This window comes from Stigmatopora argus, unplaced genomic scaffold (genome assembly GCF_051989625.1).
Source record: "Stigmatopora argus isolate UIUO_Sarg unplaced genomic scaffold, RoL_Sarg_1.0 HiC_scaffold_27, whole genome shotgun sequence".
Lineage (NCBI taxonomy): Eukaryota > Metazoa > Chordata > Actinopteri > Syngnathiformes > Syngnathidae > Stigmatopora > Stigmatopora argus.
The window spans coordinates 391,703-535,881 of NW_027520041.1; positions in this window are offsets into that span (position 1 = coordinate 391,703).

Here is a 144,179-nt window from a genome sequence, read left to right on the forward strand (position 1 = left end):
AATCTACAATGGACATAGTGTAAAATGATCCAATTCAAGTAAGTTATTCATTTGGCATCATTCGAATTGATAGAAATCAAGTTTTAATGAAAATTATCATACTCGGCCAAAACATGCTTTTCAGCCCCTGAAAAGCACATTTTGGCCATAAAAACTGAAAATGTCCCCTGCAACCAAACGAACTGTCGGAGAAACAAATCTACAATGGACATAGTGTAAAATGGTCCAATTCAAGTAAGTTATTCATTTGGCATCAATCGAAGTGATAGAAATCAAGTTTTAATGAAAATTATCAAACGCGGCCAAAACATGCTTTTCAGCCCCTGAAAAGCACATTTTGGCCATAAAAACTGAATATGTCCCCTGCAACCAAACGAACTGTCAGAGACACAAATCTACAATGGACATAGTGTAAAATGGTCCAATTCAAGTAAGTTATTCATTTGGCATCATTCGAATGGATAGAAATCAAGTTTTAAGGAAAATTATCATACTCGGCCAAAACATGCTTTTCAGCCCCTGAAAAGCACATTTTGGCCATAAAAACTGAAAATGTCCCCTGCAACCAAACGAACTGTTGGAGACACAAATCTACAATGGACATAGTGTAAAATGGTCCAATTCAAGTAAGTTATTCATTTGGCATCAATCGAAGTGATAGAAATCAAGTTTTAATGAAAATTATCAAACTCGGCCAAAACATGCTTTTCAGCCCCTGAAAAGCACATTTTGGCCACAAAAACTGAATATGTCCCCTGCAACCAAACGAACTGTCAGAGACACAAATCTACAATGGACATAGTGTAAAATGGTCCATTTCAAGTAAGTTATTCATTTGGCATCATTCGAATGGATAGAAATCAAGTTTTAATGAAAATTATCATACTCGGCCAAAACATGCTTTTCAGCCCCTGAAAAGCACATTTTGGCCATAAAAACTGAAAATGTCCCCTGCAACCAAACGAACTGTCGGAGAAACAAATCTACAATGGACATAGTGTAAAATGGTCCAATTCAAGTAAGTTATTCATTTGGCATCAATCGAAGTGATAGAAATCAAGTTTTAATGAAAATTATCAAACGCGGCCAAAACATGCTTTTCAGCCCCTGAAAAGCACATTTTGGCCATAAAAACTGAATATGTCCCCTGCAACCAAACGAACTGTCAGAGACACAAATCTACAATGGACATAGTGTAAAATGGTCCAATTCAAGTAAGTTATTCATTTGGCATCATTCGAAGTGATAGAAATCAAGTTTTAATGAAAATTATCATACTCGGCCAAAACATGCTTTTCAGCCCCTGAAAAGCACATTTTGGCCTTAAAAACTGAATATGTCCCCTGCAACCAAACGAACAGTCAGAGACACAAATCTACAATGGACATAGTGTAAAATGGTCCAATTCAAGTAAGTTATTCATTTGGCATCAATCGAAGTGATAGAAATCAAGTTTTAATGAAAATTATCAAACTCGGCCAAAACATGCTTTTCAGCCCCTGAAAAGCACATTTTGGCCACAAAAACTGAATATGTCCCCTGCAACCAAACGAACTGTCAGAGACACAAATCTACAATGGACATAGTGTAAAATGGTCCATTTCAAGTAAGTTATTCATTTGGCATCATTCGAATGGATAGAAATCAAGTTTTAATGAAAATTATCATACTCTGCCAAAACGTGCTTTTCAGCCCCTGAAAAGCACATTTTGGCCATAAAAACTGAATATGTCCCCTGCAATCAAAGGAGCTGTCAGAGACACAAATCTACAATGGACATAGTGTAAAATGGTCCAATTCAAGTAAGTTATTCATTTGGCATCAATCGAAGTGATAGAAATCAAGTTTTAATGAAAATTATCATACTCGGCCAAAACATGCTTTTCAGCCCCTGAAAAGCACATTTTGGCCATAAAAACTGAAAATGTCCCCTGCAACCAAACGAACTGTCGGAGAAACAAATCTACAATGGACATAGTGTAAAATGGTCCAATTCAAGTAAGTTATTCATTTGGCATCAATCGAAGTGATAGAAATCAAGTTTTAATGAAAATTATCAAACGCGGCCAAAACATGCTTTTCAGCCCCTGAAAAGCACATTTTGGCCATAAAAACTGAATATGTCCCCTGCAACCAAACGAACTGTCAGAGACACAAATCTACAATGGACATAGTGTAAAATGGTCCAATTCAAGTAAGTTATTCATTTGGCATCATTCGAAGTGATAGAAATCAAGTTTTAATGAAAATTATCATACTCGGCCAAAACATGCTTTTCAGCCCCTGAAAAGCACATTTTGGCCTTAAAAACTGAATATGTCCCCTGCAACCAAACGAACAGTCAGAGACACAAATCTACAATGGACATAGTGTAAAATGGTCCAATTCAAGTAAGTTATTCATTTGGCATCATTCGAATTGATAGAAATCAAGTTTTAATGAAAATTATCAAACTCGGCCAAAACATGCTTTTCAGCCCCTGAAAAGCACATTTTGGCCACAAAAACTGAATATGTCCCCTGCAACCAAACGAACTGTCAGAGACACAAATCTACAATGGACATAGTGTAAAATGGTCCATTTCAAGTAAGTTATTCATTTGGCATCATTCGAATGGATAGAAATCAAGTTTTAATGAAAATTATCATACTCTGCCAAAACGTGCTTTTCAGCCCCTGAAAAGCACATTTTGGCCATAAAAACTGAATATATCCCCTGCACCCAAACGAACTGTCAGAGACACAAATCTACAATGGACATAGTGTAAAATGGTCCAATTCAAGTAAGTTATTCATTTGGCATCATTTGAATGGATAGAAATCAAGTTTTAATGAAAATTATCATACTCTGCCAAAACGTGCTTTTCAGCCCCTGAAAAGCACATTTTGGCCATAAAAACTGAATATGTCCCCTGCAATCAAAGGAGCTGTCAGAGACACAAATCTACAATGGACATAGTGTAAAATGGTCCAATTCAAGTAAGTTATTCATTTGGCATCATTCGAAGTGATAGAAATCAAGTTTAAATGAAAATTATCATACTCGGCCAAAACATGCTTTTCAGCCCCTGAAAAGCACATTTTGACCATAAAAACTGAATATGTCCCCTGCTACCAAACGAACTGTCAGAGACACAAATCTACAATGGACATATTGTAAAATGGTCCAATTCAAGTAAGTTATTCATTTGGCATCATTCGAATGGATAGAAATCAAGTTTTAATGAAAATTATCATATTCTGCCAAAACGTGCTTTTCAGCCCCTGAAAAGCACATTTTGGCCATAAAAACTGAATATGTCCCCTGCTACCAAACGAACTGTCGGAGACACAAATTTACAATGGACATCGTGTAAAATGGTCCAATTCAAGTAAGTTATTCATTTGGCATCAATCGAAGTGATAGAAATCAAGTTTTAATGAAAATTATCATACTCGGCCAAAACATGCTTTTCAGCCACTGAAAAGCACATTTTGGCCATAATAACTGAATGTGTCCCCTGCAACCAAACGAACTGTCAGAGACACAAATCTACAATGGACATAGTGTAAAATGGTCCAATTCAAGTAAATTATTCATTTGGCATTATATCGAAGTGATAGAAATCAAGTTTTAATGAAAATTATCAAACGCGGCCAAAACATGCTTTTCAGCCCCTGAAAAGCACATTTTGGCCATAAAAACTGAATATGTCCCCTGCAACCAAACGAACAGTCAGAGACACAAATCTACAATGGACATAGTGTAAAATGATCCAATTCAAGTAAGTTATTCATTTGGCATCATTCGAATTGATAGAAATCAAGTTTCAATGAAAATTATCATACTCGGCCAAAACATGCTTTTCAGCCCCTGAAAAGCACATTTTGGCCATAAAAACTGAAAATGTCCCCTGCAACCAAACGAACTGTCGGAGAAACAAATCTACAATGGACATAGTGTAAAATGGTCCAATTCAAGTAAGTTATTCATTTGGCATCAATCGAAGTGATAGAAATCAAGTTTTAATGAAAATTATCAAACGCGGCCAAAACATGCTTTTCAGCCCCTGAAAAGCACATTTTGGCCATAAAAACTGAATATGTCCCCTGCAACCAAACGAACTGTCAGAGACACAAATCTACAATGGACATAGTGTAAAATGGTCCAATTCAAGTAAGTTATTCATTTGGCATCATTCGAATGGATAGAAATCAAGTTTTAAGGAAAATTATCATACTCGGCCAAAACATGCTTTTCAGCCCCTGAAAAGCACATTTTGGCCATAAAAACTGAAAATGTCCCCTGCAACCAAACGAACTGTTGGAGACACAAATCTACAATGGACATAGTGTAAAATGGTCCAATTCAAGTAAGTTATTCATTTGGCATCAATCGAAGTGATAGAAATCAAGTTTTAATGAAAATTATCAAACTCGGCCAAAACATGCTTTTCAGCCCCTGAAAAGCACATTTTGGCCACAAAAACTGAATATGTCCCCTGCAACCAAACGAACTGTCAGAGACACAAATCTACAATGGACATAGTGTAAAATGGTCCATTTCAAGTAAGTTATTCATTTGGCATCATTCGAATGGATAGAAATCAAGTTTTAATGAAAATTATCATACTCGGCCAAAACATGCTTTTCAGCCCCTGAAAAGCACATTTTGGCCATAAAAACTGAAAATGTCCCCTGCAACCAAACGAACTGTCGGAGAAACAAATCTACAATGGACATAGTGTAAAATGGTCCAATTCAAGTAAGTTATTCATTTGGCATCAATCGAAGTGATAGAAATCAAGTTTTAATGAAAATTATCAAACGCGGCCAAAACATGCTTTTCAGCCCCTGAAAAGCACATTTTGGCCATAAAAACTGAATATGTCCCCTGCAACCAAACGAACTGTCAGAGACACAAATCTACAATGGACATAGTGTAAAATGGTCCAATTCAAGTAAGTTATTCATTTGGCATCATTCGAAGTGATAGAAATCAAGTTTTAATGAAAATTATCATACTCGGCCAAAACATGCTTTTCAGCCCCTGAAAAGCACATTTTGGCCTTAAAAACTGAATATTTCCCCTGCAACCAAACGAACAGTCAGAGACACAAATCTACAATGGACATAGTGTAAAATGGTCCAATTCAAGTAAGTTATTCATTTGGCATCATTCGAATTGATAGAAATCAAGTTTTAATGAAAATCATCATACTCGGCCAAAACATGCTTTTCAGCCCCTGAAAAGCACATTTTGGCCATAAAAACTGAAAATGTCCCCTGCAACCAAACGAACTGTCAGAGACACAAATCTACAATGGACATAGTGTAAAATGGTCCATTTCAAGTAAGTTATTCATTTGGCATCATTCGAATGGATATAAATCAAGTTTTAATGAAAATTATCATACTCGGCCAAAACATGCTTTTCAGCCCCTGAAAAGCACATTTTGGCCTTAAAAACTGAATATGTCCCCTGCAACCAAACGAACAGTCAGAGACACAAATCTACAATGGACACAGTGTAAAATGGTCCAATTCAAGTAAGTTATTCATTTGGCATCAATCGAAGTGATAGAAATCAAGTTTTAATGAAAATTATCAAACTCGGCCAAAACATGCTTTTCAGCCCCTGAAAAGCACATTTTGGCCATAAAAACTGAATATGTCCCCTGCAACCAAACGAACTGTCAGAGACACAAATCTACAATGGACATAGTGTAAAATGGTCCAATTCAAGTAAGTTATTCATTTGGCATCATTCGATTGGATAGAAATCAAGTTTTAATGAAAATTATCATACTCTGCCAAAACGTGCTTTTCAGCCCCTGAAAAGCACATTTTGGCCATAAAAACTGAATATGTCCCCTGCAACCAAACGAACTGTCAGAGACACAAATCTACAATGGACATAGTGTAAAATGGTCCAATTCAAGTAAGTTATTCATTTGGCATCATTCGATTGGATAGAAATCAAGTTTTAAGGAAAATTATCATACTCGGCCAAAACATGCTTTTCAGCCCCTGAAAAGCACATTTTGGCCATAAAAACTGAAAATGTCCCCTGCAACCAAACGAACTGTTGGAGACACAAATCTACAATGGACATAGTGTAAAATGGTCCAATTCAAGTAAGTTAATCATTTGGCATCAATCGAAGTGATAGAAATCAAGTTTTAATGAAAATTATCAAACTCGGCCAAAACATGCTTTTCAGCCCCTGAAAAGCACATTTTGGCCACAAAAACTGAATATGTCCCCTGCAACCAAACGAACTGTCAGAGACACAAATCTACAATGGACATAGTGTAAAATGGTCCATTTCAAGTAAGTTATTCATTTGGCATCATTCGAATGGATAGAAATCAAGTTTTAATGAAAATTATCATACTCTGCCAAAACGTGCTTTTCAGCCCCTGAAAAGCACATTTTGGCCATAAAAACTGAATATGTCCCCTGCAATCAAAGGAGCTGTCAGAGACACAAATCTACAATGGACATAGTGTAAAATGGTCCAATTCAAGTAAGTTATTCATTTGGCATCAATCGAAGTGATAGAAATCAAGTTTTAATGAAAATTATCAAACGCGGCCAAAACATGCTTTTCAGCCCCTGAAAAGCACATTTTGGCCATAAAAACTGAATATGTCCCCTGCAACCAAACGAACTGTCAGAGACACAAATCTACAATGGACATGGTGTAAAATGGTCCAATTCAAGTAAGTTATTCATTTGGCATCATTCGAATGGATAGAAATCAAGTTTTAAGGAAAATTATCATACTCGGCCAAAACATGCTTTTCAGCCCCTGAAAAGCACATTTTGGCCATAAAAACTGAAAATGTCCCCTGCAACCAAACGAACTGTTGGAGACACAAATCTACAATGGACATAGTGTAAAATGGTCCAATTCAAGTAAGTTAATCATTTGGCATCAATCGAAGTGATAGAAATCAAGTTTTAATGAAAATTATCAAACTCGGCCAAAACATGCTTTTCAGCCCCTGAAAAGCACATTTTGGCCACAAAAACTGAATATGTCCCCTGCAACCAAACGAACTGTCAGAGACACAAATCTACAATGGACATAGTGTAAAATGGTCCATTTCAAGTAAGTTATTCATTTGGCATCATTCGAATGGATAGAAATCAAGTTTTAATGAAAATTATCATACTCTGCCAAAACGTGCTTTTCAGCCCCTGAAAAGCACATTTTGGCCATAAAAACTGAATATATCCCCTGCACCCAAACGAACTGTCAGAGACACAAATCTACAATGGACATAGTGTAAAATGGTCCAATTCAAGTAAGTTATTCATTTGGCATCATTCGAATGGATAGAAATCAAGTTTTAATGAAAATTATAATACTCTGCCAAAACGTGCTTTTCAGCCCCTGAAAAGCACATTTTGGCCATAAAAACTGAATATGTCCCCTGCAATCAAAGGAGCTGTCAGAGACACAAATCTACAATGGACATAGTGTAAAATGGTCCAATTCAAGTAAGTTATTCATTTGGCATCATTCGAAGTGATAGAAATCAAGTTTAAATGAAAATTATCATACTCGGCCAAAACATGCTTTTCAGCCCCTGAAAAGCACATTTTGGCCATAAAAACTGAATATGTCCCCTGCTACCAAACGAACTGTCAGAGACACAAATCTACAATGGACATATTGTAAAATGGTCCAATTCAAGTAAGTTATTCATTTGGCATCATTCGAATGGATAGAAATCAAGTTTTAATGAAAATTATCATATTCTGCCAAAACGTGCTTTTCAGCCCCTGAAAAGCACATTTTGGCCATAAAAACTGAATATGTCCCCTGCTACCAAACGAACTGTCGGAGACACAAATTTACAATGGACATCGTGTAAAATGGTCCAATTCAAGTAAGTTATTCATTTGGCATCAATCGAAGTGATAGAAATCAAGTTTTAATGAAAATTATCATACTCGGCCAAAACATGCTTTTCAGCCACTGAAAAGCACATTTTGGCCATAATAACTGAATGTGTCCCCTGCAACCAAACGAACTGTCAGAGACACAAATCTACAATGGACATAGTGTAAAATGATCCAATTCAAGTAAGTTATTCATTTGGCATCATTCGAATTGATAGAAATCAAGTTTCAATGAAAATTATCATACTCGGCCAAAACATGCTTTTCAGCCCCTGAAAAGCACATTTTGGCCATAAAAACTGAAAATGTCCCCTGCAACCAAACGAACTGTCGGAGAAACAAATCTACAATGGACATAGTGTAAAATGGTCCAATTCAAGTAAGTTATTCATTTGGCATCAATCGAAGTGATAGAAATCAAGTTTTAATGAAAATTATCATACTCGGCCAAAACATGCTTTTCAGCCACTGAAAAGCACATTTTGGCCATAATAACTGAATGTGTCCCCTGCAACCAAACGAACTGTCAGAGACACAAATCTACAATGGACATAGTGTAAAATGATCCAATTCAAGTAAGTTATTCATTTGGCATCATTCGAATTGATAGAAATCAAGTTTCAATGAAAATTATCATACTCGGCCAAAACATGCTTTTCAGCCCCTGAAAAGCACATTTTGGCCTTAAAAACTGAATATGTCCCCTGCAACCAAACGAACAGTCAGAGACACAAATCTACAATGGACATAGTGTAAAATGGTCCAATTCAAGTAAGTTATTCATTTGGCATCAATCGAAGTGATAGAAATCAAGTTTTAATGAAAATCATCATACTCGGCCAAAACATGCTTTTCAGCCCCTGAAAAGCACATTTTGGCCACAAAAACTGAATATGTCCCCTGCAACCAAACGAACTGTCAGAGACACAAATCTACAATGGACATAGTGTAAAATGGTCCATTTCAAGTAAGTTATTCATTTGGCATCATTCGAATGGATAGAAATCAAGTTTTAATGAAAATTATCATACTCGGCCAAAACATGCTTTTCAGCCCCTGAAAAGCACATTTTGGCCATAAAAACTGAAAATGTCCCCTGCAACCAAACGAACTGTCGGAGAAACAAATCTACAATGGACATAGTGTAAAATGGTCCAATTCAAGTAAGTTATTCATTTGGCATCAATCGAAGTGATAGAAATCAAGTTTTAATGAAAATTATCAAACTCGGCCAAAACATGCTTTTCAGCCCCTGAAAAGCACATTTTGGCCATAAAAACTGAATATGTCCCCTGCAACCAAACGAACTGTCAGAGACACAAATCTACAATGGACATAGTGTAAAATGGTCCAATTCAAGTAAGTTATTCATTTGGCATCATTCGATTGGATAGAAATCAAGTTTTAATGAAAATTATCATACTCTGCCAAAACGTGCTTTTCAGCCCCTGAAAAGCACATTTTGGCCATAAAAACTGAATATGTCCCCTGCAACCAAACGAACTGTCAGAGACACAAATCTACAATGGACATAGTGTAAAATGGTCCAATTCAAGTAAGTTATTCATTTGGCATCATTCGAATGGATAGAAATTAAGTTTTAATGAAAATTATCATACTCTGCCAAAACGTGCTTTTCAGCCCCTGAAAAGCACATTTTGGCCATAAAAACTGAATATGTCCCCTGCAATCAAACGAACTGTCAGAGACACAAATCTACAATGGACATAGTGTAAAATGGTCCAATTCAAGTAAGTTATTCATTTGGCATCATTCGAAGTGATAGAAATCAAGTTTCAATGAAAAATATCATACTCGGCCAAAACATGCTTTTCAGCCCCTGAAAAGCACATTTTGGCCATAAAAACTGAAAATGTCCCCTGCAACCAAACGAACTGTCGGAGAAACAAATCTACAATGGACATAGTGTAAAATGGTCCAATTCAAGTAAGTTATTCATTTGGCATCAATCGAAGTGATAGAAATCAAGTTTTAATGAAAATTATCAAACGCGGCCAAAACATGCTTTTCAGCCCCTGAAAAGCACATTTTGGCCATAAAAACTGAATATGTCCCCTGCAACCAAACGAACTGTCAGAGACACAAATCTACAATGGACATAGTGTAAAATGGTCCAATTCAAGTAAGTTATTCATTTGGCATCATTCGAATGGATAGAAATCAAGTTTTAAGGAAAATTATCATACTCGGCCAAAACATGCTTTTCAGCCCCTGAAAAGCACATTTTGGCCATAAAAACTGAAAATGTCCCCTGCAACCAAACGAACAGTTGGAGACACAAATCTACAATGGACATAGTGTAAAATGGTCCAATTCAAGTAAGTTATTCATTTGGCATCAATCGAAGTGATAGAAATCAAGTTTTAATGAAAATTATCAAACTCGGCCAAAACATGCTTTTCAGCCCCTGAAAAGCACATTTTGGCCACAAAAACTGAATATGTCCCCTGCAACCAAACGAACTGTCAGAGACACAAATCTACAATGGACATAGTGTAAAATGGTCCATTTCAAGTAAGTTATTCATTTGGCATCATTCGAATGGATAGAAATCAAGTTTTAATGAAAATTATCATATTCTGCCAAAACGTGCTTGTCAGCCCCTGAAAAGCACATTTTGGCCATAAAAACTGAATATGTCCCCTGCAACCAAACGAACTGTCAGAGACACAAATCTACAATGGACATAGTGTAAAATGGTCCAATTCAAGTAAGTTATTCATTTGGCATCATTCGAATGGATAGAAATCAAGTTTTAATGAAAATTATCATACTCTGCCAAAACGTGCTTTTCAGCCCCTGAAAAGCACATTTTGGCCATAAAAACTGAATAAGTCCCCTGCAACCAAACGAACTGTCAGAGACACAAATCTACAATGGACATAGTGTAAAATGGTCCAATTCAAGTAAGTTATTCATTTGGCATCATTCGAATGGATAGAAATCAAGTTTTAATGAAAATTATCTTACTCTGCCAAAACGTGCTTTTCAGCCCCTGAAAAGCACATTTTGGCCATAAAAACTGAATATGTCCCCTGCAATCAAACGAACTGTCAGAGACACAAATCTACAATGGACATAGTGTAAAATGGTCCAATTCAAGTAAGTTATTCATTTGGCATCATTCGAAGTTATAGAAATCAAGTTTCAATGAAAAATATAATATTCGGCCAAAACATGCTTTTCAGCCCCTGAAAAGCACATTTTGGCCATAAAAACTGAAAATGTCCCCTGCAACCAAACGAACTGTCGGAGAAACAAATCTACAATGGACATAGTGTAAAATGGTCCAATTCAAGTAAGTTATTCATTTGGCATCATTCGAAGTGATAGAAATCAAGTTTTAATGAAAATTATCATATTCGGCCAAAACATGCTTTTCAGCCCCTGAAAAGCACATTTTGGCCATAAAAACTGAAAATGTCCCCTGCAACCAAACGAACTGTCGGAGAAACAAATCTACAATGGACATAGTGTAAAATGGTCCAATTCAAGTAAGTTATTCATTTGGCATCAATCGAAGTGATAGAAATCAAGTTTTAATGAAAATTATCATACTCGGCCAAAACATGCTTTTCAGCCACTGAAAAGCACATTTTGGCCATAATAACTGAATGTGTCCCCTGCAACCAAACGAACTGTCAGAGACACAAATCTACAATGGACATAGTGTAAAATGATCCAATTCAAGTAAGTTATTCATTTGGCATCATTCGAATTGATAGAAATCAAGTTTCAATGAAAATTATCATACTCGGCCAAAACATGCTTTTCAGCCCCTGAAAAGCACATTTTGGCCTTAAAAACTGAATATGTCCCCTGCAACCAAACGAACAGTCAGAGACACAAATCTACAATGGACATAGTGTAAAATGGTCCAATTCAAGTAAGTTATTCATTTGGCATCAATCGAAGTGATAGAAATCAAGTTTTAATGAAAATCATCATACTCGGCCAAAACATGCTTTTCAGCCCCTGAAAAGCACATTTTGGCCACAAAAACTGAATATGTCCCCTGCAACCAAACGAACTGTCAGAGACACAAATCTACAATGGACATAGTGTAAAATGGTCCATTTCAAGTAAGTTATTCATTTGGCATCATTCGAATGGATAGAAATCAAGTTTTAATGAAAATTATCATACTCGGCCAAAACATGCTTTTCAGCCCCTGAAAAGCACATTTTGGCCATAAAAACTGAAAATGTCCCCTGCAACCAAACGAACTGTCGGAGAAACAAATCTACAATGGACATAGTGTAAAATGGTCCAATTCAAGTAAGTTATTCATTTGGCATCAATCGAAGTGATAGAAATCAAGTTTTAATGAAAATTATCAAACTCGGCCAAAACATGCTTTTCAGCCCCTGAAAAGCACATTTTGGCCATAAAAACTGAATATGTCCCCTGCAACCAAACGAACTGTCAGAGACACAAATCTACAATGGACATAGTGTAAAATGGTCCAATTCAAGTAAGTTATTCATTTGGCATCATTCGATTGGATAGAAATCAAGTTTTAATGAAAATTATCATACTCTGCCAAAACGTGCTTTTCAGCCCCTGAAAAGCACATTTTGGCCATAAAAACTGAATATGTCCCCTGCAACCAAACGAACTGTCAGAGACACAAATCTACAATGGACATAGTGTAAAATGGTCCAATTCAAGTAAGTTATTCATTTGGCATCATTCGAATGGATAGAAATTAAGTTTTAATGAAAATTATCATACTCTGCCAAAACGTGCTTTTCAGCCCCTGAAAAGCACATTTTGGCCATAAAAACTGAATATGTCCCCTGCAATCAAACGAACTGTCAGAGACACAAATCTACAATGGACATAGTGTAAAATGGTCCAATTCAAGTAAGTTATTCATTTGGCATCATTCGAAGTGATAGAAATCAAGTTTCAATGAAAAATATCATACTCGGCCAAAACATGCTTTTCAGCCCCTGAAAAGCACATTTTGGCCATAAAAACTGAAAATGTCCCCTGCAACCAAACGAACTGTCGGAGAAACAAATCTACAATGGACATAGTGTAAAATGGTCCAATTCAAGTAAGTTATTCATTTGGCATCAATCGAAGTGATAGAAATCAAGTTTTAATGAAAATTATCAAACGCGGCCAAAACATGCTTTTCAGCCCCTGAAAAGCACATTTTGGCCATAAAAACTGAATATGTCCCCTGCAACCAAACGAACTGTCAGAGACACAAATCTACAATGGACATAGTGTAAAATGGTCCAATTCAAGTAAGTTATTCATTTGGCATCATTCGAATGGATAGAAATCAAGTTTTAAGGAAAATTATCATACTCGGCCAAAACATGCTTTTCAGCCCCTGAAAAGCACATTTTGGCCATAAAAACTGAAAATGTCCCCTGCAACCAAACGAACAGTTGGAGACACAAATCTACAATGGACATAGTGTAAAATGGTCCAATTCAAGTAAGTTATTCATTTGGCATCAATCGAAGTGATAGAAATCAAGTTTTAATGAAAATTATCAAACTCGGCCAAAACATGCTTTTCAGCCCCTGAAAAGCACATTTTGGCCACAAAAACTGAATATGTCCCCTGCAACCAAACGAACTGTCAGAGACACAAATCTACAATGGACATAGTGTAAAATGGTCCATTTCAAGTAAGTTATTCATTTGGCATCATTCGAATGGATAGAAATCAAGTTTTAATGAAAATTATCATATTCTGCCAAAACGTGCTTGTCAACCCCTGAAAAGCACATTTTGGCCATAAAAACTGAATATGTCCCCTGCAACCAAACGAACTGTCAGAGACACAAATCTACAATGGACATAGTGTAAAATGGTCCAATTCAAGTAAGTTATTCATTTGGCATCATTCGAATGGATAGAAATCAAGTTTTAATGAAAATTATCATACTCTGCCAAAACGTGCTTTTCAGCCCCTGAAAAGCACATTTTGGCCATAAAAACTGAATATGTCCCCTGCAACCAAACGAACTGTCAGAGACACAAATCTACAATGGACATAGTGTAAAATGGTCCAATTCAAGTAAGTTATTCATTTGGCATCATTCGAATGGATAGAAATCAAGTTTTAATGAAAATTATCTTACTCTGCCAAAACGTGCTTTTCAGCCCCTGAAAAGCACATTTTGGCCATAAAAACTGAATATGTCCCCTGCAATCAAACGAACTGTCAGAGACACAAATCTACAATGGACATAGTGTAAAATGGTCCAATTCAAGTAAGTTATTCATTTGGCATCATTCGAAGTTATAGAAATCAAGTTTCAATGAAAAATATCATATTCGGCCAAAACATGCTTTTCAGCCCCTGAAAAGCACATTTTGGCCATAAAAACTGAAAATGTCCCCTGCAACCAAACGAACTGTCGGAGAAACAAATCTACAATGGACATAGTGTAAAATGGTCCAATTCAAGTAAGTTATTCATTTGGCATCAATCGAAGTGATAGAAATCAAGTTTTAATGAAAATTATCAAACGCGGCCAAAACATGCTTTTCAGACCCTGAAAAGCACATTTTGGCCATAAAAACTGAATATGTCCCCTGCAACCAAACGAACAGTCAGAGACACAAATCTACAATGGACATAGTGTAAAATGGTCCAATTCAAGTAAGTTATTCATTTGGCATCAATCGAAGTGATAGAAATCAAGTTTTAATGAAAATCATCATACTCGGCCAAAACATGCTTTTCAGCCCCTGAAAAGCACATTTTGGCCACAAAAACTGAATATGTCCCCTGCAACCAAACGAACTGTCAGAGACACAAATCTACAATGGACATAGTGTAAAATGGTCCATTTCAAGTAAGTTATTCATTTGGCATCATTCGAATGGATAGAAATCAAGTTTTAATGAAAATTATCATACTCGGCCAAAACATGCTTTTCAGCCCCTGAAAAGCACATTTTGGCCATAAAAACTGAAAATGTCCCCTGCAACCAAACGAACTGTCGGAGAAACAAATCTACAATGGACATAGTGTAAAATGGTCCAATTCAAGTAAGTTATTCATTTGGCATCAATCGAAGTGATAGAAATCAAGTTTTAATGAAAATTATCAAACTCGGCCAAAACATGCTTTTCAGCCCCTGAAAAGCACATTTTGGCCATAAAAACTGAATATGTCCCCTGCAACCAAACGAACTGTCAGAGACACAAATCTACAATGGACATAGTGTAAAATGGTCCAATTCAAGTAAGTTATTCATTTGGCATCATTCGATTGGATAGAAATCAAGTTTTAATGAAAATTATCATACTCTGCCAAAACGTGCTTTTCAGCCCCTGAAAAGCACATTTTGGCCATAAAAACTGAATATGTCCCCTGCAACCAAACGAACTGTCAGAGACACAAATCTACAATGGACATAGTGTAAAATGGTCCAATTCAAGTAAGTTATTCATTTGGCATCATTCGAATGGATAGAAATTAAGTTTTAATGAAAATTATCATACTCTGCCAAAACGTGCTTTTCAGCCCCTGAAAAGCACATTTTGGCCATAAAAACTGAATATGTCCCCTGCAATCAAACGAACTGTCAGAGACACAAATCTACAATGGACATAGTGTAAAATGGTCCAATTCAAGTAAGTTATTCATTTGGCATCATTCGAAGTGATAGAAATCAAGTTTCAATGAAAAATATCATACTCGGCCAAAACATGCTTTTCAGCCCCTGAAAAGCACATTTTGGCCATAAAAACTGAAAATGTCCCCTGCAACCAAACGAACTGTCGGAGAAACAAATCTACAATGGACATAGTGTAAAATGGTCCAATTCAAGTAAGTTATTCATTTGGCATCAATCGAAGTGATAGAAATCAAGTTTTAATGAAAATTATCAAACGCGGCCAAAACATGCTTTTCAGCCCCTGAAAAGCACATTTTGGCCATAAAAACTGAATATGTCCCCTGCAACCAAACGAACTGTCAGAGACACAAATCTACAATGGACATAGTGTAAAATGGTCCAATTCAAGTAAGTTATTCATTTGGCATCATTCGAATGGATAGAAATCAAGTTTTAAGGAAAATTATCATACTCGGCCAAAACATGCTTTTCAGCCCCTGAAAAGCACATTTTGGCCATAAAAACTGAAAATGTCCCCTGCAACCAAACGAACAGTTGGAGACACAAATCTACAATGGACATAGTGTAAAATGGTCCAATTCAAGTAAGTTATTCATTTGGCATCAATCGAAGTGATAGAAATCAAGTTTTAATGAAAATTATCAAACTCGGCCAAAACATGCTTTTCAGCCCCTGAAAAGCACATTTTGGCCACAAAAACTGAATATGTCCCCTGCAACCAAACGAACTGTCAGAGACACAAATCTACAATGGACATAGTGTAAAATGGTCCATTTCAAGTAAGTTATTCATTTGGCATCATTCGAATGGATAGAAATCAAGTTTTAATGAAAATTATCATATTCTGCCAAAACGTGCTTGTCAACCCCTGAAAAGCACATTTTGGCCATAAAAACTGAATATGTCCCCTGCAACCAAACGAACTGTCAGAGACACAAATCTACAATGGACATAGTGTAAAATGGTCCAATTCAAGTAAGTTATTCATTTGGCATCATTCGAATGGATAGAAATCAAGTTTTAATGAAAATTATCATACTCTGCCAAAACGTGCTTTTCAGCCCCTGAAAAGCACATTTTGGCCATAAAAACTGAATAAGTCCCCTGCAACCAAACGAACTGTCAGAGACACAAATCTACAATGGACATAGTGTAAAATGGTCCAATTCAAGTAAGTTATTCATTTGGCATCATTCGAATGGATAGAAATCAAGTTTTAATGAAAATTATCTTACTCTGCCAAAACGTGCTTTTCAGCCCCTGAAAAGCACATTTTGGCCATAAAAACTGAATATGTCCCCTGCAATCAAACGAACTGTCAGAGACACAAATCTACAATGGACATAGTGTAAAATGGTCCAATTCAAGTAAGTTATTCATTTGGCATCATTCGAAGTTATAGAAATCAAGTTTCAATGAAAAATATCATATTCGGCCAAAACATGCTTTTCAGCCCCTGAAAAGCACATTTTGGCCATAAAAACTGAAAATGTCCCCTGCAACCAAACGAACTGTCGGAGAAACAAATCTACAATGGACATAGTGTAAAATGGTCCAATTCAAGTAAGTTATTCATTTGGCATCAATCGAAGTGATAGAAATCAAGTTTTAATGAAAATTATCAAACGCGGCCAAAACATGCTTTTCAGACCCTGAAAAGCACATTTTGGCCATAAAAACTGAATATGTCCCCTGCAACCAAACGAACTGTCAGAGACACAAATCTACAATGGACATAGTGTAAAATGGTCCAATTCAAGTAAGTTATTCATTTGGCATCATTCGAATGGATAGAAATCAAGTTTTAATGAAAATTATCATACTCTGCCAAAACGTGCTTTTCAGCCCCTGAAAAGCACATTTTGGCCATAAAAACTGAATATGTCCCCTGCAATCAAACGAACTGTCAGAGACACAAATCTACAATGGACATAGTGTAAAATGGTCCAATTCAAGTAAGTTATTCATTTGGCATCATTCGAAGTGATAGAAATCAAGTTTCAATGAAAAATATCATACTCGGCCAAAACATGCTTTTCAGCCCCTGAAAAGCACATTTTGGCCATAAAAACTGAAAATGTCCCCTGCAACCAAACGAACTGTCGGAGAAACAAATCTACAATGGACATAGTGTAAAATGGTCCAATTCAAGTAAGTTATTCATTTGGCATCAATCGAAGTGAAGGAAATCAAGTTTTAATGAAAATTATCAAACGCGGCCAAAACATGCTTTTCAGCCCCTGAAAAGCACATTTTGGCCATAAAAACTGAATATGTCCCCTGCAACCAAACGAACTGTCAGAGACACAAATCTACAATGGACATAGTGTAAAATGGTCCAATTCAAGTAAGTTATTCATTTGGCATCATTCGAATGGATAGAAATCAAGTTTTAAGGAAAATTATCATACTCGGCCAAAACATGCTTTTCAGCCCCTGAAAAGCACATTTTGGCCATAAAAACTGAAAATGTCCCCTGCAACCAAACGAACTGTTGGAGACACAAATCTACAATGGACATAGTGTAAAATGGTCCAATTCAAGTAAGTTATTCATTTGGCATCAATCGAAGTGATAGAAATCAAGTTTTAATGAAAATTATCAAACTCGGCCAAAACATGCTTTTCAGCCCCTGAAAAGCACATTTTGGCCACAAAAACTGAATATGTCCCCTGCAACCAAAGGAACTGTCAGAGACACAAATCTACAATGGACATAGTGTAAAATGGTCCATTTCAAGTAAGTTATTCATTTGGCATCATTCGAATGGATAGAAATCAAGTTTTAATGAAAATTATCATATTCTGCCAAAACGTGCTTTTCAGCCCCTGAAAAGCACATTTTGGCCATAAAAACTGAATATGTCCCCTGCAACCAAACGAACTGTCAGAGACACAAATCTACAATGGACATAGTGTAAAATGGTCCAATTCAAGTAAGTTATTCATTTGGCATCATTCGAAGTGATAGAAATCAAGTTTCAATGAAAAATATCATACTCGGCCAAAACATGCTTTTCAGCCCCTGAAAAGCACATTTTGGCCATAAAAACTGAAAATGTCCCCTGCAACCAAACGAACTGTCGGAGAAACAAATCTACAATGGACATAGTGTAAAATGGTCCAATTCAAGTAAGTTATTCATTTGGCATCAATCGAAGTGATAGAAATCAAGTTTTAATGAAAATTATCAAACGCGGCCAAAACATGCTTTTCAGCCCCTGAAAAGCACATTTTGGCCATAAAAACTGAATATGTCCCCTGCAACCAAACGAACTGTCAGAGACACAAATCTACAATGGACATAGTGTAAAATGGTCCAATTCAAGTAAGTTATTCATTTGGCATCATTCGAATGGATAGAAATCAAGTTTTAAGGAAAATTATCATACTCGGCCAAAACATGCTTTTCAGCCCCTGAAAAGCACATTTTGGCCATAAAAACTGAAAATGTCCCCTGCAACCAAACGAACTGTTGGAGACACAAATCTACAATGGACATAGTGTAAAATGGTCCAATTCAAGTAAGTTATTCATTTGGCATCAATCGAAGTGATAGAAATCAAGTTTTAATGAAAATTATCAAACTCGGCCAAAACATGCTTTTCAGCCCCTGAAAAGCACATTTTGGCCACAAAAACTGAATATGTCCCCTGCAACCAAACGAACTGTCAGAGACACAAATCTACAATGGACATAGTGTAAAATGGTCCATTTCAAGTAAGTTATTCATTTGGCATCATTCGAATGGATAGAAATCAAGTTTTAATGAAAATTATCATATTCTGCCAAAACGTGCTTTTCAGCCCCTGAAAAGCACATTTTGGCCATAAAAACTGAATATGTCCCCTGCAACCAAACGAACTGTCAGAGACACAAATCTACAATGGACATAGTGTAAAATGGTCCAATTCAAGTAAGTTATTCATTTGGCATCATTCGAAGTGATAGAAATCAAGTTTCAATGAAAAATATCATACTCGGCCAAAACATGCTTTTCAGCCCCTGAAAAGCACATTTTGGCCATAAAAACTGAAAATGTCCCCTGCAACCAAACGAACTGTCGGAGAAACAAATCTACAATGGACATAGTGTAAAATGGTCCAATTCAAGTAAGTTATTCATTTGGCATCAATCGAAGTGATAGAAATCAAGTTTTAATGAAAATTATCAAACGCGGCCAAAACATGCTTTTCAGCCCCTGAAAAGCACATTTTGGCCATAAAAACTGAATATGTCCCCTGCAACCAAACGAACTGTCAGAGACACAAATCTACAATGGACATAGTGTAAAATGGTCCAATTCAAGTAAGTTATTCATTTGGCATCATTCGAATGGATAGAAATCAAGTTTTAAGGAAAATTATCATACTCGGCCAAAACATGCTTTTCAGCCCCTGAAAAGCACATTTTGGCCATAAAAGCTGAAAATGTCCCCTGCAACCAAACGAACTGTTGGAGACACAAATCTACAATGGACATAGTGTAAAATGGTCCAATTCAAGTAAGTTATTCATTTGGCATCAATCGAAGTGATAGAAATCAAGTTTTAATGAAAATTATCAAACTCGGCCAAAACATGCTTTTCAGCCCCTGAAAAGCACATTTTGGCCACAAAAACTGAATATGTCCCCTGCAACCAAACGAACTGTCAAAGACACAAATCTACAATGGACATAGTGTAAAATGGTCCATTTCAAGTAAGTTATTCATTTGGCATCATTCGAATGGATAGAAATCAAGTTTTAATGAAAATTATCATATTCTGCCAAAACGTGCTTTTCAGCCCCTGAAAAGCACATTTTGGCCATAAAAACTGAATATGTCCCCTGCAACCAAACGAACTGTCAGAGACACAAATCTACAATGGACATAGTGTAAAATGGTCCAATTCAAGTAAGTTATTCATTTGGCATCATTCGAATGGATAGAAATCAAGTTTTAATGAAAATTATCATACTCTGCCAAAACGTGCTTTTCAGCCCCTGAAAAGCACATTTTGGCCATAAAAACTGAATAAGTCCCCTGCAACCAAACGAACTGTCAGAGACACAAATCTACAATGGACATAGTGTAAAATGGTCCAATTCAAGTAAGTTATTCATTTGGCATCATTCGAATGGATAGAAATCAAGTTTTAATGAAAATTATCTTACTCTGCCAAAACGTGCTTTTCAGCCCCTGAAAAGCACATTTTGGCCATAAAAACTGAATATGTCCCCTGCAATCAAACGAACTGTCAGAGACACAAATCTACAATGGACATAGTGTAAAATGGTCCAATTCAAGTAAGTTATTCATTTGGCATCATTCGAAGTTATAGAAATCAAGTTTCAATGAAAAATATCATATTCGGCCAAAACATGCTTTTTCAGCCCCTGAAAAGCACATTTTGGCCATAAAAACTGAAAATGTCCCCTGCAACCAAACGAACTGTCGGAGAAACAAATCTACAATGGACATAGTGTAAAATGGTCCAATTCAAGTAAGTTATTCATTTGGCATCAATCGAAGTGATAGAAATCAAGTTTTAATGAAAATTATCAAACGCGGCCAAAACATGCTTTTCAGACCCTGAAAAGCACATTTTGGCCATAAAAACTGAATATGTCCCCTGCAACCAAACGAACTGTCAGAGACACAAATCTACAATGGACATAGTGTAAAATGGTCCAATTCAAGTAAGTTATTCATTTGGCATCATTCGAATGGATAGAAATCAAGTTTTAATGAAAATTATCATACTCTGCCAAAACGTGCTTTTCAGCCCCTGAAAAGCACATTTTGGCCATAAAAACTGAATATGTCCCCTGCAATCAAACGAACTGTCAGAGACACAAATCTACAATGGACATAGTGTAAAATGGTCCAATTCAAGTAAGTTATTCATTTGGCATCATTCGAAGTGATAGAAATCAAGTTTCAATGAAAAATATCATACTCGGCCAAAACATGCTTTTCAGCCCCTGAAAAGCACATTTTGGCCATAAAAACTGAAAATGTCCCCTGCAACCAAACGAACTGTCGGAGAAACAAATCTACAATGGACATAGTGTAAAATGGTCCAATTCAAGTAAGTTATTCATTTGGCATCAATCGAAGTGATAGAAATCAAGTTTTAATGAAAATTATCAAACGCGGCCAAAACATGCTTTTCAGCCCCTGAAAAGCACATTTTGGCCATAAAAACTGAATATGTCCCCTGCAACCAAACGAACTGTCAGAGACACAAATCTACAATGGACATAGTGTAAAATGGTCCAATTCAAGTAAGTTATTCATTTGGCATCATTCGAATGGATAGAAATCAAGTTTTAAGGAAAATTATCATACTCGGCCAAAACATGCTTTTCAGCCCCTGAAAAGCACATTTTGGCCATAAAAACTAAAAATGTCCCCTGCAACCAAACGAACTGTTGGAGACACAAATCTACAATGGACATAGTGTAAAATGGTCCAATTCAAGTAAGTTATTCATTTGGCATCAATCGAAGTGATAGAAATCAAGTTTTAATGAAAATTATCAAACTCGGCCAAAACATGCTTTTCAGCCCCTGAAAAGCACATTTTGGCCACAAAAACTGAATATGTCCCCTGCAACCAAACGAACTGTCAGAGACACAAATCTACAATGGACATAGTGTAAAATGGTCCATTTCAAGTAAGTTATTCATTTGGCATCATTCGAATGGATAGAAATCAAGTTTTAATGAAAATTATCATATTCTGCCAAAACGTGCTTTTCAGCCCCTGAAAAGCACATTTTGGCCATAAAAACTGAATATGTCCCCTGCAACCAAACGAACTGTCAGAGACACAAATCTACAATGGACATAGTGTAAAATGGTCCAATTCAAGTAAGTTATTCATTTGGCATCATTCGAATGGATAGAAATCAAGTTTTAATGAAAATTATCATACTCTGCCAAAACGTGCTTTTCAGCCCCTGAAAAGCATATTTTGGCCATAAAAACTGAATAAGTCCCCTGCAACCAAACGAACTGTCAGAGACACAAATCTACAATGGACATAGTGTAAAATGGTCCAATTCAAGTAAGTTATTCATTTGGCATCATTCGAATGGATAGAAATCAAGTTTTAATGAAAATTATCATACTCTGCCAAAACGTGCTTTTCAGCCCCTGAAAAGCACATTTTGGCCATAAAAACTGAATATGTCCCCTGCAATCAAACGAACTGTCAGAGACACAAATCTACAATGGACATAGTGTAAAATGGTCCAATTCAAGTAAGTTATTCATTTGGCATCATTCGAAGTTATAGAAATCAAGTTTCAATGAAAAATATCATATTCGGCCAAAACATGCTTTTCAGCCCCTGAAAAGCACATTTTGGCCATAAAAACTGAAAATGTCCCCTGCAACCAAACGAACTGTCGGAGAAACAAATCTACAATGGACATAGTGTAAAATGGTCCAATTCAAGTAAGTTATTCATTTGGCATCAATCGAAGTGATAGAAATCAAGTTTTAATGAAAATTATCAAACGCGGCCAAAACATGCTTTTCAGACCCTGAAAAGCACATTTTGGCCATAAAAACTGAATATGTCCCCTGCAACCAAACGAACTGTCAGAGACACAAATCTACAATGGACATAGTGTAAAATGGTCCAATTCAAGTAAGTTATTCATTTGGCATCATTCGAATGGATAGAAATCAAGTTTTAAGGAAAATTATCATACTCGGCCAAAACATGCTTTTCAGCCCCTGAAAAGCACATTTTGGCCATAAAAACTGAAAATGTCCCCTGCAACCAAACGAACTGTTGGAGACACAAATCTACAATGGACATAGTGTAAAATGGTCCAATTCAAGTAAGTTATTCATTTGGCATCAATCGAAGTGATAGAAATCAAGTTTTAATGAAAATTATCAAACTCGGCCAAAACATGCTTTTCAGCCCCTGAAAAGCACATTTTGGCCACAAAAACTGAATATGTCCCCTGCAACCAAACGAACTGTCAGAGACACAAATCTACAATGGACATAGTGTAAAATGGTCCATTTCAAGTAAGTTATTCATTTGGCATCATTCGAATGGATAGAAATCAAGTTTTAATGAAAATTATCATATTCTGCCAAAACGTGCTTTTCAGCCCCTGAAAAGCACATTTTGGCCATAAAAACTGAATATGTCCCCTGCAACCGAACGAACTGTCAGAGACACAAATCTACAATGGACATAGTGTAAAATGGTCCAATTCAAGTAAATTATTTATTTGGCATCATTCGAAGTGATAGAAATCAAGTTTTAATGAAAATTATCATACTCGGCCAAAACATGCTTTTCAGCCTCTGAAAAACATATTTTGGCCATAAAAACTGAAAATGTCCCCTGCAACCAAACGAACTGTCGGAGACACAAATCTACAATGGACATAGTGTAAAATGGTCCAATTCAAGTAAGTTATTCATTTGGAATCAATCGAAGTGATAGAAATCAAGTTTTGATGAAAATTATCAAACTCGGCCAAAACATGCTTTTCAGCCCCTGAAAAGCACATTTTGGCCATAAAAACTGAATATGTCCCCTGCAACCAAACGAACTGTCAGAGACACAAATCTACAATGGACATAGTGTAAAATGGTCCAATTCAAGTAAGTTATTCATTTGGCATCATTCGAAGTGATAGAAATCAAGTTTTAATGAAAATTATCATACTCGGCCAAAACATGCTTTTCAGCCCCTGAAAAGCACATTTTGGCCTTAAAAACTGAATATGTCCCCTGCAACCAAACGAACAGTCAGAGACACAAATCTACAATGGACATAGTGTAAAATGTTCCAATTCAAGTAAGTTATTCATTTGGCATCATTCGAATTGATAGAAATCAAGTTTTAATGAAAATCATCATACTCGGCCAAAACATGCTTTTCAGCCCCTGAAAAGCACATTTTGGCCATAAAAACTGAAAATGTCCCCTGCAACCAAACGAACTGTCAGAGACACAAATCTACAATGGACATAGTGTAAAATGGTCCATTTCAAGTAAGTTATTCATTTGGCATCATTCGAATGGATATAAATCAAGTTTTAATGAAAATTATCATACTCGGCCAAAACATGCTTTTCAGCCCCTGAAAAGCACATTTTGGCCTTAAAAACTGAATATGTCCCCTGCAACCAAACGAACAGTCAGAGACACAAATCTACAATGGACATAGTGTAAAATGGTCCAATTCAAGTAAGTTATTCATTTGGCATCAATCGAAGTGATAGAAATCAAGTTTTAATGAAAATGATCAAACTCGGCCAAAACATGCTTTTCAGCCCCTGAAAAGCACATTTTGGCCATAAAAACTGAAAATGTCCCCTGCAACCAAACGAACTGTCAGAGACACAAATCTACAATGGACATAGTGTAAAATGGTCCATTTCATGTAAGTTATTCATTTGGCATCATTCGAATGGATATAAATCAAGTTTTAATGAAAATTACCATACTCGGCCAAAACATGCTTCAGCCCCTGAAAAGCACATTTTGGCCATAAAAACTGAAAATGTCCCCTGCAACCAAACGAACTGTCGGAGACACAAATCTACAATGGACATAGTGTAAAATGGTCCAATTCAAGTAAGTTATTCATTTGGCATCAATCGAAGTGATAGAAATCAAGTTTTAATGAAAATTATCATACTCGGCCAAAACATGCTTTTCAGCCCCTGAAAAGCACATTTTGGCCTTAAAAACTGAATATGTCCCCTGCAACCAAACGAACAGTCAGAGACACAAATCTACAATGTACATAGTGTAAAATGGTCCATTTCAAGTAAGTTATTCATTTGGCATCATTCGAATGGATATAAATCAAGTTTTAATGAAAATTACCATACTCGGCCAAAACATGCTTCAGCCCCTGAAAAGCACATTTTGGCCATAAAAACTGAAAATGTCCCCTGCAACCAAACGAACTGTCGGAGACACAAATCTACAATGGACATAGTGTAAAATGGTCCAATTCAAGTAAGTTATTCATTTGGCATCAATCGAAGTGATAGAAATCAAGTTTTAATGAAAATTATCATACTCGGCCAAAACATGCTTTTCAGCCCCTGAAAAGCACATTTTGGCCTTAAAAACTGAATATGTCCCCTGCAACCAAACGAACAGTCAGAGACACAAATCTACAATGTACATAGTGTAAAATGGTCAATTTCAAGTAAGTTATTCATTTGGCATCATTCGAATGGATATAAATCAAGTTTTAATGAAAATTATCATACTCGGCCAAAACATGCTTTTCAGCCCCTGAAAAGCACATTTTGGCCTTAAAAACTGAATATGTCCCCTGCAACCAAACGAACAGTCAGAGACACAAATCTACAATGGACATAGTGTAAAATGGTCCAATTCAAGTAAGTTATTGATTTGGCATCATTCGAATGGATAGAAATCAAGTTTTAATGAAAATTACCATACTCGGCCAAAACATGCTTCAGCCCCTGAAAAGCACATTTTGGCCATAAAAACTGAAAATGTCCCCTGCAACCAAACGAACTGTCGGAGACACAAATCTACAATGGACATAGTGTAAAATGGTCCAATTCAAGTAAGTTATTCATTTGGCATCAATCGAAGTGATAGAAATCAAGTTTTAATGAAAATTATCAAACTCGGCCAAAACATGCTTTTCAGCCCCTGAAAAGCACATTTTGGCCATAAATACTGAATATGTCCCCTGCAACCAAACGAACTGTCAGAGACACAAATCTACAATGGACATAGTGTAAAATGGTCCAATTCAAGTAAGTTATTCATTTGGCATCATTCGATTGGATAGAAATCAAGTTTTAATGAAAATTATCATACTCTGCCAAAACGTGCTTTTCAGCCCCTGAAAAGCACATTTTGGCCATAAAAACTGAATATGTCCCCTGCAACCAAACGAACTGTCAGAGACACAAATCTACAATGGACATAGTGTAAAATGGTCCAATTCAAGTAAGTTATTCATTTGGCATCATTCGAAGTGATAGAAATCAAGTTTTAATGAAAATTATCATACTCTGCCAAAACGTGCTTTTCAGCCCCTGAAAAGCACATTTTGGCCATAAAAACTGAATATGTCCCCTGCAATCAAACGAACTGTCAGAGACACAAATCTACAATGGACATAGTGTAAAATGGTCCAATTCAAGTAAGTTATTCATTTGGCATCATTTGAATGGATAGAAATCAAGTTTTAATGAAAATTATCATACTCTGCCAAAACGTGCTTTCAGCCCCTGAAAAGCACATTTTGGCCATAAAAACTGAATATGTCCCCTGTAATCAAAGGAACAGTCAGAGACACAAATCTACAATGGACATAGTGTAAAATGGTCCAATTCAAGTAAGTTATTCATTTGGCATCATTTGAATGGATAGAAATCAAGTTTTAATGAAAATTATCATACTCTGCCAAAACGTGCTTTCAGCCCCTGAAAAGCACATTTTGGCCATAAAAACTGAATATGTCCCCTGTAATCAAAGGAACAGTCAGAGACACAAATCTACAATGGACATAGTGTAAAATGGTCCAATTCAAGTAAGTTATTCATTTGGCATCATTCGAATGGATAGAAATCAAGTTTTAATGAAAATTACCATACTCGGCCAAAACATGCTTCAGCCCCTGAAAAGCACATTTTGGCCATAAAAACTGAAAATGTCCCCTGCAACCAAACGAACTGTCGGAGACACAAATCTACAATGGACATAGTGTAAAATGGTCCAATTCAAGTAAGTTATTCATTTGGCATCAATCGAAGTGATAGAAATCAAGTTTTAATGAAAATTATCATACTCTGCCAAAACATGCTTTTCAGCCCCTGAAAAGCACATTTTGGCCATAAAAACTGAATATGTCCCCTGCAACCAAACGAACTGTCAGAGACACAAATCTACAATGGACATAGTGTAAAATGGTCCAATTCAAGTAAGTTATTCATTTGGCATCATTCGAATGGATAGAAATCAAGTTTTAAGGAAAATTATCATACTCGGCCAAAACATGCTTTTCAGCCCCTGAAAAGCACATTTTGGCCATAAAAACTGAAAATGTCCCCTGCAACCAAACGAACTGTTGGAGACACAAATCTACAATGGACATAGTGTAAAATGGTCCAATTCAAGTAAGTTATTCATTTGGCATCAATCGAAGTGATAGAAATCAAGTTTTAATGAAAATTATCAAACTCGGCCAAAACATGCTTTTCAGCCCCTGAAAAGCACATTTTGGCCACAAAAACTGAATATGTCCCCTGCAACCAAACGAACTGTCAGAGACACAAATCTACAATGGACATAGTGTAAAATGGTCAAATTCAAGTAAGTTATTCATTTGGCATCATTCGAAGTGATAGAAATCAAGTTTCAATGAAAATTATCATACTCGGCCAAAACATGCTTTTCAGCCCCTGAAAAGCACATTTTGGCCATAAAAACTGAAAATGTCCCCTGCAACCAAACGAACTGTCGGAGAAACAAATCTACAATGGACATAGTGTAAAATGATCCAATTCAAGTAAGTTATTCATTTGGCATCAATCGAAGTGATAGAAATCAAGTTTTAATGAAAATTATCAAACGCGGCCAAAACATGCTTTTCAGCCCCTGAAAAGCACATTTTGGCCATAAAAACTGAATATGTCCCCTGCAACCAAACGAACTGTCAGAGACACAAATCTACAATGGACATAGTGTAAAATGGTCCAATTCAAGTAAGTTATTCATTTGGCATCATTCAAATGGATAGAAATCAAGTTTTAAGGAAAATTATCATACTCGGCCAAAACATGCTTTTCAGCCCCTGAAAAGCACATTTTGGCCATGAAAACTGAAAATGTCCCCTGCAACCAAACGAACTGTTGGAGACACAAATCTACAATGGACATAGTGTAAAATGGTCCAATTCAAGTAAGTTATTCATTTGGCATCAATCGAAGTGATAGAAATCAAGTTTTAATGAAAATTATCAAACTCGGCCAAAACATGCTTTTCAGCCCCTGAAAAGCACATTTTGGCCACAAAAACTGAATATGTCCCCTGCAACCAAACGAACTGTCAGAGACACAAATCTACAATGGACATAGTGTAAAATGGTCCATTTCAAGTAAGTTATTCATTTGGCATCATTCGAATGGATAGAAATCAAGTTTTAATGAAAATTATCATACTCTGCCAAAACGTGCTTTTCAGCCCCTGAAAAGCACATTTTGGCCATAAAAACTGAATATGTCCCCTGCAACCAAACGAACTGTCAGAGACACAAATCTACAATGGACATAGTGTAAAATGGTCCAATTCAAGTAAGTTATTCATTTGGCATCATTTGAATGGATAGAAATCAAGTTTTAATGAAAATTATCATACTCTGCCAAAACGTGCTTTTCAGCCCCTGAAAAGCACATTTTGGCCATAAAAACTGAATATGTCCCCTGCAATCAAAGGAACAGTCAGAGACACAAATCTACAATGGACATAGTGTAAAATGGTCCAATTCAAGTAAGTTATTCATTTGGCATCATTCGAATGGATAGAAATCAAGTTTTAATGAAAATTACCATACTCGGCCAAAACATGCTTCAGCCCCTGAAAAGCACATTTTGGCCATAAAAACTGAAAATGTCCCCTGCAACCAAATCAACTGTCGGAGACACAAATCTACAATGGACATAGTGTAAAATGGTCCAATTCAAGTAAGTTATTCATTTGGCATCAATCGAAGTGATAGAAATCAAGTTTTAATGAAAATTATCAAACTCGGCCAAAACATGCTTTTCAGCCCCTGAAAAGCACATTTTGGCCATAAAAACTGAATATGTCCCCTGCAACCAAACGAACTGTCAGAGACACAAATCTACAATGGACATAGTGTAAAATGGTCCAATTCAAGTAAGTTATTCATTTGGCATCATTCGATTGGATAGAAATCAAGTTTTAATGAAAATTATCATACTCTGCCAAAACGTGCTTTTCAGCCCCTGAAAAGCACATTTTGGCCATAAAAACTGAATATGTCCCCTGCAACCAAACGAACTGTCAGAGACACAAATCTACAATGGACATAGTGTAAAATGGTCCAATTCAAGTAAGTTATTCATTTGGCATCATTCGAATGGATAGAAATCAAGTTTTAATGAAAATTACCATACTCGGCCAAAACATGCTTCAGCCCCTGAAAAGCACATTTTGGCCATAAAAACTGAAAATGTCCCCTGCAACCAAATCAACTGTCGGAGACACAAATCTACAATGGACATAGTGTAAAATGGTCCAATTCAAGTAAGTTATTCATTTGGCATCAATCGAAGTGATAGAAATCAAGTTTTAATGAAAATTATCAAACTCGGCCAAAACATGCTTTTCAGCCCCTGAAAAGCACATTTTGGCCATAAAAACTGAATATGTCCCCTGCAACCAAACGAACTGTCAGAGACACAAATCTACAATGGACATAGTGTAAAATGGTCCAATTCAAGTAAGTTATTCATTTGGCATCATTCGAAGTGATAGAAATCAAGTTTTAATGAAAATTATCATATTCTGCCAAAACGTGCTTTTCAGCCCCTGAAAAGCACATTTTGGCCATAAAAACTGAATATGTCCCCTGCAACCAAACGAACTGTCAGAGACACAAATCTACAATGGACATAGTGTAAAATGGTCCAATTCAAGTAAGTTATTCATTTGGCATCATTCGAATGGATAGAAATCAAGTTTTAATGAAAATTATCATACTCTGCCAAAACGTGCTTTTCAGCCCCTGAAAAGCACATTTTGGCCATAAAAACTGAATATGTCCCCTGCAATCAAACGAACTGTCAGAGACACAAATCTACAATGGACATAGTGTAAAATGGTCCAATTCAAGTAAGTTATTCATTTGGCATCATTCGAAGTGATAGAAATCAAGTTTTAATGAAAATTATCATATTCTGCCAAACCGTGCTTTTCAGCCCCTGAAAAGCACATTTTGGCCATAAAAACTGAATATGTCCCCTGCAATCAAACGAACTGTCAGAGACACAAATCTACAATGGACATAGTGTAAAATGGTCCAATTCAAGTAAGTTATTCATTTGGCATCATTCGAAGTGATAGAAATCAAGTTTTAATGAAAATTATCATATTCTGCCAAAACGTGCTTTTCAGCCCCTTAAAAGCACATTTTGGCCATAAAAACTGAATATGTCCCCTGCAACCAAACGAACTGTCAGAGACACAAATCTACAATGGACATAGTGTAAAATGGTCCAATTCAAGTAAGTTATTCATTTGGCATCATTCGAATGGATAGAAATCAAGTTTTAATGAAAATTATCATACTCTGCCAAAACGTGCTTTTCAGCCCCTGAAAAGCACATTTTGGCCATAAAAACTGAATATGTCCCCTGCAATCAAAGGAGCTGTCAGAGACACAAATCTACAATGGACATAGTGTAAAATGGTCCAATTCAAGTAAGTTATTCATTTGGCATCATTCGAAGTGATAGAAATCAAGTTTAAATGAAAATTATCATACTCGGCCAAAACATGCTTTTCAGCCCCTGAAAAGCACATTTTGACCATAAAAACTGAATATGTCCCCTGCTACCAAACGAACTGTCAGAGACACAAATCTACAATGGACATATTGTAAAATGGTCCAATTCAAGTAAGTTATTCATTTGGCATCATTCGAATGGATAGAAATCAAGTTTTAATGAAAATTATCATATTCTGCCAAAACGTGCTTTTCAGCCCCTGAAAAGCACATTTTGGCCATAAAAACTGAATATGTCCCCTGCTACCAAACGAACTGTCGGAGACACAAATTTACAATGGACATCGTGTAAAATGGTCCAATTCAAGTAAGTTATTCATTTGGCATCAATCGAAGTGATAGAAATCAAGTTTTAATGAAAATTATCATACTCGGCCAAAACATGCTTTTCAGCCACTGAAAAGCACATTTTGGCCATAATAACTGAATGTGTCCCCTGCAACCAAACGAACTGTCAGAGACACAAATCTACAATGGACATAGTGTAAAATGGTCCAATTCAAGTAAATTATTCATTTGGCATTATATCGAAGTGATAGAAATCAAGTTTTAATGAAAATTATCAAACGCGGCCAAAACATGCTTTTCAGCCCCTGAAAAGCACATTTTGGCCATAAAAACTGAATATGTCCCCTGCAACCAAACGAACAGTCAGAGACACAAATCTACAATGGACATAGTGTAAAATGATCCAATTCAAGTAAGTTATTCATTTGGCATCATTCGAATTGATAGAAATCAAGTTTCAATGAAAATTATCATACTCGGCCAAAACATGCTTTTCAGCCCCTGAAAAGCACATTTTGGCCATAAAAACTGAAAATGTCCCCTGCAACCAAACGAACTGTCGGAGAAACAAATCTACAATGGACATAGTGTAAAATGGTCCAATTCAAGTAAGTTATTCATTTGGCATCAATCGAAGTGATAGAAATCAAGTTTTAATGAAAATTATCAAACGCGGCCAAAACATGCTTTTCAGCCCCTGAAAAGCACATTTTGGCCATAAAAACTGAATATGTCCCCTGCAACCAAACGAACTGTCAGAGACACAAATCTACAATGGACATAGTGTAAAATGGTCCAATTCAAGTAAGTTATTCATTTGGCATCATTCGAATGGATAGAAATCAAGTTTTAAGGAAAATTATCATACTCGGCCAAAACATGCTTTTCAGCCCCTGAAAAGCACATTTTGGCCATAAAAACTGAAAATGTCCCCTGCAACCAAACGAACTGTTGGAGACACAAATCTACAATGGACATAGTGTAAAATGGTCCAATTCAAGTAAGTTATTCATTTGGCATCAATCGAAGTGATAGAAATCAAGTTTTAATGAAAATTATCAAACTCGGCCAAAACATGCTTTTCAGCCCCTGAAAAGCACATTTTGGCCACAAAAACTGAATATGTCCCCTGCAACCAAACGAACTGTCAGAGACACAAATCTACAATGGACATAGTGTAAAATGGTCCATTTCAAGTAAGTTATTCATTTGGCATCATTCGAATGGATAGAAATCAAGTTTTAATGAAAATTATCATACTCGGCCAAAACATGCTTTTCAGCCCCTGAAAAGCACATTTTGGCCATAAAAACTGAAAATGTCCCCTGCAACCAAACGAACTGTCGGAGAAACAAATCTACAATGGACATAGTGTAAAATGGTCCAATTCAAGTAAGTTATTCATTTGGCATCAATCGAAGTGATAGAAATCAAGTTTTAATGAAAATTATCAAACGCGGCCAAAACATGCTTTTCAGCCCCTGAAAAGCACATTTTGGCCATAAAAACTGAATATGTCCCCTGCAACCAAACGAACTGTCAGAGACACAAATCTACAATGGACATAGTGTAAAATGGTCCAATTCAAGTAAGTTATTCATTTGGCATCATTCGAAGTGATAGAAATCAAGTTTTAATGAAAATTATCATACTCGGCCAAAACATGCTTTTCAGCCCCTGAAAAGCACATTTTGGCCTTAAAAACTGAATATTTCCCCTGCAACCAAACGAACAGTCAGAGACACAAATCTACAATGGACATAGTGTAAAATGGTCCAATTCAAGTAAGTTATTCATTTGGCATCATTCGAATTGATAGAAATCAAGTTTTAATGAAAATCATCATACTCGGCCAAAACATGCTTTTCAGCCCCTGAAAAGCACATTTTGGCCATAAAAACTGAAAATGTCCCCTGCAACCAAACGAACTGTCAGAGACACAAATCTACAATGGACATAGTGTAAAATGGTCCATTTCAAGTAAGTTATTCATTTGGCATCATTCGAATGGATATAAATCAAGTTTTAATGAAAATTATCATACTCGGCCAAAACATGCTTTTCAGCCCCTGAAAAGCACATTTTGGCCTTAAAAACTGAATATGTCCCCTGCAACCAAACGAACAGTCAGAGACACAAATCTACAATGGACACAGTGTAAAATGGTCCAATTCAAGTAAGTTATTCATTTGGCATCAATCGAAGTGATAGAAATCAAGTTTTAATGAAAATTATCAAACTCGGCCAAAACATGCTTTTCAGCCCCTGAAAAGCACATTTTGGCCATAAAAACTGAATATGTCCCCTGCAACCAAACGAACTGTCAGAGACACAAATCTACAATGGACATAGTGTAAAATGGTCCAATTCAAGTAAGTTATTCATTTGGCATCATTCGATTGGATAGAAATCAAGTTTTAATGAAAATTATCATACTCTGCCAAAACGTGCTTTTCAGCCCCTGAAAAGCACATTTTGGCCATAAAAACTGAATATGTCCCCTGCAACCAAACGAACTGTCAGAGACACAAATCTACAATGGACATAGTGTAAAATGGTCCAATTCAAGTAAGTTATTCATTTGGCATCATTCGATTGGATAGAAATCAAGTTTTAAGGAAAATTATCATACTCGGCCAAAACATGCTTTTCAGCCCCTGAAAAGCACATTTTGGCCATAAAAACTGAAAATGTCCCCTGCAACCAAACGAACTGTTGGAGACACAAATCTACAATGGACATAGTGTAAAATGGTCCAATTCAAGTAAGTTAATCATTTGGCATCAATCGAAGTGATAGAAATCAAGTTTTAATGAAAATTATCAAACTCGGCCAAAACATGCTTTTCAGCCCCTGAAAAGCACATTTTGGCCACAAAAACTGAATATGTCCCCTGCAACCAAACGAACTGTCAGAGACACAAATCTACAATGGACATAGTGTAAAATGGTCCATTTCAAGTAAGTTATTCATTTGGCATCATTCGAATGGATAGAAATCAAGTTTTAATGAAAATTATCATACTCTGCCAAAACGTGCTTTTCAGCCCCTGAAAAGCACATTTTGGCCATAAAAACTGAATATGTCCCCTGCAATCAAAGGAGCTGTCAGAGACACAAATCTACAATGGACATAGTGTAAAATGGTCCAATTCAAGTAAGTTATTCATTTGGCATCAATCGAAGTGATAGAAATCAAGTTTTAATGAAAATTATCAAACGCGGCCAAAACATGCTTTTCAGCCCCTGAAAAGCACATTTTGGCCATAAAAACTGAATATGTCCCCTGCAACCAAACGAACTGTCAGAGACACAAATCTACAATGGACATGGTGTAAAATGGTCCAATTCAAGTAAGTTATTCATTTGGCATCATTCGAATGGATAGAAATCAAGTTTTAAGGAAAATTATCATACTCGGCCAAAACATGCTTTTCAGCCCCTGAAAAGCACATTTTGGCCATAAAAACTGAAAATGTCCCCTGCAACCAAACGAACTGTTGGAGACACAAATCTACAATGGACATAGTGTAAAATGGTCCAATTCAAGTAAGTTAATCATTTGGCATCAATCGAAGTGATAGAAATCAAGTTTTAATGAAAATTATCAAACTCGGCCAAAACATGCTTTTCAGCCCCTGAAAAGCACATTTTGGCCACAAAAACTGAATATGTCCCCTGCAACCAAACGAACTGTCAGAGACACAAATCTACAATGGACATAGTGTAAAATGGTCCATTTCAAGTAAGTTATTCATTTGGCATCATTCGAATGGATAGAAATCAAGTTTTAATGAAAATTATCATACTCTGCCAAAACGTGCTTTTCAGCCCCTGAAAAGCACATTTTGGCCATAAAAACTGAATATATCCCCTGCACCCAAACGAACTGTCAGAGACACAAATCTACAATGGACATAGTGTAAAATGGTCCAATTCAAGTAAGTTATTCATTTGGCATCATTCGAATGGATAGAAATCAAGTTTTAATGAAAATTATAATACTCTGCCAAAACGTGCTTTTCAGCCCCTGAAAAGCACATTTTGGCCATAAAAACTGAATATGTCCCCTGCAATCAAAGGAGCTGTCAGAGACACAAATCTACAATGGACATAGTGTAAAATGGTCCAATTCAAGTAAGTTATTCATTTGGCATCATTCGAAGTGATAGAAATCAAGTTTAAATGAAAATTATCATACTCGGCCAAAACATGCTTTTCAGCCCCTGAAAAGCACATTTTGGCCATAAAAACTGAATATGTCCCCTGCTACCAAACGAACTGTCAGAGACACAAATCTACAATGGACATATTGTAAAATGGTCCAATTCAAGTAAGTTATTCATTTGGCATCATTCGAATGGATAGAAATCAAGTTTTAATGAAAATTATCATATTCTGCCAAAACGTGCTTTTCAGCCCCTGAAAAGCACATTTTGGCCATAAAAACTGAATATGTCCCCTGCTACCAAACGAACTGTCGGAGACACAAATTTACAATGGACATCGTGTAAAATGGTCCAATTCAAGTAAGTTATTCATTTGGCATCAATCGAAGTGATAGAAATCAAGTTTTAATGAAAATTATCATACTCGGCCAAAACATGCTTTTCAGCCACTGAAAAGCACATTTTGGCCATAATAACTGAATGTGTCCCCTGCAACCAAACGAACTGTCAGAGACACAAATCTACAATGGACATAGTGTAAAATGATCCAATTCAAGTAAGTTATTCATTTGGCATCATTCGAATTGATAGAAATCAAGTTTCAATGAAAATTATCATACTCGGCCAAAACATGCTTTTCAGCCCCTGAAAAGCACATTTTGGCCATAAAAACTGAAAATGTCCCCTGCAACCAAACGAACTGTCGGAGAAACAAATCTACAATGGACATAGTGTAAAATGGTCCAATTCAAGTAAGTTATTCATTTGGCATCAATCGAAGTGATAGAAATCAAGTTTTAATGAAAATTATCATACTCGGCCAAAACATGCTTTTCAGCCACTGAAAAGCACATTTTGGCCATAATAACTGAATGTGTCCCCTGCAACCAAACGAACTGTCAGAGACACAAATCTACAATGGACATAGTGTAAAATGATCCAATTCAAGTAAGTTATTCATTTGGCATCATTCGAATTGATAGAAATCAAGTTTCAATGAAAATTATCATACTCGGCCAAAACATGCTTTTCAGCCCCTGAAAAGCACATTTTGGCCTTAAAAACTGAATATGTCCCCTGCAACCAAACGAACAGTCAGAGACACAAATCTACAATGGACATAGTGTAAAATGGTCCAATTCAAGTAAGTTATTCATTTGGCATCAATCGAAGTGATAGAAATCAAGTTTTAATGAAAATCATCATACTCGGCCAAAACATGCTTTTCAGCCCCTGAAAAGCACATTTTGGCCACAAAAACTGAATATGTCCCCTGCAACCAAACGAACTGTCAGAGACACAAATCTACAATGGACATAGTGTAAAATGGTCCATTTCAAGTAAGTTATTCATTTGGCATCATTCGAATGGATAGAAATCAAGTTTTAATGAAAATTATCATACTCGGCCAAAACATGCTTTTCAGCCCCTGAAAAGCACATTTTGGCCATAAAAACTGAAAATGTCCCCTGCAACCAAACGAACTGTCGGAGAAACAAATCTACAATGGACATAGTGTAAAATGGTCCAATTCAAGTAAGTTATTCATTTGGCATCAATCGAAGTGATAGAAATCAAGTTTTAATGAAAATTATCAAACTCGGCCAAAACATGCTTTTCAGCCCCTGAAAAGCACATTTTGGCCATAAAAACTGAATATGTCCCCTGCAACCAAACGAACTGTCAGAGACACAAATCTACAATGGACATAGTGTAAAATGGTCCAATTCAAGTAAGTTATTCATTTGGCATCATTCGATTGGATAGAAATCAAGTTTTAATGAAAATTATCATACTCTGCCAAAACGTGCTTTTCAGCCCCTGAAAAGCACATTTTGGCCATAAAAACTGAATATGTCCCCTGCAACCAAACGAACTGTCAGAGACACAAATCTACAATGGACATAGTGTAAAATGGTCCAATTCAAGTAAGTTATTCATTTGGCATCATTCGAATGGATAGAAATTAAGTTTTAATGAAAATTATCATACTCTGCCAAAACGTGCTTTTCAGCCCCTGAAAAGCACATTTTGGCCATAAAAACTGAATATGTCCCCTGCAATCAAACGAACTGTCAGAGACACAAATCTACAATGGACATAGTGTAAAATGGTCCAATTCAAGTAAGTTATTCATTTGGCATCATTCGAAGTGATAGAAATCAAGTTTCAATGAAAAATATCATACTCGGCCAAAACATGCTTTTCAGCCCCTGAAAAGCACATTTTGGCCATAAAAACTGAAAATGTCCCCTGCAACCAAACGAACTGTCGGAGAAACAAATCTACAATGGACATAGTGTAAAATGGTCCAATTCAAGTAAGTTATTCATTTGGCATCAATCGAAGTGATAGAAATCAAGTTTTAATGAAAATTATCAAACGCGGCCAAAACATGCTTTTCAGCCCCTGAAAAGCACATTTTGGCCATAAAAACTGAATATGTCCCCTGCAACCAAACGAACTGTCAGAGACACAAATCTACAATGGACATAGTGTAAAATGGTCCAATTCAAGTAAGTTATTCATTTGGCATCATTCGAATGGATAGAAATCAAGTTTTAAGGAAAATTATCATACTCGGCCAAAACATGCTTTTCAGCCCCTGAAAAGCACATTTTGGCCATAAAAACTGAAAATGTCCCCTGCAACCAAACGAACAGTTGGAGACACAAATCTACAATGGACATAGTGTAAAATGGTCCAATTCAAGTAAGTTATTCATTTGGCATCAATCGAAGTGATAGAAATCAAGTTTTAATGAAAATTATCAAACTCGGCCAAAACATGCTTTTCAGCCCCTGAAAAGCACATTTTGGCCACAAAAACTGAATATGTCCCCTGCAACCAAACGAACTGTCAGAGACACAAATCTACAATGGACATAGTGTAAAATGGTCCATTTCAAGTAAGTTATTCATTTGGCATCATTCGAATGGATAGAAATCAAGTTTTAATGAAAATTATCATATTCTGCCAAAACGTGCTTGTCAGCCCCTGAAAAGCACATTTTGGCCATAAAAACTGAATATGTCCCCTGCAACCAAACGAACTGTCAGAGACACAAATCTACAATGGACATAGTGTAAAATGGTCCAATTCAAGTAAGTTATTCATTTGGCATCATTCGAATGGATAGAAATCAAGTTTTAATGAAAATTATCATACTCTGCCAAAACGTGCTTTTCAGCCCCTGAAAAGCACATTTTGGCCATAAAAACTGAATAAGTCCCCTGCAACCAAACGAACTGTCAGAGACACAAATCTACAATGGACATAGTGTAAAATGGTCCAATTCAAGTAAGTTATTCATTTGGCATCATTCGAATGGATAGAAATCAAGTTTTAATGAAAATTATCTTACTCTGCCAAAACGTGCTTTTCAGCCCCTGAAAAGCACATTTTGGCCATAAAAACTGAATATGTCCCCTGCAATCAAACGAACTGTCAGAGACACAAATCTACAATGGACATAGTGTAAAATGGTCCAATTCAAGTAAGTTATTCATTTGGCATCATTCGAAGTTATAGAAATCAAGTTTCAATGAAAAATATAATATTCGGCCAAAACATGCTTTTCAGCCCCTGAAAAGCACATTTTGGCCATAAAAACTGAAAATGTCCCCTGCAACCAAACGAACTGTCGGAGAAACAAATCTACAATGGACATAGTGTAAAATGGTCCAATTCAAGTAAGTTATTCATTTGGCATCATTCGAAGTGATAGAAATCAAGTTTTAATGAAAATTATCATATTCGGCCAAAACATGCTTTTCAGCCCCTGAAAAGCACATTTTGGCCATAAAAACTGAAAATGTCCCCTGCAACCAAACGAACTGTCGGAGAAACAAATCTACAATGGACATAGTGTAAAATGGTCCAATTCAAGTAAGTTATTCATTTGGCATCAATCGAAGTGATAGAAATCAAGTTTTAATGAAAATTATCATACTCGGCCAAAACATGCTTTTCAGCCACTGAAAAGCACATTTTGGCCATAATAACTGAATGTGTCCCCTGCAACCAAACGAACTGTCAGAGACACAAATCTACAATGGACATAGTGTAAAATGATCCAATTCAAGTAAGTTATTCATTTGGCATCATTCGAATTGATAGAAATCAAGTTTCAATGAAAATTATCATACTCGGCCAAAACATGCTTTTCAGCCCCTGAAAAGCACATTTTGGCCTTAAAAACTGAATATGTCCCCTGCAACCAAACGAACAGTCAGAGACACAAATCTACAATGGACATAGTGTAAAATGGTCCAATTCAAGTAAGTTATTCATTTGGCATCAATCGAAGTGATAGAAATCAAGTTTTAATGAAAATCATCATACTCGGCCAAAACATGCTTTTCAGCCCCTGAAAAGCACATTTTGGCCACAAAAACTGAATATGTCCCCTGCAACCAAACGAACTGTCAGAGACACAAATCTACAATGGACATAGTGTAAAATGGTCCATTTCAAGTAAGTTATTCATTTGGCATCATTCGAATGGATAGAAATCAAGTTTTAATGAAAATTATCATACTCGGCCAAAACATGCTTTTCAGCCCCTGAAAAGCACATTTTGGCCATAAAAACTGAAAATGTCCCCTGCAACCAAACGAACTGTCGGAGAAACAAATCTACAATGGACATAGTGTAAAATGGTCCAATTCAAGTAAGTTATTCATTTGGCATCAATCGAAGTGATAGAAATCAAGTTTTAATGAAAATTATCAAACTCGGCCAAAACATGCTTTTCAGCCCCTGAAAAGCACATTTTGGCCATAAAAACTGAATATGTCCCCTGCAACCAAACGAACTGTCAGAGACACAAATCTACAATGGACATAGTGTAAAATGGTCCAATTCAAGTAAGTTATTCATTTGGCATCATTCGATTGGATAGAAATCAAGTTTTAATGAAAATTATCATACTCTGCCAAAACGTGCTTTTCAGCCCCTGAAAAGCACATTTTGGCCATAAAAACTGAATATGTCCCCTGCAACCAAACGAACTGTCAGAGACACAAATCTACAATGGACATAGTGTAAAATGGTCCAATTCAAGTAAGTTATTCATTTGGCATCATTCGAATGGATAGAAATTAAGTTTTAATGAAAATTATCATACTCTGCCAAAACGTGCTTTTCAGCCCCTGAAAAGCACATTTTGGCCATAAAAACTGAATATGTCCCCTGCAATCAAACGAACTGTCAGAGACACAAATCTACAATGGACATAGTGTAAAATGGTCCAATTCAAGTAAGTTATTCATTTGGCATCATTCGAAGTGATAGAAATCAAGTTTCAATGAAAAATATCATACTCGGCCAAAACATGCTTTTCAGCCCCTGAAAAGCACATTTTGGCCATAAAAACTGAAAATGTCCCCTGCAACCAAACGAACTGTCGGAGAAACAAATCTACAATGGACATAGTGTAAAATGGTCCAATTCAAGTAAGTTATTCATTTGGCATCAATCGAAGTGATAGAAATCAAGTTTTAATGAAAATTATCAAACGCGGCCAAAACATGCTTTTCAGCCCCTGAAAAGCACATTTTGGCCATAAAAACTGAATATGTCCCCTGCAACCAAACGAACTGTCAGAGACACAAATCTACAATGGACATAGTGTAAAATGGTCCAATTCAAGTAAGTTATTCATTTGGCATCATTCGAATGGATAGAAATCAAGTTTTAAGGAAAATTATCATACTCGGCCAAAACATGCTTTTCAGCCCCTGAAAAGCACATTTTGGCCATAAAAACTGAAAATGTCCCCTGCAACCAAACGAACAGTTGGAGACACAAATCTACAATGGACATAGTGTAAAATGGTCCAATTCAAGTAAGTTATTCATTTGGCATCAATCGAAGTGATAGAAATCAAGTTTTAATGAAAATTATCAAACTCGGCCAAAACATGCTTTTCAGCCCCTGAAAAGCACATTTTGGCCACAAAAACTGAATATGTCCCCTGCAACCAAACGAACTGTCAGAGACACAAATCTACAATGGACATAGTGTAAAATGGTCCATTTCAAGTAAGTTATTCATTTGGCATCATTCGAATGGATAGAAATCAAGTTTTAATGAAAATTATCATATTCTGCCAAAACGTGCTTGTCAACCCCTGAAAAGCACATTTTGGCCATAAAAACTGAATATGTCCCCTGCAACCAAACGAACTGTCAGAGACACAAATCTACAATGGACATAGTGTAAAATGGTCCAATTCAAGTAAGTTATTCATTTGGCATCATTCGAATGGATAGAAATCAAGTTTTAATGAAAATTATCATACTCTGCCAAAACGTGCTTTTCAGCCCCTGAAAAGCACATTTTGGCCATAAAAACTGAATATGTCCCCTGCAACCAAACGAACTGTCAGAGACACAAATCTACAATGGACATAGTGTAAAATGGTCCAATTCAAGTAAGTTATTCATTTGGCATCATTCGAATGGATAGAAATCAAGTTTTAATGAAAATTATCTTACTCTGCCAAAACGTGCTTTTCAGCCCCTGAAAAGCACATTTTGGCCATAAAAACTGAATATGTCCCCTGCAATCAAACGAACTGTCAGAGACACAAATCTACAATGGACATAGTGTAAAATGGTCCAATTCAAGTAAGTTATTCATTTGGCATCATTCGAAGTTATAGAAATCAAGTTTCAATGAAAAATATCATATTCGGCCAAAACATGCTTTTCAGCCCCTGAAAAGCACATTTTGGCCATAAAAACTGAAAATGTCCCCTGCAACCAAACGAACTGTCGGAGAAACAAATCTACAATGGACATAGTGTAAAATGGTCCAATTCAAGTAAGTTATTCATTTGGCATCAATCGAAGTGATAGAAATCAAGTTTTAATGAAAATTATCAAACGCGGCCAAAACATGCTTTTCAGACCCTGAAAAGCACATTTTGGCCATAAAAACTGAATATGTCCCCTGCAACCAAACGAACAGTCAGAGACACAAATCTACAATGGACATAGTGTAAAATGGTCCAATTCAAGTAAGTTATTCATTTGGCATCAATCGAAGTGATAGAAATCAAGTTTTAATGAAAATCATCATACTCGGCCAAAACATGCTTTTCAGCCCCTGAAAAGCACATTTTGGCCACAAAAACTGAATATGTCCCCTGCAACCAAACGAACTGTCAGAGACACAAATCTACAATGGACATAGTGTAAAATGGTCCATTTCAAGTAAGTTATTCATTTGGCATCATTCGAATGGATAGAAATCAAGTTTTAATGAAAATTATCATACTCGGCCAAAACATGCTTTTCAGCCCCTGAAAAGCACATTTTGGCCATAAAAACTGAAAATGTCCCCTGCAACCAAACGAACTGTCGGAGAAACAAATCTACAATGGACATAGTGTAAAATGGTCCAATTCAAGTAAGTTATTCATTTGGCATCAATCGAAGTGATAGAAATCAAGTTTTAATGAAAATTATCAAACTCGGCCAAAACATGCTTTTCAGCCCCTGAAAAGCACATTTTGGCCATAAAAACTGAATATGTCCCCTGCAACCAAACGAACTGTCAGAGACACAAATCTACAATGGACATAGTGTAAAATGGTCCAATTCAAGTAAGTTATTCATTTGGCATCATTCGATTGGATAGAAATCAAGTTTTAATGAAAATTATCATACTCTGCCAAAACGTGCTTTTCAGCCCCTGAAAAGCACATTTTGGCCATAAAAACTGAATATGTCCCCTGCAACCAAACGAACTGTCAGAGACACAAATCTACAATGGACATAGTGTAAAATGGTCCAATTCAAGTAAGTTATTCATTTGGCATCATTCGAATGGATAGAAATTAAGTTTTAATGAAAATTATCATACTCTGCCAAAACGTGCTTTTCAGCCCCTGAAAAGCACATTTTGGCCATAAAAACTGAATATGTCCCCTGCAATCAAACGAACTGTCAGAGACACAAATCTACAATGGACATAGTGTAAAATGGTCCAATTCAAGTAAGTTATTCATTTGGCATCATTCGAAGTGATAGAAATCAAGTTTCAATGAAAAATATCATACTCGGCCAAAACATGCTTTTCAGCCCCTGAAAAGCACATTTTGGCCATAAAAACTGAAAATGTCCCCTGCAACCAAACGAACTGTCGGAGAAACAAATCTACAATGGACATAGTGTAAAATGGTCCAATTCAAGTAAGTTATTCATTTGGCATCAATCGAAGTGATAGAAATCAAGTTTTAATGAAAATTATCAAACGCGGCCAAAACATGCTTTTCAGCCCCTGAAAAGCACATTTTGGCCATAAAAACTGAATATGTCCCCTGCAACCAAACGAACTGTCAGAGACACAAATCTACAATGGACATAGTGTAAAATGGTCCAATTCAAGTAAGTTATTCATTTGGCATCATTCGAATGGATAGAAATCAAGTTTTAAGGAAAATTATCATACTCGGCCAAAACATGCTTTTCAGCCCCTGAAAAGCACATTTTGGCCATAAAAACTGAAAATGTCCCCTGCAACCAAACGAACAGTTGGAGACACAAATCTACAATGGACATAGTGTAAAATGGTCCAATTCAAGTAAGTTATTCATTTGGCATCAATCGAAGTGATAGAAATCAAGTTTTAATGAAAATTATCAAACTCGGCCAAAACATGCTTTTCAGCCCCTGAAAAGCACATTTTGGCCACAAAAACTGAATATGTCCCCTGCAACCAAACGAACTGTCAGAGACACAAATCTACAATGGACATAGTGTAAAATGGTCCATTTCAAGTAAGTTATTCATTTGGCATCATTCGAATGGATAGAAATCAAGTTTTAATGAAAATTATCATATTCTGCCAAAACGTGCTTGTCAACCCCTGAAAAGCACATTTTGGCCATAAAAACTGAATATGTCCCCTGCAACCAAACGAACTGTCAGAGACACAAATCTACAATGGACATAGTGTAAAATGGTCCAATTCAAGTAAGTTATTCATTTGGCATCATTCGAATGGATAGAAATCAAGTTTTAATGAAAATTATCATACTCTGCCAAAACGTGCTTTTCAGCCCCTGAAAAGCACATTTTGGCCATAAAAACTGAATAAGTCCCCTGCAACCAAACGAACTGTCAGAGACACAAATCTACAATGGACATAGTGTAAAATGGTCCAATTCAAGTAAGTTATTCATTTGGCATCATTCGAATGGATAGAAATCAAGTTTTAATGAAAATTATCTTACTCTGCCAAAACGTGCTTTTCAGCCCCTGAAAAGCACATTTTGGCCATAAAAACTGAATATGTCCCCTGCAATCAAACGAACTGTCAGAGACACAAATCTACAATGGACATAGTGTAAAATGGTCCAATTCAAGTAAGTTATTCATTTGGCATCATTCGAAGTTATAGAAATCAAGTTTCAATGAAAAATATCATATTCGGCCAAAACATGCTTTTCAGCCCCTGAAAAGCACATTTTGGCCATAAAAACTGAAAATGTCCCCTGCAACCAAACGAACTGTCGGAGAAACAAATCTACAATGGACATAGTGTAAAATGGTCCAATTCAAGTAAGTTATTCATTTGGCATCAATCGAAGTGATAGAAATCAAGTTTTAATGAAAATTATCAAACGCGGCCAAAACATGCTTTTCAGACCCTGAAAAGCACATTTTGGCCATAAAAACTGAATATGTCCCCTGCAACCAAACGAACTGTCAGAGACACAAATCTACAATGGACATAGTGTAAAATGGTCCAATTCAAGTAAGTTATTCATTTGGCATCATTCGAATGGATAGAAATCAAGTTTTAATGAAAATTATCATACTCTGCCAAAACGTGCTTTTCAGCCCCTGAAAAGCACATTTTGGCCATAAAAACTGAATATGTCCCCTGCAATCAAACGAACTGTCAGAGACACAAATCTACAATGGACATAGTGTAAAATGGTCCAATTCAAGTAAGTTATTCATTTGGCATCATTCGAAGTGATAGAAATCAAGTTTCAATGAAAAATATCATACTCGGCCAAAACATGCTTTTCAGCCCCTGAAAAGCACATTTTGGCCATAAAAACTGAAAATGTCCCCTGCAACCAAACGAACTGTCGGAGAAACAAATCTACAATGGACATAGTGTAAAATGGTCCAATTCAAGTAAGTTATTCATTTGGCATCAATCGAAGTGAAGGAAATCAAGTTTTAATGAAAATTATCAAACGCGGCCAAAACATGCTTTTCAGCCCCTGAAAAGCACATTTTGGCCATAAAAACTGAATATGTCCCCTGCAACCAAACGAACTGTCAGAGACACAAATCTACAATGGACATAGTGTAAAATGGTCCAATTCAAGTAAGTTATTCATTTGGCATCATTCGAATGGATAGAAATCAAGTTTTAAGGAAAATTATCATACTCGGCCAAAACATGCTTTTCAGCCCCTGAAAAGCACATTTTGGCCATAAAAACTGAAAATGTCCCCTGCAACCAAACGAACTGTTGGAGACACAAATCTACAATGGACATAGTGTAAAATGGTCCAATTCAAGTAAGTTATTCATTTGGCATCAATCGAAGTGATAGAAATCAAGTTTTAATGAAAATTATCAAACTCGGCCAAAACATGCTTTTCAGCCCCTGAAAAGCACATTTTGGCCACAAAAACTGAATATGTCCCCTGCAACCAAAGGAACTGTCAGAGACACAAATCTACAATGGACATAGTGTAAAATGGTCCATTTCAAGTAAGTTATTCATTTGGCATCATTCGAATGGATAGAAATCAAGTTTTAATGAAAATTATCATATTCTGCCAAAACGTGCTTTTCAGCCCCTGAAAAGCACATTTTGGCCATAAAAACTGAATATGTCCCCTGCAACCAAACGAACTGTCAGAGACACAAATCTACAATGGACATAGTGTAAAATGGTCCAATTCAAGTAAGTTATTCATTTGGCATCATTCGAAGTGATAGAAATCAAGTTTCAATGAAAAATATCATACTCGGCCAAAACATGCTTTTCAGCCCCTGAAAAGCACATTTTGGCCATAAAAACTGAAAATGTCCCCTGCAACCAAACGAACTGTCGGAGAAACAAATCTACAATGGACATAGTGTAAAATGGTCCAATTCAAGTAAGTTATTCATTTGGCATCAATCGAAGTGATAGAAATCAAGTTTTAATGAAAATTATCAAACGCGGCCAAAACATGCTTTTCAGCCCCTGAAAAGCACATTTTGGCCATAAAAACTGAATATGTCCCCTGCAACCAAACGAACTGTCAGAGACACAAATCTACAATGGACATAGTGTAAAATGGTCCAATTCAAGTAAGTTATTCATTTGGCATCATTCGAATGGATAGAAATCAAGTTTTAAGGAAAATTATCATACTCGGCCAAAACATGCTTTTCAGCCCCTGAAAAGCACATTTTGGCCATAAAAACTGAAAATGTCCCCTGCAACCAAACGAACTGTTGGAGACACAAATCTACAATGGACATAGTGTAAAATGGTCCAATTCAAGTAAGTTATTCATTTGGCATCAATCGAAGTGATAGAAATCAAGTTTTAATGAAAATTATCAAACTCGGCCAAAACATGCTTTTCAGCCCCTGAAAAGCACATTTTGGCCACAAAAACTGAATATGTCCCCTGCAACCAAACGAACTGTCAGAGACACAAATCTACAATGGACATAGTGTAAAATGGTCCATTTCAAGTAAGTTATTCATTTGGCATCATTCGAATGGATAGAAATCAAGTTTTAATGAAAATTATCATATTCTGCCAAAACGTGCTTTTCAGCCCCTGAAAAGCACATTTTGGCCATAAAAACTGAATATGTCCCCTGCAACCAAACGAACTGTCAGAGACACAAATCTACAATGGACATAGTGTAAAATGGTCCAATTCAAGTAAGTTATTCATTTGGCATCATTCGAAGTGATAGAAATCAAGTTTCAATGAAAAATATCATACTCGGCCAAAACATGCTTTTCAGCCCCTGAAAAGCACATTTTGGCCATAAAAACTGAAAATGTCCCCTGCAACCAAACGAACTGTCGGAGAAACAAATCTACAATGGACATAGTGTAAAATGGTCCAATTCAAGTAAGTTATTCATTTGGCATCAATCGAAGTGATAGAAATCAAGTTTTAATGAAAATTATCAAACGCGGCCAAAACATGCTTTTCAGCCCCTGAAAAGCACATTTTGGCCATAAAAACTGAATATGTCCCCTGCAACCAAACGAACTGTCAGAGACACAAATCTACAATGGACATAGTGTAAAATGGTCCAATTCAAGTAAGTTATTCATTTGGCATCATTCGAATGGATAGAAATCAAGTTTTAAGGAAAATTATCATACTCGGCCAAAACATGCTTTTCAGCCCCTGAAAAGCACATTTTGGCCATAAAAGCTGAAAATGTCCCCTGCAACCAAACGAACTGTTGGAGACACAAATCTACAATGGACATAGTGTAAAATGGTCCAATTCAAGTAAGTTATTCATTTGGCATCAATCGAAGTGATAGAAATCAAGTTTTAATGAAAATTATCAAACTCGGCCAAAACATGCTTTTCAGCCCCTGAAAAGCACATTTTGGCCACAAAAACTGAATATGTCCCCTGCAACCAAACGAACTGTCAAAGACACAAATCTACAATGGACATAGTGTAAAATGGTCCATTTCAAGTAAGTTATTCATTTGGCATCATTCGAATGGATAGAAATCAAGTTTTAATGAAAATTATCATATTCTGCCAAAACGTGCTTTTCAGCCCCTGAAAAGCACATTTTGGCCATAAAAACTGAATATGTCCCCTGCAACCAAACGAACTGTCAGAGACACAAATCTACAATGGACATAGTGTAAAATGGTCCAATTCAAGTAAGTTATTCATTTGGCATCATTCGAATGGATAGAAATCAAGTTTTAATGAAAATTATCATACTCTGCCAAAACGTGCTTTTCAGCCCCTGAAAAGCACATTTTGGCCATAAAAACTGAATAAGTCCCCTGCAACCAAACGAACTGTCAGAGACACAAATCTACAATGGACATAGTGTAAAATGGTCCAATTCAAGTAAGTTATTCATTTGGCATCATTCGAATGGATAGAAATCAAGTTTTAATGAAAATTATCTTACTCTGCCAAAACGTGCTTTTCAGCCCCTGAAAAGCACATTTTGGCCATAAAAACTGAATATGTCCCCTGCAATCAAACGAACTGTCAGAGACACAAATCTACAATGGACATAGTGTAAAATGGTCCAATTCAAGTAAGTTATTCATTTGGCATCATTCGAAGTTATAGAAATCAAGTTTCAATGAAAAATATCATATTCGGCCAAAACATGCTTTTTCAGCCCCTGAAAAGCACATTTTGGCCATAAAAACTGAAAATGTCCCCTGCAACCAAACGAACTGTCGGAGAAACAAATCTACAATGGACATAGTGTAAAATGGTCCAATTCAAGTAAGTTATTCATTTGGCATCAATCGAAGTGATAGAAATCAAGTTTTAATGAAAATTATCAAACGCGGCCAAAACATGCTTTTCAGACCCTGAAAAGCACATTTTGGCCATAAAAACTGAATATGTCCCCTGCAACCAAACGAACTGTCAGAGACACAAATCTACAATGGACATAGTGTAAAATGGTCCAATTCAAGTAAGTTATTCATTTGGCATCATTCGAATGGATAGAAATCAAGTTTTAATGAAAATTATCATACTCTGCCAAAACGTGCTTTTCAGCCCCTGAAAAGCACATTTTGGCCATAAAAACTGAATATGTCCCCTGCAATCAAACGAACTGTCAGAGACACAAATCTACAATGGACATAGTGTAAAATGGTCCAATTCAAGTAAGTTATTCATTTGGCATCATTCGAAGTGATAGAAATCAAGTTTCAATGAAAAATATCATACTCGGCCAAAACATGCTTTTCAGCCCCTGAAAAGCACATTTTGGCCATAAAAACTGAAAATGTCCCCTGCAACCAAACGAACTGTCGGAGAAACAAATCTACAATGGACATAGTGTAAAATGGTCCAATTCAAGTAAGTTATTCATTTGGCATCAATCGAAGTGATAGAAATCAAGTTTTAATGAAAATTATCAAACGCGGCCAAAACATGCTTTTCAGCCCCTGAAAAGCACATTTTGGCCATAAAAACTGAATATGTCCCCTGCAACCAAACGAACTGTCAGAGACACAAATCTACAATGGACATAGTGTAAAATGGTCCAATTCAAGTAAGTTATTCATTTGGCATCATTCGAATGGATAGAAATCAAGTTTTAAGGAAAATTATCATACTCGGCCAAAACATGCTTTTCAGCCCCTGAAAAGCACATTTTGGCCATAAAAACTAAAAATGTCCCCTGCAACCAAACGAACTGTTGGAGACACAAATCTACAATGGACATAGTGTAAAATGGTCCAATTCAAGTAAGTTATTCATTTGGCATCAATCGAAGTGATAGAAATCAAGTTTTAATGAAAATTATCAAACTCGGCCAAAACATGCTTTTCAGCCCCTGAAAAGCACATTTTGGCCACAAAAACTGAATATGTCCCCTGCAACCAAACGAACTGTCAGAGACACAAATCTACAATGGACATAGTGTAAAATGGTCCATTTCAAGTAAGTTATTCATTTGGCATCATTCGAATGGATAGAAATCAAGTTTTAATGAAAATTATCATATTCTGCCAAAACGTGCTTTTCAGCCCCTGAAAAGCACATTTTGGCCATAAAAACTGAATATGTCCCCTGCAACCAAACGAACTGTCAGAGACACAAATCTACAATGGACATAGTGTAAAATGGTCCAATTCAAGTAAGTTATTCATTTGGCATCATTCGAATGGATAGAAATCAAGTTTTAATGAAAATTATCATACTCTGCCAAAACGTGCTTTTCAGCCCCTGAAAAGCATATTTTGGCCATAAAAACTGAATAAGTCCCCTGCAACCAAACGAACTGTCAGAGACACAAATCTACAATGGACATAGTGTAAAATGGTCCAATTCAAGTAAGTTATTCATTTGGCATCATTCGAATGGATAGAAATCAAGTTTTAATGAAAATTATCATACTCTGCCAAAACGTGCTTTTCAGCCCCTGAAAAGCACATTTTGGCCATAAAAACTGAATATGTCCCCTGCAATCAAACGAACTGTCAGAGACACAAATCTACAATGGACATAGTGTAAAATGGTCCAATTCAAGTAAGTTATTCATTTGGCATCATTCGAAGTTATAGAAATCAAGTTTCAATGAAAAATATCATATTCGGCCAAAACATGCTTTTCAGCCCCTGAAAAGCACATTTTGGCCATAAAAACTGAAAATGTCCCCTGCAACCAAACGAACTGTCGGAGAAACAAATCTACAATGGACATAGTGTAAAATGGTCCAATTCAAGTAAGTTATTCATTTGGCATCAATCGAAGTGATAGAAATCAAGTTTTAATGAAAATTATCAAACGCGGCCAAAACATGCTTTTCAGACCCTGAAAAGCACATTTTGGCCATAAAAACTGAATATGTCCCCTGCAACCAAACGAACTGTCAGAGACACAAATCTACAATGGACATAGTGTAAAATGGTCCAATTCAAGTAAGTTATTCATTTGGCATCATTCGAATGGATAGAAATCAAGTTTTAAGGAAAATTATCATACTCGGCCAAAACATGCTTTTCAGCCCCTGAAAAGCACATTTTGGCCATAAAAACTGAAAATGTCCCCTGCAACCAAACGAACTGTTGGAGACACAAATCTACAATGGACATAGTGTAAAATGGTCCAATTCAAGTAAGTTATTCATTTGGCATCAATCGAAGTGATAGAAATCAAGTTTTAATGAAAATTATCAAACTCGGCCAAAACATGCTTTTCAGCCCCTGAAAAGCACATTTTGGCCACAAAAACTGAATATGTCCCCTGCAACCAAACGAACTGTCAGAGACACAAATCTACAATGGACATAGTGTAAAATGGTCCATTTCAAGTAAGTTATTCATTTGGCATCATTCGAATGGATAGAAATCAAGTTTTAATGAAAATTATCATATTCTGCCAAAACGTGCTTTTCAGCCCCTGAAAAGCACATTTTGGCCATAAAAACTGAATATGTCCCCTGCAACCGAACGAACTGTCAGAGACACAAATCTACAATGGACATAGTGTAAAATGGTCCAATTCAAGTAAATTATTTATTTGGCATCATTCGAAGTGATAGAAATCAAGTTTTAATGAAAATTATCATACTCGGCCAAAACATGCTTTTCAGCCTCTGAAAAACATATTTTGGCCATAAAAACTGAAAATGTCCCCTGCAACCAAACGAACTGTCGGAGACACAAATCTACAATGGACATAGTGTAAAATGGTCCAATTCAAGTAAGTTATTCATTTGGAATCAATCGAAGTGATAGAAATCAAGTTTTGATGAAAATTATCAAACTCGGCCAAAACATGCTTTTCAGCCCCTGAAAAGCACATTTTGGCCATAAAAACTGAATATGTCCCCTGCAACCAAACGAACTGTCAGAGACACAAATCTACAATGGACATAGTGTAAAATGGTCCAATTCAAGTAAGTTATTCATTTGGCATCATTCGAAGTGATAGAAATCAAGTTTTAATGAAAATTATCATACTCGGCCAAAACATGCTTTTCAGCCCCTGAAAAGCACATTTTGGCCTTAAAAACTGAATATGTCCCCTGCAACCAAACGAACAGTCAGAGACACAAATCTACAATGGACATAGTGTAAAATGTTCCAATTCAAGTAAGTTATTCATTTGGCATCATTCGAATTGATAGAAATCAAGTTTTAATGAAAATCATCATACTCGGCCAAAACATGCTTTTCAGCCCCTGAAAAGCACATTTTGGCCATAAAAACTGAAAATGTCCCCTGCAACCAAACGAACTGTCAGAGACACAAATCTACAATGGACATAGTGTAAAATGGTCCATTTCAAGTAAGTTATTCATTTGGCATCATTCGAATGGATATAAATCAAGTTTTAATGAAAATTATCATACTCGGCCAAAACATGCTTTTCAGCCCCTGAAAAGCACATTTTGGCCTTAAAAACTGAATATGTCCCCTGCAACCAAACGAACAGTCAGAGACACAAATCTACAATGGACATAGTGTAAAATGGTCCAATTCAAGTAAGTTATTCATTTGGCATCAATCGAAGTGATAGAAATCAAGTTTTAATGAAAATGATCAAACTCGGCCAAAACATGCTTTTCAGCCCCTGAAAAGCACATTTTGGCCATAAAAACTGAAAATGTCCCCTGCAACCAAACGAACTGTCAGAGACACAAATCTACAATGGACATAGTGTAAAATGGTCCATTTCATGTAAGTTATTCATTTGGCATCATTCGAATGGATATAAATCAAGTTTTAATGAAAATTACCATACTCGGCCAAAACATGCTTCAGCCCCTGAAAAGCACATTTTGGCCATAAAAACTGAAAATGTCCCCTGCAACCAAACGAACTGTCGGAGACACAAATCTACAATGGACATAGTGTAAAATGGTCCAATTCAAGTAAGTTATTCATTTGGCATCAATCGAAGTGATAGAAATCAAGTTTTAATGAAAATTATCATACTCGGCCAAAACATGCTTTTCAGCCCCTGAAAAGCACATTTTGGCCTTAAAAACTGAATATGTCCCCTGCAACCAAACGAACAGTCAGAGACACAAATCTACAATGTACATAGTGTAAAATGGTCCATTTCAAGTAAGTTATTCATTTGGCATCATTCGAATGGATATAAATCAAGTTTTAATGAAAATTACCATACTCGGCCAAAACATGCTTCAGCCCCTGAAAAGCACATTTTGGCCATAAAAACTGAAAATGTCCCCTGCAACCAAACGAACTGTCGGAGACACAAATCTACAATGGACATAGTGTAAAATGGTCCAATTCAAGTAAGTTATTCATTTGGCATCAATCGAAGTGATAGAAATCAAGTTTTAATGAAAATTATCATACTCGGCCAAAACATGCTTTTCAGCCCCTGAAAAGCACATTTTGGCCTTAAAAACTGAATATGTCCCCTGCAACCAAACGAACAGTCAGAGACACAAATCTACAATGTACATAGTGTAAAATGGTCAATTTCAAGTAAGTTATTCATTTGGCATCATTCGAATGGATATAAATCAAGTTTTAATGAAAATTATCATACTCGGCCAAAACATGCTTTTCAGCCCCTGAAAAGCACATTTTGGCCTTAAAAACTGAATATGTCCCCTGCAACCAAACGAACAGTCAGAGACACAAATCTACAATGGACATAGTGTAAAATGGTCCAATTCAAGTAAGTTATTGATTTGGCATCATTCGAATGGATAGAAATCAAGTTTTAATGAAAATTACCATACTCGGCCAAAACATGCTTCAGCCCCTGAAAAGCACATTTTGGCCATAAAAACTGAAAATGTCCCCTGCAACCAAACGAACTGTCGGAGACACAAATCTACAATGGACATAGTGTAAAATGGTCCAATTCAAGTAAGTTATTCATTTGGCATCAATCGAAGTGATAGAAATCAAGTTTTAATGAAAATTATCAAACTCGGCCAAAACATGCTTTTCAGCCCCTGAAAAGCACATTTTGGCCATAAATACTGAATATGTCCCCTGCAACCAAACGAACTGTCAGAGACACAAATCTACAATGGACATAGTGTAAAATGGTCCAATTCAAGTAAGTTATTCATTTGGCATCATTCGATTGGATAGAAATCAAGTTTTAATGAAAATTATCATACTCTGCCAAAACGTGCTTTTCAGCCCCTGAAAAGCACATTTTGGCCATAAAAACTGAATATGTCCCCTGCAACCAAACGAACTGTCAGAGACACAAATCTACAATGGACATAGTGTAAAATGGTCCAATTCAAGTAAGTTATTCATTTGGCATCATTCGAAGTGATAGAAATCAAGTTTTAATGAAAATTATCATACTCTGCCAAAACGTGCTTTTCAGCCCCTGAAAAGCACATTTTGGCCATAAAAACTGAATATGTCCCCTGCAATCAAACGAACTGTCAGAGACACAAATCTACAATGGACATAGTGTAAAATGGTCCAATTCAAGTAAGTTATTCATTTGGCATCATTTGAATGGATAGAAATCAAGTTTTAATGAAAATTATCATACTCTGCCAAAACGTGCTTTCAGCCCCTGAAAAGCACATTTTGGCCATAAAAACTGAATATGTCCCCTGTAATCAAAGGAACAGTCAGAGACACAAATCTACAATGGACATAGTGTAAAATGGTCCAATTCAAGTAAGTTATTCATTTGGCATCATTTGAATGGATAGAAATCAAGTTTTAATGAAAATTATCATACTCTGCCAAAACGTGCTTTCAGCCCCTGAAAAGCACATTTTGGCCATAAAAACTGAATATGTCCCCTGTAATCAAAGGAACAGTCAGAGACACAAATCTACAATGGACATAGTGTAAAATGGTCCAATTCAAGTAAGTTATTCATTTGGCATCATTCGAATGGATAGAAATCAAGTTTTAATGAAAATTACCATACTCGGCCAAAACATGCTTCAGCCCCTGAAAAGCACATTTTGGCCATAAAAACTGAAAATGTCCCCTGCAACCAAACGAACTGTCGGAGACACAAATCTACAATGGACATAGTGTAAAATGGTCCAATTCAAGTAAGTTATTCATTTGGCATCAATCGAAGTGATAGAAATCAAGTTTTAATGAAAATTATCATACTCTGCCAAAACATGCTTTTCAGCCCCTGAAAAGCACATTTTGGCCATAAAAACTGAATATGTCCCCTGCAACCAAACGAACTGTCAGAGACACAAATCTACAATGGACATAGTGTAAAATGGTCCAATTCAAGTAAGTTATTCATTTGGCATCATTCGAATGGATAGAAATCAAGTTTTAAGGAAAATTATCATACTCGGCCAAAACATGCTTTTCAGCCCCTGAAAAGCACATTTTGGCCATAAAAACTGAAAATGTCCCCTGCAACCAAACGAACTGTTGGAGACACAAATCTACAATGGACATAGTGTAAAATGGTCCAATTCAAGTAAGTTATTCATTTGGCATCAATCGAAGTGATAGAAATCAAGTTTTAATGAAAATTATCAAACTCGGCCAAAACATGCTTTTCAGCCCCTGAAAAGCACATTTTGGCCACAAAAACTGAATATGTCCCCTGCAACCAAACGAACTGTCAGAGACACAAATCTACAATGGACATAGTGTAAAATGGTCAAATTCAAGTAAGTTATTCATTTGGCATCATTCGAAGTGATAGAAATCAAGTTTCAATGAAAATTATCATACTCGGCCAAAACATGCTTTTCAGCCCCTGAAAAGCACATTTTGGCCATAAAAACTGAAAATGTCCCCTGCAACCAAACGAACTGTCGGAGAAACAAATCTACAATGGACATAGTGTAAAATGATCCAATTCAAGTAAGTTATTCATTTGGCATCAATCGAAGTGATAGAAATCAAGTTTTAATGAAAATTATCAAACGCGGCCAAAACATGCTTTTCAGCCCCTGAAAAGCACATTTTGGCCATAAAAACTGAATATGTCCCCTGCAACCAAACGAACTGTCAGAGACACAAATCTACAATGGACATAGTGTAAAATGGTCCAATTCAAGTAAGTTATTCATTTGGCATCATTCAAATGGATAGAAATCAAGTTTTAAGGAAAATTATCATACTCGGCCAAAACATGCTTTTCAGCCCCTGAAAAGCACATTTTGGCCATGAAAACTGAAAATGTCCCCTGCAACCAAACGAACTGTTGGAGACACAAATCTACAATGGACATAGTGTAAAATGGTCCAATTCAAGTAAGTTATTCATTTGGCATCAATCGAAGTGATAGAAATCAAGTTTTAATGAAAATTATCAAACTCGGCCAAAACATGCTTTTCAGCCCCTGAAAAGCACATTTTGGCCACAAAAACTGAATATGTCCCCTGCAACCAAACGAACTGTCAGAGACACAAATCTACAATGGACATAGTGTAAAATGGTCCATTTCAAGTAAGTTATTCATTTGGCATCATTCGAATGGATAGAAATCAAGTTTTAATGAAAATTATCATACTCTGCCAAAACGTGCTTTTCAGCCCCTGAAAAGCACATTTTGGCCATAAAAACTGAATATGTCCCCTGCAACCAAACGAACTGTCAGAGACACAAATCTACAATGGACATAGTGTAAAATGGTCCAATTCAAGTAAGTTATTCATTTGGCATCATTTGAATGGATAGAAATCAAGTTTTAATGAAAATTATCATACTCTGCCAAAACGTGCTTTTCAGCCCCTGAAAAGCACATTTTGGCCATAAAAACTGAATATGTCCCCTGCAATCAAAGGAACAGTCAGAGACACAAATCTACAATGGACATAGTGTAAAATGGTCCAATTCAAGTAAGTTATTCATTTGGCATCATTCGAATGGATAGAAATCAAGTTTTAATGAAAATTACCATACTCGGCCAAAACATGCTTCAGCCCCTGAAAAGCACATTTTGGCCATAAAAACTGAAAATGTCCCCTGCAACCAAATCAACTGTCGGAGACACAAATCTACAATGGACATAGTGTAAAATGGTCCAATTCAAGTAAGTTATTCATTTGGCATCAATCGAAGTGATAGAAATCAAGTTTTAATGAAAATTATCAAACTCGGCCAAAACATGCTTTTCAGCCCCTGAAAAGCACATTTTGGCCATAAAAACTGAATATGTCCCCTGCAACCAAACGAACTGTCAGAGACACAAATCTACAATGGACATAGTGTAAAATGGTCCAATTCAAGTAAGTTATTCATTTGGCATCATTCGATTGGATAGAAATCAAGTTTTAATGAAAATTATCATACTCTGCCAAAACGTGCTTTTCAGCCCCTGAAAAGCACATTTTGGCCATAAAAACTGAATATGTCCCCTGCAACCAAACGAACTGTCAGAGACACAAATCTACAATGGACATAGTGTAAAATGGTCCAATTCAAGTAAGTTATTCATTTGGCATCATTCGAATGGATAGAAATCAAGTTTTAATGAAAATTACCATACTCGGCCAAAACATGCTTCAGCCCCTGAAAAGCACATTTTGGCCATAAAAACTGAAAATGTCCCCTGCAACCAAATCAACTGTCGGAGACACAAATCTACAATGGACATAGTGTAAAATGGTCCAATTCAAGTAAGTTATTCATTTGGCATCAATCGAAGTGATAGAAATCAAGTTTTAATGAAAATTATCAAACTCGGCCAAAACATGCTTTTCAGCCCCTGAAAAGCACATTTTGGCCATAAAAACTGAATATGTCCCCTGCAACCAAACGAACTGTCAGAGACACAAATCTACAATGGACATAGTGTAAAATGGTCCAATTCAAGTAAGTTATTCATTTGGCATCATTCGAAGTGATAGAAATCAAGTTTTAATGAAAATTATCATATTCTGCCAAAACGTGCTTTTCAGCCCCTGAAAAGCACATTTTGGCCATAAAAACTGAATATGTCCCCTGCAACCAAACGAACTGTCAGAGACACAAATCTACAATGGACATAGTGTAAAATGGTCCAATTCAAGTAAGTTATTCATTTGGCATCATTCGAATGGATAGAAATCAAGTTTTAATGAAAATTATCATACTCTGCCAAAACGTGCTTTTCAGCCCCTGAAAAGCACATTTTGGCCATAAAAACTGAATATGTCCCCTGCAATCAAACGAACTGTCAGAGACACAAATCTACAATGGACATAGTGTAAAATGGTCCAATTCAAGTAAGTTATTCATTTGGCATCATTCGAAGTGATAGAAATCAAGTTTTAATGAAAATTATCATATTCTGCCAAACCGTGCTTTTCAGCCCCTGAAAAGCACATTTTGGCCATAAAAACTGAATATGTCCCCTGCAATCAAACGAACTGTCAGAGACACAAATCTACAATGGACATAGTGTAAAATGGTCCAATTCAAGTAAGTTATTCATTTGGCATCATTCGAAGTGATAGAAATCAAGTTTTAATGAAAATTATCATATTCTGCCAAAACGTGCTTTTCAGCCCCTTAAAAGCACATTTTGGCCATAAAAACTGAATATGTCCCCTGCAACCAAACGAACTGTCAGAGACACAAATCTACAATGGACATAGTGTAAAATGGTCCAATTCAAGTAAGTTATTCATTTGGCATCATTCGAATGGATAGAAATCAAGTTTTAATGAAAATTATCATACTCTGCCAAAACGTGCTTTTCAGCCCCTGAAAAGCACATTTTGGCCATAAAAACTGAATATGTCCCCTGCAATCAAACGAACTGTCAGAGACACAAATCTACAATGGACATAGTGTAAAATGTTCCAATTCAAGTAAGTTATTCATTTGGCATCATTCGAAGTGATAGAAATCAAGTTTCAATGAAAAATATCATACTCGGCCAAAACATGCTTTTCAGCCCCTGAAAAGCACATTTTGGCCATAAAAACTGAAAATGTCCCCTGCAACCAAACGAACTGTCGGAGAAACAAATCTACAATGGACATAGTGTAAAATGGTCCAATTCAAGTAAGTTATTCATTTGGCATCAATCGCAGTGATAGAAATCAAGTTTTAATGAAAATTATCAAACGCGGCCAAAACATGCTTTTCAGCCCCTGAAAAGCACATTTTGGCCATAAAAACTGAATATGTCCCCTGCAACCAAACGAACTGTCAGAGACACAAATCTACATTGGACATAGTGTAAAATGGTCCAATTCAAGTAAGTTATTCATTTGGCATCATTCGAATGGATAGAAATCAAGTTTTATGGAAAATTATCATACTCGGCCAAAACATGCTTCAGCCCCTGAAAAGCACATTTTGGCCATAAAAACTGAAAATGTCCCCTGCAACCAAACGAACTGTCGGAGACCCAAATCTACAATGGACATAGTGTAAAATGGTCCAATTCAAGTAAGTTATTCATTTGGCATCAATCGAAGTGATAGAAATCAAGTTTTAATGAAAATTATCAAACTCGGCCAAAACATGCTTTTCAGCCCCTGAAAAGCACATTTTGGCCATAAAAACTGAATATGTCCCCTGCAACCAAACGAACTGTCAGAGACACAAATCTACAATGGACATAGTGTAAAATGGTCCAATTCAAGTAAGTTATTCATTTGGCATCATTCGATTGGATAGAAATCAAGTTTTAATGAAAATTATCATACTCTGCCAAAACGTGCTTTTCAGCCCCTGAAAAGCACATTTTGGCCATAAAAACTGAATATGTCCCCTGCAACCAAACGAACTGTCAGAGACACAAATCTACAATGGACATAGTGTAAAATGGTCCAATTCAAGTAAGTTATTCATTTGGCATCATTCGAATGGATAGAAATCAAGTTTTAATGAAAATTATCATACTCTGCCAAAACGTGCTTTTCAGCCCCTGAAAAGCACATTTTGGCCATAAAAACTGAATATGTCCCCTGCAATCAAACGAACTGTCAGAGACACAAATCTACAATGGACATAGTGTAAAATGGTCCAATTCAAGTAAGTTATTCATTTGGCATCATTCGAAGTGATAGAAATCAAGTTTCAATGAAAATTATCAAACGCGGCCAAAACATGCTTTTCAGCCCCTGAAAAGCACATTTTGGCCATAAAAACTGAATATGTCCCCTGCAACCAAACGAACTGTCAGAGACACAAATCTACAATGGACATAGTGTAAAATGGTCCAATTCAAGTAAGTTATTCATTTGGCATCATTCAAATGGATAGAAATCAAGTTTTAAGGAAAATTATCATACTCGGCCAAAACATGCTTTTCAGCCCCTGAAAAGCACATTTTGGCCATGAAAACTGAAAATGTCCCCTGCAACCAAACGAACTGTTGGAGACACAAATCTACAATGGACATAGTGTAAAATGGTCCAATTCAAGTAAGTTATTCATTTGGCATCAATCGAAGTGATAGAAATCAAGTTTTAATGAAAATTATCAAACTCGGCCAAAACATGCTTTTCAGCCCCTGAAAAGCACATTTTGGCCACAAAAACTGAATATGTCCCCTGCAACCAAACGAACTGTCAGAGACACAAATCTACAATGGACATAGTGTAAAATGGTCCATTTCAAGTAAGTTATTCATTTGGCATCATTCGAATGGATAGAAATCAAGTTTTAATGAAAATTATCATACTCTGCCAAAACGTGCTTTTCAGCCCCTGAAAAGCACATTTTGGCCATAAAAACTGAATATGTCCCCTGCAACCAAACGAACTGTCAGAGACACAAATCTACAATGGACATAGTGTAAAATGTTTCAATTCAAGTAAGCTATTCATTTGGCATCATTTGAATGGATAGAAATCAAGTTTTAATGAAAATTATCATACTCTGCCAAAACGTGCTTTTCAGCCCCTGAAAAGCACATTTTGGCCATAAAAACTGAATATGTCCCCTGCAATTAAAGGAACAGTCAGAGACACAAATCTACAATGGACATAGTGTAAAATGGTCCAATTCAAGTAAGTTATTCATTTGGCATCATTCGAATGGATAGAAATCAAGTTTTAATGAAAATTACCATACTCGGCCAAAACATGCTTCAGCCCCTGAAAAGCACATTTTGGCCATAAAAACTGAAAATGTCCCCTGCAACCAAACGAACTGTCGGAGACACAAATCTACAACAGACATAGTGTAAAATGGTCCAATTCAAGTAAGTTATTCATTTGGCATCAATCGAAGTGATAGAAATCAAGTTTTAATGAAAATTATCAAACTCGGCCAAAACATGCTTTTCAGCCCCTGAAAAGCACATTTTGGCCATAAAAACTGAATATGTCCCCTGCAACCAAACGAACTGTCAGAGACACAAATCTACAATGGACATAGTGTAAAATGGTCCAATTCAAGTAAGTTATTCATTTGGCATCATTCGATTGGATAGAAATCAAGTTTTAATGAAAATTATCATACTCTGCCAAAACGTGCTTTTCAGCCCCTGAAAAGCACAGTTTGGCCATAAAAACTGAATATGTCCCCTGCAACCAAACGAACTGTCAGAGACACAAATCTACAATGGACATAGTGTAAAATGGTCCAATTCAAGTAATTTATTCATTTGGCATCATTCGAATGGATAGAAATCAAGTTTTAATGAAAATTATCATACTCTGCCAAAACGTGCTTTTCAGCCCCTGAAAAGCACATTTTGGCCATAAAAACTGAATATGTCCCCTGCAATCAAACGAACTGTCGGAGAAACAAATCTACAATGGACATAGTGTAAAATGGTCCAATTCAAGTAAGTTATTCATTTGGCATCAATCGCAGTGATAGAAATCAAGTTTTAATGAAAATTATCAAACGCGGCCAAAACATGCTTTTCAGCCCCTGAAAAGCACATTTTGGCCATAAAAACTGAATATGTCCCCTGCAACCAAACGAACTGTCAGAGACACAAATCTACATTGGACATAGTGTAAAATGGTCCAATTCAAGTAAGTTATTCATTTGGCATCATTCGAATGGATAGAAATCAAGTTTTAAGGAAAATTATCATACTCGGCCAAAACATGCTTCAGCCCCTGAAAAGCACATTTTGGCCATAAAAACTGAAAATGTCCCCTGCAACCAAACGAACTGTCGGAGACCCAAATCTACAATGGACATAGTGTAAAATGGTCCAATTCAAGTAAGTTATTCATTTGGCATCAATCGAAGTGATAGAAATCAAGTTTTAATGAAAATTATCAAACTCGGCCAAAACATGCTTTTCAGCCCCTGAAAAGCACATTTTGGCCATAAAAACTGAATATGTCCCCTGCAACCAAACGAACTGTCAGAGACACAAATCTACAATGGACATAGTGTAAAATGGTCCAATTCAAGTAAGTTATTCATTTGGCATCATTCGATTGGATAGAAATCAAGTTTTAATGAAAATTATCATACTCTGCCAAAACGTGCTTTTCAGCCCCTGAAAAGCACATTTTGGCCATAAAAACTGAATATGTCCCCTGCAACCAAACGAACTGTCAGAGACACAAATCTACAATGGACATAGTGTAAAATGGTCCAATTCAAGTAAGTTATTCATTTGGCATCATTCGAATGGATAGAAATCAAGTTTTAATGAAAATTATCATACTCTGCCAAAACGTGCTTTTCAGCCCCTGAAAAGCACATTTTGGCCATAAAAACTGAATATGTCCCCTGCAATCAAACGAACTGTCAGAGACACAAATCTACAATGGACATAGTGTAAAATGGTCCAATTCAAGTAAGTTATTCATTTGGCATCATTCGAAGTGATAGAAATAAAGTTTCAATGAAAATTATCAAACGCGGCCAAAACATGCTTTTCAGCCCCTGAAAAGCACATTTTGGCCATAAAAACTGAATATGTCCCCTGCAACCAAACGAACTGTCAGAGACACAAATCTACAATGGACATAGTGTAAAATGGTCCAATTCAAGTAAGTTATTCATTTGGCATCATTCAAATGGATAGAAATCAAGTTTTAAGGAAAATTATCATACTCGGCCAAAACATGCTTTTCAGCCCCTGAAAAGCACATTTTGGCCATGAAAACTGAAAATGTCCCCTGCAACCAAACGAACTGTTGGAGACACAAATCTACAATGGACATAGTGTAAAATGGTCCAATTCAAGTAAGTTATTCATTTGGCATCAATCGAAGTGATAGAAATCAAGTTTTAATGAAAATTATCAAACTCGGCCAAAACATGCTTTTCAGCCCCTGAAAAGCACATTTTGGCCACAAAAACTGAATATGTCCCCTGCAACCAAACGAACTGTCAGAGACACAAATCTACAATGGACATAGTGTAAAATGGTCCATTTCAAGTAAGTTATTCATTTGGCATCATTCGAATGGATAGAAATCAAGTTTTAATGAAAATTATCATACTCTGCCAAAACGTGCTTTTCAGCCCCTGAAAAGCACATTTTGGCCATAAAAACTGAATATGTCCCCTGCAATCAAAGGAACAGTCAGAGACACAAATCTACAATGGACATAGTGTAAAATGGTCCAATTCAAGTAAGTTATTCATTTGGCATCATTCGAATGGATAGAAATCAAGTTTTAATGAAAATTACCATACTCGGCCAAAACGTGCTTTTCAGCCCCTGAAAAGCACATTTTGGCCATAAAAACTGAATATGTCCCCTGCAATCAAACGAACTGTCAGAGACACAAATCTACAATGGACATAGTGTAAAATGGTCCAATTCAAGTAAGTTATTCATTTGGCATCATTCGAAGTGATAGAAATCAAGTTTCAATGAAAAATATCATACTCGGCCAAAACATGCTTTTCAGCCCCTGAAAAGCACATTTTGGCCATAAAAACTGAAAATGTCCCCTGCAACCAAACGAACTTTCGGAGAAACAAATCTACAATGGACATAGTGTAAAATGGTCCAATTCAAGTAAGTTATTCATTTGGCATCAATCGAAGTGATAGAAATCAAGTTTTAATGAAAATTATCAAATGCGGCCAAAACATGCTTTTCAGCCCCTGAAAAGCACATTTTGGCCATAAAAACTGAATATGTCCCCTGCAACCAAACGAACTGTCAGAGACACAAATCTACAATGGACATAGTGTAAAATGGTCCAATTCAAGTAAGTTATTCATTTGGCATCATTCGAATGGATAGAAATCAAGTTTTAAGGAAAATTATCATACTCGGCCAAAACATGCTTTTCAGCCCCTGAAAAGCACATTTTGGCCATAAAAACTGAATATGTCCCCTGCAACCGAACGAACTGTCAGAGACACAAATCTACAATGGACATAGTGTAAAATGGTCCAATTCAAGTAAATTATTTATTTGGCATCATTCGAAGTGATAGAAATCAAGTTTTAATGAAAATTATCATACTCGGCCAAAACATGCTTTTCAGCCTCTGAAAAACACATTTTGGCCATAAAAACTGAAAATGTCCCCTGCAACCAAACGAACTGTCGGAGACACAAATCTACAATGGACATAGTGTAAAATGGTCCAATTCAAGTAAGTTATTCATTTGGAATCAATCGAAGTGATAGAAATCAAGTTTTAATGAAAATTATCAAACTCGGCCAAAACATGCTTTTCAGCCCCTGAAAAGCACATTTTGGCCACAAAAACTGAATATGTCCCCTGCAACCAAACGAACTGTCAGAGACACAAATCTACAATGGACATAGTGTAAAATGGTCCATTTCAAGTAAGTTATTCATTTGGCATCATTCGAATGGATAGAAATCAAGTTTTAATGAAAATTATCATACTCTGCCAAAACGTGCTTTTCAGCCCCTGAAAAGCACATTTTGGCCATAAAAACTGAATATGTCCCCTGCAACCAAACGAACTGTCAGAGACACAAATCTACAATGGACATAGTGTAAAATGGTCCAATTCAAGTAAGTTATTCATTTGGCATCATTTGAATGGATAGAAATCAAGTTTTAATGAAAATTATCATACTCTGCCAAAATGTGCTTTTCAGCCCCTGAAAAGCACATTTTGGCCATAAAAACTGAATATGTCCCCTGCAATCAAAGGAACTGTCAGAGACACAAATCTACAATGGACATAGTGTAAAATGGTCCAATTCAAGTAAGTTATTCATTTGGCATCATTCGAAGTGATAGAAATCAAGTTTCAATGAAAATTATCATACTCGGCCAAAACATGCTTTTCAGCCCCTGAAAAGCACATTTTGGCCATAAAAACTGAATATGTCCCCTGCAACCAAACGAACTGTCAGAGACACAAATCTACAATGGACATATTGTAAAATGGTCCAATTCAAGTAAGTTATTCATTTGGCATTATTCGAATGGATAGAAATCAAGTTTTAATGAAAATTATCATATTCTGCCAAAATGTGCTTTTCAGCCCCTGAAAAGCACATTTTGGCCATAAAAACTGAATATGTCCCCTGCAACCGAACGAACTGTCAGAGACACAAATCTACAATGGACATAGTGTAAAAAGGTCCAATTCAAGTAAATTATTTATTTGGCATCATTCGAAGTGATAGAAATCAAGTTTTAATGAAAATTATCATACTCTGCCAAAACGTGCTTTTCAGCCCCTGAAAAGCACATTTTGGCCATAAAAACTGAATATGTCCCCTGCAACCAAACGAACTGTCAGAGACACAAATCTACAATGGACATAGTGTAAAATGGTCCAATTCAAGTAAGTTATTCATTTGGCATCATTCGATTGGATAGAAATCAAGTTTTAATGAAAATTATCATACTCTGCCAAAACGTGCTTTTCAGCCCCTGAAAAGCACATTTTGGCCATAAAAACTGAATATGTCCCCTGCAACCAAACGAACTGTCAGAGACACAAATCTACAATGGACATAGTGTAAAATGGTCCAATTCAAGTAAGTTATTCATTTGGCATCATTCGAAGTGATAGAAATCAAGTTTTAATGAAAATTATCATATTCTGCCAAACCGTGCTTTTCAGCCCCTGAAAAGCACATTTTGGCCATAAAAACTGAATATGTCCCCTGCAATCAAACGAACTGTCAGAGACACAAATCTACAATGGACATAGTGTAAAATGGTCCAATTCAAGTAAGTTATTCATTTGGCATCATTCGAAGTGATAGAAATCAAGTTTTAATGAAAATTATCATATTCTGCCAAAACGTGCTTTTCAGCCCCTGAAAAGCACATTTTGGCCATAAAAACTGAATATGTCCCCTGCAACCAAACGAACTGTCAGAGACACAAATCTACAATGGACATAGTGTAAAATGGTCCAATTCAAGTAAGTTATTCATTTGGCATCATTCGAATGGATAGAAATCAAGTTTTAATGAAAATTATCATACTCTGCCAAAACGTGCTTTTCAGCCCCTGAAAAGCACATTTTGGCCATAAAAACTGAATATGTCCCCTGCAATCAAACGAACTGTCAGAGACACAAATCTACAATGGACATAGTGTAAAATGGTCCAATTCAAGTAAGTTATTCATTTGGCATCATTCGAAGTGATAGAAATCAAGTTTTAATGAAAATTATCATATTCTGCCAAACCGTGCTTTTCAGCCCCTGAAAAGCACATTTTGGCCATAAAAACTGAATATGTCCCCTGCAATCAAACGAACTGTCAGAGACACAAATCTACAATGGACATAGTGTAAAATGGTCCAATTCAAGTAAGTTATTCATTTGGCATCATTCGAAGTGATAGAAATCAAGTTTTAATGAAAATTATCATATTCTGCCAAAACGTGCTTTTCAGCCCCTGAAAAGCACATTTTGGCCATAAAAACTGAATATGTCCCCTGCAATCAAACGAACTGTCAGAGACACAAATCTACAATGGACATAGTGTAAAATGGTCCAATTCAAGTAAGTTATTCATTTGGCATCATTCGAATGGATAGAAATCAAGTTTTAATGAAAATTATCATACTCTGCCAAAACGTGCTTTTCAGCCCCTGAAAAGCACATTTTGGCCATAAAAACTGAATATGTCCCCTGCAATCAAACGAACTGTCAGAGACACAAATCTACAATGGACATAGTGTAAAATGTTCCAATTCAAGTAAGTTATTCATTTGGCATCATTCGAAGTGATAGAAATCAAGTTTCAATGAAAAATATCATACTCGGCCAAAACATGCTTTTCAGCCCCTGAAAAGCACATTTTGGCCATAAAAACTGAAAATGTCCCCTGCAACCAAACGAACTGTCGGAGAAACAAATCTACAATGGACATAGTGTAAAATGGTCCAATTCAAGTAAGTTATTCATTTGGCATCAATCGCAGTGATAGAAATCAAGTTTTAATGAAAATTATCAAACGCGGCCAAAACATGCTTTTCAGCCCCTGAAAAGCACATTTTGGCCATAAAAACTGAATATGTCCCCTGCAACCAAACGAACTGTCAGAGACACAAATCTACATTGGACATAGTGTAAAATGGTCCAATTCAAGTAAGTTATTCATTTGGCATCATTCGAATGGATAGAAATCAAGTTTTATGGAAAATTATCATACTCGGCCAAAACATGCTTCAGCCCCTGAAAAGCACATTTTGGCCATAAAAACTGAAAATGTCCCCTGCAACCAAACGAACTGTCGGAGACCCAAATCTACAATGGACATAGTGTAAAATGGTCCAATTCAAGTAAGTTATTCATTTGGCATCAATCGAAGTGATAGAAATCAAGTTTTAATGAAAATTATCAAACTCGGCCAAAACATGCTTTTCAGCCCCTGAAAAGCACATTTTGGCCATAAAAACTGAATATGTCCCCTGCAACCAAACGAACTGTCAGAGACACAAATCTACAATGGACATAGTGTAAAATGGTCCAATTCAAGTAAGTTATTCATTTGGCATCATTCGATTGGATAGAAATCAAGTTTTAATGAAAATTATCATACTCTGCCAAAACGTGCTTTTCAGCCCCTGAAAAGCACATTTTGGCCATAAAAACTGAATATGTCCCCTGCAACCAAACGAACTGTCAGAGACACAAATCTACAATGGACATAGTGTAAAATGGTCCAATTCAAGTAAGTTATTCATTTGGCATCATTCGAATGGATAGAAATCAAGTTTTAATGAAAATTATCATACTCTGCCAAAACGTGCTTTTCAGCCCCTGAAAAGCACATTTTGGCCATAAAAACTGAATATGTCCCCTGCAATCAAACGAACTGTCAGAGACACAAATCTACAATGGACATAGTGTAAAATGGTCCAATTCAAGTAAGTTATTCATTTGGCATCATTCGAAGTGATAGAAATCAAGTTTCAATGAAAATTATCAAACGCGGCCAAAACATGCTTTTCAGCCCCTGAAAAGCACATTTTGGCCATAAAAACTGAATATGTCCCCTGCAACCAAACGAACTGTCAGAGACACAAATCTACAATGGACATAGTGTAAAATGGTCCAATTCAAGTAAGTTATTCATTTGGCATCATTCAAATGGATAGAAATCAAGTTTTAAGGAAAATTATCATACTCGGCCAAAACATGCTTTTCAGCCCCTGAAAAGCACATTTTGGCCATGAAAACTGAAAATGTCCCCTGCAACCAAACGAACTGTTGGAGACACAAATCTACAATGGACATAGTGTAAAATGGTCCAATTCAAGTAAGTTATTCATTTGGCATCAATCGAAGTGATAGAAATCAAGTTTTAATGAAAATTATCAAACTCGGCCAAAACATGCTTTTCAGCCCCTGAAAAGCACATTTTGGCCACAAAAACTGAATATGTCCCCTGCAACCAAACGAACTGTCAGAGACACAAATCTACAATGGACATAGTGTAAAATGGTCCATTTCAAGTAAGTTATTCATTTGGCATCATTCGAATGGATAGAAATCAAGTTTTAATGAAAATTATCATACTCTGCCAAAACGTGCTTTTCAGCCCCTGAAAAGCACATTTTGGCCATAAAAACTGAATATGTCCCCTGCAACCAAACGAACTGTCAGAGACACAAATCTACAATGGACATAGTGTAAAATGGTCCAATTCAAGTAAGTTATTCATTTGGCATCATTTGAATGGATAGAAATCAAGTTTTAATGAAAATTATCATACTCTGCCAAAACGTGCTTTTCAGCCCCTGAAAAGCACATTTTGGCCATAAAAACTGAATATGTCCCCTGCAATCAAAGGAACAGTCAGAGACACAAATCTACAATGGACATAGTGTAAAATGGTCCAATTCAAGTAAGTTATTCATTTGGCATCATTCGAATGGATAGAAATCAAGTTTTAATGAAAATTACCATACTCGGCCAAAACATGCTTCAGCCCCTGAAAAGCACATTTTGGCCATAAAAACTGAAAATGTCCCCTGCAACCAAACGAACTGTCGGAGACACAAATCTACAACAGACATAGTGTAAAATGGTCCAATTCAAGTAAGTTATTCATTTGGCATCAATCGAAGTGATAGAAATCAAGTTTTAATGAAAATTATCAAACTCGGCCAAAACATGCTTTTCAGCCCCTGAAAAGCACATTTTGGCCATAAAAACTGAATATGTCCCCTGCAACCAAACGAACTGTCAGAGACACAAATCTACAATGGACATAGTGTAAAATGGTCCAATTCAAGTAAGTTATTCATTTGGCATCATTCGATTGGATAGAAATCAAGTTTTAATGAAAATTATCATACTCTGCCAAAACGTGCTTTTCAGCCCCTGAAAAGCACAGTTTGGCCATAAAAACTGAATATGTCCCCTGCAACCAAACGAACTGTCAGAGACACAAATCTACAATGGACATAGTGTAAAATGGTCCAATTCAAGTAATTTATTCATTTGGCATCATTCGAATGGATAGAAATCAAGTTTTAATGAAAATTATCATACTCTGCCAAAACGTGCTTTTCAGCCCCTGAAAAGCACATTTTGGCCATAAAAACTGAATATGTCCCCTGCAATCAAACGAACTGTCGGAGAAACAAATCTACAATGGACATAGTGTAAAATGGTCCAATTCAAGTAAGTTATTCATTTGGCATCAATCGCAGTGATAGAAATCAAGTTTTAATGAAAATTATCAAACGCGGCCAAAACATGCTTTTCAGCCCCTGAAAAGCACATTTTGGCCATAAAAACTGAATATGTCCCCTGCAACCAAACGAACTGTCAGAGACACAAATCTACATTGGACATAGTGTAAAATGGTCCAATTCAAGTAAGTTATTCATTTGGCATCATTCGAATGGATAGAAATCAAGTTTTAAGGAAAATTATCATACTCGGCCAAAACATGCTTCAGCCCCTGAAAAGCACATTTTGGCCATAAAAACTGAAAATGTCCCCTGCAACCAAACGAACTGTCGGAGACCCAAATCTACAATGGACATAGTGTAAAATGGTCCAATTCAAGTAAGTTATTCATTTGGCATCAATCGAAGTGATAGAAATCAAGTTTTAATGAAAATTATCAAACTCGGCCAAAACATGCTTTTCAGCCCCTGAAAAGCACATTTTGGCCATAAAAACTGAATATGTCCCCTGCAACCAAACGAACTGTCAGAGACACAAATCTACAATGGACATAGTGTAAAATGGTCCAATTCAAGTAAGTTATTCATTTGGCATCATTCGATTGGATAGAAATCAAGTTTTAATGAAAATTATCATACTCTGCCAAAACGTGCTTTTCAGCCCCTGAAAAGCACATTTTGGCCATAAAAACTGAATATGTCCCCTGCAACCAAACGAACTGTCAGAGACACAAATCTACAATGGACATAGTGTAAAATGGTCCAATTCAAGTAAGTTATTCATTTGGCATCATTCGAATGGATAGAAATCAAGTTTTAATGAAAATTATCATACTCTGCCAAAACGTGCTTTTCAGCCCCTGAAAAGCACATTTTGGCCATAAAAACTGAATATGTCCCCTGCAATCAAACGAACTGTCAGAGACACAAATCTACAATGGACATAGTGTAAAATGGTCCAATTCAAGTAAGTTATTCATTTGGCATCATTCGAAGTGATAGAAATAAAGTTTCAATGAAAATTATCAAACGCGGCCAAAACATGCTTTTCAGCCCCTGAAAAGCACATTTTGGCCATAAAAACTGAATATGTCCCCTGCAACCAAACGAACTGTCAGAGACACAAATCTACAATGGACATAGTGTAAAATGGTCCAATTCAAGTAAGTTATTCATTTGGCATCATTCAAATGGATAGAAATCAAGTTTTAAGGAAAATTATCATACTCGGCCAAAACATGCTTTTCAGCCCCTGAAAAGCACATTTTGGCCATGAAAACTGAAAATGTCCCCTGCAACCAAACGAACTGTTGGAGACACAAATCTACAATGGACATAGTGTAAAATGGTCCAATTCAAGTAAGTTATTCATTTGGCATCAATCGAAGTGATAGAAATCAAGTTTTAATGAAAATTATCAAACTCGGCCAAAACATGCTTTTCAGCCCCTGAAAAGCACATTTTGGCCACAAAAACTGAATATGTCCCCTGCAACCAAACGAACTGTCAGAGACACAAATCTACAATGGACATAGTGTAAAATGGTCCATTTCAAGTAAGTTATTCATTTGGCATCATTCGAATGGATAGAAATCAAGTTTTAATGAAAATTATCATACTCTGCCAAAACGTGCTTTTCAGCCCCTGAAAAGCACATTTTGGCCATAAAAACTGAATATGTCCCCTGCAATCAAAGGAACAGTCAGAGACACAAATCTACAATGGACATAGTGTAAAATGGTCCAATTCAAGTAAGTTATTCATTTGGCATCATTCGAATGGATAGAAATCAAGTTTTAATGAAAATTACCATACTCGGCCAAAACGTGCTTTTCAGCCCCTGAAAAGCACATTTTGGCCATAAAAACTGAATATGTCCCCTGCAATCAAACGAACTGTCAGAGACACAAATCTACAATGGACATAGTGTAAAATGGTCCAATTCAAGTAAGTTATTCATTTGGCATCATTCGAAGTGATAGAAATCAAGTTTCAATGAAAAATATCATACTCGGCCAAAACATGCTTTTCAGCCCCTGAAAAGCACATTTTGGCCATAAAAACTGAAAATGTCCCCTGCAACCAAACGAACTTTCGGAGAAACAAATCTACAATGGACATAGTGTAAAATGGTCCAATTCAAGTAAGTTATTCATTTGGCATCAATCGAAGTGATAGAAATCAAGTTTTAATGAAAATTATCAAATGCGGCCAAAACATGCTTTTCAGCCCCTGAAAAGCACATTTTGGCCATAAAAACTGAATATGTCCCCTGCAACCAAACGAACTGTCAGAGACACAAATCTACAATGGACATAGTGTAAAATGGTCCAATTCAAGTAAGTTATTCATTTGGCATCATTCGAATGGATAGAAATCAAGTTTTAAGGAAAATTATCATACTCGGCCAAAACATGCTTTTCAGCCCCTGAAAAGCACATTTTGGCCATAAAAACTGAATATGTCCCCTGCAACCGAACGAACTGTCAGAGACACAAATCTACAATGGACATAGTGTAAAATGGTCCAATTCAAGTAAATTATTTATTTGGCATCATTCGAAGTGATAGAAATCAAGTTTTAATGAAAATTATCATACTCGGCCAAAACATGCTTTTCAGCCTCTGAAAAACACATTTTGGCCATAAAAACTGAAAATGTCCCCTGCAACCAAACGAACTGTCGGAGACACAAATCTACAATGGACATAGTGTAAAATGGTCCAATTCAAGTAAGTTATTCATTTGGAATCAATCGAAGTGATAGAAATCAAGTTTTAATGAAAATTATCAAACTCGGCCAAAACATGCTTTTCAGCCCCTGAAAAGCACATTTTGGCCATAAAAACTGAATATGTCCCCTGCAACCGAACGAACTGTCAGAGACACAAATCTACAATGGACATAGTGTAAAAAGGTCCAATTCAAGTAAATTATTTATTTGGCATCATTCGAAGTGATAGAAATCAAGTTTTAATGAAAATTATCATACTCGGCCAAAACATGCTTTTCAGCCTCTGAAAAACACATTTTGGCCATAAAAACTGAAAATGTCCCCTGCAACCAAACGAACTGTCGGAGACACAAATTTACAATGGACATCGTGTAAAATGGTCCAATTCCAGTAAATTATTCATTTGGCATTATATCGAAGTGATAGAAATCAAGTTTTAATGAAAATTATCAAACGCTTCCAAAACATGCTTTTCAGCCCCTGAAAAGCACATTTTGGCCATAAAAACTGAATATGTCCCCTGCAACCAAACGAACAGTCGGAGACACAAATCTACAATGGACATAGTGTAAAATGGTCCAATTCAAGTAAGTTATTCATTTGGCATCATTCGAATGGATAGAAATCAAGTTTCAATGAAAATTATCATACTCGGCCAAAACGTGCTTTTCAGCCCCTGAAAAGCACATTTTGGCCATAAAAACTGAATATGTCCCCTGCAACCAAACGAACTGTCAGAGACACAAATCTACAATGGACATAGTGTAAAATGGTCCAATTCAAGTAAGTTATTCATTTGGCATCATTCGAAGTGATAGAAATCAAGTTTCAATGAAAATTATCATACTCGGCCAAAACATGCTTTTCAGCCCCTGAAAAGCACATTTTGGCCATAAAAACTGAATATGTCCCCTGCAACCAAACGAACTGTCAGAGACACAAATCTACAATGGACATATTGTAAAATGGTCCAATTCAAGTAAGTTATTCATTTGGCATCATTCGAATGGATAGAAATCAAGTTTTAATGAAAATTATCATATTCTGCCAAAACGTGCTTTTCAGCCCCTGAAAAGCACATTTTGGCCATAAAAACTGAATATGTTCCCTGCAACCGATTGAACTGTCAGAGACACAAATCTACAATGGACATAGTGTAAAATGGTCCAATTCAAGTAAATTATTTATTTGGCATCATTCGAAGTGATAGAAATCAAGTTTTAATGAAAATTATCATACTCGGCCAAAACATGCTTTTCAGCCTCTGAAATACACATTTTGGCCATAAAAACTGAAAATGTCCCCTGCAACCAAACGAACTGTCGGAGACACAAATTTACAATGGACATCGTGTAAAATTGTCCAATTCAAGTAAATTATTCATTTGGCATTATATCGAAGTGATAGAAATCAAGTTTTAATGAAAATTATCAAACGCGGCCAAAACATGCTTTTCAGCCCCTGAAAAGCACATTTTGGCCATAAAAACTGAATATGTCCCCTGCAATCAAACGAACTGTCAGAGACACAAATCTACAATGGACATAGTGTAAAATGGTCCAATTCAAGTAAGTTATTCATTTGGCATCATTCGAAGTGATAGAAATAAAGTTTCAATGAAAATTATCAAACGCGGCCAAAACATGCTTTTCAGCCCCTGAAAAGCACATTTTGGCCATAAAAACTGAATATGTCCCCTGCAACCAAACGAACTGTCAGAGACACAAATCTACAATGGACATAGTGTAAAATGGTCCAATTCAAGTAAGTTATTCATTTGGCATCATTCAAATGGATAGAAATCAAGTTTTAAGGAAAATTATCATACTCGGCCAAAACATGCTTTTCAGCCCCTGAAAAGCACATTTTGGCCATGAAAACTGAAAATGTCCCCTGCAACCAAACGAACTGTTGGAGACACAAATCTACAATGGACATAGTGTAAAATGGTCCAATTCAAGTAAGTTATTCATTTGGCATCAATCGAAGTGATAGAAATCAAGTTTTAATGAAAATTATCAAACTCGGCCAAAACATGCTTTTCAGCCCCTGAAAAGCACATTTTGGCCACAAAAACTGAATATGTCCCCTGCAACCAAACGAACTGTCAGAGACACAAATCTACAATGGACATAGTGTAAAATGGTCCATTTCAAGTAAGTTATTCATTTGGCATCATTCGAATGGATAGAAATCAAGTTTTAATGAAAATTATCATACTCTGCCAAAACGTGCTTTTCAGCCCCTGAAAAGCACATTTTGGCCATAAAAACTGAATATGTCCCCTGCAATCAAAGGAACAGTCAGAGACACAAATCTACAATGGACATAGTGTAAAATGGTCCAATTCAAGTAAGTTATTCATTTGGCATCATTCGAATGGATAGAAATCAAGTTTTAATGAAAATTACCATACTCGGCCAAAACGTGCTTTTCAGCCCCTGAAAAGCACATTTTGGCCATAAAAACTGAATATGTCCCCTGCAATCAAACGAACTGTCAGAGACACAAATCTACAATGGACATAGTGTAAAATGGTCCAATTCAAGTAAGTTATTCATTTGGCATCATTCGAAGTGATAGAAATCAAGTTTCAATGAAAAATATCATACTCGGCCAAAACATGCTTTTCAGCCCCTGAAAAGCACATTTTGGCCATAAAAACTGAAAATGTCCCCTGCAACCAAACGAACTTTCGGAGAAACAAATCTACAATGGACATAGTGTAAAATGGTCCAATTCAAGTAAGTTATTCATTTGGCATCAATCGAAGTGATAGAAATCAAGTTTTAATGAAAATTATCAAATGCGGCCAAAACATGCTTTTCAGCCCCTGAAAAGCACATTTTGGCCATAAAAACTGAATATGTCCCCTGCAACCAAACGAACTGTCAGAGACACAAATCTACAATGGACATAGTGTAAAATGGTCCAATTCAAGTAAGTTATTCATTTGGCATCATTCGAATGGATAGAAATCAAGTTTTAAGGAAAATTATCATACTCGGCCAAAACATGCTTTTCAGCCCCTGAAAAGCACATTTTGGCCATAAAAACTGAATATGTCCCCTGCAACCGAACGAACTGTCAGAGACACAAATCTACAATGGACATAGTGTAAAATGGTCCAATTCAAGTAAATTATTTATTTGGCATCATTCGAAGTGATAGAAATCAAGTTTTAATGAAAATTATCATACTCGGCCAAAACATGCTTTTCAGCCTCTGAAAAACACATTTTGGCCATAAAAACTGAAAATGTCCCCTGCAACCAAACGAACTGTCGGAGACACAAATCTACAATGGACATAGTGTAAAATGGTCCAATTCAAGTAAGTTATTCATTTGGAATCAATCGAAGTGATAGAAATCAAGTTTTAATGAAAATTATCAAACTCGGCCAAAACATGCTTTTCAGCCCCTGAAAAGCACATTTTGGCCACAAAAACTGAATATGTCCCCTGCAACCAAACGAACTGTCAGAGACACAAATCTACAATGGACATAGTGTAAAATGGTCCATTTCAAGTAAGTTATTCATTTGGCATCATTCGAATGGATAGAAATCAAGTTTTAATGAAAATTATCATACTCTGCCAAAACGTGCTTTTCAGCCCCTGAAAAGCACATTTTGGCCATAAAAACTGAATATGTCCCCTGCAACCAAACGAACTGTCAGAGACACAAATCTACAATGGACATAGTGTAAAATGGTCCAATTCAAGTAAGTTATTCATTTGGCATCATTTGAATGGATAGAAATCAAGTTTTAATGAAAATTATCATACTCTGCCAAAATGTGCTTTTCAGCCCCTGAAAAGCACATTTTGGCCATAAAAACTGAATATGTCCCCTGCAATCAAAGGAACTGTCAGAGACACAAATCTACAATGGACATAGTGTAAAATGGTCCAATTCAAGTAAGTTATTCATTTGGCATCATTCGAAGTGATAGAAATCAAGTTTCAATGAAAATTATCATACTCGGCCAAAACATGCTTTTCAGCCCCTGAAAAGCACATTTTGGCCATAAAAACTGAATATGTCCCCTGCAACCAAACGAACTGTCAGAGACACAAATCTACAATGGACATATTGTAAAATGGTCCAATTCAAGTAAGTTATTAATTTGGCATTATTCGAATGGATAGAAATCAAGTTTTAATGAAAATTATCATATTCTGCCAAAATGTGCTTTTCAGCCCCTGAAAAGCACATTTTGGCCATAAAAACTGAATATGTCCCCTGCAACCGAACGAACTGTCAGAGACACAAATCTACAATGGACATAGTGTAAAATGGTCCAATTCAAGTAAATTATTTATTTGGCATCATTCGAAGTGATAGAAATAAAGTTTTAATGAAAATTATCATACTCGGCCAAAACATGCTTTTCAGCCTCTGAAAAACACATTTTGGCCATAAAAACTGAAAATGTCCCCTGCAACCAAACGAACTGTCGGAGACACAAATTTACAATGGACATCGTGTAAAATGGTCCAATTCCAGTAAATTATTCATTTGGCATTATATCGAAGTGATAGAAATCAAGTTTTAATGAAAATTATCAAACGCTTCCAAAACATGCTTTTCAGCCCCTGAAAAGCACATTTTGGCCATAAAAACTGAATATGTCCCCTGCAACCAAACGAACAGTCGGAGACACAAATCTACAATGGACATAGTGTAAAATGGTCCAATTCAAGTAAGTTATTCATTTGGCATCATTCGAATGGATAGAAATCAAGTTTCAATGAAAATTATCATACTCGGCCAAAACGTGCTTTTCAGCCCCTGAAAAGCACATTTTGGCCATAAAAACTGAATATGTCCCCTGCAACCAAACGAACTGTCAGAGACACAAATCTACAATGGACATAGTGTAAAATGGTCCAATTCAAGTAAGTTATTCATTTGGCATCATTCGAAGTGATAGAAATCAAGTTTCAATGAAAATTATCATACTCGGCCAAAACATGCTTTTCAGCCCCTGAAAAGCACATTTTGGCCATAAAAACTGAATATGTCCCCTGCAACCGATTGAACTGTCAGAGACACAAATCTACAATGGACATAGTGTAAAATGGTCCAATTCAAGTAAATTATTTATTTGGCATCATTCGAAGTGATAGAAATCAAGTTTTAATGAAAATTATCATACTCGGCCAAAACATGCTTTTCAGCCTCTGAAATACACATTTTGGCCATAAAAACTGAAAATGTCCCCTGCAACCAAACGAACTGTCGGAGACACAAACTTACAATGGACATCGTGTAAAATTGTCCAATTCAAGTAAATTATTCATTTGGCATTATATCGAAGTGATAGAAATCAAGTTTTAATGAAAATTATCAAACGCGGCCAAAACATGCTTTTCAGCCCCTGAAAAGCACATTTTGGCCATAAAAACTGAATATGTCCCCTGCAACCAAACGAACAGTCAGAGACACAAATCTACAATGGACATAGTGTAAAATGGTCCAATTCAAGTAAGTTATTCATTTGGCATCATTCGAATTGATAGAAATCAAGTTTCAATGAAAATTATCATACTCGGCCAAAACATGCTTTTCAGCCCCTGAAAAGCACATTTTGGCCATAAAAACTGAAAATGTCCCCTGCAACCAAACGAACTGTTGGAGACACAAATCTACAATGGACATAGTGTAAAATGGTCCAATTCAAGTAAGTTATTCATTTGGCATCAATCGAAGTGATAGAAATCAAGTTTTAATGAAAATTATCAAACTCGGCCAAAACATGCTTTTCAGCCCCTGAAATGCACATTTTGGCCACAAAAACTGAATATGTCCCCTGCAACCAAACGAACTGTCAGAGACACAAATCTACAATGGACATAGTGTAAAATGGTCCAATTCAAGTAAGTTATTCATTTGGCATCATTCGAAGTGATAGAAATCAATTTTCAATGAAAATTATCATACTCGGCCAAAACATGCTTTTCAGCCCCTGAAAAGCACATTTTGGCCATAAAAACTGAATATGTCCCCTGCAACCAAACGAACTGTCAGAGACACAAATCTACAATGGACATAGTGTAAAATGGTCCAATTCAAGTAAGTTATCCATTTGGCATCATTTGAATGGATAGAAATCAAGTTTTAATGAAAATTATCATACTCTGCCAAAACGTGCTTTTCAGCCCCTGAAAAGCACATTTTGGCCATAAAAACTGAATATGTCCCCTGCAATCAAAGGAACTGTCAGAGACACAAATCTACAATGGACATAGTGTAAAATGGTCCAATTCAAGTAAGTTATTCATTTGGCATCATTCGAAGTGATAGAAATCAAGTTTCAATGAAAATTATCATACTCGGCCAAAACATGCTTTTCAGCCCCTGAAAAGCACATTTTGGCCATAAAAACTGAATATGTCCCCTGCAACCAAACGAACTGTCAGAGACACAAATCTACAATGGACATATTGTAAAATGGTCCAATTCAAGTAAGTTATTCATTTGGCATCATTCGAATGGATAGAAATCAAGTTTTAATGAAAATTATCATATTCTGCCAAAACGTGCTTTTCAGCCCCTGAAAAGCACATTTTGGCCATAAAAACTGAATATGTCCCCTGCAACCGAACGAACTGTCAGAGACACAAATCTACAATGGACATAGTGTAAAATGGTCCAATTCAGGTAAATTATTTATTTGGCATCATTCGAAGTGATAGAAATCAAGTTTTAATGAAAATTATCATACTCGGCCAAAACATGCTTTTCAGCCTCTGAAAAACACATTTTGGCCATAAAAACTGAAAATGTCCCCTGCAACCAAACGAACTGTCGGAGACACAAATTTACAATGGACATCGTGTAAAATGGTCCAATTCAAGTAAATTATTCATTTGGCATTATATCGAAGTGATAGAAATCAAGTTTTAATGAAAATTATCAAACGCGGCCAAAACATGCTTTTCAGCCCCTGAAAAGCACATTTTGGCCATAAAAACTGAATATGTCCCCTGCAACCAAACGAACAGTCAGAGACACAAATCTACAATGGACATAGTGTAAAATGGTCCAATTCAAGTAAGTTATTCATTTGGCATCATTCGAATTGATAGAAATCAAGTTTCAATGAAAATTATCATACTCGGCCAAAACATGCTTTTCAGCCCCTGAAAAGCACATTTTGGCCATAAAAACTGAAAATGTCCCCTGCAATCAAACGAACTGTTGGAGACACAAATCTACAATGGACATAGTGTAAAATGGTCCAATTCAAGTAAGTTATTCATTTGGCATCAATCGAAGTGATAGAAATCAAGTTTTAATGAAAATTATCAAACTCGGCCAAAACATGCTTTTCAGCCCCTGAAATGCACATTTTGGCCACAAAAACTGAATATGTCCCCTGCAACCAAACGAACTGTCAGAGACACAAATCTACAATGGACATAGTGTAAAATGGTCCAATTCAAGTAAGTTATTCATTTGGCATCATTCGAATTGATAGAAATCAAGTTTTAATGAAAATTATCATATTCTGCCAAAACGTGCTTTTCAGCCCCTGAAAAGCACATTTTGGCCATAAAAACTGAATATGTCCCCTGCAACCGAACGAACTGTCAGAGACACAAATCTACAATGGACATAGTGTAAAATGGTCCAATTCAAGTAAATTATTTATTTGGCATCATTCGAAGTGATAGAAATCAAGTTTTAATGAAAATTATCATACTCGGCCAAAACATGCTTTTCAGCCCCTGAAAAGCACATTTTGGCCATAAAAACTGAAAATGTCCCCTGCAACCAAACGAACTGTCAGAGACACAAATCTACAATGGACATAGTGTAAAATGGTCCATTTCAAGTAAGTTATTCATTTGGCATCATTCGAATGGATATAAATCAAGTTTTAATGAAAATTATCATACTCGGCCAAAACATGCTTTTCAGCCCCTGAAAAGCACATTTTGGCCTTAAAAACTGAATATGTCCCCTTCAACCAAACGAACAGTCAGAGACACAAATTTACAATGGACATAGTGTAAAATGGTCCAATTCAAGTAAGTTATTCATTTGGCATCATTCGAATGGATAGAAATCAAGTTTTAATGAAAATTACCATACTCGGCCAAAACATGCTTCAGCCCCTGAAAAGCACATTTTGGCCATAAAAACTGAAAATGTCCCCTGCAACCAAACGAACTGTCGGAGACACAAATCTACAATGGACATAGTGTAAAATGGTCCAATTCAAGTAAGTTATTCATTTGGCATCAATCGAAGTGATAGAAATCAAGTTTTAATGAAAATTATCAAACTCGGCCAAAACATGCTTTTCAGCCCCTGAAAAGCACATTTTGGCCATAAAAACTGAATATGTCCCCTGCAACCAAATGAACTGTCAGAGACACAAATCTACAATGGACATAGTGTAAAATGGTCCAATTCAAGTAAGTTATTCATTTGGCATCATTCGATTGGATAGAAATCAAGTTTTAATGAAAATTATCATACTCTGCCAAAACGTGCTTTTCAGCCCCTGAAAAGCACATTTTGGCCATAAAAACTGAATATGTCCCCTGCAACCAAACGAACTGTCAGAGACACAAATCTACAATGGACATAGTGTAAAATGGTCCAATTCAAGTAAGTTATTCATTTGGCATCAGTCGAATGGATAGAAATCAAGTTTTAATGAAAATTATCATACTCTGCCAAAACGTGCTTTTCAGCCCCTGAAAAGCACATTTTGGCCATAAAAACTGAATATGTCCCCTGCAATCAAACGAACTGTCAGAGACACAAATCTACAATGGACATAGTGTAAAATGGTCCAATTCAAGTAAGTTATTCATTTGGCATCATTCGAAGTGATAGAAATCAAGTTTCAATGAAAATTATCATACTCGGCCAAAACATGCTTTTCAGCCCCTGAAAAGCACATTTTGGCCATAAAAACTGAAAATGTCCCCTGCAACCAAACGAACTGTCGGAGAAAAAAAAATCTACAATGGACATAGTGTAAAATGGTCCAATTCAAGTAAGTTATTCATTTGGCATCAATCGAAGTGATAGAAATCAAGTTTTAATGAAAATTATCAAACGCGGCCAAAACATGCTTTTCAGCCCCTGAAAAGCACATTTTGGCCATAAAAACTGAATATGTCCCCTGCAACCAAACGAACTGTCAGAGACACAAATCTACAATGGACATAGTGTAAAATGGTCCAATTCAAGTAAGTTATTCATTTGGCATCATTCGAATGGATAGAAATCAAGTTTTAAGGAAAATTATCATACTCGGCCAAAACATGCTTTTCAGCCCCTGAAAAGCACATTTTGGCCATAAAAACTGAAAATGTCCCCTGCAACCAAACGAACTGTTGGAGACACAAATCTACAATGGACATAGTGTAAAATGGTCCAATTCAATTAAGTTATTCATTTGGCATCAATCGAAGTGATAGAAATCAAGTTTTAATGAAAATTATCAAACTCGGCCAAAACATGCTTTTCAGCCCCTGAAAAGCACATTTTGGCCACAAAAACTGAATATGTCCCCTGTAACCAAACGAACTGTCAGAGACACAAATCTACAATGGACATATTGTAAAATGGTCCAATTCAAGTAAGTTATTCATTTGGCATCATTCGAATGGATAGAAATCAAGTTTTAATGAAAATTATCATATTCTGCCAAAACATGCTTTTCAGCCCCTGAAAAGCACATTTTGGCCATAAAAACTGAATATGTCCCCTGCAACCGAACGAACTGTCAGAGACACAAATCTACAATGGACATAGTGTAAAATGGTCCAATTCAAGTAAGTTATTCATTTGGCATCATTCGATTGGATAGAAATCAAGTTTTAATGAAAATTATCATACTCTGCCAAAACGTGCTTTTCAGCCCCTGAAAAGCACATTTTGGCCATAAAAACTGAATATGTCCCCTGCAACCAAACGAACTGTCAGAGACACAAATCTACAATGGACATAGTGTAAAATGGTCCAATTCAAGTAAGTTATTCATTTGGCATCATTCGAATGGATAGAAATCAAGTTTTAATGAAAATTATCATACTCTGCCAAAACGTGCTTTTCAGCCCCTGAAAAGCACATTTTGGCCATAAAAACTGAATATGTCCCCTGCAATCAAACGAACTGTCAGAGACACAAATCTACAATGGACATAGTGTAAAATGGTCCAATTCAAGTAAGTTATTCATTTGGCATCATTCGAAGTGATAGAAATCAAGTTTCAATGAAAATTATCAAACTCGGCCAAAACATGCTTTTCAGCCCCTGAAAAGCACATTTTGGCCATAAAAACTGAAAATGTCCCCTGCAACCAAACGAACTGTCGGAGAAAAAAAAATCTACAATGGACATAGTGTAAAATGGTCCAATTCAAGTAAGTTATTCATTTGGCATCAATCGAAGTGATAGAAATCAAGTTTTAATGAAAATTATCAAACGCGGCCAAAACATGCTTTTCAGCCCCTGAAAAGCACATTTTGGCCATAAAAACTGAATATGTCCCCTGCAACCAAACGAACTGTCAGAGACACAAATCTACAATGGACATAGTGTAAAATGGTCCAATTCAAGTAAGTTATTCATTTGGCATCATTCGAATGGATAGAAATCAAGTTTTAAGGAAAATTATCATACTCGGCCAAAACATGCTTTTCAGCCCCTGAAAAGCACATTTTGGCCATAAAAACTGAAAATGTCCCCTGCAACCAAACGAACTGTTGGAGACACAAATCTACAATGGACATAGTGTAAAATGGTCCAATTCAATTAAGTTATTCATTTGGCATCAATCGAAGTGATAGAAATCAAGTTTTAATGAAAATTATCAAACTCGGCCAAAACATGCTTTTCAGCCCCTGAAAAGCACATTTTGGCCACAAAAACTGAATATGTCCCCTGTAACCAAACGAACTGTCAGAGACACAAATCTACAATGGACATATTGTAAAATGGTCCAATTCAAGTAAGTTATTCATTTGGCATCATTCGAATGGATAGAAATCAAGTTTTAATGAAAATTATCATATTCTGCCAAAACGTGCTTTTCAGCCCCTGAAAAGCACATTTTGGCCATAAAAACTGAATATGTCCCCTGCAACCGAACGAACTGTCAGAGACACAAATCTACAATGGACATAGTGTAAAATGGTCCAATTCAAGTAAATTATTTATTTGGCATCATTCGAAGTGATAGAAATCAAGTTTTAATGAAAATTATCAAACGCGGCCAAAACATGCTTTTCAGCCCCTGAAAAGCACATTTTGGCCATAAAAACTGAATATGTCCCCTGCAACCAAACGAACTGTCAGAGACACAAATCTACAATGGACATAGTGTAAAATGGTCCAATTCAAGTAAGTTATTCATTTGGCATCATTCGAATGGATAGAAATCAAGTTTTAAGGAAAATTATCATACTCGGCCAAAACATGCTTTTCAGCCCCTGAAAAGCACATTTTGGCCATAAAAACTGAATATGTCCCCTGCAATCAAACGAACTGTCAGAGACACAAATCTACAATGGACATAGTGTAAAATGGTCCAATTCAAGTAAGTTATTCATTTGGAATCAATCGAAGTGATAGAAATCAAGTTTTAATGAAAATTATCAAACTCGGCCAAAACATGCTTTTCAGCCCCTGAAAAGCACATTTTGGCCACAAAAACTGAATATGTCCCCTGCAACCAAACGAACTGTCAGAGACACAAATCTACAATGGACATAGTGTAAAATGGTCCATTTCAAGTAAGTTATTCATTTGGCATCATTCGAATGGATAGAAATCAAGTTTTAATGAAAATTATCATACTCTCCCAAAACGTGCTTTTCAGCCCCTGAAAAGCACATTTTGGCCATAAAAACTGAATATGTCCCCTGCAACCGAACGAACTGTCAGAGACACAAATCTACAATGGACATAGTGTAAAATGGTCCAATTCAAGTAAGTTATTCATTTGGCATCATTCGATTGGATAGAAATCAAGTTTTAATGAAAATTATCATACTCTGCCAAAACGTGCTTTTCAGCCCCTGAAAAGCACATTTTGGCCATAAAAACTGAATATGTCCCCTGCAACCAAACGAACTGTCAGAGACACAAATCTACAATGGACATAGTGTAAAATGGTCCAATTCAAGTAAGTTATTCATTTGGCATCATTCGAATGGATAGAAATCAAGTTTTAATGAAAATTATCATACTCTGCCAAAACGTGCTTTTCAGCCCCTGAAAAGCACATTTTGGCCATAAAAACTGAATATGTCCCCTGCAATCAAACGAACTGTCAGAGACACAAATCTACAATGGACATAGTGTAAAATGGTCCAATTCAAGTAAGTTATTCATTTGGCATCATTCGAAGTGATAGAAATCAAGTTTCAATGAAAATTATCATACTCGGCCAAAACATGCTTTTCAGCCCCTGAAAAGCACATTTTGGCCATAAAAACTGAAAATGTCCCCTGCAACCAAACGAACTGTCGGAGAAAAAAAAATCTACAATGGACATAGTGTAAAATAGTCCAATTCAAGTAAGTTATTCATTTGGCATCAATCGAAGTGATAGAAATCAAGTTTTAATGAAAATTATCAAACGCGGCCAAAACATGCTTTTCAGCCCCTGAAAAGCACATTTTGGCCATAAAAACTGAATATGTCCCCTGCAACCAAACGAACTGTCAGAGACACAAATCTACAATGGACATAGTGTAAAATGGTCCAATTCAAGTAAGTTATTCATTTGGCATCATTCGAATGGATAGAAATCAAGTTTTAAGGAAAATTATCATACTCGGCCAAAACATGCTTTTCAGCCCCTGAAAAGCACATTTTGGCCATAAAAACTGAAAATGTCCCCTGCAACCAAACGAACTGTTGGAGACACAAATCTACAATGGACATAGTGTAAAATGGTCCAATTCAATTAAGTTATTCATTTGGCATCAATCGAAGTGATAGAAATCAAGTTTTAATGAAAATTATCAAACTCGGCCAAAACATGCTTTTCAGCCCCTGAAAAGCACATTTTGGCCACAAAAACTGAATATGTCCCCTGTAACCAAACGAACTGTCAGAGACACAAATCTACAATGGACATATTGTAAAATGGTCCAATTCAAGTAAGTTATTCATTTGGCATCATTCGAATGGATAGAAATCAAGTTTTAATGAAAATTATCATATTCTGCCAAAACGTGCTTTTCAGCCCCTGAAAAGCACATTTTGGCCATAAAAACTGAATATGTCCCCTGCAACCGAACGAACTGTCAGAGACACAAATCTACAATGGACATAGTGTAAAATGGTCCAATTCAAGTAAATTATTTATTTGGCATCATTCGAAGTGATAGAAATCAAGTTTTAATGAAAATTATCATACTCGGCCAAAACATGCTTTTCAGCCTCTGAAAAACACATTTTGGCCATAAAAACTGAAAATGTCCCCTGCAACCAAACGAACTGTCGGAGAAACAAATCTACAATGGACATAGTGTAAAATGGTCCAATTCAAGTAAGTTATTCATTTGGCATCAATCGAAGTGATAGAAATCAAGTTTTAATGAAAATTATCAAACGCGGCCAAAACATGCTTTTCAGCCCCTGAAAAGCACATTTTGGCCATAAAAACTGAATATGTCCCCTGCAACCAAACGAACTGTCAGAGACACAAATCTACAATGGACATAGTGTAAAATGGTCCAATTCAAGTAAGTTATTCATTTGGCATCATTCGAATGGATAGAAATCAAGTTTTAAGGAAAATTATCATACTCGGCCAAAACATGCTTTTCAGCCCCTGAAAAGCACATTTTGGCCATAAAAACTGAATATGTCCCCTGCAATCAAACGAACTGTCAGAGACACAAATCTACAATGGACATAGTGTAAAATGGTCCAATTCAAGTAAGTTATTCATTTGGCATCATTCGAAGTGATATAAATCAAGTTTCAATGAAAATTATCATACTCGGCCAAAACATGCTTTTCAGCCCCTGAAAAGCACATTTTGGCCATAAAAACTGAAAATGTCCCCTGCAACCAAACGAACTGTCGGAGAAACAAATCTACAATGGACATAGTGTAAAATGGTCCAATTCAAGTAAGTTATTCATTTGGCATCAATTGAAGTGATAGAAATCAAGTTTTAATGAAAATTATCAAACGCGGCCAAAACATGCTTTTCAGCCCCTGAAAAGCACATTTTGGCCATAAAAACTGAATATGTCCCCTGCAACCAAACGAACTGTCAGAGACACAAATCTACAATGGACATAGTGTAAAATGGTCCAATTCAGGTAAGTTATTCATTTGGCATCATTCGAATGGATAGAAATCAAGTTTTAAGGAAAATTATCATACTCGGCCAAAACATGCTTTTCAGCCCCTGAAAAGCACATTTTGGCCATAAAAACTGAATATGTCCCCTGCAACCGAACGAACTGTCAGAGACACAAATCTACAATGGACATAGTGTAAAATGGTCCAATTCAAGTAAATTATTTATTTGGCATCATTCGAAGTGATAGAAATCAAGTTTTAATGAAAATTATCATACTCGGCCAAAACATGCTTTTCAGCCTCTGAAAAACACATTTTGGCCATAAAAACTGAAAATGTCCCCTGCAACCAAACGAACTGTCGGAGACACAAATCTACAATGGACATAGTGTAAAATGGTCCAATTCAAGTAAGTTATTCATTTGGAATCAATCGAAGTGATAGAAATCAAGTTTTAATGAAAATTATCAAACTCGGCCAAAACATGCTTTTCAGCCCCTGAAAAGCACATTTTGGCCACAAAAACTGAATATGTCCCCTGCAACCAAACGAACTGTCAGAGACACAAATCTACAATGGACATAGTGTAAAATGGTCCATTTCAAGTAAGTTATTCATTTGGCATCATTCGAATGGATAGAAATCAAGTTTTAATGAAAATTATCATACTCTCCCAAAACGTGCTTTTCAGCCCCTGAAAAGCACATTTTGGCCATAAAAACTGAATATGTCCCCTGCAACCAAACGAACTGTCAGAGACACAAATCTACAATGGACATAGTGTAAAATGGTCCAATTCAAGTAAGTTATTCATTTGGCATCATTTGAATGGATAGAAATCAAGTTTTAATGAAAATTATCATACTCTGCCAAAACGTGCTTTTCAGCCCCTGAAAAGCACATTTTGGCCATAAAAACTGAATATGTCCCCTGCAATCAAAGGAACTGTCAGAGACACAAATCTACAATGGACATAGTGTAAAATGGTCCAATTCAAGTAAGTTATTCATTTGGCATCATTCGAAGTGATAGAAATCAAGTTTCAATGAAAATTATCATACTCGGCCAAAACATGCTTTTCAGCCCCTGAAAAGCACATTTTGGCCATAAAAACTGAATATGTCCCCTGCAACCAAACGAACTGTCAGAGACACAAATCTACAATGGACATATTGTAAAATGGTCCAATTCAAGTAAGTTATTCATTTGGCATTATTCGAATGGATAGAAATCAAGTTTTAATGAAAATTATCATATTCTGCCAAAATGCTTTTCAGCCCCTGAAAAGCACATTTTGGCCATAAAAACTGAATATGTCCCCTGCAACCGAACGAACTGTCAGAGACACAAATCTACAATGGACATAGTGTAAAATGGTCCAATTCAAGTAAATTATTTATTTGGCATCATTCGAAGTGATAGAAATCAAGTTTTAATGAAAATTATCATACTCGGCCAAAACATGCTTTTCAGCCTCTGAAAAACACATTTTGGCCATAAAAACTGAAAATGTCCCCTGCAACCAAACGAACTGTCGGAGACACAAATTTACAATGGACATCATGTAAAATGGTCCAATTCCAGTAAATTATTCATTTGGCATTATATCGAAGTGATAGAAATCAAGTTTTAATGAAAATTATCAAACGCGGCCAAAACATGCTTTTCAGCCCCTGAAAAGCACATTTTGGCCATAAAAACTGAATATGTCCCCTGCAACCAAACGAACAGTCAGAGACACAAATCTACAATGGACATAGTGTAAAATGGTCCAATTCAAGTAAGTTATTCATTTGGCATCATTCGAATTGATAGAAATCAAGTTTCAATGAAAATTATCATACTCGGCCAAAACATGCTTTTCAGCCCCTGAAAAGCACATTTTGGCCATAAAAACTGAAAATGTCCCCTGCAACCAAACAAACTGTCGGAGAAACAAATCTACAATGGACATAGTGTAAAATGGTCCAATTCAAGTAAGTTATTCATTTGGCATCATTCGAATGGATAGAAATCAAGTTTTAATGAAAATTATCATACTCTGCCAAAACGTGCTTTTCAGCCCCTGAAAAGCACATTTTGGCCATAAAAACTGAATATGTCCCCTGCAACCAAACGAACTGTCAGAGACACAAATCTACAATGGACATAGTGTAAAATGGTCCAATTCAAGTAAGTTATTCATTTGGCATCATTTGAATGGATAGAAATCAAGTTTTAATGAAAATTATCATACTCTGCCAAAACGTGCTTTTCAGCCCCTGAAAAGCACATTTTGGCCATAAAAACTGAATATGTCCCCTGCAATCAAAGGAACTGTCAGAGACACAAATCTACAATGGACATAGTGTAAAATGGTCCAATTCAAGTAAGTTATTCATTTGGCATCATTCGAAGTGATAGAAATCAAGTTTCAATGAAAATTATCATACTCGGCCAAAACATGCTTTTCAGCCCCTGAAAAGCACATTTTGGCCATAAAAACTGAATATGTCCCCTGCAACCAAACGAACTGTCAGAGACACAAATCTACAATGGACATATTGTAAAATGGTCCAATTCAAGTAAGTTATTCATTTGGCATTATTCGAATGGATAGAAATCAAGTTTTAATGAAAATTATCATATTCTGCCAAAATGTGCTTTTCAGCCCCTGAAAAGCACATTTTGGCCATAAAAACTGAATATGTCCCCTGCAACCGAACGAACTGTCAGAGACACAAATCTACAATGGACATAGTGTAAAATGGTCCAATTCAAGTAAATTATTTATTTGGCATCATTCGAAGTGATAGAAATCAAGTTTTAATGAAAATTATCATACTCGGCCAAAACATGCTTTTCAGCCTCTGAAAAACACATTTTGGCCATAAAAACTGAAAATGTCCCCTGCAACCAAACGAACTGTCGGAGACACAAATTTACAATGGACATCATGTAAAATGGTCCAATTCCAGTAAATTATTCATTTGGCATTATATCGAAGTGATAGAAATCAAGTTTTAATGAAAATTATCAAACGCGGCCAAAACATGCTTTTCAGCCCCTGAAAAGCACATTTTGGCCATAAAAACTGAATATGTCCCCTGCAACCAAACGAACAGTCAGAGACACAAATCTACAATGGACATAGTGTAAAATGGTCCAATTCAAGTAAGTTATTCATTTGGCATCATTCGAATTGATAGAAATCAAGTTTCAATGAAAATTATCATACTCGGCCAAAACATGCTTTTCAGCCCCTGAAAAGCACATTTTGGCCATAAAAACTGAAAATGTCCCCTGCAACCAAACGAACTGTCGGAGAAACAAATCTACAATGGACATAGTGTAAAATGGTCCAATTCAAGTAAGTTATTCATTTGGCATCATTCGAATGGATAGAAATCAAGTTTTAATGAAAATTATCATACTCTGCCAAAACGTGCTTTTCAGCCCCTGAAAAGCACATTTTGGCCATAAAAACTGAATATGTCCCCTGCAACCAAACGAACTGTCAGAGACACAAATCTACAATGGACATAGTGTAAAATGGTCCAATTCAAGTAAGTTATTCATTTGGCATCATTTGAATGGATAGAAATCAAGTTTTAATGAAAATTATCATACTCTGCCAAAACGTGCTTTTCAGCCCCTGAAAAGCACATTTTGGCCATAAAAACTGAATATGTCCCCTGCAATCAAAGGAACTGTCAGAGACACAAATCTACAATGGACATAGTGTAAAATGGTCCAATTCAAGTAAGTTATTCATTTGGCATCATTCGAAGTGATAGAAATCAAGTTTCAATGAAAATTATCATACTCGGCCAAAACATGCTTTTCAGCCCCTGAAAAGCACATTTTGGCCATAAAAACTGAATATGTCCCCTGCAACCAAACGAACTGTCAGAGACACAAATCTACAATGGACATATTGTAAAATGGTCCAATTCAAGTAAGTTATTCATTTGGCATCATTCGAATGGATAGAAATCAAGTTTTAATGAAAATTATCATATTCTGCCAAAACGTGCTTTTCAGCCCCTGAAAAGCACATTTTGGCCATAAAAACTGAATATGTTCCCTGCAACCGATTGAACTGTCAGAGACACAAATCTACAATGGACATAGTGTAAAATGGTCCAATTCAAGTAAATTATTTATTTGGCATCATTCGAAGTGATAGAAATCAAGTTTTAATGAAAATTATCATATTCGGCCAAAACATGCTTTTCAGCCTCTGAAAAACACATTTTGGCCATAAAAACTGAAAATGTCCCCTGCAACCAAACGAACTGTCGGAGACACAAATTTACAATGGACATCGTGTAAAATTGTCCAATTCAAGTAAATTATTCATTTGGCATTATATCGAAGTGATAGAAATCAAGTTTTAATGAAAATTATCAAACGCGGCCAAAACATGCTTTTCAGCCCCTGAAAAGCACATTTTGGCCATAAAAACTGAATATGTCCCCTGCAACCAAACGAACAGTCAGAGACACAAATCTACAATGGACATAGTGTAAAATGGTCCAATTCAAGTAAGTTATTCATTTGGCATCATTCGAATTGATAGAAATCAAGTTTCAATGAAAATTATCATACTCGGCCAAAACATGCTTTTCAGCCCCTGAAAAGCACATTTTGGCCATAAAAACTGAAAATGTCCCCTGCAACCAAACGAACTGTTGGAGACACAAATCTACAATGGACATAGTGTAAAATGGTCCAATTCAAGTAAGTTATTCATTTGGCATCAATCGAAGTGATAGAAATCAAGTTTTAATGAAAATTATCAAACTCGGCCAAAACATGCTTTTCAGCCCCTGAAATGCACATTTTGGCCACAAAAACTGAATATGTCCCCTGCAACCAAACGAACTGTCAGAGACACAAATCTACAATGGACATAGTGTAAAATGGTCCAATTCAAGTAAGTTATTCATTTGGCATCATTCGAAGTGATAGAAATCAATTTTCAATGAAAATTATCATACTCGGCCAAAACATGCTTTTCAGCCCCTGAAAAGCACATTTTGGCCATAAAAACTGAATATGTCCCCTGCAACCAAACGAACTGTCAGAGACACAAATCTACAATGGACATAGTGTAAAATGGTCCAATTCAAGTAAGTTATTCATTTGGCATCATTTGAATGGATAGAAATCAAGTTTTAATGAAAATTATCATACTCTGCCAAAACGTGCTTTTCAGCCCCTGAAAAGCACATTTTGGCCATAAAAACTGAATATGTCCCCTGCAATCAAAGGAACTGTCAGAGACACAAATCTACAATGGACATAGTGTAAAATGGTCCAATTCAAGTAAGTTATTCATTTGGCATCATTCGAAGTGATAGAAATCAAGTTTCAATGAAAATTATCATACTCGGCCAAAACATGCTTTTCAGCCCCTGAAAAGCACATTTTGGCCATAAAAACTGAATATGTCCCCTGCAACCAAACGAACTGTCAGAGACACAAATCTACAATGGACATATTGTAAAATGGTCCAATTCAAGTAAGTTATTCATTTGGCATCATTCGAATGGATAGAAATCAAGTTTTAATGAAAATTATCATATTTTGCCAAAACGTGCTTTTCAACCCCTGAAAAGCACATTTTGGCCATAAAAACTGAATATGTCCCCTGCAACCGAACGAACTGTCAGAGACACAAATCTACAATGGACATAGTGTAAAATGGTCCAATTCAAGTAAATTATTTATTTGGCATCATTCGAAGTGATAGAAATCAAGTTTTAATGAAAATTATCATACTCGGCCAAAACATGCTTTTCAGCCTCTGAAAAACACATTTTGGCCATAAAAACTGAAAATGTCCCCTGCAACCAAACGAACTGTCGGAGACACAAATTTACAATGGACATCGTGTAAAATGGTCCAATTCAAGTAAATTATTCATTTGGCATTATATCGAAGTGATAGAAATCAAGTTTTAATGAAAATTATCATACTCGGCCAAAACATGCTTTTCAGCCCCTGAAAAGCACATTTTGGCCATAAAAACTGAAAATGTCCCCTGCAATCAAACGAACTGTTGGAGACACAAATCTACAATGGACATAGTGTAAAATGGTCCAATTCAAGTAAGTTATTCATTTGGCATCAATCGAAGTGATAGAAATCAAGTTTTAATGAAAATTATCAAACTCGGCCAAAACATGCTTTTCAGCCCCTGAAATGCACATTTTGGCCACAAAAACTGAATATGTCCCCTGCAACCAAACGAACTGTCAGAGACACAAATCTACAATGGACATAGTGTAAAATGGTCCAATTCAAGTAAGTTATTCATTTGGCATCATTCGAAGTGATAGAAATCAAGTTTCAATGAAAATTATCATATTCTGCCAAAACGTGCTTTTCAGCCCCTGAAAAGCACATTTTGGCCATAAAAACTGAATATGTCCCCTGCAACCGAACGAACTGTCAGAGACACAAATCTACAATGGACATAGTGTAAAATGGTCCAATTCAAGTAAATTATTTATTTGGCATCATTCGAAGTGATAGAAATCAAGTTTTAATGAAAATTATCATACTCGGCCAAAACATGCTTTTCAGCCCCTGAAAAGCACATTTTGGCCATAAAAACTGAAAATGTCCCCTGCAACCAAACGAACAGTCAGAGACACAAATCTACAATGGACATAGTGTAAAATGGTCCAATTCAAGTAAGTTATTCATTTGGCATCATTCGAATGGATAGAAATCAAGTTTTAATGAAAATTACCATACTCGGCCAAAACATGCTTCAGCCCCTGAAAAGCACATTTTGGCCATAAAAACTGAAAATGTCCCCTGCAACCAAACGAACTGTCGGAGACACAAATCTACAATGGACATAGTGTAAAATGGTCCAATTCAAGTAAGTTATTCATTTGGCATCAATCGAAGTGATAGAAATCAAGTTTTAATGAAAATTATCAAACTCGGCCAAAACATGCTTTTCAGCCCCTGAAAAGCACATTTTGGCCATAAAAACTGAATATGTCCCCTGCAACCAAATGAACTGTCAGAGACACAAATCTACAATGGACATAGTGTAAAATGGTCCAATTCAAGTAAGTTATTCATTTGGCATCATTCGATTGGATAGAAATCAAGTTTTAATGAAAATTATCATACTCTGCCAAAACGTGCTTTTCAGCCCCTGAAAAGCACATTTTGGCCATAAAAACTGAATATGTCCCCTGCAATCAAACGAACTGTCAGAGACACAAATCTACAATGGACATAGTGTAAAATGGTCCAATTCAAGTAAGTTATTCATTTGGCATCATTCGAAGTGATAGAAATCAAGTTTCAATGAAAATTATCATACTCGGCCAAAACATGCTTTTCAGCCCCTGAAAAGCACATTTTGGCCATAAAAACTGAAAATGTCCCCTGCAACCAAACGAACTGTCGGAGAAAAAAAAATCTACAATGGACATAGTGTAAAATGGTCCAATTCAAGTAAGTTATTCATTTGGCATCAATCGAAGTGATAGAAATCAAGTTTTAATGAAAATTATCAAACGCGGCCAAAACATGCTTTTCAGCCCCTGAAAAGCACATTTTGGCCATAAAAACTGAATATGTCCCCTGCAACCAAACGAACTGTCAGAGACACAAATCTACAATGGACATAGTGTAAAATGGTCCAATTCAAGTAAGTTATTCATTTGGCATCATTCGAATGGATAGAAATCACGTTTTAAGGAAAATTATCATACTCGGCCAAAACATGCTTTTCAGCCCCTGAAAAGCACATTTTGGCCATAAAAACTGAAAATGTCCCCTGCAACCAAACGAACTGTTGGAGACACAAATCTACAATGGACATTGTGTAAAATGGTCCAATTCAAGTAAGTTATTCATTTGGCATCAATCGAAGTGATAGAAATCAAGTTTTAATGAAAATTATCAAACTCGGCCAAAACATGCTTTTCAGCCCCTGAAAAGCACATTTTGGCCACAAAAACTGAATATGTCCCCTGCAACCAAACGAACTGTCAGAGACACAAATCTACAATGGACATATTGTAAAATGGTCCAATTCAAGTAAGTTATTCATTTGGCATCATTCGAATGGATAGAAATCAAGTTTTAATGAAAATTATCATATTCTGCCAAAACGTGCTTTTCAGCCCCTGAAAAGCACATTTTGGCCATAAAAACTGAATATGTCCCCTGCAACCGAACGAACTGTCAGAGACACAAATCTACAATGGACATAGTGTAAAATGGTCCAATTCAAGTAAATTATTTATTTGGCATCATTCGAAGTGATAGAAATCAAGTTTTAATGAAAATTATCATACTCGGCCAAAACATGCTTTTCAGCCCCTGAAATGCACATTTTGGCCACAAAAACTGAATATGTCCCCTGCAACCAAACGAACTGTCAGAGACACAAATCTACAATGGACATAGTGTAAAATGGTCCAATTCAAGTAAGTTATTCATTTGGCATCATTCGAAGTGATAGAAATCAAGTTTCAATGAAAATTATCATACTCGGCCAAAACATGCTTTTCAGCCCCTGAAAAGCACATTTTGGCCATAAAAACTGAATATGTCCCCTGCAACCAAACGAACTGTCAGAGACACAAATCTACAATGGACATATTGTAAAATGGTCCAATTCAAGTAAGTTATTCATTTGGCATCATTCGAATTGATAGAAATCAAGTTTTAATGAAAATTATCATATTCTGCCAAAACGTGCTTTTCAGCCCCTGAAAAGCACATTTTGGCCATAAAAACTGAATATGTCCCCTGCAACCGAACGAACTGTCAGAGACACAAATCTACAATGGACATAGTGTAAAATGGTCCAATTCAAGTAAATTATTTATTTGGCATCATTCGAAGTGATAGAAATCAAGTTTTAATGAAAATTATCATACTCGGCCAAAACATGCTTTTCAGCCCCTGAAAAGCACATTTTGGCCATAAAAACTGAAAATGTCCCCTGCAACCAAACGAACTGTCAGAGACACAAATCTACAATGGACATAGTGTAAAATGGTCCATTTCAAGTAAGTTATTCATTTGGCATCATTCGAATGGATATAAATCAAGTTTTAATGAAAATTATCATACTCGGCCAAAACATGCTTTTCAGCCCCTGAAAAGCACATTTTGGCCTTAAAAACTGAATATGTCCCCTTCAACCAAACGAACAGTCAGAGACACAAATCTACAATGGACATAGTGTAAAATGGTCCAATTCAAGTAAGTTATTCATTTGGCATCATTCGAATGGATAGAAATCAAGTTTTAATGAAAATTACCATACTCGGCCAAAACATGCTTCAGCCCCTGAAAAGCACATTTTGGCCATAAAAACTGAAAATGTCCCCTGCAACCAAACGAACTGTCGGAGACACAAATCTACAATGGACATAGTGTAAAATGGTCCAATTCAAGTAAGTTATTCATTTGGCATCAATCGAAGTGATAGAAATCAAGTTTTAATGAAAATTATCAAACTCGGCCAAAACATGCTTTTCAGCCCCTGAAAAGCACATTTTGGCCATAAAAACTGAATATGTCCCCTGCAACCAAACGAACTGTCAGAGACACAAATCTACAATGGACATAGTGTAAAATGGTCCAATTCAAGTAAGTTATTCATTTGGCATCATTCGAATGGATAGAAATCAAGTTTTAAGGAAAATTATCATACTCGGCCAAAACATGCTTTTCAGTCCCTGAAAAGCACATTTTGGCCATAAAAACTGAATATGTCCCCTGCAATCAAACGAACTGTCAGAGACACAAATCTACAATGGACATAGTGTAAAATGGTCCAATTCAAGTAAGTTATTCATTTGGCATCATTCGAAGTGATATAAATCAAGTTTCAATGAAAATTATCATACTCGGCCAAAACATGCTTTTCAGCCCCTGAAAAGCACATTTTGGCCATAAAAACTGAAAATGTCCCCTGCAACCAAACGAACTGTCGGAGAAACAAATCTACAATGGACATAGTGTAAAATGGTCCAATTCAAGTAAGTTATTCATTTGGCATCAATCGAAGTGATAGAAATCAAGTTTTAATGAAAATTATCAAACGCGGCCAAAACATGCTTTTCAGCCCCTGAAAAGCACATTTTGGCCATAAAAACTGAATATGTCCCCTGCAACCAAACGAACTGTCAGAGACACAAATCTACAATGGACATAGTGTAAAATGGTCCAATTCAAGTAAGTTATTCATTTGGCATCATTCGAATGGATAGAAATCAAGTTTTAAGGAAAATTATCATACTCGGCCAAAACATGCTTTTCAGCCCCTGAAAAGCACATTTTGGCCATAAAAACTGAAAATGTCCCCTGCAACCAAACGAACTGTTGGAGACACAAATCTACAATGGACATAGTGTAAAATGGTCCAATTCAAGTAAGTTATTCATTTGGCATCATTCGAAGTGATAGAAATCAAGTTTTAATGAAAATTATCAAACTCGGCCAAAACATGCTTTTCAGCCCCTGAAAAGCACATTTTGGCCTTAAAAACTGAATATGTCCCCTGCAACCAAACGAACTGTCAGAGACACAAATCTACAATGGACATAGTGTAAAATGGTCCAATTCAAGTAAGTTATTCATTTGGCATCATTCGAATGGATAGAAATCAAGTTTTAATGAAAATTATCATACTCTGCCAAAACGTGCTTTTCAGCCCCTGAATAGCACATTTTGGCCATAAAAACTGAATATGTCCCCTGCAATCAAAGGAACTGTCAGAGACACAAATCTACAATGGACATAGTGTAAAATGGTCAAATTCAAGTAAGTTATTCATTTGGCATCATTCGAAGTGATAGAAATCAAGTTTCAATGAAAATTATCATACTCGGCCAAAACATGCTTTTCAGCCCCTGAAAAGCACATTTTGGCCATAAAAACTGAATATGTCCCCTGCAACCAAACGAACTGTCAGAGACACAAATCTACAATGGACATAGTGTAAAATGGTCCAATTCAAGTAAGTTATTCATTTGGCATCATTCGATTGGATAGAAATCAAGTTTTAATGAAAATTATCATACTCTGCCAAAACGTGCTTTTCAGCCCCTGAAAAGCACATTTTGGCCATAAAAACTGAATATGTCCCCTGCAACCAAACGAACTGTCAGAGACACAAATCTACAATGGACATAGTGTAAAATGGTCCAATTCAAGTAAGTTATTCATTTGGCATCATTCGAATGGATAGAAATCAAGTTTTAAGGAAAATTATCATACTCGGCCAAAACATGCTTTTCAGCCCCTGAAAAGCACATTTTGGCCATAAAAACTGAAAATGTCCCCTGCAACCAAACGAACTGTTGGAGACACAAATCTACAATGGACATAGTGTAAAATGGTCCAATTCAAGTAAGTTATTCATTTGGCATCAATCGAAGTGATAGAAATCAAGTTTTAATGAAAATTATCAAACTCGGCCAAAACATGCTTTTCAGCCCCTGAAAAGCACATTTTGGCCACAAAAACTGAATATGTCCCCTGCAACCAAACGAACTGTCAGAGACACAAATCTACAATGGACATATTGTAAAATGGTCCAATTCAAGTAAGTTATTCATTTGGCATCATTCGAATGGATAGAAATCAAGTTTTAATGAAAATTATCATATTCTGCCAAAACGTGCTTTTCAGCCCCTGAAAAGCACATTTTGGCCATAAAAACTGAATATGTCCCCTGCAACCGAACGAACTGTCAGAGACACAAATCTACAATGGACATAGTGTAAAATGGTCCAATTCAAGTAAATTATTTATTTGGCATCATTCGAAGTGATAGAAATCAAGTTTTAATGAAAATTATCATACTCGGCCAAAACATGCTTTTCAGCCTCTGAAAAACACATTTTGGCCATAAAAACTGAAAATGTCCCCTGCAACCAAACGAACTGTCGGAGAAACAAATCTACAATGGACATAGTGTAAAATGGTCCAATTCAAGTAAGTTATTCATTTGGCATCAATCGAAGTGATAGAAATCAAGTTTTAATGAAAATTATCAAACGCGGCCAAAACATGCTTTTCAGCCCCTGAAAAGCACATTTTGGCCATAAAAACTGAATATGTCCCCTGCAACCAAACGAACTGTCAGAGACACAAATCTACAATGGACATAGTGTAAAATGGTCCAATTCAAGTAAGTTATTCATTTGGCATCATTCGAATGGATAGAAATCAAGTTTTAAGGAAAATTATCATACTCGGCCAAAACATGCTTTTCAGCCCCTGAAAAGCACATTTTGGCCATAAAAACTGAAAATGTCCCCTGCAACCAAACGAACTGTTGGAGACACAAATCTACAATGGACATAGTGTAAAATGGTCCAATTCAAGTAAGTTATTCATTTGGCATCATTCGAAGTGATAGAAATCAAGTTTTAATGAAAATTATCAAACTCGGCCAAAACATGCTTTTCAGCCCCTGAAAAGCACATTTTGGCCTTAAAAACTGAATATGTCCCCTGCAACCAAACGAACTGTCAGAGACACAAATCTACAATGGACATAGTGTAAAATGGTCCAATTCAAGTAAGTTATTCATTTGGCATCATTCGAATGGATAGAAATCAAGTTTTAATGAAAATTATCATACTCTGCCAAAACGTGCTTTTCAGCCCCTGAATAGCACATTTTGGCCATAAAAACTGAATATGTCCCCTGCAATCAAAGGAACTGTCAGAGACACAAATCTACAATGGACATAGTGTAAAATGGTCAAATTCAAGTAAGTTATTCATTTGGCATCATTCGAAGTGATAGAAATCAAGTTTCAATGAAAATTATCATACTCGGCCAAAACATGCTTTTCAGCCCCTGAAAAGCACATTTTGGCCATAAAAACTGAATATGTCCCCTGCAACCAAACGAACTGTCAGAGACACAAATCTACAATGGACATAGTGTAAAATGGTCCAATTCAAGTAAGTTATTCATTTGGCATCATTCGATTGGATAGAAATCAAGTTTTAATGAAAATTATCATACTCTGCCAAAACGTGCTTTTCAGCCCCTGAAAAGCACATTTTGGCCATAAAAACTGAATATGTCCCCTGCAACCAAACGAACTGTCAGAGACACAAATCTACAATGGACATAGTGTAAAATGGTCCAATTCAAGTAAGTTATTCATTTGGCATCATTCGAATGGATAGAAATCAAGTTTTAATGAAAATTATCATACTCTGCCAAAACGTGCTTTTCAGCCCCTGAAAAGCACATTTTGGCCATAAAAACTGAATATGTCCCCTGCAATCAAAGGAACTGTCAGAGACACAAATCTACAATGGACATAGTGTAAAATGGTCCAATTCAAGTAAGTTATTCATTTGGCATCATTCGAATGGATAGAAATCAAGTTTTAAGGAAAATTATCATACTCGGCCAAAACATGCTTTTCAGCCCCTGAAAAGCACATTTTGGCCATAAAAACTGAAAATGTCCCCTGCAACCAAACGAACTGTTGGAGACACAAATCTACAATGGACATAGTGTAAAATGGTCCAATTCAAGTAAGTTATTCATTTGGCATCATTCGAATGGATAGAAATCAAGTTTTAATGAAAATTATCATACTCTGCCAAAACGTGCTTTTCAGCCCCTGAATAGCACATTTTGGCCATAAAAACTGAATATGTCCCCTGCAATCAAAGGAACTGTCAGAGACACAAATCTACAATGGACATAGTGTAAAATGGTCAAATTCAAGTAAGTTATTCATTTGGCATCATTCGAAGTGATAGAAATCAAGTTTCAATGAAAATTATCATACTCGGCCAAAACATGCTTTTCAGCCCCTGAAAAGCACATTTTGGCCATAAAAACTGAATATGTCCCCTGCAACCAAACGAACTGTCAGAGACACAAATCTACAATGGACATAGTGTAAAATGGTCCAATTCAAGTAAGTTATTCATTTGGCATCATTCGATTGGATAGAAATCAAGTTTTAATGAAAATTATCATACTCTGCCAAAACGTGCTTTTCAGCCCCTGAAAAGCACATTTTGGCCATAAAAACTGAATATGTCCCCTGCAACCAAACGAACTGTCAGAGACACAAATCTACAATGGACATAGTGTAAAATGGTCAAATTCAAGTAAGTTATTCATTTGGCATCATTCGAAGTGATAGAAATCAAGTTTCAATGAAAATTATCATACTCGGCCAAAACATGCTTTTCAGCCCCTGAAAAGCACATTTTGGCCATAAAAACTGAAAATGTCCCCTGCAACCAAACGAACTGTCGGAGAAAAAAAAATCTACAATGGACATAGTGTAAAATGGTCCAATTCAAGTAAGTTATTCATTTGGCATCATTCGAAGTGATAGAAATCAAGTTTTAATGAAAATTATCAAACTCGGCCAAAACATGCTTTTCAGCCCCTGAAAAGCACATTTTGGCCTTAAAAACTGAATATGTCCCCTGCAACCAAACGAACTGTCAGAGACACAAATCTACAATGGACATAGTGTAAAATGGTCCAATTCAAGTAAGTTATTCATTTGGCATCATTCGAATGGATAGAAATCAAGTTTTAATGAAAATTATCATACTCTGCCAAAACGTGCTTTTCAGCCCCTGAATAGCACATTTTGGCCATAAAAACTGAATATGTCCCCTGCAATCAAAGGAACTGTCAGAGACACAAATCTACAATGGACATAGTGTAAAATGGTCAAATTCAAGTAAGTTATTCATTTGGCATCATTCGAAGTGATAGAAATCAAGTTTCAATGAAAATTATCATACTCGGCCAAAACATGCTTTTCAGCCCCTGAAAAGCACATTTTGGCCATAAAAACTGAATATGTCCCCTGCAACCAAACGAACTGTCAGAGACACAAATCTACAATGGACATAGTGTAAAATGGTCCAATTCAAGTAAGTTATTCATTTGGCATCATTCGATTGGATAGAAATCAAGTTTTAATGAAAATTATCATACTCTGCCAAAACGTGCTTTTCAGCCCCTGAAAAGCACATTTTGGCCATAAAAACTGAATATGTCCCCTGCAACCAAACGAACTGTCAGAGACACAAATCTACAATGGACATAGTGTAAAATGGTCCAATTCAAGTAAGTTATTCATTTGGCATCATTCGAATGGATAGAAATCAAGTTTTAATGAAAATTATCATACTCTGCCAAAACGTGCTTTTCAGCCCCTGAAAAGCACATTTTGGCCATAAAAACTGAATATGTCCCCTGCAATCAAACGAACTGTCAGAGACACAAATCTACAATGGACATAGTGTAAAATGGTCCAATTCAAGTAAGTTATTCATTTGGCATCATTCGAAGTGATAGAAATCAAGTTTCAATGAAAATTATCATACTCGGCCAAAACATGCTTTTCAGCCCCTGAAAAGCACATTTTGGCCATAAAAACTGAAAATGTCCCCTGCAACCAAACGAACTGTCGGAGAAAAAAAAATCTACAATGGACATAGTGTAAAATGGTCCAATTCAAGTAAATTATTCATTTGGCATCAATCGAAGTGATAGAAATCAAGTTTTAATGAAAATTATCAAACGCGGCCAAAACATGCTTTTCAGCCCCTGAAAAGCACATTTTGGCCATAAAAACTGAATATGTCCCCTGCAACCAAACGAACTGTCAGAGACACAAATCTACAATGGACATAGTGTAAAATGGTCCAATTCAAGTAAGTTATTCATTTGGCATCATTCGAATGGATAGAAATCAAGTTTCAATGAAAATTATCATACTCGGCCAAAACATGCTTTTCAGCCCCTGAAAAGCACATTTTGGCCATAAAAACTGAAAATGTCCCCTGCAACCAAACGAACTGTCGGAGAAACAAATCTACAATGGACATAGTGTAAAATGGTCCAATTCAAGTAAGTTATTCATTTGGCATCATTCGAATGGATAGAAATCAAGTTTTAATGAAAATTATCATACTCTGCCAAAACGTGCTTTTCAGCCCCTGAAAAGCACATTTTGGCCATAAAAACTGAATATGTCCCCTGCAACCAAACGAACTGTCAGAGACACAAATCTACAATGGACATAGTGTAAAATGGTCCAATTCAAGTAAGTTATTCATTTGGCATCATTTGAATGGATAGAAATCAAGTTTTAATGAAAATTATCATACTCTGCCAAAACGTGCTTTTCAGCCCCTGAAAAGCACATTTTGGCCATAAAAACTGAATATGTCCCCTGCAATCAAAGGAACTGTCAGAGACACAAATCTACAATGGACATAGTGTAAAATGGTCCAATTCAAGTAAGTTATTCATTTGGCATCATTCGAAGTGATAGAAATCAAGTTTCAATGAAAATTATCATACTCGGCCAAAACATGCTTTTCAGCCCCTGAAAAGCACATTTTGGCCATAAAAACTGAATATGTCCCCTGCAACCAAACGAACTGTCAGAGACACAAATCTACAATGGACATATTGTAAAATGGTCCAATTCAAGTAAGTTATTCATTTGGCATTATTCGAATGGATAGAAATCAAGTTTTAATGAAAATTATCATATTCTGCCAAAATGTGCTTTTCAGCCCCTGAAAAGCACATTTTGGCCATAAAAACTGAATATGTCCCCTGCAACCGAACGAACTGTCAGAGACACAAATCTACAATGGACATAGTGTAAAATGGTCCAATTCAAGTAAATTATTTATTTGGCATCATTCGAAGTGATAGAAATCAAGTTTTAATGAAAATTATCATACTCGGCCAAAACATGCTTTTCAGCCTCTGAAAAACACATTTTGGCCATAAAAACTGAAAATGTCCCCTGCAACCAAACGAACTGTCGGAGACACAAATTTACAATGGACATCATGTAAAATGGTCCAATTCCAGTAAATTATTCATTTGGCATTATATCGAAGTGATAGAAATCAAGTTTTAATGAAAATTATCAAACGCGGCCAAAACATGCTTTTCAGCCCCTGAAAAGCACATTTTGGCCATAAAAACTGAATATGTCCCCTGCAACCAAACGAACAGTCAGAGACACAAATCTACAATGGACATAGTGTAAAATGGTCCAATTCAAGTAAGTTATTCATTTGGCATCATTCGAATTGATAGAAATCAAGTTTCAATGAAAATTATCATACTCGGCCAAAACATGCTTTTCAGCCCCTGAAAAGCACATTTTGGCCATAAAAACTGAAAATGTCCCCTGCAACCAAACGAACTGTCGGAGAAACAAATCTACAATGGACATAGTGTAAAATGGTCCAATTCAAGTAAGTTATTCATTTGGCATCATTCGAATGGATAGAAATCAAGTTTTAATGAAAATTATCATACTCTGCCAAAACGTGCTTTTCAGCCCCTGAAAAGCACATTTTGGCCATAAAAACTGAATATGTCCCCTGCAACCAAACGAACTGTCAGAGACACAAATCTACAATGGACATAGTGTAAAATGGTCCAATTCAAGTAAGTTATTCATTTGGCATCATTTGAATGGATAGAAATCAAGTTTTAATGAAAATTATCATACTCTGCCAAAACGTGCTTTTCAGCCCCTGAAAAGCACATTTTGGCCATAAAAACTGAATATGTCCCCTGCAATCAAAGGAACTGTCAGAGACACAAATCTACAATGGACATAGTGTAAAATGGTCCAATTCAAGTAAGTTATTCATTTGGCATCATTCGAAGTGATAGAAATCAAGTTTCAATGAAAATTATCATACTCGGCCAAAACATGCTTTTCAGCCCCTGAAAAGCACATTTTGGCCATAAAAACTGAATATGTCCCCTGCAACCAAACGAACTGTCAGAGACACAAATCTACAATGGACATATTGTAAAATGGTCCAATTCAAGTAAGTTATTCATTTGGCATCATTCGAATGGATAGAAATCAAGTTTTAATGAAAATTATCATATTCTGCCAAAACGTGCTTTTCAGCCCCTGAAAAGCACATTTTGGCCATAAAAACTGAATATGTTCCCTGCAACCGATTGAACTGTCAGAGACACAAATCTACAATGGACATAGTGTAAAATGGTCCAATTCAAGTAAATTATTTATTTGGCATCATTCGAAGTGATAGAAATCAAGTTTTAATGAAAATTATCATATTCGGCCAAAACATGCTTTTCAGCCTCTGAAAAACACATTTTGGCCATAAAAACTGAAAATGTCCCCTGCAACCAAACGAACTGTCGGAGACACAAATTTACAATGGACATCGTGTAAAATTGTCCAATTCAAGTAAATTATTCATTTGGCATTATATCGAAGTGATAGAAATCAAGTTTTAATGAAAATTATCAAACGCGGCCAAAACATGCTTTTCAGCCCCTGAAAAGCACATTTTGGCCATAAAAACTGAATATGTCCCCTGCAACCAAACGAACAGTCAGAGACACAAATCTACAATGGACATAGTGTAAAATGGTCCAATTCAAGTAAGTTATTCATTTGGCATCATTCGAATTGATAGAAATCAAGTTTCAATGAAAATTATCATACTCGGCCAAAACATGCTTTTCAGCCCCTGAAAAGCACATTTTGGCCATAAAAACTGAAAATGTCCCCTGCAACCAAACGAACTGTTGGAGACACAAATCTACAATGGACATAGTGTAAAATGGTCCAATTCAAGTAAGTTATTCATTTGGCATCAATCGAAGTGATAGAAATCAAGTTTTAATGAAAATTATCAAACTCGGCCAAAACATGCTTTTCAGCCCCTGAAATGCACATTTTGGCCACAAAAACTGAATATGTCCCCTGCAACCAAACGAACTGTCAGAGACACAAATCTACAATGGACATAGTGTAAAATGGTCCAATTCAAGTAAGTTATTCATTTGGCATCATTCGAAGTGATAGAAATCAATTTTCAATGAAAATTATCATACTCGGCCAAAACATGCTTTTCAGCCCCTGAAAAGCACATTTTGGCCATAAAAACTGAATATGTCCCCTGCAACCAAACGAACTGTCAGAGACACAAATCTACAATGGACATAGTGTAAAATGGTCCAATTCAAGTAAGTTATTCATTTGGCATCATTTGAATGGATAGAAATCAAGTTTTAATGAAAATTATCATACTCTGCCAAAACGTGCTTTTCAGCCCCTGAAAAGCACATTTTGGCCATAAAAACTGAATATGTCCCCTGCAATCAAAGGAACTGTCAGAGACACAAATCTACAATGGACATAGTGTAAAATGGTCCAATTCAAGTAAGTTATTCATTTGGCATCATTCGAAGTGATAGAAATCAAGTTTCAATGAAAATTATCATACTCGGCCAAAACATGCTTTTCAGCCCCTGAAAAGCACATTTTGGCCATAAAAACTGAATATGTCCCCTGCAACCAAACGAACTGTCAGAGACACAAATCTACAATGGACATATTGTAAAATGGTCCAATTCAAGTAAGTTATTCATTTGGCATCATTCGAATGGATAGAAATCAAGTTTTAATGAAAATTATCATATTTTGCCAAAACGTGCTTTTCAGCCCCTGAAAAGCACATTTTGGCCATAAAAACTGAATATGTCCCCTGCAACCGAACGAACTGTCAGAGACACAAATCTACAATGGACATAGTGTAAAATGGTCCAATTCAAGTAAATTATTTATTTGGCATCATTCGAAGTGATAGAAATCAAGTTTTAATGAAAATTATCATACTCGGCCAAAACATGCTTTTCAGCCTCTGAAAAACACATTTTGGCCATAAAAACTGAAAATGTCCCCTGCAACCAAACGAACTGTCGGAGACACAAATTTACAATGGACATCGTGTAAAATGGTCCAATTCAAGTAAATTATTCATTTGGCATTATATCGAAGTGATAGAAATCAAGTTTTAATGAAAATTATCAAACGCGGCCAAAACATGCTTTTCAGCCCCTGAAAAGCACATTTTGGCCATAAAAACTGAATATGTCCCCTGCAACCAAACGAACAGTCAGAGACACAAATCTACAATGGACATAGTGTAAAATGGTCCAATTCAAGTAAGTTATTCATTTGGCATCATTCGAATTGATAGAAATCAAGTTTCAATGAAAATTATCATACTCGGCCAAAACATGCTTTTCAGCCCCTGAAAAGCACATTTTGGCCATAAAAACTGAAAATGTCCCCTGCAATCAAACGAACTGTTGGAGACACAAATCTACAATGGACATAGTGTAAAATGGTCCAATTCAAGTAAGTTATTCATTTGGCATCAATCGAAGTGATAGAAATCAAGTTTTAATGAAAATTATCAAACTCGGCCAAAACATGCTTTTCAGCCCCTGAAATGCACATTTTGGCCACAAAAACTGAATATGTCCCCTGCAACCAAACGAACTGTCAGAGACACAAATCTACAATGGACATAGTGTAAAATGGTCCAATTCAAGTAAGTTATTCATTTGGCATCATTCGAAGTGATAGAAATCAAGTTTCAATGAAAATTATCATACTCGGCCAAAACATGCTTTTCAGCCCCTGAAAAGCACATTTTGGCCATAAAAACTGAATATGTCCCCTGCAACCAAACGAACTGTCAGAGACACAAATCTACAATGGACATATTGTAAAATGGTCCAATTCAAGTAAGTTATTCATTTGGCATCATTCGAATTGATAGAAATCAAGTTTTAATGAAAATTATCATATTCTGCCAAAACGTGCTTTTCAGCCCCTGAAAAGCACATTTTGGCCATAAAAACTGAATATGTCCCCTGCAACCGAACGAACTGTCAGAGACACAAATCTATAATGGACATAGTGTAAAATGGTCCAATTCAAGTAAATTATTTATTTGGCATCATTCGAAGTGATAGAAATCAAGTTTTAATGAAAATTATCATACTCGGCCAAAACATGCTTTTCAGCCCCTGAAAAGCACATTTTGGCCATAAAAACTGAAAATGTCCCCTGCAACCAAACGAACAGTCAGAGACACAAATCTACAATGGACATAGTGTAAAATGGTCCAATTCAAGTAAGTTATTCATTTGGCTTCATTCGATTAGATAGAAATCAAGTTTTAATGAAAATTATCATACTCTGCCAAAACGTGCTTTTCAGCCCCTGAAAAGCACATTTTGGCCATAAAAACTGAATATGTCCCCTGCAATCAAACGAACTGTCAGAGACACAAATCTACAATGGACATAGTGTAAAATGGTCCAATTCAAGTAAATTATTCATTTGGCATCATTCGAAGTGATAGAAATCAAGTTTCAATGAAAATTATCATACTCGGCCAAAACATGCTTTTCAGCCCCTGAAAAGCACATTTTGGCCATAAAAACTGAAAATGTCCCCTGCAACCAAACGAACTGTCGGAGAAAAAAAAATCTACAATGGACATAGTGTAAAATGGTCCAATTCAAGTAAGTTATTCATTTGGCATCAATCGAAGTGATAGAAATCAAGTTTTAATGAAAATTATCAAACGCGGCCAAAACATGCTTTTCAGCCCCTGAAAAGCACATTTTGGCCATAAAAACTGAATATGTCCCCTGCAACCAAACGAACTGTCAGAGACACAAATCTACAATGGACATAGTGTAAAATGGTCCAATTCAAGTAAGTTATTCATTTGGCATCATTCGAATGGATAGAAATCACGTTTTAAGGAAAATTATCATACTCGGCCAAAACATGCTTTTCAGCCCCTGAAAAGCACATTTTGGCCATAAAAACTGAAAATGTCCCCTGCAACCAAACGAACTGTTGGAGACACAAATCTACAATGGACATTGTGTAAAATGGTCCAATTCAAGTAAGTTATTCATTTGGCATCATTCGATTGGATAGAAATCAAGTTTTAATGAAAATTATAATACTCTGCCAAAACGTGCTTTTCAGCCCCTGAAAAGCACATTTTGGCCATAAAAACTGAATATGTCCCCTGCAACCAAACGAACTGTCAGAGACACAAATCTACAATGGACATAGTGTAAAATGGTCCAATTCAAGTAAGTTATTCATTTGGCATCATTCGAATGGATAGAAATCAAGTTTTAATGAAAATTATCATACTCTGCCAAAACGTGCTTTTCAGCCCCTGAAAAGCACATTTTGGCCATAAAAACTGAATATGTCCCCTGCAATCAAACGAACTGTCAGAGACACAAATCTACAATGGACATAGTGTAAAATGGTCCAATTCAAGTAAGTTATTCATTTGGCATCATTCGAAGTGATAGAAATCAAGTTTCAATGAAAATTATCATACTCGGCCAAAACATGCTTTTCAGCCCCTGAAAAGCACATTTTGGCCATAAAAACTGAAAATGTCCCCTGCAACCAAACGAACTGTCGGAGAAAAAAAAATCTACAATGGACATAGTGTAAAATGGTCCAATTCAAGTAAGTTATTCATTTGGCATCAATCGAAGTGATAGAAATCAAGTTTTAATGAAAATTATCAAACGCGGCCAAAACATGCTTTTCAGCCCCTGAAAAGCACATTTTGGCCATAAAAACTGAATATGTCCCCTGCAACCAAACGAACTGTCAGAGACACAAATCTACAATGGACATAGTGTAAAATGGTCCAATTCAAGTAAGTTATTCATTTGGCATCATTCGAATGGATAGAAATCACGTTTTAAGGAAAATTATCATACTCGGCCAAAACATGCTTTTCAGCCCCTGAAAAGCACATTTTGGCCATAAAAACTGAAAATGTCCCCTGCAACCAAACGAACTGTTGGAGACACAAATCTACAATGGACATAGTGTAAAATGGTCCAATTCAAGTAAGTTATTCATTTGGCATCAATCGAAGTGATAGAAATCAAGTTTTAATGAAAATTATCAAACTCGGCCAAAACATGCTTTTCAGCCCCTGAAAAGCACATTTTGGCCACAAAAACTGAATATGTCCCATGCAACCAAACGAACTGTCAGAGACACAAATCTACAATGGACATATTGTAAAATGGTCCAATTCAAGTAAGTTATTCATTTGGCATCATTCGAATGGATAGAAATCAAGTTTTAATGAAAATTATCATATTCTGCCAAAACGTGCTTTTCAGCCCCTGAAAAGCACATTTTGGCCATAAAAACTGAATATGTCCCCTGCAACCGAACGAACTGTCAGAGACACAAATCTACAATGGACATAGTGTAAAATGGTCCAATTCAAGTAAATTATTTATTTGGCATCATTCGAAGTGATAGAAATCAAGTTTTAATGAAAATTATCATACTCGGCCAAAACATGCTTTTCAGCCTCTGAAAAACACATTTTGGCCATAAAAACTGAAAATGTCCCCTGCAACCAAACGAACTGTCGGAGAAACAAATCTACAATGGACATAGTGTAAAATGGTCCAATTCAAGTAAGTTATTCATTTGGCATCAATCGAAGTGATAGAAATCAAGTTTTAATGAAAATTATCAAACGCGGCCAAAACATGCTTTTCAGCCCCTGAAAAGCACATTTTGGCCATAAAAACTGAATATGTCCCCTGCAACCAAACGAACTGTCAGAGACACAAATCTACAATGGACATAGTGTAAAATGGTCCAATTCAAGTAAGTTATTCATTTGGCATCATTCGAATGGATAGAAATCAAGTTTTAAGGAAAATTATCATACTCGGCCAAAACATGCTTTTCAGCCCCTGAAAAGCACATTTTGGCCATAAAAACTGAATATGTCCCCTGCAATCAAACGAACTGTCAGAGACACAAATCTACAATGGACATAGTGTAAAATGGTCCAATTCAAGTAAGTTATTCATTTGGCATCATTCGAAGTGATATAAATCAAGTTTTAATGAAAATTATCATACTCGGCCAAAACATGCTTTTCAGCCCCTGAAAAGCACATTTTGGCCATAAAAACTGAAAATGTCCCCTGCAACCAAACGAACTGTCGGAGAAACAAATCTACAATGGACATAGTGTAAAATGGTCCAATTCAAGTAAGTTATTCATTTGGCATCAATCGAAGTGATAGAAATCAAGTTTTAATGAAAATTATCAAACGCGGCCAAAACATGCTTTTCAGCCCCTGAAAAGCACATTTTGGCCATAAAAACTGAATATGTCCCCTGCAACCAAACGAACTGTCAGAGACACAAATCTACAATGGACATAGTGTAAAATGGTCCAATTCAAGTAAGTTATTCATTTGGCATCATTCGAATGGATAGAAATCAAGTTTTAAGGAAAATTATCATACTCGGCCAAAACATGCTTTTCAGCCCCTGAAAAGCACATTTTGGCCATAAAAACTGAAAATGTCCCCTGCAACCAAACGAACTGTTGGAGACACAAATCTACAATGGACATAGTGTAAAATGGTCCAATTCAAGTAAGTTATTCATTTGGCATCAATCGAAGTGATAGAAATCAAGTTTTAATGAAAATTATCAAACTCGGCCAAAACATGCTTTTCAGCCCCTGAAAAGCACATTTTGGCCACAAAAACTGAATATGTCCCCTGCAACCAAACGAACTGTCAGAGACACAAATCTACAATGGACATATTGTAAAATGGTCCAATTCAAGTAAGTTATTCATTTGGCATCATTCGAATGGATAGAAATCAAGTTTTAATGAAAATTATCATATTCTGCCAAAACGTGCTTTTCAGCCCCTGAAAAGCACATTTTGGCCATAAAAACTGAATATGTCCCCTGCAACCGAACGAACTGTCAGAGACACAAATCTACAATGGACATAGTGTAAAATGGTCCAATTCAAGTAAATTATTTATTTGGCATCATTCGAAGTGATAGAAATCAAGTTTTAATGAAAATTATCATACTCGGCCAAAACATGCTTTTCAGCCTCTGAAAAACACATTTTGGCCATAAAAACTGAAAATGTCCCCTGCAACCAAACGAACTGTCGGAGAAACAAATCTACAATGGACATAGTGTAAAATGGTCCAATTCAAGTAAGTTATTCATTTGGCATCAATCGAAGTGATAGAAATCAAGTTTTAATGAAAATTATCAAACGCGGCCAAAACATGCTTTTCAGCCCCTGAAAAGCACATTTTGGCCATAAAAACTGAATATGTCCCCTGCAACCAAACGAACTGTCAGAGACACAAATCTACAATGGACATAGTGTAAAATGGTCCAATTCAAGTAAGTTATTCATTTGGCATCATTCGAATGGATAGAAATCAAGTTTTAAGGAAAATTATCATACTCGGCCAAAACATGCTTTTCAGCCCCTGAAAAGCACATTTTGGCCATAAAAACTGAAAATGTCCCCTGCAACCAAACGAACTGTTGGAGACACAAATCTACAATGGACATAGTGTAAAATGGTCCAATTCAAGTAAGTTATTCATTTGGCATCATTCGAAGTGATAGAAATCAAGTTTTAATGAAAATTATCAAACTCGGCCAAAACATGCTTTTCAGCCCCTGAAAAGCACATTTTGGCCTTAAAAACTGAATATGTCCCCTGCAACCAAACGAACTGTCAGAGACACAAATCTACAATGGACATAGTGTAAAATGGTCCAATTCAAGTAAGTTATTCATTTGGCATCATTCGAATGGATAGAAATCAAGTTTTAATGAAAATTATCATACTCTGCCAAAACGTGCTTTTCAGCCCCTGAATAGCACATTTTGGCCATAAAAACTGAATATGTCCCCTGCAATCAAAGGAACTGTCAGAGACACAAATCTACAATGGACATAGTGTAAAATGGTCAAATTCAAGTAAGTTATTCATTTGGCATCATTCGAAGTGATAGAAATCAAGTTTCAATGAAAATTATCATACTCGGCCAAAACATGCTTTTCAGCCCCTGAAAAGCACATTTTGGCCATAAAAACTGAATATGTCCCCTGCAACCAAACGAACTGTCAGAGACACAAATCTACAATGGACATATTGTAAAATGGTCCAATTCAAGTAAGTTATTCATTTGGCATCATTCGAATGGATAGAAATCAAGTTTTAATGAAAATTATCATATTCTGCCAAAACGTGCTTTTCAGCCCCTGAAAAGCACATTTTGGCCATAAAAACTGAATATGTCCCCTGCAACCGAACGAACTGTCAGAGACACAAATCTACAATGGACATAGTGTAAAATGGTCCAATTCAAGTAAATTATTTATTTGGCATCATTCGAAGTGATAGAAATCAAGTTTTAATGAAAAATATCATACTCGGCCAAAACATGCTTTTCAGCCTCTGAAAAACACATTTTGGCCATAAAAACTGAAAATGTCCCCTGCAACCAAACGAACTGTCGGAGACACAAATCTACAATGGACATAGTGTAAAATGGTCCAATTCAAGTAAGTTATTCATTTGGAATCAATCGAAGTGATAGAAATCAAGTTTTAATGAAAATGATCAAACTCGGCCAAAACATGCTTTTCAGCCCCTGAAAAGCACATTTTGGCCATAAAAACTGAATATGTCCCCTGCAACCAAACGAACTGTCAGAGACACAAATCTACAATGGACATAGTGTAAAATGGTCCAATTCAAGTAAGTTATTCATTTGGCATCATTCGAAGTGATAGAAATCAAGTTTTAATGAAAATTATCATACTCGGCCAAAACATGCTTTTCAGCCCCTGAAAAGCTCATGTTGGCCTTAAAAACTGAATATGTCCCCTGCAACCAAACGAACAGTCAGAGACACAAATCTACAATGGACATAGTGTAAAATGGTCCAAGTCAAGTAAGTTATTCATTTGGCATCATTCGAATGGATAGAAATCAAGTTTTAATGAAAATTATCATATTCTGCCAAAACGTGCTTTTCAGCCCCTGAAAAGCACATTTTGGCCATAAAAACTGAATATGTCCCCTGCAACCGAACGAACTGTCAGAGACACAAATCTACAATGGACATAGTGTAAAATGGTCCAATTCAAGTAAGTTATTCATTTGGCATCATTCGAATTGATAGAAATCAAGTTTCAATGAAAATTATCATACTCGGCCAAAACATGCTTTTCAGCCCCTGAAAAGCACATTTTGGCCATAAAAACTGAAAATGTCCCCTGCAACCAAACGAACTGTCGGAGAAACAAATCTACAATGGACATAGTGTAAAATGGTCCAATTCAAGTAAGTTATTCATTTGGCATCAATCAAAGTGATAGAAATCAAGTTTTAATGAAAATTATCAAACGCGGCCAAAACATGCTTTTCAGCCCCTGAAAAGCACATTTTGGCCATAAAAACTGAATATGTCCCCTGCAACCAAACGAACTGTCAGAGACACAAATCTACAATGGACATAGTGTAAAATCGTCCAATTCAAGTAAGTTATTCATTTGGCATCATTCGAATGGATAGAAATCAAGTTTTAAGGAAAATTATCATACTCGGCCAAAACATGCTTTTCAGCCCCTGAAAAGCACATTTTGGCCATAAAAACTGAAAATGTCCCCTGCAACCGAACGAACTGTCAGAGACACAAATCTACAATGGACATAGTGTAAAATGGTCCAATTCAAGTAAGTTATTCATTTGGCATCATTCGAATTGATAGAAATCAAGTTTCAATGAAAATTATCATACTCGACCAAAACATGCTTTTCAGCCCCTGAAAAGCACATTTTGGCCATAAAAACTGAAAATGTCCCCTGCAACCAAACGAACTGTCGGAGAAACAAATCTACAATGGACATAGTGTAAAATGGTCCAATTCAAGTAAGTTATTCATTTGGCATCAATCGAAGTGATAGAAATCAAGTTTTAATGAAAATTATCAAACGCGGCCAAAACATGCTTTTCAGCCCCTGAAAAGCACATTTTGGCCATAAAAACTGAATATGTCCCCTGCAACCAAACGAACTGTCAGAGACACAAATCTACAATGGACATAGTGTAAAATGGTCCAATTCAAGTAAGTTATTCATTTGGCATCATTCGAATGGATAGAAATCAAGTTTTAAGGAAAATTATCATACTCGGCCAAAACATGCTTTTCAGCCCCTGAAAAGCACATTTTGGCCATAAAAACTGAAAATGTCCCCTGCAACCAAACGAACTGTTGGAGACACAAATCTACAATGGACATAGTGTAAAATGGTCCAATTCAAGTAAGTTATTCATTTGGCATCAATCGAAGTGATAGAAATCAAGTTTTAATGAAAATTATCAAACTCGGCCAAAACATGCTTTTCAGCCCCTGAAAAGCACATTTTGGCCACAAAAACTGAATATGTCCCCTGCAACCAAACGAACTGTCAGAGACACAAATCTACAATGGACATAGTGTAAAATGGTCCATTTCAAGTAAGTTATTCATTTGGCATCATTCGAAGTGATAGAAATCAAGTTTTAATGAAAATTATCATACTCGGCCAAAACATGCTTTTCAGCCCCTGAAAAGCACATTTTGGCCTTAAAAACTGAATATGTCCCCTGCAACCAAACGAACTGTCAGAGACACAAATCTACAATGGACATAGTGTAAAATGGTCCAATTCAAGTAAGTTATTCATTTGGCATCATTCGAATGGATAGAAATCAAGTTTTAATGAAAATTATCATACTCTGCCAAAACGTGCTTTTCAGCCCCTGAAAAGCACATTTTGGCCATAAAAACTGAATATGTCCCCTGCAATCAAAGGAACTGTCAGAGACACAAATCTACAATGGACATAGTGTAAAATTGTCCAATTCAAGTAAGTTATTCATTTGGCATCATTCGAAGTGATAGAAATCAAGTTTCAATGAAAATTATCATACTCGGCCAAAACATGCTTTTCAGCCCCTGAAAAGCACATTTTGGCCATAAAAACTGAATATGTCCCCTGCAACCAAACGAACTGTCAGAGACACAAATCTACAATGGACATATTGTAAAATGGTCCAATTCAAGTAAGTTATTCATTTGGCATCATTCGAATGGATAGAAATCAAGTTTTAATGAAAATTATCAAATTCTGCCAAAACGTGCTTTTCAGCCCCTGAAAAGCACATTTTGGCCATAAAAACTGAATATGTCCCCTGCAACCGAACGAACTGTCAGAGACACAAATCTACAATGGACATAGTGTAAAATGGTCCAATTCAAGTAAATTATTTATTTGGCATCATTCGAAGTGATAGAAATCAAGTTTTAATGAAAATTATCATACTCGGCCAAAACATGCTTTTCAGCCTCTGAAAAACACATTTTGGCCATAAAAACTGAAAATGTCCCCTGCAACCAAACGAACTGTCGGAGACACAAATCTACAATGGACATAGTGTAAAATGGTCCAATTCAAGTAAGTTATTCATTTGGAATCAATCGAAGTGATAGAAATCAAGTTTTAATGAAAATTATCAAACTCGGCCAAAACATGCTTTTCAGCCCCTGAAAAGCACATTTTGGCCATAAAAACTGAATATGTCCCCTGCAACCAAACGAACTGTCAGAGACACAAATCTACAATGGACATAGTGTAAAATGGTCCAATTCAAGTAAGTTATTCATTTGGCATCATTCGAATTGATAGAAATCAAGTTTTAATGAAAAATCATCATACTCGGCCAAAACATGCTTTTCAGCCCCTGAAAAGCACATTTTGGCCATAAAAACTGAAAATGTCCCCTGCAACCAAACGAACTGTCAGAGACACAAATCTACAATGTACATAGTGTAAAATGGTCCATTTCAAGTAAGTTATTCATTTGGCATCATTCGAATGGATATAAATCAAGTTTTAATGAAAATTATCATACTCGGCCAAAACATGCTTTTCAGCCCCTGAAAAGCACATTTTGGCCTTAGAAACTGAATATGTCCCCTGCAACCAAACGAACAGTCAGAGACACAAATCTACAATGGACATAGTGTAAAATGGTCCAATTCAAGTAAGTTATTCATTTGGCATCATTCGAATGGATAGAAATCAAGTTTTAATGAAAATTACCATACTCGGCCAAAACATGCTTCAGCCCCTGAAAAGCACATTTTGGCCATAAAAACTGAAAATGTCCCCTGCAACCAAACGAACTGTCGGAGACACAAATCTACAATGGACATAGTGTAAAATGGTCCAATTCAAGTAAGTTATTCATTTGGCATCAATCGAAGTGATAGAAATCAAGTTTTAATGAAAATTATCAAACTCGGCCAAAACATGCTTTTCAGCCCCTGAAAAGCACATTTTGGCCATAAAAACTGAATATGTCCCCTGCAACCAAACGAACTGTCAGAGACACAAATCTACAATGGACATAGTGTAAAATGGTCCAATTCAAGTAAGTTATTCATTTGGCATCATTCGATTGGATAGAAATCAAGTTTTAATGAAAATTATCATACTCTGCCAAAACGTGCTTTTCAGCCCCTGAAAAGCACATTTTGGCCATAAAAGCTGAATATGTCCCCTGCAACCAAACGAACTGTCAGAGACACAAATCTACAATGGACATAGTGTAAAATGGTCCAATTCAAGTAAGTTATTCATTTGGCATCATTCGAATGGATAGAAATCAAGTTTTAATGAAAATTATCATATTCTGCCAAAACGTGCTTTTCAGCCCCTCAAAAGCACATTTTGGCCATAAAAACTGAATATGTCCCCTGCAACCGAACGAACTGTCAGAGACACAAATCTACAATGGACATAGTGTAAAATGGTCCAATTCAAGTAAATTATTTATTTGGCATCATTCGAAGTGATAGAAATCAAGTTTTAATGAAAATTATCATACTCGGCCAAAACATGCTTTTCAGCCTCTGAAAAACACATTTTGGCCATAAAAACTGAAAATGTCCCCTGCAACCAAACGAACTGTCGGAGACACAAATTTACAATGGACATCGTGTAAAATGGTCCAATTCAAGTAAATTATTCATTTGGCATTATATCGAAGTGATAGAAATCAAGTTTTAATGAAAATTATCAAACGCGGCCAAAACATGCTTTTCAGCCCCTGAAAAGCACATTTTGGCCATAAAAACTGAATATGTCCCCTGCAACCAAACGAACAGTCAGAGACACAAATCTACAATGGACATAGTGTAAAATGGTCCAATTCAAGTAAGTTATTCATTTGGCATCATTCGAATTGATAGAAATCAAGTTTCAATGAAAATTATCATACTCGGCCAAAACATGCTTTTCAGCCCCTGAAAAGCACATTTTGGCCATAAAAACTGAAAATGTCCCCTGCAACCAAACGAACTGTCGGAGAAACAAATGTACAATGGACATAGTGTAAAATGGTCCAATTCAAGTAAATTATTTATTTGGCATCATTCGAAGTGATAGAAATCAAGTTTTAATGAAAATTATCATACTCGGCCAAAACATGCTTTTCAGCCTCTGAAAAACACATTTTGGCCATAAAAACTGAAAATGTCCCCTGCAACCAAACGAACTGTCGGAGACACAAATTTACAATGGACATCGTGTAAAATGGTCCAATTCAAGTAAATTATTCATTTGGCATTATATCGAAGTGATAGAAATCAAGTTTTAATGAAAATTATCAAACGCGGCCAAAACATGCTTTTCAGCCCCTGAAAAGCACATTTTGGCCATAAAAACTGAATATGTCCCCTGCAACCAAACGAACAGTCAGAGACACAAATCTACAATGGACATAGTGTAAAATGGTCCAATTCAAGTAAGTTATTCATTTGGCATCATTCGAATTGATAGAAATCAAGTTTCAATGAAAATTATCATACTCGGCCAAAACATGCTTTTCAGCCCCTGAAAAGCACATTTTGGCCATAAAAACTGAAAATGTCCCCTGCAACCAAACGAACTGTCGGAGAAACAAATCTACAATGGACATAGTGTAAAATGGTCCAATTCAAGTAAGTTATTCATTTGGCATCAATCGAAGTGATAGAAATCAAGTTTTAATGAAAATTATCAAACGCGGCCAAAACATGCTTTTCAGCCCCTGAAAAGCACATTTTGGCCATAAAAACTGAATATGTCCCCTGCAACCAAACGAACTGTCAGAGACACAAATCTACAATGGACATAGTGTAAAATGGTCCAATTCAAGTAAGTTATTCATTTGGCATCATTCGAATGGATAGAAATCAAGTTTTAAGGAAAATTATCATACTCGGCCAAAACATGCTTTTCAGCCCCTGAAAAGCACATTTTGGCCATAAAAACTGAAAATGTCCCCTGCAACCAAACGAACTGTTGGAGACACAAATCTACAATGGACATAGTGTAAAATGGTCCAATTCAAGTAAGTTATTCATTTGGCATCAATCGAAGTGATAGAAATCAAGTTTTAATGAAAATTATCAAACTCGGCCAAGACATGCTTTTCAGCCCCTGAAAAGCACATTTTGGCCACAAAAACTGAATATGTCCCCTGCAACCAAACGAACTGTCAGAGACACAAATCTACAATGGACATAGTGTAAAATGGTCCATTTCAAGTAAGTTATTCATTTGGCATCATTCGAAGTGATAGAAATCAAGTTTTACTGAAAATTATCATACTCGGCCAAAACATGCTTTTCAGCCCCTGAAAAGCACATTTTGGCCTTAAAAACTGAATATGTCCCCTGCAACCAAACAAACTGTCAGAGACACAAATCTACAATGGACATAGTGTAAAATGGTCCAATTCAAGTAAGTTATTCATTTGGCATCATTCGAATGGATAGAAATCAAGTTTTAATGAAAATTATCATACTCTGCCAAAACGTGCTTTTCAGCCCCTGAAAAGCACATTTTGGCCATAAAAACTGAATATGTCCCCTGCAACCAAACGAACTGTCAGAGACACAAATCTACAATGGACATATTGTAAAATGGTCCAATTCAAGTAAGTTATTCATTTAGCATCATTCGAATGGATAGAAATCAAGTTTTAATGTAAATTATCATATTCTGCCAAAACGTGCTTTTCAGCCCCTGAAAAGCACATTTTGGCCATAAAAACTGAATATGTCCCCTGCAACCGAACGAACTGTCAGAGACACAAATCTACAATGGACATAGTGTAAAATGGTCCAATTCAAGTAAATTATTTATTTGGCATCATTCGAAGTGATAGAAATAAAGTTTTAATGAAAAATATCATACTCGGCCAAAACATGCTTTTCAGCCTCTGAAAAACACATTTTGGCCATAAAAACTGAAAATGTCCCCTGCAACCAAACGAACTGTCGGAGACACAAATCTACAATGGACATAGTGTAAAATGGTCCAATTCAAGTAAGTTATTCATTTGGAATCAATCGAAGTGATAGAAATCAAGTTTTAATGAAAATTATCAAACTCGGCCAAAACATGCTTTTCAGCCCCTGAAAAGCACATTTTGGCCATAAAAACTGAATATGTCCCCTGCAACCAAACGAACTGTCAGAGACACAAATCTACAATGGACATAGTGTAAAATGGTCCAATTCAAGTAAGTTATTCATTTGGCATCATTCGAAGTGATAGAAATAAAGTTTTAATGAAAATTATCATACTCGGCCAAAACATGCTTTTCAGCCCCTGAAAAGCACATTTTGGCCTTAAAAACTGAATATGTCCCCTGCAACCAAACGAACAGTCAGAGACACAAATCTACAATGGACATAGTGTAAAATGGTCCAATTCAAGTAAGTTATTCATTTGGCATCATTCGAATGGATAGAAATCAAGTTTTAATGAAAATTATCAAACTCGGCCAAAACGTGCTTTTCAGCCCCTGAAAAGCACATTTTGGCCATAAAAACTGAATATGTCCCCTGCAACCGAACGAACTGTCAGAGACACAAATCTACAATGGACATAGTGTAAAATGGTCCAATTCAAGTAAATTATTTATTTGGCATCATTCGAAGTGATAGAAATCAAGTTTTAATGAAAATTATCATACTCGGCCAAAAAATGCTTTTCAGCCTCTGAAAAACACATTTTGACCATAAAAACTGAATATGTCCCCTGCAACCAAACGAACTGTCGGAGACACAAATTTACAATGGACATCGTGTAAAATGGTCCAATTCAAGTAAGTTATTCATTTGGCATCATTCGAAGTGATAGAAATCAAGTTTTAATGAAAATTATCATACTCGGCCAAAACATGCTTTTCAGCCCCTGAAAAGCACATTTTGGCCTTAAAAACTGAATATGTCCCCTGCAACCAAACGAACTGTCAGAGACACAAATCTACAATGGACATAGTGTAAAATGGTCCAATTCAAGTAAGTTATTCATTTGGCATCATTCGAATGGATAGAAATCAAGTTTTAATGAAAATTATCATACTCTGCCAAAACGTGCTTTTCAGCCCCTGAAAAGCACATTTTGGCCATAAAAACTGAATATGTCCCCTGCAATCAAAGGAACTGTCAGAGACACAAATCTACAATGGACATAGTGTAAAATTGTCCAATTCAAGTAAGTTATTCATTTGGCATCATTCGAAGTGATAGAAATCAAGTTTCAATGAAAATTATCATACTCGGCCAAAACATGCTTTTCAGCCCCTGAAAAGCACATTTTGGCCATAAAAACTGAATATGTCCCCTGCAACCAAACGAACTGTCAGAGACACAAATCTACAATGGACATATTGTAAAATGGTCCAATTCAAGTAAGTTATTCATTTGGCATCATTCGAAGTGATAGAAATCAAGTTTTAATGAAAATTATCATACTCGGCCAAAACATGCTTTTCAGCCCCTGAAAAGCACATTTTGGCCTTAAAAACTGAATATGTCCCCTGCAACCAAACGAACTGTCAGAGACACAAATCTACAATGGACATAGTGTAAAATGGTCCAATTCAAGTAAGTTATTTATTTGGCATCATTCGAATGGATAGAAATCAAGTTTTAATGAAAATTATCATACTCTGCCAAAACGTGCTTTTCAGCCCCTGAAAAGCACATTTTGGCCATAAAAACTGAATATGTCCCCTGCAATCAAAGGAACTGTCAGAGACACAAATCTACAATGGACATAGTGTAAAATTGTCCAATTCAAGTAAGTTATTCATTTGGCATCATTCGAAGTGATAGAAATCAAGTTTCAATGAAAATTATCATACTCGGCCAAAACATGCTTTTCAGCCCCTGAAAAGCACATTTTGGCCATAAAAACTGAATATGTCCCCTGCAACCAAACGAACTGTCAGAGACACAAATCTACAATGGACATAGTGTAAAATGGTCCAATTCAAGTAAGTTATTCATTTGGCATCATTCGAATGGATAGAAATCAAGTTTTAATGAAAATTATCATACTCGGCCAAAACATGCTTTTCAGCCTCTGAAAAACACATTTTGGCCATAAAAACTGAAAATGTCCCCTGCAACCAAACGAACTGTCGGAGACACAAATCTACAATGGACATAGTGTAAAATGGTCCAATTCAAGTAAGTTATTCATTTGGAATCAATCGAAGTGATAGAAATCAAGTTTTAATGAAAATTATCATACTCGGCCAAAACATGCTTTTCAGCCCCTGAAAAGCACATTTTGGCCTTAAAAACTGAATATGTCCCCTGCAACCAAACGAACTGTCAGAGACACAAATCTACAATGGACATAGTGTAAAATGGTCCAATTCAAGTAAGTTATTCATTTGGCATCATTCGAATGGATAGAAATCAAGTTTTAATGAAAATTACCATACTCGGCCAAAACATGCTTCAGCCCCTGAAAAGCACATTTTGGCCATAAAAACTGAAAATGTCCCCTGCAACCAAACGAACTGTCGGAGACACAAATCTACAATGGATATAGTGTAAAATGGTCCAATTCAAGTAAGTTATTCATTTGGCATCAATCGAAGTGATAGAAATCAAGTTTTAATGAAAATTATCAAACTCGGCCAAAACATGCTTTTCAGCCCCTGAAAAGCACATTTTGGCCATAAAAACTGAATATGTCCCCTGCAACCAAACGAACTGTCAGAGACACAAATCTACAATGGACATAGTGTAAAATGGTCCAATTCAAGTAAGTTATTCATTTGGCATCATTCGATTGGATAGAAATCAAGTTTTAATGAAAATTATCATACTCTGCCAAAACGTGCTTTTCAGCCCCTGAAAAGCACATTTTGGCCATAAAAACTGAATATGTCCCCTGCAACCAAACGAACTGTCAGAGACACAAATCTACAATGGACATAGTGTAAAATGGTCCAATTCAAGTAAGTTATTCATTTGGCATCATTCGAATGGATAGAAATCAAGTTTTAATGAAAATTATCATACTCTGCCAAAACGTGCTTTTCAGCCCCTGAAAAGCACATTTTGGCCATAAAAACTGAATATGTCCCCTGCAATCAAACGAACTGTCAGAGACACAAATCTACAATGGACATAGTGTAAAATGGTCCAATTCAAGTAAGTTATTCATTTGGCATCATTCGAAGTGATAGAAATCAAGTTTTAATGAAAATTATCAAACTCGGCCAAAACATGCTTTTCAGCCCCTGAAAAGCACATTTTGGCCATAAAAACTGAATATGTCCCCTGCAACCAAACAAACTGTCAGAGACACAAATCTACAATGGACATAGTGTAAAATGGTCCAATTCAAGTAAGTTATTCATTTGGCATCATTCGAAGTGATAGAAATCAAGTTTTAATGAAAATTATCATACTCGGCCAAAACATGCTTTTCAGCCCCTGAAAAGCACATTTTGGCCTTAAAAACTGAATATGTCCCCTGCAACCAAACGAACAGTCAGAGACACAAATCTACAATGGACATAGTGTAAAATGGTCCAATTCAAGTAAGTTATTCATTTGGCATCATTCGAATGGATAGAAATCAAGTTTTAATGAAAATTATCATATTCTGCCAAAACGTGCTTTTCAGCCCCTGAAAAGCACATTTTGGCCATAAAAACTGAATATGTCCCCTGCAACCAAACGAACTGTCAGAGACACAAATCTACAATGGACATAGTGTAAAATGGTCCAATTCAAGTAAGTTATTCATTTGGCATCATTCGAATGGATAGAAATCAAGTTTTAAGGAAAATTATCATACTCGGCCAAAACATGCTTTTCAGCCCCTGAAAAGCACATTTTGGCCTTAAAAACTGAATATGTCCCCTGCAACCAAACGAACTGTCAGAGACACAAATCTACAATGGACATAGTGTAAAATGGTCCAATTCAAGTAAGTTATTCATTTGGCATCATTCGAATGGATATAAATCAAGTTTTAATGAAAATTATCATACTCGGCCAAAACATGCTTTTCAGCCCCTGAAAAGCACATTTTGGCCTTAAAAACTGAATATGTCCCCTGCAACCAAACGAACAGTCAGAGACACAAATCTACAATGGACATAGTGTAAAATAGTCCAATTCAAGTAAGTTATTCATTTGGCATCATTCGAATGGATAGAAATCAAGTTTTAATGAAAATTATCATACTCGGCCAAAACATGCTTTTCAGCCCCTGAAAAGCACATTTTGGCCATAAAAACTGAATATGTCCCCTGCAACCAAACGAACTGTCAGAGACACAAATCTACAATGGACATAGTGTAAAATGGTCCAATTCAAGTAAGTTATTCATTTGGCATCATTCGAAGTGATAGAAATCAAGTTTTAATGAAAATTATCATACTCGGCCAAAACATGCTTTTCAGCCCCTGAAAAGCACATTTTGGCCTTAAAAACTGAATATGTCCCCTGCAACCAAACGAACAGTCAGAGACACAAATCTACAATGGACATAGTGTAAAATGGTCCAATTCAAGTAAGTTATTCATTTGGCATCATTCGAATGGATAGAAATCAAGTTTTAATGAAAATTACCATACTCGGCCAAAACATGCTTCAGCCCCTGAAAAGCACATTTTGGCCATAAAAACTGAAAATGTCCCCTGCAACCAAACGAACTGTCGGAGACACAAATCTACAATGGATATAGTGTAAAATGGTCCAATTCAAGTAAGTTATTCATTTGGCATCAATCGAAGTGATAGAAATCAAGTTTTAATGAAAATTATCAAACTCGGCCAAAACATGCTTTTCAGCCCCTGAAAAGCACATTTTGGCCATAAAAACTGAATATGTCCCCTGCAACCAAACGAACTGTCAGAGACACAAATCTACAATGGACATAGTGTAAAATGGTCCAATTCAAGTAAGTTATTCATTTGGCATCATTCGATTGGATAGAAATCAAGTTTTAATGAAAATTATCATACTCTGCCAAAACGTGCTTTTCAGCCCCTGAAAAGCACATTTTGGCCATAAAAACTGAATATGTCCCCTGCAACCAAACGAACTGTCAGAGACACAAATCTACAATGGACATAGTGTAAAATGGTCCAATTCAAGTAAGTTATTCATTTGGCATCATTCGAATGGATAGAAATCAAGTTTTAATGAAAATTATCATACTCTGCCAAAACGTGCTTTTCAGCCCCTGAAAAGCACATTTTGGCCATAAAAACTGAATATGTCCCCTGCAATCAAACGAACTGTCAGAGACACAAATCTACAATGGACATAGTGTAAAATGGTCCAATTCAAGTAAGTTATTCATTTGGCATCATTCGAAGTGATAGAAATCAAGTTTTAATGAAAATTATCAAACTCGGCCAAAACATGCTTTTCAGCCCCTGAAAAGCACATTTTGGCCATAAAAACTGAATATGTCCCCTGCAACCAAACGAACTGTCAGAGACACAAATCTACAATGGACATAGTGTAAAATGGTCCAATTCAAGTAAGTTATTCATTTGGCATCATTCGAAGTGATAGAAATCAAGTTTTAATGAAAATTATCATACTCGGCCAAAACATGCTTTTCAGCCCCTGAAAAGCACATTTTGGCCTTAAAAACTGAATATGTCCCCTGCAACCAAACGAACAGTCAGAGACACAAATCTACAATGGACATAGTGTAAAATGGTCCAATTCAAGTAAGTTATTCATTTGGCATCATTCGAATGGATAGAAATCAAGTTTTAATGAAAATTATCATATTCTGCCAAAACGTGCTTTTCAGCCCCTGAAAAGCACATTTTGGCCATAAAAACTGAATATGTCCCCTGCAACCGAACGAACTGTCAGAGACACAAATCTACAATGGACATAGTGTAAAATGGTCCAATTCAAGTAAATTATTTATTTGGCATCAATCGAAGTGATAGAAATCAAGTTTTAATGAAAATTATCATACTCGGCCAAAACATGCTTTTCAGCCTCTGAAAAACACATTTTGGCCATAAAAACTGAAAATGTCCCCTGCAACCAAACGAACTGTCGGAGACACAAATTTACAATGGACATCGTGTAAAATGGTCCAATTCAAGTAAATTATTCATTTGGCTTTATATCGAAGTGATAGAAATCAAGTTTTAATGAAAATTATCAAACGCGGCCAAAACATGCTTTTCAGCCCCTGAAAAGCACATTTTGGCCATAAAAACTGAATATGTCCCCTGCAACCAAACGAACAGTCAGAGACACAAATCTACAATGGACATAGTGTAAAATGGTCCAATTCAAGTAAGTTATTCATTTGGCATCATTCGAATTGATAGAAATCAAGTTTCAATGAAAATTATCATACTCGGCCAAAACATGCTTTTCAGCCCCTGAAAAGCACATTTTGGCCATAAAAACTGAAAATGTCCCCTGCAACCAAACGAACTGTCGGAGAAACAAATCTACAATGGACATAGTGTAAAATGGTCCAATTCAAGTAAGTTATTCATTTGGCATCAATCGAAGTGATAGAAATCAAGTTTTAATGAAAATTATCAAACGCGGCCAAAACATGCTTTTCAGCCCCTGAAAAGCACATTTTGGCCATAAAAACTGAATATGTCCCCTGCAACCAAACGAACTGTCAGAGACACAAATCTACAATGGACATAGTGTAAAATGGTCCAATTCAAGTAAGTTATTCATTTGGCATCATTCAAATGGATAGAAATCAAGTTTTAAGGAAAATTATCATACTCGGCCAAAACATGCTTTTCAGCCCCTGAAAAGCACATTTTGGCCTTAAAAACTGAATATGTCCCCTGCAACCAAACGAACTGTCAGAGACACAAATCTACAATGGACATAGTGTAAAATGGTCCAATTCAAGTAAGTTATTCATTTGGCATCATTCGAATGGATAGAAATCAAGTTTTAATGAAAATTATCATACTCTGCCAAAACGTGCTTTTCAGCCCCTGAAAAGCACATTTTGGCCATAAAAACTGAATATGTCCCCTGCAATCAAAGGAACTGTCAGAGACACAAATCTACAATGGACATAGTGTAAAATGGTCCAATTCAAGTAAGTTATTCATTTGGCATCATTCGAAGTGATAGAAATCAAGTTTCAATGAAAATTATCATACTCGGCCAAAACATGCTTTTCAGCCCCTGAAAAGCACATTTTGGCCATAAAAACTGAATATGTCCCCTGCAACCAAACGAACTGTCAGAGACACAAATCTACAATGGACATATTGTAAAATGGTCCAATTCAAGTAAGTTATTCATTTGGCATCATTCGAATGGATAGAAATCAAGTTTTAATGAAAATTATCATATTCTGCCAAAACGTGCTTTTCAGCCCCTGAAAAGCACATTTTGGCCATAAAAACTGAATATGTCCCCTGCAACCGAACGAACTGTCAGAGACACAAATCTACAATGGACATAGTGTAAAATGGTCCAATTCAAGTAAATTATTCATTTGGCATCATTCGAATTGATAGAAATCAAGTTTTAATGAAAAATCATCATACTCGGCCAAAACATGCTTTTCAGCCCCTGAAAAGCACATTTTGGCCATAAAAACTGAAAATGTCCCCTGCAACCAAACGAACTGTCAGAGACACAAATCTACAATGTACATAGTGTAAAATGGTCCATTTCAAGTAAGTTATTCATTTGGCATCATTCGAATGGATATAAATCAAGTTTTAATGAAAATTATCATACTCGGCCAAAACATGCTTTTCAGCCCCTGAAAAGCACATTTTGGCCTAAAAAACTGAATATGTCCCCTGCAACCAAACGAACAGTCAGAGACACAAATCTACAATGGACATAGTGTAAAATAGTCCAATTCAAGTAAGTTATTCATTTGGCATCATTCGAATGGATAGAAATCAAGTTTTAATGAAAATTATCATACTCGGCCAAAACATGCTTTTCAGCCCCTGAAAAGCACATTTTGGCCATAAAAACTGAATATGTCCCCTGCAACCAAACGAACTGTCAGAGACACAAATCTACAATGGACATATTGTAAAATGGTCCAATTCAAGTAAGTTATTCATTTGGCATCATTCGAAGTGATAGAAATCAAGTTTTAATGAAAATTATCATACTCGGCCAAAACATGCTTTTCAGCCTCTGAAAAACACATTTTGGCCATAAAAACTGAAAATGTCCCCTGCAACCAAACGAACTGTCGGAGACACAAATCTACAATGGACATAGTGTAAAATGGTCCAATTCAAGTAAGTTATTCATTTGGAATCAATCGAAGTGATAGAAATCAAGTTTTAATGAAAATTATCAAACTCGGCCAAAACATGCTTTTCAGCCCCTGAAAAGCACATTTTGGCCATAAAAACTGAATATGTCCCCTGCAACCAAACGAACTGTCAGAGACACAAATCTACAATGGACATAGTGTAAAATGGTCCAATTCAAGTAAGTTATTCATTTGGCATCATTCGAAGTGATAGAAATCAAGTTTTAATGAAAATTATCATACTCGGCCAAAACATGCTTTTCAGCCCCTGAAAAGCACATTTTGGCCTTAAAAACTGAATATGTCCCCTGCAACCGAACAAACTGTCAGAGACACAAATCTACAATGGACATAGTGTAAAATGGTCCAATTCAAGTAAGTTATTCATTTGGCATCATTCGAATTGATAGAAATCAAGTTTTAATGAAAATTATCAAACTCGGCCAAAACATGCTTTTCAGCCCCTGAAAAGCACATTTTGGCCATAAAAACTGAATATGTCCCCTGCAACCAAACGAACTGTCAGAGACACAAATCTACAATGGACATAGTGTAAAATGGTCCAATTCAAGTAAGTTATTCATTTGGCATCATTCGAAGTGATAGAAATCAAGTTTTAATGAAAATTATCAAACTCGGCCAAAACATGCTTTTCAGCCCCTGAAAAGCACATTTTGGCCATAAAGACTGAATATGTCCCCTGCAACCAAACGAACTGTCAGAGACACAAATCTACAATGTACATAGTGTAAAATGGTCCATTTCAAGTAAGTTATTCATTTGGCATCATTCGAATGGATATAAATCAAGTTTTAATGAAAATTATCATACTCGGCCAAAACGTGCTTTTCAGCCCCTGAAAAGCACATTTTGGCCATAAAAACTGAATATGTCCCCTGCAATCAAACGAACTGTCAGAGACACAAATCTACAATGGACATAGTGTAAAATGGTCCAATTCAAGTAAGTTATTCATTTGGCATCATTCGAAGTGATAGAAATCAAGTTTTAATGAAAATTATCAAACTCGGCCAAAACATGCTTTTCAGCCCCTGAAAAGCACATTTTGGCCATAAAAACTGAATATGTCCCCTGCAACCAAACGAACTGTCAGAGACACAAATCTACAATGTACATAGTGTAAAATGGTCCATTTCAAGTAAGTTATTCATTTGGCATCATTCGAATGGATATAAATCAAGTTTTAATGAAAATTATCATACTCGGCCAAAACGTGCTTTTCAGCCCCTGAAAAGCACATTTTGGCCATAAAAACTGAAAATGTCCCCTGCAACCAAACGAACTGTCGGAGAAACAAATCTACAATGGACATAGTGTAAAATGGTCCAATTCAAGTAAGTTATTCATTTGGCATCAATCGAAGTGATAGAAATCAAGTTTTAATGAAAATTATCAAACGCGGCCAAAACATGCTTTTCAGCCCCTGAAAAGCACATTTTGGCCATAAAAACTGAATATGTCCCCTGCAACCAAACGAACTGTCAGAGACACAAATCTACAATGGACATAGTGTAAAATGGTCCAATTCAAGTAAGTTATTCATTTGGCATCATTCAAATGGATAGAAATCAAGTTTTAAGGAAAATTATCATACTCGGCCAAAACATGCTTTTCAGCCCCTGAAAAGCACATTTTGGCCTTAAAAACTGAATATGTCCCCTGCAACCAAACGAACTGTCAGAGACACAAATCTACAATGGACATAGTGTAAAATGGTCCAATTCAAGTAAGTTATTCATTTGGCATCATTCGAATGGATAGAAATCAAGTTTTAATGAAAATTATCATACTCTGCCAAAACGTGCTTTTCAGCCCCTGAAAAGCACATTTTGGCCATAAAAACTGAATATGTCCCCTGCAATCAAAGGAACTGTCAGAGACACAAATCTACAATGGACATAGTGTAAAATGGTCCAATTCAAGTAAGTTATTCATTTGGCATCATTCGAAGTGATAGAAATCAAGTTTCAATGAAAATTATCATACTCGGCCAAAACATGCTTTTCAGCCCCTGAAAAGCACATTTTGGCCATAAAAACTGAATATGTCCCCTGCAACCAAACGAACTGTCAGAGACACAAATCTACAATGGACATATTGTAAAATGGTCCAATTCAAGTAAGTTATTCATTTGGCATCATTCGAATGGATAGAAATCAAGTTTTAATGAAAATTATCATATTCTGCCAAAACGTGCTTTTCAGCCCCTGAAAAGCACATTTTGGCCATAAAAACTGAATATGTCCCCTGCAACCGAACGAACTGTCAGAGACACAAATCTACAATGGACATAGTGTAAAATGGTCCAATTCAAGTAAATTATTCATTTGGCATCATTCGAATTGATAGAAATCAAGTTTTAATGAAAAATCATCATACTCGGCCAAAACATGCTTTTCAGCCCCTGAAAAGCACATTTTGGCCATAAAAACTGAAAATGTCCCCTGCAACCAAACGAACTGTCAGAGACACAAATCTACAATGTACATAGTGTAAAATGGTCCATTTCAAGTAAGTTATTCATTTGGCATCATTCGAATGGATATAAATCAAGTTTTAATGAAAATTATCATACTCGGCCAAAACATGCTTTTCAGCCCCTGAAAAGCACATTTTGGCCTAAAAAACTGAATATGTCCCCTGCAACCAAACGAACAGTCAGAGACACAAATCTACAATGGACATAGTGTAAAATAGTCCAATTCAAGTAAGTTATTCATTTGGCATCATTCGAATGGATAGAAATCAAGTTTTAATGAAAATTATCATACTCGGCCAAAACATGCTTTTCAGCCCCTGAAAAGCACATTTTGGCCATAAAAACTGAATATGTCCCCTGCAACCAAACGAACTGTCAGAGACACAAATCTACAATGGACATATTGTAAAATGGTCCAATTCAAGTAAGTTATTCATTTGGCATCATTCGAAGTGATAGAAATCAAGTTTTAATGAAAATTATCATACTCGGCCAAAACATGCTTTTCAGCCTCTGAAAAACACATTTTGGCCATAAAAACTGAAAATGTCCCCTGCAACCAAACGAACTGTCGGAGACACAAATCTACAATGGACATAGTGTAAAATGGTCCAATTCAAGTAAGTTATTCATTTGGAATCAATCGAAGTGATAGAAATCAAGTTTTAATGAAAATTATCAAACTCGGCCAAAACATGCTTTTCAGCCCCTGAAAAGCACATTTTGGCCATAAAAACTGAATATGTCCCCTGCAACCAAACGAACTGTCAGAGACACAAATCTACAATGGACATAGTGTAAAATGGTCCAATTCAAGTAAGTTATTCATTTGGCATCATTCGAAGTGATAGAAATCAAGTTTTAATGAAAATTATCATACTCGGCCAAAACATGCTTTTCAGCCCCTGAAAAGCACATTTTGGCCTTAAAAACTGAATATGTCCCCTGCAACCGAACAAACTGTCAGAGACACAAATCTACAATGGACATAGTGTAAAATGGTCCAATTCAAGTAAGTTATTCATTTGGCATCATTCGAATTGATAGAAATCAAGTTTTAATGAAAATTATCAAACTCGGCCAAAACATGCTTTTCAGCCCCTGAAAAGCACATTTTGGCCATAAAAACTGAATATGTCCCCTGCAACCAAACGAACTGTCAGAGACACAAATCTACAATGGACATAGTGTAAAATGGTCCAATTCAAGTAAGTTATTCATTTGGCATCATTCGAAGTGATAGAAATCAAGTTTTAATGAAAATTATCAAACTCGGCCAAAACATGCTTTTCAGCCCCTGAAAAGCACATTTTGGCCATAAAGACTGAATATGTCCCCTGCAACCAAACGAACTGTCAGAGACACAAATCTACAATGTACATAGTGTAAAATGGTCCATTTCAAGTAAGTTATTCATTTGGCATCATTCGAATGGATATAAATCAAGTTTTAATGAAAATTATCATACTCGGCCAAAACGTGCTTTTCAGCCCCTGAAAAGCACATTTTGGCCATAAAAACTGAATATGTCCCCTGCAATCAAACGAACTGTCAGAGACACAAATCTACAATGGACATAGTGTAAAATGGTCCAATTCAAGTAAGTTATTCATTTGGCATCATTCGAAGTGATAGAAATCAAGTTTTAATGAAAATTATCAAACTCGGCCAAAACATGCTTTTCAGCCCCTGAAAAGCACATTTTGGCCATAAAAACTGAATATGTCCCCTGCAACCAAACGAACTGTCAGAGACACAAATCTACAATGTACATAGTGTAAAATGGTCCATTTCAAGTAAGTTATTCATTTGGCATCATTCGAATGGATATAAATCAAGTTTTAATGAAAATTATCATACTCGGCCAAAACGTGCTTTTCAGCCCCTGAAAAGCACATTTTGGCCATAAAAACTGAATATGTCCCCTGCAATCAAACGAACTGTCAGAGACACAAATCTACAATGGACATAGTGTAAAATGGTCCAATTCAAGTAAGTTATTCATTTGGCATCATTCGAAGTGATAGAAATCAAGTTTTAATGAAAATTATCAAACTCGGCCAAAACATGCTTTTCAGCCCCTGAAAAGCACATTTTGGCCATAAAAACTGAATATGTCCCCTGCAACCAAACGAACTGTCAGAGACACAAATCTACAATGGACATAGTGTAAAATGGTCCAATTCAAGTAAGTTATTCATTTGGCATCATTCGAAGTGATAGAAATCAAGTTTTAATGAAAATTATCATACTCGGCCAAAACATGCTTTTCAGCCCCTGAAAAGCACATTTTGGCCTTAAAAACTGAATATGTCCCCTGCAACCAAACGAACAGTCAGAGACACAAATCTACAATGGACATAGTGTAAAATGGTCCAATTCAAGTAAGTTATTCATTTGGCATCATTCGAATGGATAGAAATCAAGTTTTAATGAAAATTATCATATTCTGCCAAAACGTGCTTTTCAGCCCCTGAAAAGCACATTTTGGCCATAAAAACTGAATATGTCCCCTGCAACCGAACGAACTGTCAGAGACACAAATCTACAATGGACATAGTGTAAAATGGTCCAATTCAAGTAAATTATTTATTTGGCATCAATCGAAGTGATAGAAATCAAGTTTTAATGAAAATTATCATACTCGGCCAAAACATGCTTTTCAGCCTCTGAAAAACACATTTTGGCCATAAAAACTGAAAATGTCCCCTGCAACCAAACGAACTGTCGGAGACACAAATTTACAATGGACATCGTGTAAAATGGTCCAATTCAAGTAAATTATTCATTTGGCATTATATCGAAGTGATAGAAATCAAGTTTTAATGAAAATTATCAAACGCGGCCAAAACATGCTTTTCAGCCCCTGAAAAGCACATTTTGGCCATAAAAACTGAATATGTCCCCTGCAACCAAACGAACAGTCAGAGACACAAATCTACAATGGACATAGTGTAAAATGGTCCAATTCAAGTAAGTTATTCATTTGGCATCATTCGAATTGATAGAAATCAAGTTTCAATGAAAATTATCATACTCGGCCAAAACATGCTTTTCAGCCCCTGAAAAGCACATTTTGGCCATAAAAACTGAAAATGTCCCCTGCAACCAAACGAACTGTCGGAGAAACAAATCTACAATGGACATAGTGTAAAATGGTCCAATTCAAGTAAGTTATTCATTTGGCATCAATCGAAGTGATAGAAATCAAGTTTTAATGAAAATTATCAAACGCGGCCAAAACATGCTTTTCAGCCCCTGAAAAGCACATTTTGGCCATAAAAACTGAATATGTCCCCTGCAACCAAACGAACTGTCAGAGACACAAATCTACAATGGACATAGTGTAAAATGGTCCAATTCAAGTAAGTTATTCATTTGGCATCATTCGAATGGATAGAAATCAAGTTTTAAGGAAAATTATCATACTCGGCCAAAACATGCTTTTCAGCCCCTGAAAAGCACATTTTGGCCTTAAAAACTGAATATGTCCCCTGCAACCAAACGAACTGTCAGAGACACAAATCTACAATGGACATAGTGTAAAATGGTCCAATTCAAGTAAGTTATTCATTTGGCATCATTCGAATGGATAGAAATCAAGTTTTAATGAAAATTATCATACTCTGCCAAAACGTGCTTTTCAGCCCCTGAAAAGCACATTTTGGCCATAAAAACTGAATATGTCCCCTGCAATCAAAGGAACTGTCAGAGACACAAATCTACAATGGACATAGTGTAAAATGGTCCAATTCAAGTAAGTTATTCATTTGGCATCATTCGAAGTGATAGAAATCAAGTTTCAATGAAAATTATCATACTCGGCCAAAACATGCTTTTCAGCCCCTGAAAAGCACATTTTGGCCATAAAAACTGAATATGTCCCCTGCAACCAAACGAACTGTCAGAGACACAAATCTACAATGGACATATTGTAAAATGGTCCAATTCAAGTAAGTTATTCATTTGGCATCATTCGAATGGATAGAAATCAAGTTTTAATGAAAATTATCATATTCTGCCAAAACGTGCTTTTCAGCCCCTGAAAAGCACATTTTGGCCATAAAAACTAAATATGTCCCCTGCAACCAAACGAACAGTCAGAGACACAAATCTACAATGGACATAGTGTAAAATGGTCCAATTCAAGTAAGTTATTCATTTGGCATCATTCGAATTGATAGAAATCAAGTTTTAATGAAAAATCATCATACTCGGCCAAAACATGCTTTTCAGCCCCTGAAAAGCACATTTTGGCCATAAAAACTGAAAATGTCCCCTGCAACCAAACGAACTGTCAGAGACACAAATCTACAATGTACATAGTGTAAAATGGTCCATTTCAAGTAAGTTATTCATTTGGCATCATTCGAATGGATATAAATCAAGTTTTAATGAAAATTATCATACTCGGCCAAAACATGCTTTTCAGCCCCTGAAAAGCACATTTTGGCCTTAAAAACTGAATATGTCCCCTGCAACCAAACGAACAGTCAGAGACACAAATCTACAATGGACATAGTGTAAAATGGTCCAATTCAAGTAAGTTATTCATTTGGCATCATTCGAATTGATAGAAATCAAGTTTTAATGAAAATTATCATACTCTGCCAAAACGTGCTTTTCAGCCCCTGAAAAGCACATTTTGGCCATAAAAACTGAATATGTCCCCTGGAATCAAACGAACTGTCAGAGACACAAATCTACAATGGACATAGTGTAAAATGGTCCAATTCAAGTAAGTTATTCATTTGGCATCATTCGAAGTGATAGAAATCAAGTTTTAATGAAAATTATCAAACTCGGCCAAAACATGCTTTTCAGCCCCTGAAAAGCACATTTTGGCCATAAAAACTGAATATGTCCCCTGCAACCAAACGAACTGTCAGAGACACAAATCTACAATGTACATAGTGTAAAATGGTCCATTTCAAGTAAGTTATTCATTTGGCATCATTCGAATGGATATAAATCAAGTTTTAATGAAAATTATCATACTCGGCCAAAACGTGCTTTTCAGCCCCTGAAAAGCACATTTTGGCCATAAAAACTGAATATGTCCCCTGCAATCAAACGAACTGTCAGAGACACAAATCTACAATGGACATAGTGTAAAATGGTCCAATTCAAGTAAGTTATTCATTTGGCATCATTCGAAGTGATAGAAATCAAGTTTTAATGAAAATTATCAAACTCGGCCAAAACATGCTTTTCAGCCCCTGAAAAGCACATTTTGGCCATAAAAACTGAATATGTCCCCTGCAACCAAACGAACTGTCAGAGACACAAATCTACAATGTACATAGTGTAAAATGGTCCATTTCAAGTAAGTTATTCATTTGGCATCATTCGAATGGATATAAATCAAGTTTTAATGAAAATTATCATACTCGGCCAAAACGTGCTTTTCAGCCCCTGAAAAGCACATTTTGGCCATAAAAACTGAATATGTCCCCTGCAATCAAACGAACTGTCAGAGACACAAATCTACAATGGACATAGTGTAAAATGGTCCAATTCAAGTAAGTTATTCATTTGGCATCATTCGAAGTGATAGAAATCAAGTTTTAATGAAAATTATCAAACTCGGCCAAAACATGCTTTTCAGCCCCTGAAAAGCACATTTTGGCCATAAAAACTGAATATGTCCCCTGCAACCAAACGAACTGTCAGAGACACAAATCTACAATGGACATAGTGTAAAATGGTCCAATTCAAGTAAGTTATTCATTTGGCATCATTCGAAGTGATAGAAATCAAGTTTTAATGAAAATTATCATACTCGGCCAAAACATGCTTTTCAGCCCCTGAAAAGCACATTTTGGCCTTAAAAACTGAATATGTCCCCTGCAACCAAACGAACAGTCAGAGACACAAATCTACAATGGACATAGTGTAAAATGGTCCAATTCAAGTAAGTTATTCATTTGGCATCATTCGAATGGATAGAAATCAAGTTTTAATGAAAAATCATCATACTCGGCCAAAACATGCTTTTCAGCCCCTGAAAAGCACATTTTGGCCATAAAAACTGAAAATGTCCCCTGCAACCAAACGAACTGTCAGAGACACAAATCTACAATGTACATAGTGTAAAATGGTCCATTTCAAGTAAGTTATTCATTTGGCATCATTCGAATGGATAGAAATCAAGTTTTAATGAAAATTATCAAACTCGGCCAAAACATGCTTTTCAGCCCCTGAAAAGCACATTTTGGCCATAAAGACTGAATATGTCCCCTGCAACCAAACGAACTGTCAGAGACACAAATCTACAATGTACATAGTGTAAAATGGTCCATTTCAAGTAAGTTATTCATTTGGCATCATTCGAATGGATATAAATCAAGTTTTAATGAAAATTATCATACTCGGCCAAAACGTGCTTTTCAGCCCCTGAAAAGCACATTTTGGCCATAAAAACTGAATATGTCCCCTGCAATCAAACGAACTGTCAGAGACACAAATCTACAATGGACATAGTGTAAAATGGTCCAATTCAAGTAAGTTATTCATTTGGCATCATTCGAAGTGATAGAAATCAAGTTTTAATGAAAATTATCAAACTCGGCCAAAACATGCTTTTCAGCCCCTGAAAAGCACATTTTGGCCATAAAAACTGAATATGTCCCCTGCAACCAAACGAACTGTCAGAGACACAAATCTACAATGTACATAGTGTAAAATGGTCCATTTCAAGTAAGTTATTCATTTGGCATCATTCGAATGGATATAAATCAAGTTTTAATGAAAATTATCATACTCGGCCAAAACGTGCTTTTCAGCCCCTGAAAAGCACATTTTGGCCATAAAAACTGAATATGTCCCCTGCAATCAAACGAACTGTCAGAGACACAAATCTACAATGGACATAGTGTAAAATGGTCCAATTCAAGTAAGTTATTCATTTGGCATCATTCGAAGTGATAGAAATCAAGTTTTAATGAAAATTATCAAACTCGGCCAAAACATGCTTTTCAGCCCCTGAAAAGCACATTTTGGCCATAAAAACTGAATATGTCCCCTGCAACCAAACGAACTGTCAGAGACACAAATCTACAATGGACATAGTGTAAAATGGTCCAATTCAAGTAAGTTATTCATTTGGCATCATTCGAAGTGATAGAAATAAAGTTTTAATGAAAATTATCATACTCGGCCAAAACATGCTTTTCAGCCCCTGAAAAGCACATTTTGGCCTTAAAAACTGAATATGTCCCCTGCAACCAAACGAACAGTCAGAGACACAAATCTACAATGGACATAGTGTAAAATGGTCCAATTCAAGTAAGTTATTCATTTGGCATCATTCGAATGGATAGAAATCAAGTTTTAATGAAAATTATCATATTCTGCCAAAACGTGCTTTTCAGCCCCTGAAAAGCACATTTTGGCCATAAAAACTGAATATGTCCCCTGCAATCAAACGAACTGTCAGAGACACAAATCTACAATGGACATAGTGTAAAATGGTCCAATTCAAGTAAGTTATTCATTTGGCATCATTCGAAGTGATAGAAATCAAGTTTTAATGAAAATTATCAAACTCGGCCAAAACATGCTTTTCAGCCCCTGAAAAGCACATTTTGGCCATAAAAACTGAATATGTCCCCTGCAACCAAACGAACTGTCAGAGACACAAATCTACAATGTACATAGTGTAAAATGGTCCATTTCAAGTAAGTTATTCATTTGGCATCATTCGAATGGATATAAATCAAGTTTTAATGAAAATTATCATACTCGGCCAAAACGTGCTTTTCAGCCCCTGAAAAGCACATTTTGGCCATAAAAACTGAATATGTCCCCTGCAATCAAACGAACTGTCAGAGACACAAATCTACAATGGACATAGTGTAAAATGGTCCAATTCAAGTAAGTTATTCATTTGGCATCATTCGAAGTGATAGAAATCAAGTTTTAATGAAAATTATCATATTCTGCCAAAACGTGCTTTTCAGCCCCTGAAAAGCACATTTTGGCCATAAAAACTGAATATGTCCCCTGCAACCGAACGAACTGTCAGAGACACAAATCTACAATGGACATAGTGTAAAATGGTCCAATTCAAGTAAATTATTTATTTGGCATCAATCGAAGTGATAGAAATCAAGTTTTAATGAAAATTATCATACTCGGCCAAAACATGCTTTTCAGCCTCTGAAAAACACATTTTGGCCATAAAAACTGAAAATGTCCCCTGCAACCAAACGAACTGTCGGAGACACAAATTTACAATGGACATCGTGTAAAATGGTCCAATTCAAGTAAATTATTCATTTGGCATTATATCGAAGTGATAGAAATCAAGTTTTAATGAAAATTATCAAACGCGGCCAAAACATGCTTTTCAGCCCCTGAAAAGCACATTTTGGCCATAAAAACTGAATATGTCCCCTGCAACCAAACGAACAGTCAGAGACACAAATCTACAATGGACATAGTGTAAAATGGTCCAATTCAAGTAAGTTATTCATTTGGCATCATTCGAATTGATAGAAATCAAGTTTCAATGAAAATTATCATACTCGGCCAAAACATGCTTTTCAGCCCCTGAAAAGCACATTTTGGCCATAAAAACTGAATATGTCCCCTGCAACCAAACGAACTGTCAGAGACACAAATCTACAATGGACATAGTGTAAAATGGTCCAATTCAAGTAAGTTATTCATTTGGCATCATTCGAATGGATAGAAATCAAGTTTTAAGGAAAATTATCATACTCGGCCAAAACATGCTTTTCAGCCCCTGAAAAGCACATTTTGGCCTTAAAAACTGAATATGTCCCCTGCAACCAAACGAACTGTCAGAGACACAAATCTACAATGGACATAGTGTAAAATGGTCCAATTCAAGTAAGTTATTCATTTGGCATCATTCGAATGGATAGAAATCAAGTTTTAATGAAAATTATCATACTCTGCCAAAACGTGCTTTTCAGCCCCTGAAAAGCACATTTTGGCCATAAAAACTGAATATGTCCCCTGCAATCAAAGGAACTGTCAGAGACACAAATCTACAATGGACATAGTGTAAAATGGTCCAATTCAAGTAAGTTATTCATTTGGCATCATTCGAAGTGATAGAAATCAAGTTTCAATGAAAATTATCATACTCGGCCAAAACATGCTTTTCAGCCCCTGAAAAGCACATTTTGGCCATAAAAACTGAATATGTCCCCTGCAACCAAACGAACTGTCAGAGACACAAATCTACAATGGACATATTGTAAAATGGTCCAATTCAAGTAAGTTATTCATTTGGCATCATTCGAATGGATAGAAATCAAGTTTTAATGAAAATTATCATATTCTGCCAAAACGTGCTTTTCAGCCCCTGAAAAGCACATTTTGGCCATAAAAACTAAATATGTCCCCTGCAACCAAACGAACAGTCAGAGACACAAATCTACAATGGACATAGTGTAAAATGGTCCAATTCAAGTAAGTTATTCATTTGGCATCATTCGAATTGATAGAAATCAAGTTTTAATGAAAATTATCATACTCGGCCAAAACATGCTTTTCAGCCCCTGAAAAGCACATTTTGGCCTTAAAAACTGAATATGTCCCCTGCAACCAAACGAACAGTCAGAGACACAAATCTACAATGGACATAGTGTAAAATGGTCCAATTCAAGTAAGTTATTCATTTGGCATCATTCGAATGGATAGAAATCAAGTTTTAATGAAAATTACCATACTCGGCCAAAACATGCTTCAGCCCCTGAAAAGCACATTTTGGCCATAAAAACTGAAAATGTCCCCTGCAACCAAACGAACTGTCGGAGACACAAATCTACAATGGACATAGTGTAAAATGGTCCAATTCAAGTAAGTTATTCATTTGGCATCAATCGAAGTGATAGAAATCAAGTTTTAATGAAAATTATCAAACTCGGCCAAAACATGCTTTTCAGCCCCTGAAAAGCACATTTTGGCCATAAAAACTGAATATGTCCCCTGCAACCAAACGAACTGTCAGAGACACAAATCTACAATGGACATAGTGTAAAATGGTCCAATTCAAGTAAGTTATTCATTTGGCATCATTCGAATGGATAGAAATCAAGTTTTAATGAAAATTATCATACTCTGCCAAAACGTGCTTTTCAGCCCCTGAAAAGCACATTTTGGCCATAAAAACTGAATATGTCCCCTGCAATCAAACGAACTGTCAGAGACACAAATCTACAATGGACATAGTGTAAAATGGTCCAATTCAAGTAAGTTATTCATTTGGCATCATTCGAAGTGATAGAAATCAAGGTTCAATGAAAATTATCATACTCGGCCAAAACATGCTTTTCAGCCCCTGAAAAGCACATTTTGGCCATAAAAACTGAAAATGTCCCCTGCAACCAAACGAACTGTCGGAGAAACAAATCTACAATGGACATAGTGTAAAATGGTCCAATTCAAGTAAGTTATTCATTTGGCATCAATCGAAGTGATAGAAATCAAGTTTTAATGAAAATTATCAAACGCGGCCAAAACATGCTTTTCAGCCCCTGAAAAGCACATTTTGGCCATAAAAACTGAATATGTCCCCTGCAACCAAACGAACTGTCAGAGACACAAATCTACAATGGACATAGTGTAAAATGGTCCAATTCAAGTAAGTTATTCATTTGGCATCATTCGAATGGATAGAAATCAAGTTTTAAGGAAAATTATCATACTCGGCCAAAACATGCTTTTCAGCCCCTGAAAAGCACATTTTGGCCATAAAAACTGAAAATGTCCCCTGCAACCAAACGAACTGTTGGAGACACAAATCTACAATGGACATAGTGTAAAATGGTCCAATTCAAGTAAGTTATTCATTTGGCATCATTCGAATGGATAGAAATCAAGTTTTAATGAAAATTATCATACTCTGCCAAAACGTGCTTTTCAGCCCCTGAAAAGCACATTTTGGCCATAAAAACTGAATATGTCCCCTGCAATCAAACGAACTGTCAGAGACACAAATCTACAATGGACATAGTGTAAAATGGTCCAATTCAAGTAAGTTATTCATTTGGCATCATTCGAAGTGATAGAAATCAAGTTTTAATGAAAATTATCAAACTCGGCCAAAACATGCTTTTCAGCCCCTGAAAAGCACATTTTGGCCATAAAAACTGAATATGTCCCCTGCAACCAAACGAACTGTCAGAGACACAAATCTACAATGGACATAGTGTAAAATGGTCCAATTCAAGTAAGTTATTCATTTGGCATCATTCGAAGTGATAGAAATCAAGTTTTAATGAAAATTATCATACTCGGCCAAAACATGCTTTTCAGCCCCTGAAAAGCACATTTTGGCCTTAAAAACTGAATATGTCCCCTGCAACCAAACGAACAGTCAGAGACACAAATCTACAATGGACATAGTGTAAAATGGTCCAATTCAAGTAAGTTATTCATTTGGCATCATTCGAATGGATAGAAATCAAGTTTTAATGAAAATTATCATACTCTGCCAAAACGTGCTTTTCAGCCCCTGAAAAGCACATTTTGGCCATAAAAACTGAATATGTCCCCTGCAATCAAAGGAACTGTCAGAGACACAAATCTACAATGGACATAGTGTAAAATGGTCCAATTCAAGTAAGTTATTCATTTGGCATCATTCGAAGTGATAGAAATCAAGTTTCAATGAAAATTATCATACTCGGCCAAAACATGCTTTTCAGCCCCTGAAAAGCACATTTTGGCCATAAAAACTGAATATGTCCCCTGCAACCAAACGAACTGTCAGAGACACAAATCTACAATGGACATATTGTAAAATGGTCCAATTCAAGTAAGTTATTCATTTGGCATCATTCGAATGGATAGAAATCAAGTTTTAATGAAAATTATCATATTCTGCCAAAACGTGCTTTTCAGCCCCTGAAAAGCACATTTTGGCCATAAAAACTAAATATGTCCCCTGCAACCAAACGAACAGTCAGAGACACAAATCTACAATGGACATAGTGTAAAATGGTCCAATTCAAGTAAGTTATTCATTTGGCATCATTCGAATTGATAGAAATCAAGTTTTAATGAAAAATCATCATACTCGGCCAAAACATGCTTTTCAGCCCCTGAAAAGCACATTTTGGCCATAAAAACTGAAAATGTCCCCTGCAACCAAACGAACTGTCAGAGACACAAATCTACAATGTACATAGTGTAAAATGGTCCATTTCAAGTAAGTTATTCATTTGGCATCATTCGAATGGATATAAATCAAGTTTTAATGAAAATTATCATACTCGGCCAAAACATGCTTTTCAGCCCCTGAAAAGCACATTTTGGCCTTAAAAACTGAATATGTCCCCTGCAACCAAACGAACAGTCAGAGACACAAATCTACAATGGACATAGTGTAAAATGGTCCAATTCAAGTAAGTTATTCATTTGGCATCATTCGAATGGATAGAAATCAAGTTTTAATGAAAATTACCATACTCGGCCAAAACATGCTTCAGCCCCTGAAAAGCACATTTTGGCCATAAAAACTGAAAATGTCCCCTGCAACCAAACGAACTGTCGGAGACACAAATCTACAATGGACATAGTGTAAAATGGTCCAATTCAAGTAAGTTATTCATTTGGCATCAATCGAAGTGATAGAAATCAAGTTTTAATGAAAATTATCAAACTCGGCCAAAACATGCTTTTCAGCCCCTGAAAAGCACATTTTGGCCATAAAAACTGAATATGTCCCCTGCAACCAAACGAACTGTCAGAGACACAAATCTACAATGGACATAGTGTAAAATGGTCCAATTCAAGTAAGTTATTCATTTGGCATCATTCGAATGGATAGAAATCAAGTTTTAATGAAAATTATCATACTCTGCCAAAACGTGCTTTTCAGCCCCTGAAAAGCACATTTTGGCCATAAAAACTGAATATGTCCCCTGCAATCAAACGAACTGTCAGAGACACAAATCTACAATGGACATAGTGTAAAATGGTCCAATTCAAGTAAGTTATTCATTTGGCATCATTCGAAGTGATAGAAATCAAGGTTCAATGAAAATTATCATACTCGGCCAAAACATGCTTTTCAGCCCCTGAAAA